The 144,179-nt window shown below is 45.8% G+C and overlaps 1 protein-coding gene across 1 annotated transcript; it reads left to right on the forward strand.

Moving 5' to 3' along the window:
* The first annotated feature begins 28,142 nt into the window (after positions 1-28,142).
* prok2 (prokineticin 2) lies at positions 28,143-96,080 on the forward strand. The gene is made up of 4 exons (XM_070896533.1): positions 28,143-28,216; positions 37,399-37,570; positions 82,754-82,879; positions 95,946-96,080. Exons 1-4 carry the CDS (start codon positions 28,143-28,145, stop codon positions 96,078-96,080), a joined length of 507 nt encoding a protein of 168 aa, XP_070752634.1.
* Positions 96,081-144,179: the final 48,099 nt, after the last annotated feature.

A 144,179-nucleotide genomic window follows, 5' to 3' on the forward strand; every position in this document is an offset into this window, starting at 1 on the left:
AGGCAAAGCAACTGTGGGGCGAATGTGACACTATCCAGTTTGCAGCATGGCCAATTTCTGAGGATTTCCCAGGATTAGCTATAATTCTTGGCTCACAGTGCAGTGCCAGACTCAGTAGAGGCTGGGACTGGAAGCGCGCCAAAAAGGCAGAGTGGGAAAGTATGTGTTTCTGGGAAAAAGGGAAGGGAGGGAAGGGGAGGGGAGGGAAAGGAAGGGGGAAGGGGAGGGGAAGGGAAGGGAAGGGAAGGGAAGGGAAGGGAAGAGAAGAGAAGGGAAGGAAAGAAATCCATTCATACCACCTCATGACACCCCAAATCACTCCACAGCCAATGTTGCACAGTCACTGTAATCTGGGAAGCATCGCAGTCAATTTGCACAGATCAAGGTCCCACAAATCAGCTATGAGATGAATGATCAGATAGTCTGTTTTAGTTATATTGGTTGAGGAATATGTATCTGCCAGACCAGGATCTTTTACATCCACCTAAGTGGCTAGACGAGGTTTCAGTTTAATGTCTCATCAAAGGACAGCTTCCCCTCAGTACTATGCTGAAGGGTCGGTCTAAATGACATATTCAACTCTCTGGAGTGGGGCTTGAATCCACAATTCTAACTCGGAGGCGGGAGTGGTACCACTGAGCCAACAAGAGGCAAATCGAATCTTTAAAATGCTATAAATGTTTGCATTGTCATTTTCAGCCTTTCCAAAAAGTTACTTGGAACACAAAACTAATCTTGGCTGGTAAAAATAAATGTGGAGGCAAGAAGCAGAGTATATGGGCAATTAGTGGAGCAGTGCTGCACCTGAACCCCTGTTTAATGGCTTGTGACATGGAGGAGCTATTGCATAAAGTGGGCGCAAGGACGGGTGCTCTGATTAGAACTCCAGTGCAGACTCCGCTGAGGGTTAGCAGTACATCATGCCTGGCAGGAAGTCGTAGCCTCCGGACCATCCCCCAACATCCCAGACCCAAATTGCCAGCTGGATCTGCATGGCAATTCCCAACTTTCCAATTTCCAACCCTTCTACAACCAATAAGCCATACTTGGGCTCATTTGGTGCCCATCGCCCGCCGACACCATTTAATTCAGACCCGAACTCTGATATGCTTCAAGTCTCCCAACGCCGGTTTTAGGTGGGTGGTGCTGCCGCTCCACTGACTTCATACCCTCTTTGGGCAGGAGTCAAAATTCCTCTGCGCCCCCCGAACTGCCTCCCGACACCCCCCCCCCTCCCCCCACCTGCCCTCCTGCCCCCAGGGACTGAGCAGGTCCTTCTTTTAAGATAAAGCTTATCAGATAGCAGTCTGCGCAGCCCCCGGCCTGCGAGCACCATCGGGGCAGGCCGAGGAGCGGAAGGAGCAGCACGTGCTGGAGCAGGAGAGCAACGGCAGTGAAGAGGGACGTCACCAAGACCCAGGTCGGTGATTGGAGCGTGGGCAGGTACCGCAGGAGCGGCGAGGTTGGGGCGAAGGAGCGGCGAGAGATTGCAGAGGGACGTGATCGGGGCCCAGGGGAGGCGAGGGCCCAGGGAGCAGCACGGGGCCAGCCCACACTGTGCGATATGTGTGCGCACTAGGTCCATGCAGCAGAGCTGGTCTCCAGTCGTCTTGGTTAATCCTTGCTGCTGGACCAAGACCTAGCTCTGTCAAGCCCGTGTGGTGGCTGGTGTACAACGGCCACCCCACGTTAAAACAATCCACGCACAGGCATCTTCCACCCTTCAGGATGTAGTTCGGGACCTGGAATCTTAAATCCTTCATTGAAACACCTGTGAACTTTTTGAAGTGGAAGCAAGTCATCCTCGATTCGAGGAATTGCCTATGATGATGCTATCAGGTAGCACAGACAGTGTGGTATGCATCATTATTTTCTATATAATGAGGATAATAACTGAATTAAGTCGAAGTGAGGTGAGTTATATTAGAAATATTACGCTGTGGCCACTTTAGAACTATAAAATAGCCAGATTGTTGATTTTTATTTGACCTCACTAAAGTCAGTGCACTTTTCTGCATTTTTCAGAAGATTGGAGAAGTGTATGAAGGGGTTTGTGCATGATTATGGTCTTCAGTTCATCTAGCCAGGCGATTCATGTCTCGAATTCTCAATTCTTGCTATTATATGGTCATATATTGGGCAATAAAGGTAAACCCCTCATCGTACAAGCCATGGAATCTGCTTACAGAAGATGCTGAACTGGAAATAATATCTAAAGCAGAACCGAAAACCTTTGCTCTCTGGGAGCTCTTTATGCTCCTCTGCCACTTAGAGACCAGAAGATCTGAAACAAAAAAACAAAATGCTGCAGAGGTTGGAAATCTGAACAAAATAGAAACTGCTGGAAAAACTCAGCAGGTCAGGCATCTGTGGAGAAAGGAAAAAAAAGCATTTCAGGTTTTATGATCCTTTGTTAGAATTGGAAGATGTTACAGATGAACAGCTTATAAGGAGGAACAGAGCAAGGGAAAAGGGGATGGAAAAAAAAACAACCACATACACATGAAAATAAATAAATGATCTGTAAAGTGATTGTATGAAGAACAGGAGCTGATTAAATGACAGAAGTGATAATAACGCAAAGCAAAAAAAGACATGCAGAGAGAAATTAGAGAAATTAAAGATATATACAAGACCTAGAGGATGTGTTAATAATTAAAGTTGAGGGGGAGAGAAGCATGAACCTTCAGGCTCCAGGTCAGAACCTGGGATGAAATGTCTTACATTCTTGTTATCCTGGGTTGTCGTTGAGGGAAGGGGAGGGTGGGACTGGTTTGGTGCATACTCTTTCCGTAGCCTGCGCTTGATTTCTGCATGCTCTCGACGATGAGACTTGAGGTGCTCAGCGCCCTCCCGGATGCACTTCCTCCACTTAAACATAGAAAATAGGTGCAGGAGCAGGCCTTTCGGCCCTTCAAGCCTGCACCACCATTCAATAAGATCATGGCTGATCATTCCTTCAGTACCCCTTTCTTGCTTTCTTCCTATACCCCTCGATCCCTTTAGCCGTAAGGGCCATTTCTAACTCCCTCTTGAATATATCCAATGAACTGGCATCAACAACTCTCTGCGGCAGGGAATTCCACAGGTTAACAACTCTCTGAGTGAAGAAGTTTCTCCTCATCTCAGTCCTAAATGGTCTACCCCTTATCCTAATACTGTGTTCCCTGGTTCTGGACTTCCCCAACATCGGGAACATTCTACCCGCATCTAATCTGTCCCATCCTGTCGGAATCTTATATGTTTCTATGAGATATCCTCTCATCCTTCTAAACTCCAATGTATAAAGATCCAGTTGATCCAGCCTCTCCTCATATGTCAGTCCAGCCATCCCAGGAATCAGTCTGGTGAACCTTCGCTGCACTCTCTCAATAGCAAGAACGTCCTTCCGCAGGTTAGGAGACCAAAACGGAACACAATATTCCAGGTGAGGCCTCACCAAGGCCCTGTACAACTGCAGTAAGACCTCCCTGCTCCTATACTCAAATCCCCTAGCTATGAAGGCCAACATACCATTTGCCTTCTTCACCGCCTGCTGTACCTGTATGCCAACTTTCAATGACTGATGAACCATGACACCCAGGTCTCGTTGCCCCTCCCCTTTTCCTTATCTGCCGCCATTCAGATAATATTCTGACTTCGTGTTTTTGCCCCCAAAGTGGATAACCTCACATTTATCCACATTATACTGCATCTGCCATGCATTTGCCCATTCACCTAACCTGTCCAAGTCACCCTACAGCCTCCTAGCTTCCCCATCACAGTTCACACCGCCACCCAGCTTAGTGTCATCTGCAAACTTGGAGATATTACACTCAATCCCTTCATCCAAATCATTGATGTATATTGTAAAGAGCAGGGATCCCAGCACTGAGCCCTGCGGCACTCCTCTCGTCACTGCCTGCCATTCTGAAAAGGATCCGTTTATTCCGACTCTCTGCTTCCTGTCTGCCAACCAGTTCTCTATCCACGTCAGTGTATTACTCCCAATACCATGTGCTTTGATTTTGCACACCAATCTCTTGTGTGGGACCTTGTCAAAAGCCTTTTGAAAGTCCAAATACACCACATCCACTGGTTCTCTCTTATCCACTCTACTAGTTACATCCTCAAAAAATTCCAGATTTGTCAAGCATGATTTCCCCTTCATAAATCCATGCTGACTTGGACCGATCCTGTCACAGCTTTCCAAATGCGCTGCTATTTCATCCTTAATAATTGATTCCAACATTTTCCCCACTACTGATGTCAGGCTAACTGGTCTATAATTACTCACTTTCTCTCTCCCTCCCTTTTTAAAAGTGGTGTTACATTAGCTACCCTCCAGTCCATAGGAACTGATCCAGAGTCGATAGACTGTTGGAAAATGATCACCAATGCATCCACTATTTCTAGGGCCACTTCCTTAAGTACTCTGGGATGCAGACTATCAGGCCCCTGGGATTTATCGGCCTTCAATCCCATCAATTTCCCTAACACAATTTCCCGCCTAATAAGGATATCCTTCAGTTCCTCCTCCTCACTAGACCTTCGGTCCCCTAGTACTTCCGGACGGTTATTTGTGTCTTCCTTTGAGAAGACAGAACCAAAGTATTTATTCAATTGGTCTGCCATTTCTTTGTTCCCCATTATAAATTCACCTGAATCCCACTGCAAAGGACCTACATTTGTCTTCACTAATCTTTTTCTCTTCACATATCTATAAAAGATTTTGCAATCAGTTTTTATGTTCCCGGCAAGCTTCTTCTCGTACTCTATTTTCCCCCTCTTAATTAAACCCTTTGTCCTCCTCTGCTGAATTCTAAATTTCTCCCAGTCCTCAGGTTTGTTGCTTTTTCTGGCCAATTTATATGCCTCTTCCTTGGATTTAACACTATCCCTAATTTCCCTTGTTTGCCACGGTTGAGCCACCTTCCCCGTTTTATTTTTACTCCAGACAGGGATATACAATTGCTGAAGTTTATCCATGTGATCTTTAAATGTTTGCCATTGCCTATCCACCGTCAACCCTTTAAGTATCATTTACCAGTCTATTCTAGCCAATTCATGCCTCAAACCATCGAAGTTACCTTTCCTTAAGTTCAGGACCCTAGTTTCTGAATTAACTGTGTCACTCTCCATCATAATAAAGAATTCTACCATGTTATGGTCACTCTTCCCCAAAGGGCCTCGCTCAACAAGATTGCTAATTATGCCTTTCTCATTACACATCACCCTGTCTAGGATGGCCAGCTCCCTGGTTGGTTCCTCGACATATTGGTTTCGAAAACCATCCCTAATACACTCCAGGAAATCCTCCTCCACCGCATTGCTACCAGTTTGGTTAGCCCAATTTATATGTAGATTAAAGTCACCCATGATAACTGCTGTACCTTTATTGCATGCATCCCTTATTTCTTGTTTGATGCTGTCCCCAACCTTACTACTACTGTTTGGTGGTCTGTACACAACTCCCACTAACGTTTTCTGCCCCTTGATATTCCGTAGCTCCACCCACACTGATTCCACATCATCCAAGCCAATGTCCCTCCTTACTATTGCATTAATTTCCTCTTTAACCAGCAATGCCACCCCACATCCTTTTCCTTTCTGTCTATCCTTCCTAAATGTTGAATACCCCTGGATGTTGAGTTCCCAGCCTTGGTCACCCTGGAGCCATGTCTCCGTGATGCCAATTACATCATACCCGTTAACTGCTATCTGCGCAGTTAATTCGTCCACCTTATTCCAAATACTCCTCGCATTGAGGCACAGAGCCTTCAGGCTTGTCTTTCTAACACACTTTGCCCCTTTAGAATTTTGGTGTAATGTGGCCCTTTTTGCTTTTTGCTTTAGGTTTCTCTGCCCTCCACTTTTACTTTTCTTCTTTCTATCTTTTGCTTCTGCCCCCATTCTACTTCCCTCTGTCTCCCTGCATAGGTTCCCATACCCCTGCCATCAAAGTTTAACCCCTCCCCAACAGCACTAGCAAACACTCCCCCTGGGACATTGGTTCCGGTCCTGCCCAGGTGCAGACCGTCCGGTTTGTACTGGTCCCTCCTCCCCCAGAACCGGTTCCAATGTCCCAGGAATTTGAATCTCTCCCTTGTGCAGCACTCCTCAAGCCACATATTCATCTGAGCTATCCTGCGATTCCTACTCTGACTAGCACATGGTACTGGTAGCAATCCTGAGATTACTACTTTTGAGGTCCTACTTTTTAATTTAGCTCCTAGCTCCCTAAATTCATCTTGTAGGACCTCATCCCGTTTCTTACCTATAGGGCATGATCCTCATTATCATCATAGGCAGTCCCTCGGAATCGAGGAACACTTAGCATGAGTTCTTAGGTGGCTGTACAGTCCAATACGAGAACCACAGTCTCTGTCATAAGCATCTACTGTCAGACAGAAAATGGGATCTCTTGTTAAGGCTGAAGTTGTTAAAGTCAGTTTTAAGGCCAGATGGCTGTAAAGTGACTCATAGAAAGATGAGATGCAGTTCCTCAAGCTTGCGTTGAACTTCAGTGGAACCGTGCAGAAGGCCAAGGGCAGAGTTGGAGTGAAATTGAGAATTAAAGTGGCAAGTGACCAGAAGCTCAGAGTCACACTCGCAGACAGAACTAAAGTGTTCAGTAAAGGTGATCACCCACTCTGTGATTGCTCTCTTCAAAACTGATAGTCATAAATATTCTATGTTCCCTGGATGTATTATCTGTAGAAGACCATCAACAGGTCGGGGCCATCAGAGGGAGCAGCGTGCAATGGCCTACCACTGCAGGAGGGCGACGGCTATGAAGCCAGGTCACTGATTGCAGTGCGGGCAGGCACAGCGGGAGGGGCAAAGGAGCGGCAAGAATTAAAAAAGGAAGTGACCGGGGCCCAGGAGAGGCGCGAGACTGGGGCCCAGAAGAGGCGAGGGCCCAGGGGCAGCATGGGTCAGCCCACACTGCTATATGTGTGCGTGCTCGGTCTGTGCAGCAGAGCTGGTCTCCAGTCACCTTGGGTAATCCTTGCCACTGGACCAAGACCTAGCTCTGTCGAGCCCGTGTGGTGGCTGGTGTGCAACGGCCACCACACGTTAAAAAAATCCACGCACAGGCATCTTCCACCCTTCAGGATGTAGTTCGGGATCTGGAATATTAGGTCCTTCATTGAAACACCTGTGAACTCATCCCTTTTTGACGTGGAATCAAGTCATCCTCGCTTCGAGAGACTGCCTATGATGAGCTGTAGAAACAATTGGCCAGAGTTCAATCATGTGGATTTAAGCTTGGGCTGATATTAGGGGGTTTTGATCAATAACCTTTGGGATTTGGGGAGAAATTTCACAATACCTTATCTTCTTGAAGGTTTCTTCTGAGGTTGACTGCCACCCTTTAGAGCCTAAGTAGTTTGGAACAGGGCAGATTGTACATGGCTTATGGAAGGAATGGATTTTGATGGGCCAAATAGTTATTTTGTCATTACCTGTTTGAGCAAGCCTTTGGCTTAGGGATAGCATTCGTGCCTCTGAGTCAGAAGGTGCAGTGTTCGAGCCCCAAACTCTGGCTCGGAATTCCAGATAGAGGTTTTATTCTACAGATAAGTAGAGATATATAAGCGGGCACCTTATCACAATGCAGAAGTGTTCTGTAACCGCAAAGGCTATCACTCTGTGAATGTTCAGTTGGTATGCGACCACAGGCAGCTCATCCTCACCATCAATGCCAGCTATCCTGAACCCACGATTCATTCATCCTGGACAGACCATTGTCCCACAACTCTTCCAACCACCACATGGAGCTCGCAGCTGGTTGCTCGGTGACAAGAGTTATGCACTCGCCACCTGGTTGATGACGCCCCTCTGCAACCCCAACACTCGTGCTGAGCATGCCTATAATGAGAGCCATGCCTCCACCAGGAACCTCGTCAAACAGATTATCAGGGTGCTCCAACAATGGTTCCGATGCCTTGACCACTCTGGTGGAACCCTCCAGTACCCCCCTGATTGAGTCTCCCTTTCCGTTGTTATGTGCTGCATCCTGCACAACCTGGCCATTGAGAGAGCCCAGCCATGGCGGCAGACAGAGATAGACAGTTTCTTAACTGATAAAGGATTAAGGGGTTGTGCATGAAACACAAAAGCTTAGTATGCAGGTACAGCAGAATCTTGGTCTTTATCGCAAAGGGGATGGAGTATAAAAGCAGGGAAGTCTTGCTACAGTTATACAGGGTATTGGTGAGACCACACCTGGAATACTGCGTGCAGTTTTGGTTTCTATATTTATGAAAGGATATACTTGCTTTGGAGGCAATTCAGAGAAGGTTCACTTTGTTGATTCTGGAGATGAGGGGGTTGACTTATGAGGAAAGGTTGAGTAGGTTGGGCCTCTACTCATTGGAATTCAGAAGAATGAGAGGTGAGCTTATCGAAACGTATAAGATTATGAGGGGGCTTGACAAGGTGGATGCAGAGAGGATGTTTCCACTGATGGGGGAGACTAGAACTAGAGGGCATGATCTTAAAATAAGGGGCCGCCCATTTAAAACTGAGATGAGGAGGAATTTCTTCTCTCAGAGGGTTGTAAATCTGTGGAATTCGCTGCCTCAGAGAGCTGTGGAAGCCGGGACATTGAATAAATTTAAGACAGAGATAGACAGTTTCTTAACCGATAAGGGATTAAGGGGTTATGGGGAGCGGGCGGGGAAGTGGACCTGAGTCCATGATCAGATCAGCCATGATCGTATTACATGGTGGAGCAGGCTTGAGGGGCCGTATGGTCTACTCCTGCTCCTATTTCTTATGTTCTTATGCTACCAGAGAATGCAGGTCCACCTCAGGAGGTGGACGAGGAGAAGCAGGGGAAGCAGCAGCAATGGAGAAGGGAGTGTGCCAATGTTGCTTCTGCAAGGACAGTGCGTCAACACCTCATTATGTAGCGTTTCCACTAAAGAAGATACTGGACAGAGGGAGAGGTGAGGAACATACCAGTACTGTCCCCATGGGATTCAACGTGGCCGCAAGCTGCAGCTCCTACAGCTTGTGGGCCAATGATCTGGTCTCTTTGTTCCAGGTAAGTGAAGGGCCTCAGGTATGCCTCACCGCCTCCTGTCCTTTCTTGCTCGCATCTATTATGCACCAGGTTGACTTGCAAGAGAGAAAAAAGCCATTACGTGACTATGCAAGTATGTGGTTGTCACATTGCATCATCATCATCATAGGCGGTCCCTCGAATGAGGATGACTTGCTTCCATACCAAAAGGGATGAGTTCACTGATGTGTCAATGGAGGACCCAATATTCCAGTCCTGAACTCCAGGGGTGGAAGATACCTGTGTGTGGATTTCTTTAATGTGTGGTGACCGTTGCACACCAGCCACCACACAGGCTTGACAGAGCTAGTCTTGGTCCAGTGGCAAGGGTTAACCAGGACGACTGGAGACCTGCTCTGCTGCACGAACCTAGTCCGCACACATATCGCAGTGTGGGCTGGGCCCGTGCTGTGCCTGGGCCCTCGGCTCTTCTGGGCCCCGCACCCTCGTTTGCCGCCCCTCCGCCACGATCTATTGCCACAATCATTCATCGCACCTCCACTACGTGCACACCTCCACAAATGTAGTTGAATAGCTGTTAATGTATGCAAGTGCTGAGATCTGAGATGTAGCACATTGTGCGTGCGTGCTGGGATGTGGCAGTTTTTAGAATGTCTACAAATAATTGTCTTGACATCGTGGCATGCAGAGGTTGTGGAAAAATGTACTCACACTGACCACCCGAGTGAGGTCATTGGACTTCTGGCAACATTGCGTCGCTGTCCTGATCACCACGCTCCTGCCAGCCACATATTGCATTACCACCTTCCATGGGCGCCTGTAGGCAGCTGGCATTGGCCTCCTGCCAGTCTCAGGAAACATGGATGCCCTTCGCCGCTCCACTGCCTCCACAAGACTCTAAAGTGCGTCATCGCTAAAGCGCAGTCTTTGTCCCTAAGCAGCCATGTTACTCCTTCAACACCAAGAGCAGAGATGGAATGTTAAGCTTAAAGCATTATAGTCACTCCCCTTAAAGATCCAGTTGGAGCCAGCATGTTGATGAGTCTGGACATGAGCACAGCTGAAATTGATTAGCACTAAGGGTAGTGTTATGTATGTAAACTTTACTAGTGTGTAAGACTTGCCATCAGGGGGCGCACCTGTGGGAGACCCAAGGGTCACCTGCACACCCTGGGCAAGCAGGTATAAAAGGCAGTCTACCATGCTGCCTCCTCACTCTGGAGTTACAATAAAGAGACCAAGGTCACAACAGTTTGAGCTTATAGCACACAGTCTTGTGGAGTTATTCTGAACATAACAGGTAGCCCTGTGCTTGGTGACACTATCGCCTTAAGAGAAATGTGCAGTGTTTGATTTCGCCTCTTAGAGCAGTAAAAATTAATTTCGCGATTGCCGACGCTAATTATCGCCCGGCACTGAAATTAGGGCCCAGGCGATGTTAACGCCACAAAATGATCGATAATCAACTTTTTCCCCAAGATTATCTTAACTTGGAAACATTTTCTGCGTACTGGGAATTAAAATTTGATATTGAGTACTATAATTATGATATGTCATTATTGCTCAAATTGTTCTAATTTAAACATTTTTTGCATTGTCATTTATTGAAAAGAATACTTCAAATTTTATAGTGATTTGAAAAAAGAATATAGCAGTTTTGTTTTAAACAAAATTTATTCAGCCCAGCCATCTTCAGCTGCTTCATCCATGACCTTCCCTCCATCATAAGGTCAGAGTGGGGATGTTTGTTGATGATTGCACAGTGTTCAGTTCTGTTCCCAACTCCTCAGAAAATGAAGCAGCCCATGCCCACATGCAGCAATACCTGGACAACATTCAGACTTGGGCTGACAAGTGGCATGTAACATTCACACCACACAAGTGCCAGGCAATGACCATCTCCAACAAACGAGAGTCTAACCACCGCCCCTTGACATTCAAAGGGATTAACATCGTCAAATCCCCCACCATCAACATTGACCAGAAACCTAACTGGACCAGCCACATAAATATTGTGGCAACAAGAGCAGGTCAGAGGCTGGGTATTCTGCAGAGTGACTCACCTCCTGACTCCCCAAAGCCTTTACCCCATCTACAAGGCATAAATCAGGAGTATGATGGAACACTCTCCACTTGCCTGGATGAGTGCAGCTCCAACAACACTCAAGAAGCTCAACACCATTCAGGACAAAGCAGCCCGCTTGATTGGCACATCATCCACCACCTTAAACATTCACTCCCTCCACCACCAGCGTACCGAGGCTGCAGTGTGTACCATCTACAAGATGCACTACAGCAACTCTCAAAGGCTTCTTCAATAGCATCTCCCAAACCCGCGACCTCTACAACTTAGAGGGACAAGGGCAGCAGGTGCATGGGATTCCTACCATCTGCAAGTGCCCCTCCAAGTCACACACCATCCTGAATTGGAAATATATTACTATTCCTTCATCATCACTGTATCAAAATCCAGGAACTCCCTACCTAACAGCACTGCGGGAGTACCTGCAGCGGTTCAAGAAGCGGCTTAACATCAAATTCAATTGGCAATTAGGGATGGGCAATAAATGCTGGCCTTGCCAGCGAAGCCCACATCCCATGAATTTATAGAGAATATATTAAAACCTGTATATTAAAACAATTCCTATGAAAGTGAACATCAAGATGCAACTTGATATGTCATAAGAACATAAGAGCATAAGAAATAGGAGCAGGAGTAGGCCATTTGGCCCCTCGTTTCTGTTCCACCATTCAATAAGGTAATGGCTGATCTGATCTTGGCTTCAACTCCACTTCCCTGCTCGCTCCCCATAACCCTTGACTCCCTTATCGTCCAAAAATCTATCTATCTCCACCTTAATTATATTCAATGATCCAGCCTTCACAGCTCTCTGAGGTAGTGAATTCTAAAGATTCACAACCCTCTGAGAGAAGAAATTCCTCCTCATCTCCGTTTTAAATGGGCGACCCCTTATTCTGAAACCATGCCCCCTGGTTTTAGATTCTTTCATGAGGGGAAACATCCTCTCTACATCTACACTGTCAAGCCCCCTCAGAATCTTATACATTTCAAAAAGATCACCTCTCATTCTTCTAAACTCCAATGAGTATAGGACCAGCCTGCTCAACCTTTCTTCATAAGACAACCCTTTTATCTCCAGAATCCACCTTGTGAACCTTCTCTGAACAGCCTCCAATGCAAGTATATCCCTCTTTAAATAAGGAGGCCAAAACTGTACGCAGTACTCCAGGTGTGGTCTCACCAGTACCCTGTAGAGTTGTAGCAGGACTTCTCTATTTTTATACTCCAACCCCCTTGCAATAAAGGCCAACACTCCATTTGCCTTCCTAATTACTTGCTGTACCTGCATGCTAGCTTTTTGTGGTTCATGCACACGGACCCCCAGATCCCACTGTACTGCAGCATTTTGTAATCACTCCCCAATTCAATAATAATTTGTTTTTTTATTTTTCCTACAAAGTGGATAACCTCACATTTTCCCACATTATATTCCATCTGCCAAATTTTTGCCCATTCACTTAGCCTATCTATATCCCTTTGCAGATTCTTTGCATCCTCCTCACAACTTGCTTTCCCATCTATCTTTGTATCATCAGCAAATTTGGTTACATTACACTCAGTTCCTTCATCCAAATCATTAATAAAGATTGGAAATAGTTGAAGCCCCAGCACTGATCCCTGTGGCACCCCACTAGTTACAGTTTGCCAACCGGAAAATAACCCATTTATCCCGACTCTTTGTTTTCTGTTATTTAGCCAATCCTCCATCCATGTTAATATATTACCCCCAACCCCGTGAGCTCTTATCTTGTGCAGTAACCTTTTATGTGGCGCCTTATCGAATGCCTTCTGGTAATCCAAATATATGACATCTACTGATTCCCCTTTATTCACCCTGCTCGTTACATCCTCAAAGAACTCCAGCAAATTTGTCAAACATGATTTCCCTTTCATAAAACCATGCTGACTCTGCTTGATTGTATTATGCTTTTCCAAATATCCTGCTACTACTTCCTTAATAATGGACTCCAACATTTTCCCAATGACAGATTTGAGGCTAACTGGCCTATAATTTCCTGTTTTCTGTCTCCCTCCTTTCTTAAATAGGAATGTTACATTTGCGATTTTTCAATCCGCTGGGACCTCTCCAGTATCCAGAGAATTTTGGTAGATTACAGGTAGATGAAGGATAGGCAGAAAAGAAAAGAAGGTGGGGTAGCTCTGTTGATAAAGGATGAGACCAGTGCAGCAGTGAGAAATGATCAGAAGATCAAGATGTAGAACCAGTTAGGGTGGAGATAAGAAATAATAAGGGAAATAAGTCACTGGTGGGAGTAAATGTTTTGTCCTGCAACCTGGTATATCACAACTTTTATTTTCTCCTTTGAATCTTTTTTTCCCGTCAAGTGACTTAAAATCACACAGCAGGACTCAGCAGACATAAACCTGTTCAAAATAGCAGTAAAGATGTAACGAAATTATTCAGAAAGAATTGCGAAAAAGACAGCAGATAGTTAGCCTCACTATGGCCCTGTACAATTTGTGCTTGATGTTGTATTATTCTGGTTAGATTTTTAAGAGATTAAAAAGAAAACAAAAGCACTGGTTTACTGCACAATTGTGACATAATAGTAGTTAAGATTGAAAAGGGAGAAGCTTCTAAGAACAAAGCCGGAATTTAAACACGTTAGTGCGTGCAGTATTGGAGGCATTTTGGGAGTAAAAGTGGAAATAAATCAGAGCGGGTTGGGAACCTCATCATAGGCAGTCCCTCGGAATTGAGGAAGACTTGCTTCCACTTAAAGTGAGTTCTCAAGTCGCTGAACAGTCTAATACGAGAACCACAGTCCCTGTCACAAGTGGTACAGATAGTCATTGAGGGAAGGGGTGGGTGGGACTGGTTTGCCGCACGCTCTTTCCGCTGCCTGCGCTTGATTTCTGCCATGCTCTCGGCGACGAGACTCGAGGTGCTCAGCGCCCTCCCAGATGCACTTCCTCCACTTAGGGCGGTCTTTGGCCAGGGACTCACACTGATATCCCGTCTCCTCGCATCTTTAACTCGGGGATGTTTGCCAATGCAACACGGACCCGAGCAGCACAAGTGGGCAATCTAATTTAGATCATTATTACCTTGTTGTCAGAACCTTAACCATGTTTTTAACCAGATCTTTTTAACTTCATTGCATGAGCAGGTGAGTCAAGCAGCTTGAGAACCAGGTCTGTCAAGGTGAGGCGGAAAATCAGTGGCCATTAATCGCGGCCAAAACTGCCGAGCATGGAAAGCACAATAAATACTGCCACATGACACCTGCTTACTTGCCGAAGGGAAATGCTGTTGCATTTTCAGCACAGATTTAGGTGTCTGGAGTTTCAAATCTTTTCTGCAAATTCAGAAACCACTCTCATCTCATTGCTACTATCTATCACACCATTGACAGATTGCTTCTCTGATCTCTAGTTGACCTGCCATCTATTACATCAGCATGCGTGCCGTTTATACTGTCTCACCTTGGTCCTCAGAATCTGACCAGGACGAGCCCCAACACCCGCAGCACCAACAACAACACCACCTTCTCATCAACCACCTGATGATCCACAGGACACAGGGCATCAGCGCAGGGCTGCACTGTGCCGGAGGCGATATCCCCAACACAGGGTATACAGGCAGAGGATGAGCTTCCTCAACATGACTGAGCAGCAGTGCCAAAGGACATTTGCACATTGCTGGAGCAAGACCTGCTGCCCAGAGGACCTGGTGGACATGTCTTACCAATGGCTGTCAACGTTACCAATGCCCCCAACTGCTTCGCATCATGCTCCTTCCAGGGAACTGCAGCAGACATTTGCAGCATCTCGCAGTCGGCCGCATCACACAGGTCACCTGTTTGACAAGTTAGCCAATTATAACAACTTTGCCACTGATGAAGCCAGTGTTACTGAGCGGGCGCTGGCCTTTGCTGATCTGGCTGGCTTCCCACGGGTGCAGGGCGTCAGCGATTGCACACATGTGGCCATCGGGGCACCCCTTCATCACCCAGGAGTCTTTGTCAACCACAAGTGCTTCACTCCCTCAATGTGCAACTGGTCTGCAACCATAAAAAGATCATCATGCTGGTGTGCACCAAATTCCCTGGCAGCTGCCGTGACTCTCACCCTCAGCTCTTCGCACCTCCAAACAGAGCTTCCGGCTGGCTGCTTGGAGACAAGGGCTTTCCACTGAAGACGTGGCTCATGACACTCTTGAGGAGACCAACTACTGAAGCCAAGCAGAGATAACATGAGAGCCACATACCCATCAGATATGTCATAGAGCAAAAAATAGGCATGCTGAAAATGCACCTTGACAGATCTGGAGGAGCCCTTCGGTATGCAAGTGGGGCCATGAGGACATCCCTCTTAGAGAGGAGGTCTATGAGCCTCTACTGTCTGTTCTCCAATAGGTGGCATGTACTCATGTGAGTGGCGCATTAGCTGCTCCATGTATGTGGCCATCCTTTCCATGAAGCAGCCAACAGTCGCCATCGCCTACGACAAGGTGGTGATCATGTTGGAGACGGACTCCTCCATTTGCAGACAAAACCTGTCAGAGCCTCCTGCAGTTCTTCCTGCACATCCAGGATCGCCCTCTTTCTCGATGACGCTCGAGGCTCAGCGTCTGCATGCAGCTGAGCAGAGCAGGGAGCGCTCTGCACCCTCCAGCGAGGAGTCTCCACTGCTGTCCCTGTCTCCACCATCACTTCTTGCTCATTTGTGATGTTAGAGGCACCATGTAACAACAGTACTCTATCTCGGGTACTACCCACCAAGGTTTGCGTATCTACGCTGGTGCTGAATTATTATTTAAATAATGAGTAATTACAAAGTGCTGCAGAACAAAGGGACCTGGGGGTCCTTGTGCATCAAACAGACAAAGTTGGTATGCAGGTACAGCAAGTAATCAGGAAGGCAAATGGAATGTTGGCCTTTATTGCAAGGGGGATTGAGTATAAAAGCAGAGAAGTCCTGCTACAACTGTACAGGGTATTGGTGAAGCCACACCTGGAGTACTGAGTACAGTTTTGGTCTCCTTATTTAAGGAGGGATATACTTGCATTGGAGGCAGTTCAGAGAAGGTACACTCGGTTGATTCCTGAGATAAAGGGATTGACTTATGAAGAAAGGTTGAGAAGGTTGGGCATATACTCATTGGAGTTTAGAAGAATGAGAGGTGATCTTATTGAAACATATCAGATAATGAGGGGGCTCGACAAGGTAGATGCAGAGAGGATATTTCCACTCGTGGGGGAATCTAGAACTAGGGGGCATAGTTTAAGAATAAGGGGTCGCCCTTTTAGAACTGAGATGAGGAGGAATTTCTTCTCTGAGGGTTGTAAATCTGTGGAATTCTCTGACCCAGAGAGATGTAGAGGCTGGGTCATTGAATATATTTAAGGTGGAGGTGGACAGATTTCTGAACGATAAGGGAATAAAGGGTTATGGGGAGTGGGCGGGGAAGTGGAGCTGAGCCCAAGATCAGATCAGCCAAGATCTTATTAAAAGGCGGAGCAGGCCCGAGGGACCAGATGGTCTACTCCTGCTTCTATTTTTTATGTTCTTATGTGCTTATGTCTGGTGACGGTGCACCCTCACAGGCTGGAGGCTCCTCTGAGGAGTCGTCTTACCCTTCCACCGGGACAGTGAGAGGAGGGGGACTCTTGGTTAACCTGAGGGAGAGTAGAGATTATTGAGAAATGTCACATCAAGAATGGTTACCGATACCATTATGCACATGATGAACATTCACTGGCTGCTGATATCAACATATGAGTGACTGCTGTATGCAATGGAGTTTAATGATCTGTAATTGTGTCACCAGGTTGCTGAGCTGCCCCCGCTCTCCGTCTCCCACCTCCAGTTGCTCTGCAACTCTGGAGACCCCCAGTCCGACCTCCTCTGCCGGACTCAACATGGCAAATGATGGAGTGCCACCTCCGGTTCTCTCCCTCTCTTCTCCTACAAAAAGGGAAAGAAGAGATGTTTGAGTGAGAGTGATGGCATGTGTGTAAGGAATGTGTGGGTTATATCTTTAGAGATTGACAATGAGGGAGTGTGCTGCCAAAGCCAAAGTGGCCTCCTTGTGTGTTGTCAGTCGTTATGATTGTATTAGGATGAGTGTGAGTGTGAGGGGTGGTTAGTCAGATGGGGATGTGATAATGTAGATAGAGAGGGTGGGCGAGCAAGGTATGTTGGTTTGAGTACTGATGTGCAGGAGTAGGCTTAGTGATACTTAAAGGGTTGACGGTGGATAAGCAATGGCAAACATTTAAAGATCACATGGATGAACTGCAACAATTGTACATCCCTGTCTGGAGTAAAAATAAAACGGGGAAGGTGGCTCAACCGTGGCTAACAAGGGAAATTAAGGAGAGTGTTAAATCCAAGGAAGAGGCATATAAATTGGCCAAAAAAAGCAGCAAACCTGAAGACTGGGAGAATTTTATAATACAGCAGAGGAGGACAAGAGGTTTAATTGGGAGAGGGAAAATAGAGTATGAGAGGAAGCTTGCTTGGAACATAAAAACTGACTGCAAAAGCTTCTATAGATATGTGAAGAGAAAAAGATTAGTGAAGACAAACTTAGGTTCCTTGCAGTCAGATTCAGGTGAATTTATAATGGGGAGCAAAGAAATGGCGGACCAGTTAAACAAATACTTTGGTTCTGTCTTCACGAAGGAAGACACAAATAACCTTCCGGAAATACTAGGGGACCGAGGATCTAGAGAGAAGGAAGAACTGAAGGAAATCCTTATTAGGCGGGAAATTGTGTTAGGGAAATTGATGGGATTGAAGACCGATAAATCCCCGGGGCCTGATAGTCTGCATCCCAGAATACTTAAGGAAGTAGCCCTAGAAATAGTGGATCATTTTCCAACAGTCTATCGACTCTGGATCAGTTCCTATGGACTGGAGGGTAGCAAATGTAACACCCCTTTTTAAGAAAGGAGGGAGAGAGAAAACGGATAATTATAAACTGGTTAGCCTGACATTGGTAGTGGGGAAAATATTGGAATCAATTATTAAAGATGAAATAGCAGCACATTTGGAAAGCAGTGACAGGATCAGTCCAAGTCAGCATGGATTTATGAAAGGGAAATCATGCTTGACAAATCTTCTAGAATTTTTTGAGGATGTAACTAGTAGAGTGGACAAGGGAGAACCAGTGGATGCGGTGTATTTGGACTTTCAAAAGGCTTTTGACAAGGTCCCACACAAGAGATTGGTGTGCAAAATTAAAGCACATGGTATTGGGGGTAATGTATTGACGTGGATAGAGAACTGGTTGGCAGACAGGAAGCAGAGAGTCGGGATAAACAGGTCTTTTTCAGAATGGCAGGCAATGACTAGTGGGGTGCTGCTGGGCTCAGTGCTGGGACCCCAGCTCTTTACAATATACATTAAGGATTTAGATGAAGAAATTGAGTGTAATATCTCCAAGTTTGCAGATGACACTAAACTGGGTGGCGGTGTGAGCTGTGAGGAGGACGCTAAGAGGCTGCAGAGTGACTTGGACAGATTAGGTGAGTGGGCAAACGCATGGCAGACGCAGTATAATGTGGATAAATGTGAGGTTATCCACTTTGGTGGCAAAAACACGAAGTCAGAATATTATCTGAATGGCGGTAAATTAGGAAAAGGGGAGGTGCAACGAGACCTGGGTGTCATGGTACATCAGCCATTGAAAGTTGGCATGCAGGTACAGCAGGCGGTGAAGAAGGCAAATGATATGTTGGCCTTCATAGCTAGGGGATTTGGGTATAGGAGCAGGGAGGTCTTACTGCAGTTGTACAGGGCCTTAGTGAGGCCTCACCTGGAATATTGTGTTCAGTTTTGGTCTCCTAATCTGAGGAAGGACGTTCTTGTTATTGAGGGAGTGCAGCGAAGGTTCACTAGACTGATTCCCGGGATGGCAGGACTGACATATGAGGAGAGACTGGATCGACTGGGCCTGTATTCACTGAAGTTTATATGTTTCTATGAGAGGGTATCTCATAGAAACATATAAAATTCTGACGGGACTGGACAGGTTAGGTGCAGGAAGAATGTTCCCGATGTTGGGGAAGTCCAGAACCAGGGGACATAGTCTAAGGATAAGGGGTAAGCCATTTAGGACTGAGATGAGGAGAAACTTCTTCATTCAGAGAGTTGTTAACCTGTGGAATTCTCTACTGCAGAAAGTTGTTGGTGCCAGTTCATTGGATATATTTAAGAGGGAGTTCGATATGGCCCTTATGGCTAAAGGGATCAAGGGGCATGGAGAGAAAGCAGGAAAGGGGTACTGAGGTGAATGATCAGCCATGATTTTATTGAATGGAGGTGCAGGCTCGAAGGGCCGAATGGCCTACTCCTGCACCTATTTTCTTTGTTTCTATGTTCTATGAAGGCAGAGTGATGGGGATGTGATGAGAGGCACAGCAGGGTGAGGCTGAATGTGGCTTTGCACTCACCTTTCCTGATCAAATGAGATCATTGAAACGTTTGCAGCACTGCACCCATGTCCTCCTCACTACATCCCCACTGTTGATCTCCTCTGCTATCTCCAGCCACGTGCTTTTGGTCTCCTGGGGAGGTCCCTTGCGTCCATCAGAAGGGAAGCGGATCTCCCTGCATTCTCTCACTCTCTCCACAAGCATATGTAGGGAGACATTTGAGAACCTGGGTCTTGACCTCTGTCGCTGTGAAGCCATGCGTGCAAGGCTGAGTAGTAGGCAGATGCTGAAATGTACTGCCTGCACACTCCTAGATGAGCCTTCAAATAAGAACATAAGAAATAGGACCAGGAGTAGGCCATACAGCCCCTTGAGCCTGCTCCACCATTTAATACAATCATGGCTGATCTGATCATGGACTCACGTCCACTTCCCTGCCCGCTCCCCATAACCCCTTATTCCCCAATCAGTTAAGAAACTGTCTATCTCAGTCTTAAATCCATTGAATGTCCCAGCTTCCACAGCTCCCTGAGGTAGCGAATCCATAGATTTACAACCCTCTGAGAGAAGAAATTTCTCCTCATCTCAGTTTTAAATGGGCGGCCCCTTATTCTAAGATCATGCCCCCTAGTTCTAGTCTCCCCCATCAGTGGAAACATCCTCTCTGCATCCACCTTGTCAAGCCCCCTCATAATCTTATACGTTTCTATAAGATCACCTCTCATTCTTCTGAATTACAATGAGTAGAGGTCCAACCTACTCAACCTTTCCTCATAAGTCAACCTCCTTATCTCCAGTTCACAAGGTGGGCAAAGCTCCTTTAAATATCCTGTCTAGAAATAAATCAACGATGAGGTCATCAGACCCACAACATTTAGTTGGGCGGGAAAGGCGCAGGCTTGCGTTAATAGGCGCCATTAAGGAAAAGTCTCTCTGAGGAGTGCAAAAAAAGAGAAACAGGGTCTCAACCACCATGCACACATCCTGAGGTCCTGAAAGTCGCTAGATAAATACAAGTCTTTCTTTATATATCTCATAGGATCCTGATTTGCATAATAAAAGGTCCTACTGCCTGAAACATGCCGTCACTCCAGCTGCCCAGAAGGAGATTCCTTTGACAATGGCGGCAGCCGGAACACCATTGTAAACGGGACGGTTAGCCATTTTCGTGCCACTTACTGCCTGCTACCAGGCGGCTCAGGTTAAGATCTACCATGTGGCACTTTACCTTCACCATTATCCTCTGATGTAGAACCTCGTCAAATGCTTTTTTGAAAATCTAACACTATTTCACTTATAGCTCCAGCAAGTCAGTAATGGATGCAATCTTGCCTATCTATATCCTTACTTGTTATTTGTTATCAAGCTGTACTTATCCAGAAATTAGACCTTTTTCTGGCCTTCACAAACTGCCCCTCCACTCTCACCCATCAAATGGGGCAGGCCTTCTTTTCTCAGTTTAAATCCAAGTTTCAGATCTCTATAATGGCACAGGAAAAAAGATAGCTTTTCGCAATCTACCAAGGGGCTCTCTTATGAAATAATTTTGCAACTCGTTGTGATGAAAGGGGTTATTTTTTTACTAGTTCTATTCTATTTAATTTTGCGGCTATTCCATTTTGACTAAGTGCTATAGGTCTATGAGATCAAGGACGGTGTGATGCAGCTTGAGGTTTTCAGCTGCAACAATAGCTTTTATAGTCTTGCAAGCTTTCATTGGACTATCCTGCTTTACACAATATGCTTTTGAAATAAATATCTGTTCTAATAGTAACCTGTAGGAGTATTCAAAAGCAATTCAAAATACTATTCACTAACATTCGGTACAAAACAAAACTATTAACCTTTTTATTAAGTAAAGGTTATAGGATAGAAATGCTACATTATCAGGGGAGCAATATATTAAATGATTTAATGCTGTGCAGATACATCATTGCTCTAGCGTACGTCTTTGTATAAACATTCCATAATATTCATGGATTTACAAACGGATCTGCGCAATCAGATCCATCCATTGTTTTCACTTCATCTTGTGCAGGAACTAAAGACCATATTGAAGAATGGAATGGATAGTATCAAATTACAGTTCCATTTTGGGGCTGTGGTGGGTGGAGCGAGACTCAAGCAAAGGGAAAAGATCTAGGTCTAGGCAATTCCCACCCGTCTGAATAAAGATCTATTTGTACCTGAGCCAGTTTTAAAAATCGTATCAGAAGGTGGAAGATTGTGCTCCAAACAAACAATGATGCAGGTTAATAATGAACTTAACAATGAACTTAAGTTCAGAATTGACATAAATCCAGAACAAATCCAAATTAACAACTGTTAATGAAGTATCAATAGAGGATGGGTCATGCCCGGCAATGATTGTGATAAACATTTCCATCAGTGAAGCTGAGAAGATGTTATGAAATCATGAGTGAATTCTCGGCAGCTTCACATGGATGCATAACTCTCACTACTAAATTCTTAACACTAATGGAATGTTTCCAACTGAAAAATTGCATAATAAACATTTGTTTCATGTTGGGAATCCAAAAAAAAAATCAAAGGAGAATACTATGTGATGATCACACTTTTGTCATTTTGATGCAATAATTTGGGTTTAGAGCAAGCCTATAATTTAGCAGACGTCGCCGACTAATTGTCTTCAAAATATGTTTTACATTCTTAAACAAAATTACAAGGACTTGACATATCTGTTTCCTTTGAATTAAATATACGTTTTATGCCCTTTACCAGAATATTAAACAATGTCCTAAGTGTTTTATATCCTCCTTAGATAGGAGTGTGCAACAATTGTCACAATTGTGCTGTGTTTTGATCCAGGCCATGAAAACACTGCCAGTTCCTTTTTTGCTTTGTACACTGGTACACAAAACCGATTTTGACTTCATGCCGATTTCCCAGTTGTGGGGGATTGAAAAAGGCTTTTCCCGATTCTTTGGGCTAGAATCTCCACTTTTGTGGTGCAATATAAAATGGGCGATAGCGTTTAATTTTTCTGACCTTCTGCTGTCAAGTGTGGCCGTCCTTAGCAACGGCATGGCAACGCTCGATTCCCGCGATTCTGGAGGTCAAAGGGTCACCATGACATGTGCAGAAGAGGAGACAGAGAGAGAGGGAGCTCAGAGGGACTGAAGGCGTGTCTGGGTGTGGTGTGGCTGCTTTGGGAGGAAGGAGGGAGACTTTAGAGCTTCACAGCAAGTAGGCAAACAAAAAATAGGTATTACCAGCCACATATTTACCCGAATTTGGCCTATAATGGAGAGAGAGAGAGGAGGAGGCATCATAGCACGCTGTGGAGACTGACGCTGGAGAGAGCAGTGAGGTGGGAGAGGTGCTCATTGGAGGCCGCAAAAGAGCCAGGAGGTTCTCGGACAAGGCAAATGCCTTCCTCCTGCAGGGGGTCGAGTTACGCTGGGGTGATTTGACACAGGGAGGGTGTGGGAAGCCCACCCCAAAGGCCTACCAGAGGCTATGGACCGAGATAGCAGAGGTGGTCTCGTCGGCGACCGACGAGATACGTCAGGGTAACCAATGCAGCAAACGATGGAACGACCTTGTGGGATCCGCAAGAATAAGTATTACATTGATTTACATGTACTTATGTATTTATATAATTTGATTTGTAACAGTCATAAGTGACTATCAGCAGATGTGAGGTCTTGCACTTTTACTCAAAGCCTGCTGTCACGGTGTACGTCTTTAGTTAAAGAATGATAATAATGATGATTACATCTGTCGGTTATGTGTTGTATCAGTCTCTGTGACGGTACCGAGCAATGATATCACGCAATGATCTCATGCCATGTCGTCCTGTCACCTTTTACAGAAGAAGCTATCGACGATGAGGTCCATGCAGAGGTGAACGGGTGGGGGGCCACCAGTCCCCAGCGACATCACAGAGATGGAGCAGCGAGTGCTCACACTCGTGGGGAAGCACCCCCGGACAACCACGGACACATCTGCAGACCCTGAAGTGAGGCCACGTGAGTAAAGCTAACACCATTGCGTCGTGTAAAGTCAGTAGATGTCACACCCACACGTATCCAAATAATCATATATGATAGATGATTTCGAAATGTGTCATAGAAATAATGCTGGCCTAATGAAAATCATTGCAATGCACAATGTGTTGATGGTCATGAAATGTGATGTCTGCGATGATTTTGAGAGCGGTGGTGCTTTTGTCGTGCATATGCTGTGTGTAGCGCTGGACTCACCTTGTCACCCGAGCACCCGCTTCTCCTCTAATAACCTCATTTGTGTTTTGCAGCTCAGCCAGCAGTGCGGCCCCAGGCAAGGCCACAGAGGCCAGAAGGTGGGAGCACGGGGCAGGAGTCGGCGGACGATCCCACTACATCTGGTGCTGAGGAGTTCCGATTCTCGCCCGTCAATCCGCTGGGTCTGTTCTCCACAGATGAGCGCGTGGACTTCGAAGAACCTGCACCACCACGCTCCAGAAGCCATTCCACCCCAAGGCCATCTAGTGATCCTCCAGTCATTCCTGCCTCTGGAGGTACCGGCCCCAAGCACCTCTCCACAGGGAACCCCATTTGTCCCCAGGACGGCGCCGACACCGCAGAGGCTTCGTGGACGCGTCAGGTCTGTTCCACGAGCGCGACATGACAGCGGAGAGATGGTACAATTGTCCAGGAGGACTGTAGACATTGGTGACCAGCTCATCGAAGAATTGGGGGGGCCTATCCTGACAGGTGGCCACCATGACCAAGTACATTCCGTGCATGGCGGAGTCCCTGGATGGGATAGCCAGAAACACTGCTGCCACAGTCCTCCCAGTGATCCCAGAGCGCGGCACTCCACACCTAGGTTCCGCACCACCACTGCGAATGACAAATGAGAGCAAGGACCAAGATCCTGCTTCTGCATCAGAGAATGTTGCCCCCTTTGCACCCCCCGCTCGCATACCCATGCAACCACTGTATCAGCCTTCATCCCCCTCAATGAGGCACCGCCTGACAAGCTCCTCAGCCAGGCATCATGGAGCGAGGAGGGGAAGGGGTAGAGGTGGGGAGAAGGAGAGGGGACAAGGAAAGTGAGGTGCGTGTGCGCAGGTGATGGCTGTGTTATATCTCCATCTGGGTGTATGCAATTTATGGAATGTATGGGGGCTGGGGACCACGCTCCTGCTTTGCCTTTGTATTCTGTGTTGCTGGACATGTTGAACATGTGATTGATGTCAATGGTGGAAAAAGTGGGGTGTGGGCGGGGGTTGGGTATTATTGGCTGTGATACTTATGATTTCAGACCAATGTTGGTATTAAATTTTTGTTAGGACATAACCTTGTTGCGCATTGTCTCAGATAACTGGACCGTTACACACTGGTGATTCCTTACCATGAAAGGGTTAAATACAACTTAACATCAATCAACGTAAACTTTAACTGGCACGAAGGTGATGGGTACCATTGATGTCTGAGCTGCACACATACAGCAGTGTGTCAGCGTTGTAACTCACATCAGTGCTCTTTCAGACAAATCTTTCTGATATCGGCTCTTCACATAAGAGTGGGATTTAACAAATGCCAGCCGCACCGCTAGCATTCTTCCCGGTTAGTTCCACTTTTTGTGGGCGGTTTTTTGAGCGAGCGATATTGTGCGCGATATGTGTGCGAGGTGGTGAAATTGCCAATGGCCAATCTCCATGGCCACTAGTTTGGGTAAATATGCTCTTTACAACAAAAAACAGTCGCCGGGCTTTAATATTGAATCTCAGCGTTAATTGCGTGTGGAAAGTAACCCTGGGTGATATTATGGCCGTTGATTTCGCCCATTCTGCTGATTCCGCCCAAAAAATGAGGGCGGGTGGTAATATTTTTTCCCAGCGTTAAGCACAGGGGGAAAGTAACGCTCAGCAATAAGTCTCCTAAAAAAGCCCGTCAGTTTCCTATTTGTGCCAAAATGGCCGATATATGGCCGTTATACGTCATTTCAGCAGTCAAATGGCGTTAAGTGGGCGTTAAGCATACAAAAAAAGTGGAGGCTCCAGCCCATGAACTTTAACCCATCGGGGAACAACCTTTACCCAATACCAAGGCCTAGGATTTTAATGTACTGAAGTTTCCAAGTTTCCAATCTTCGGGGGAGGGGAAGGAGCAGGGAAAATAGATGGTGGGAGGAAGGAATGAAAGAAAAGATAAGAGGAGAAACTGAATTTATTGTGTATGGGGGTGAGGGCAGGATGGGTGGGTGCAGATCTTGCAGTTTCTGTGTTTAGAAACATAGAAACATAGAAACATAGAAAATAGGTTCAGGAGTAGGCCATTCGGCCCTTCGAGCCTGCACCACCATTCAGTAAGATCATGGCTGATCATTCACCTCAGTACCCCTTTCCTGTTTTCTCTCCATACCCCTTGATCCCCTTAGTCGTAAGGGCCATATCTAACTCGCTCTTGAATATATCCAATGAACTGGCATCAACAACTCTCTGCGGTGGGGAATTCCACAGGTTAACAACTCTCTGAGTGAAGAAGTTTCTCCTCATCTCAGTCCTAAATGACCTACCCCTTATCCTAAGACTGTGTCCCCTGGTTCTGGACTTCCCCAACAACGGGAACATTCTTCCCGCATCTAACTTGTCCAGACCCATCAGAATCTTATACATTTCTATGAGATCCCCTCTCATCCTTCTAAACTCCAGTGTATAAAGGCCCAGTTGATCCAGTCTCTCCTCATATGTCAGTCCAGCCATTCCGGGAATCAGTCTGGTGAACCTTCGCTGCACTCCCTCAATAGCAAGAATGTCCTTCCTCAGATTAGGAGACCAAAACTGAACACAATATTCCAGGTGAGGCCTCACCAAGGCCCTGTACAGCTGCAGTAAGACCTCCCTGCTCCTATACTCAAATCCCCTAGCTATGAAGGCCAACATACCATTTGCCTTCTTTACCGCCTGCTGTACCTGCATGTCAACTTTCAATGACTGATGAACCATGACACCCAGGTCTCGTTGCACCTCCCCTTTTCCTAATCTGCTGCCATTCAGATAATATTCTGCCTTCGTGTTTTTGCCCCCAAAGTGGATGACCTCACATTTATCCACATTATACTACATCTGCCATGCATTTGCCCACTCACCTAACCTGTCCAAGTCAACCTGCAACCTCTTAGCGGCCTCCTCACAGCCCACACCACCACCCAGTTTAGTGTCATCTGCAAACTTGGAGATATTACACTCAATTCCTTCATCTAAATCATTAATGTATATTGTAAAGAGCTGGGGTCCCAGCAATGAGCCCTGCGGCACTCCACTAGTCACTGCCTGCCATTCTGAAAAGGACCTGTTTATCCCGACTCTCTGCTTCCTGCCTGCCAACCAGTTCTCTATCCACGTAAGTACATTACCCCCAAGACCATGTGCTTTGATTTTGCTCCATTCTATTGCTTGAAAGTCTTGCCTGCTGTGTGTATTGGCCTTCAGTTTTGTTGGCTTCCCCCATTGTGTATTTGGGGTGGATGGTGCATTTTGGTGTATTGGGGTCTTATGCTTGTGTATGAAAGTTCACATTTCTGCATAATCATATGGTGCTCATTCATTGCTTTTGATAAATGTATCTGACCCTCAGCTCCAAATGTTGGACATGCTGCCTTCAGATATACAAAAATCTGGTTATGAAACCTGATAGACATTGAATGACCATCATGTTGAACTTTTAAGGTTTAAGTTAAACTGTGTCGACATTCACGGTCGGGTGCAATCTCACAATATGACCCTATCAATATGACCCTATGGATGGATGGCTGATGGATTAGCATTAGTTACTGTTATTGGCATACCTGCCAATGGAAGATAAGACAAAATGCAGTTGGCTAGTTAAATAACAATAAATATTGTAGTTCAAAAAGACAAAAAAATTATGTAAGGTCAAAAGTGGAAGAGACGAAATATTGTCATTACATCATATATGTAAATGACATATAAATTATTCCCTGAAAAGTGCTCTTTCGCAGTTCCTTGATCTATTTAAATGTGCCTCAAATTGAATCACAAGAATGTCTACTCCAGCACATAAGGTGCACGTGATCCACTTACAGGAGAGAAGGGCCCAGGTTTTCATGAGCTGCAAGGCCGCCCAAAGGACCACTGATGGCCGCCGAGAGACCGGGCGGTACTTTGCCTGAAAGAGTTCTCTAAAAGAGGTGACAAAATATGGCTTACGCCGTCAATCTGGGCGTCAGCGGGCAGGAGCGCTCAACCTCAGCAGCAAATGAGCTTGCTGGCCAAGTGCCGCCGAGGATGGAATCGGGCCCAATGAGGGTGGAAGACCTGAAAAGTAAAAAAAATCACCAGAACACCTTCAGGGGACCCCGTCCAGGTAAGTCGCTGCAAAAAAAAATGTAAAAGGTGTTCACTAACCTTCTTTTGCAGGTCTTCGTACCTACCGTCGGGGCTTCCCCCTGCTGGCGCCGGCTCCTGCCCGCACCAATCTGGCATCTCGGCGGGCGGGAGGCCACTTACGCGACTTGGCCTCCAGAGGACGTCAGCGGGCAGTTCCCGGCGGTACTCCCCTCCCGCCCGCTCCAGCCCGAGAGGAAACTGGGAGCGAGAGGAAAACGGCAGGGAAAACTCGGCGGCAGTCGGCAGCAGCAGGCGGCAGTGGGCGGTAAGGCCACGAATATGGGGGCCAAGGTGTCTACGCCTGACCCAAAATCAGAACAGCTACAGTCTCAGCATTATTATGTCTCAATGGAGTAAAATTGTTTGCTTTTAGTACAATTGTTCAGGTACTTACACTAGATCGGAAAACTATTCTCTTCAACGTGTTCATTATCTACCTTCATTGAATGAACTGCTGGATTTTTGTTTCAAGCAGATTTGGTTGAAGTATTTTGTAAACTAATCACTCCCGATATGTGTCCTGTTTATTAAGTATGTCTATGTTTTTTACATTTTGAATTTTAATGTTTGCTGTTCAGTCATCCGTTTTGTTGCACTTCTTGTGATCACATGTTTTTGGCATTTTCACAATCTATAATGGTTAAGCTACCTGAAATTGGTGAAAAACTATTGGAAATAAATTTGAAGTTAAAAAAAGGCCATGAATCAAAGAATTGTACAAGTAGATTACCAAATATGGGGCTGATGGTTTATCCAAAATAAGCTACTCCTTTTACGACCATGGTAACTCATAACTCCCACATGGTGGGACTTGGAAGCCTTTTAAACCATTAATTTCTGTAGTGTATTTTCTATACGACCTTCAAATTAAAACTCGGCGCATTTCAGACAGTTAATCAAAATGTTGTAGCTAATAATGCCTGAGGTCCACTATTTAGTAAGATTTTGAGAGATTTTATTTGCATCTGAACAGCAATAACTAGCATTAGTGTCTAAGTTAAGGACAAGGAGACAATTCAATCTCATGATAATGTCAAGGGCAGCAAGGGCCAGCCCACACTGCAATATGTGTGTGCACTAGGTCCGTGCAGCAGGGCAGGCCTCCAGTCATCCTGGTTAATCCTTGCCACTGGATAAAGGCCTAGCTCTGTCAAGCCCGTGGCTGGTGTGCAACGGTCACCACACGTTAAAAAAAATCCACACACAGGCATCTTCCACCCCCTCAATTGGAGTTCAGGACTGGAACATCAGGTCCTTCATTGAAACATCTGTGAACTCGTGTGGAAGCAAGTCATCCTCGTTCGAGGGACCGCCTGTGATGAATGTCAGTGAATTAGTTTTTTAAAATGATCAGTAACAGGACTACCAACCAACTGTACATTGCAACTTAGAGGAAAGTCCTTTCCATTGTCATGAAATAGCAAATGACATGACATGGGGGGAGGCCATCTTAGACTGGGTGTTGTGTAATGAGAGAGGATTAATTAGCAATCTCATTGTGCGAGGCCCCTTGGGGAAGAGTGACCATAATATGGTGGAATTCTGCATTAGGATGGAGAATGAAACAGTTAATTCAGAGACCATGGTCCAGAACTTAAAGAAGGGTAACTTTGAAGGTATGAGGCGTGAATTGGCTAGGATAGATTGGCGAATGATACTTAAGGGGTTGACTGTGGATGGGCAATGGCAGACATTTAGAGACCGCATGGATGAACTACAACAATTGTACATTCCTGTCTGGCGTAAAAATAAAAAAGGGAAGGTGGCTCAACCGTGGCTCTCAAGAGAAATCAAGGATAGTATTAAAGCCAAGGAAGTGGCATACAAATTGGCCAGAAATAGCAGCGAACCCGGGGACTGGGAGAAATTTAGAACTCAGCAGAGGAGGACAAAGGGTTTGATTAGGGCAGGGAAAATGGAGTACGAGAATAAGCTTGCAGGGAACATTAAGGCGGATCGCAAAAGTTTCTATAGGTATGTAAAGAGAAAAAGGTTAGTAAAGACAAACGTAGGTCCTCTGCAGTCAGAATCAGGGGAAGTCATAACGGGGAACAAAGAAATGGCAGACCAATTGAACAAGTACTTTGGTTCAGTATTCACTAAGGAGGACACCAACAACCTTCCGGAAATAAAAGGGGTCAGAGGGTCTAGTAAGGAGGAGGAACTGAGGGAAATCTTTATTAGTCGGGAAATTGTGTTGGGGAAATTGATGGGATTGAAGGCCGATAAATCCCCAGGGCCTGATGGACTGCATCCCAGAGTACTTAAGGAGATGGCCTTGGAAATAGCGGATGCATTGACAGTCATTTTCCAACATTAACCATTGACTCTGGATCAGTTCCTATCGAGTGGAGGGTAGCCAATGTAACCCCACTTTTTAAAAAAGGAGGGAGAGAGAAAACAGGGAATTACAGACCGGTCAGCCTGACCTCAGTAGTGGGTAAAATGATGGAATCAATTATTAAGGATGTCATAGCAGTGCATTTGGAAAATGGTGACATGATAGGTCCAAGTCAGCATGGATTTGTGAAAGGGAAATCATGCTTGACAAACCTTCTGGAATTTTTTGAGGATGTTTCCAGTAAAGTGGACAAGGGAGAACCAGTTGATTTGGTATATTTGGACTTTCAGAAGGCTTTGGACAAGGTCCCACACAAGAGATTAATGTGCAAAGTTAAAGCACATGGGATTGGGGGTAGTGTGCTGACGTGGATTGAGAACTGGTTGTCAGACAGGAAGCAAAGAGTAGGAGTAAATGGGTACTTTTCAGAATGGCAGGCAGTGACTAGTGGGGTACCGCAAGGTTCTGTGCTGGGGCCCCAGCTGTTTACATTGTACATTAATGATTTAGATAAGGGGATTAAATGTAGTATCTCCAAATTTGCGGATGACACTAAGTTGGGTGGCAGTGTGAGCTGCGAGGAGGATGCTATGAGGCTGCAGAGTGACTTGAATAGGTTAGGTGAGTGGGCAAATGCATGGCAGATGAAGTATAAAGTGGATAAATGTGAGGTTATCCACTTTGGTGGTAAAAACAGAGAGACAGACTATTATCTGAATGGTGACAGATTAGGAAAAGAGGAGGTGCAACGAGACCTGGGTGTCATGGTACATCAGTCATTGAAGGTTGGCATGCAGGTACAGCAGGCGGTTAAGAAAGCAAATGGCATGTTGGCCTTCATAGCGAGGGGATTTTAGTACAGGGACAGGGAGGTGTTGCTACAATTGTACAGGGCCTTGGTGAGGCCACACCTGGAGTATTGTGTACAGTTTTGGTCTCCTAACTTGAGGAAGGACACTCTTGCTATTGAGGGAGTGCAGCGAAGATTCACCAGACTGATTCCCAGGATAGTGGAACTGACCTATCAAGAAAGATTGGATCAACTGGGCTTGTATTCACTGGAGTTCAGAAGAATGAGAGGGGACCTCATAGAAACGTTTAAAATTCTGATGGGTTTAGACAGGTTAGATGCAGGAAGAATGTTCCCAATGTTGGGGAAGTCCAGAACCAGGGGTCACAGTCTAAGGATAAGGGGTAAGCCATTTAGGACCGAGATGAGGAGAAACTTCTTCACCCAGAGAGTGGTGAACCTGTGGAATTCTCTACCACAGAAAGTAGTTGAGGCCAATTCACTAAATATATTCAAAAGGGAGTTTGATGAAGTCCTTACTACTCGGGGGATCAAGGGTTATGGCGAGAAAGCAGGAAGGGGATACTGAAGTTGCATGTTCAGCCATGAACTCATTGAATGGCGGTGCAGGCTAGAAGGGCTGAATGGCCTATTCCTGCACCTATTTTCTATGTTTCTATGTTTCATTACCAGGGCCATAATATATTAGCTTTGATTTTATCATCTTATTACTATATTTAACTATGCCATGCCTCATCATAGGTCTTTAATGTTCAGGGACAAAGGGCTCAAGTTTCGGCCTGAGTTGCTCCTACTTCTTTGGAGCAACTAATTTAGAATGGAGTATCTTCGAAATTGCAATTCTCGGCATTTAGTTTGCTCCAATTCTAGTGAGTTAGAATAGTTTTGTTTTAGAACAGTATTTTTTTTCAAAAGGGGGCGTTTCCATCCACTTACGCCTGTTTTGCAAGTTTAGGCAGCGAAAACTTACTCCAAACTAACTTAGAATGGAGTAAGTGTAGATTTTTGTACGCTCAGAAAAACCTTGACTACACTTATAAATCAGGCGTAGCGAACGAGAGATGGGGGAGAGGGAAGTTTACAAAGATTACACACTTCACTTTTACAAATAAAGAGCCATCATCAATAATAAATGATAAATAAATCAATAAATCAACCAATAAATCAATCACAAAAAATTAAAAAATTTTTAAATTAAAAAAATTTAAAATCAATCAATAAATAAAAAAATTAAGTTTCTACTCACCTATTGCAGCACCGGGAGCCCTCCAACAGCGTACTGAGATGGGGCCCCCCCCATTGTCTGTCAGTGTCTCTCTGTGTTTCTGACAGCGAAGGGTAGGAGGAGAGAGGGGTGGAGGGGGGAGGAGGAGGAGGGAGAGAGGAGGGGAAGGAGGGGGGAGAGGAGGGGGAGGGAGGGGGATGAGGAGGGAGGAGAGGAGGGGGAGGGAGGGGAAGAGAGGAGGGGGGAGGGAGGAGAGGAGGAGGGAGGGAGAGAGGGGGAGAGGGGGATGGAGGGGGGAGAGGAGAGGGAAGGAGGGGGAAGGGCTGAACGGGAGGGAGGGGGAAGGGCTGAATGGGAGGGAGGGGGAGTCTGAATGTGAGTGAGGGAGGGGAAGAGGAGGGGGAGGGAGGGAGGGGGGAAAGAGTAGGGGAGGGAGGGGCGGAGAGGAGGGGGGAGGAAGAAGGGGCAGAGGAGGGGGGAGGCTGAATGGGAGGGAGGGAGGGGGAGAGGAGGGGGAAGGGAGGGGTGAGAGGAGGGGGAAGGGAGGGGGAGAGTTGGGGGGAGGGAGGGGGAGAGGAGGGGGGAAGGGGAGAGGAGGGGGAAGGGAGGGGGGGAGAGTTGGGGGGTAGGGGGAGAGGAGTGGGGAGGGAGGGGTGGGGGAGTGAAGGAGAGAGGCTGAACGGAAGGGAGAGGGGGGAGAGGAGGGATGAGGGAGGGGGAGAGGAGGAGGAGGGAGGAGAGAGGAGGGGTGAGGAAGGGGGAGATGGGGGAGAGGAGGGGAAGGGAGGGGGAGAGGAGGAGGAGGAGGGGGAGGAAGGGGGTGAGGAGGGTGGGAGAGGAGGGGGAAGGGAGGGGGGAGAGTTGGGGGGGAGGGAGGGGGAGAGGAGTGGGGAGGGAGCGGTGGGAGGAGGGGGAGGGAGGGAGGGTGGCTGAATGGGAGGAGGAGAGGATGGATGAGGGAGGGGGAGAGGAGGGGGAGGGAGGGGGAGGAGGGGAGGGAGGAGGAGGTGAGGGAGGAGGAGAGGAGGGGGAGGGAGGGGTGAGAGGAGGGGGGAGAGAGGGAGGGAGGGAGGGGGAGAGGAGGAGGAGGGGTGGGAGGAGAGGAGGGGGAGGCATCGGGGAGAGGAGGGGGTGGGAGGCGGAGGGGAAAGGGCTGAATGGGAGGGAGGGAGGCTGAACGGGACTGAGGGGGGTGAGCTGAATGGGAGTGACGGGCTGGGGGGAGCTGCACGGGAGGAAGCCCAAGTCCCAATCTTCAATGCCCGGGGAGCCCATTCAGCCAGGGCTAGGGGCAGCGTGCTTCGCACCCCTCCCACACAGCCTTCAGAGATTCGGGCTGCGAGGAGCTACTGCACATATGCGCACACTCTAGCGCGCATGTGCAGAGGTCCCAGCACCGCTTTCAGTGCCGGGACTTGGCTCCGCCCCCCACGCATTCTGCTGCGCTGTGCCAAGGGCCTGAATCGACCGGACTGCGGGGAGAATACGAAGGTAAATAATAGGCACCGTTTCTGCTCTAAAAAGTTGACGCACCTCATGGAGGTGCGCCGTTCTAACCCTGGGGGCAAACTTGGGCCCAAAATATGCAAGTCTTGAATGAAACAGCTTGCCAGTTTCAATTTCAGCTCTTAAAATAAAACTATCGCCAACATGAAACATTGTGAGTCTGAGGGTGGAGGAGAAGAGAGAGGAGTTCTAAAAACTAACGTAAAGCCTAAATTTTCCTGCTTTTTATTTTTTATTTGAACACTTCCTGGAATTAATTGTGAAATTAATATTAACTGGAATAATCTTCTATCCCAGGAAATACTTTGAAATCTTTGAAATAAAAACCAATCCTTCAAATGTTTCACTCCAGTCCAATTTGACTTTTTTAAATATACAGGTTTGAATTCTAAGGAAATTGTGGCGACATTTATTTGCCATTTGGAATTTCAATCTTTGCAGAATCGCCAAATTTTCCTTGCTGAAAATCCCAATAATTATGAAAAATGTTAAGCTGTTTATCCAACTAACTGTCAGTAAGTGAACATTTTCACCATAACTAAACGCAAGCCAAGAATCTTGTGAACTTTTCTCGTGGTAAATTGCTATTTTTAAATGAGAGTAGCATTATACAATGTAAAACACAAAATGATCTTGCTGCTAAAATGAAGCTGTGTTAAACTGACCTGACCTTTAAAATTCTAACTGTGGTTTGCAAATTGGAAGGTGCTGGTAATTTTTTGGCTCTAGGTCTGTGAAGAACCCAGCATGAAATGGATAGCTTTCTTTCACATTTATTTATGATTGGCCTTCATTGCGAGAGGGATGGAGTACAAAACCAGGGAGGTCCTGCTGCAACTGTATAGGGTATTGGTGAGGCCGCACCTGGAGTACTGCGTGCAGTTTTGGTCACCTTACTTAAGGAAGGATATACTAGCTTTGGAGGGGGTACAGAGACGATTCACGAGGCTGATTCCGGAGATGAGGGGGTTACCTTATGATGATAGATTGAGTAGACTGGGTCTTTACTCGTTGGAGTTCAGAAGGATGAGGGGTGATCTTATAGAAACATTTAAAATCATGAAAGGGATAGACAAGATAGAGGCAGAGAGGTTGTTTCCACTGATCGGGGAGATTAGGACTAGGGGGCACAGCCTCAAAATACGGGGAGACAATTTAAAACCGAGTTGAGAAGGAATTTCTTCTCCCAGAGGGTTGTGAATCTGTGGAATTCTCTGCCCAAGGAAGCAGTTGAGGCTAGCTCATTGAATGTATTCAAGTCACAGATAGATAGATTTTTAACCAATAAAGGAATTAAGGGTTACGGGGAGAGGGCGGGTAAATGGAGCTGAGTCCACGGCCAGATCAGCCATGATCATATTGAATGGCGGAGCAGGCTCGAGGGGCTAGATGGCCTACTCCTGTTCCTAATTCTTATGTTCTTATGTTCTTATTGTTTTGCATCTGTAACAAATTGTGACATCTGGAATGTGGTGTTTGAAAAGTGACGACACACACTAAACACAAAACTTGGATATTACCGGATCACCGTTGCCAGATATGCTGTTTTATAAGGTCAGTTTCATTATCCCATGGGATGCTCAACACAGTACTCACCTGCTGTGTGCAACTTGGCGTGTCACTTCAAGGAAAAAAATACTGCGATGGCCTCTGTTAATTAAAGGGTAATTGTTCTTAGACAAATTGTCGATTAAAAGTCAATTTGACTTTTTTGTACCTTTTTAAAGTGTGACTCCTAAAGCAAATTAGTAGGTATTTTCTATTGGTGGGAAACTTTATCTCTACACTAGAAATGATTGGATTTCTTTCTCGCTTTTAAAAATTATTTTATTTGGTGTAACAGAAATTTGTGCGACATCTGAAATGAGAAGGATGTAGTCAAAGCTATATATTTCCCGGGGCATTTCTCATGATAAGTAGGAAGGTCCACTGCTTTATTAGGACAGCATTGTTTTACCACGTAATACACAATGTAACATTCTGCTAAAGAATGAAGTTGCATCAGCTTTGGCTCAGTGGGCAGCACTCTCACCTCTGAGTCAGATGGTTGTGTGTTCAAGTCCCGCTCCAGAGACTTGAGCACATAATCTAGGCTGACACTCCACTGAGGGAATGCTGAATTATTCAATGTGCCACCTTTTGGATGAAATGTTAAACCAAGGCCCCATCTGCCCTCTCAGGTGGACATAAAAGATCCCACAGTACCATTCAAAGAAGAGCAGGGAAGTTTTCCTGATGTCCTGGCTAACATTTATCCTTCAACCAACATTTAAAATAGATGATCTGGTTGTTTAGTTCATTGCTGTTTTGTGGGAGCTTGCTGTGCATTTCTTACATCACAACAGTGACTACACTTCAAAAATACTTCTGACGAAAGGTCAGCAACCTGGAACGTTAACTCTGTTTCTCTCTCCACAGATGCTGCCTGACCTGCTGAGTATTTCCAGCAGTTTCTGTTCAGATTTCAAATTTCCAGCATCCACAGTATTTTGCTTTTGTACTCATGTTCAAAAGTACTTAATTGGTTGTAAAGCACTTTCCTGAGGTCATGAAAGGCATTAGATAAATAAATGCAAGTCTTTATTTCACAAAATGTGTGCCCCATTATGGTAACTCAGTCAAATTGTTGTCAAGCAATCACCGATTAGGTCAATCAGAGCATAATTGCTCATTGCGCAGATTTGAAAATTGGAATGTGCTTTTCAGTTTCAGGCTACAACTCAAAAGCACAGTGTCCACCGTACGCTCGCACTCTTCCGCGAGAGGTGGGCACCGGAGGGACTGGAGTGCATCATCACCCCTGGCAACCAAATTTTAATTTGATCCACTGATGTTAAACGTTTAATTTGTCGGTTTTAGTGACCGTTTAAAAAGGGGACACTTGATTTATTGTTTTACAAAATAGTTGCAACTCAAAGGCACCCAATATCATAACTTTGTTATCCATTTGCTCCAAAGTATGCTAGATGTACTTAAATGTATTAATAGATAGAGATTATATTCAATGTCCTAATGCACAAAAAGCAATGGAGAAGCATTTGAAGGATCCTTTTACATGTGACGTGAAATAATATTGTTGGAAGATCTACTTATCAACGAATAAGTTTTTACAAAGCCAATAAATTAGCATAAACATCAATAAAGATGGATTGTGGAACAACCCATAAGTGCCTCAGTATATTCATTGACCGCAAATAAACTTTTAAAAATTCTTAATGCAGCTATTTGTCTGAAAGTATTAACTTCCTTGTAATTGGATGTTGGCAAGTATTAGCAGGGATTGGAAATTACAGCACATACTGTCCTAACGCCGCTAACCTGAGTCCAAGCAGTAAATTACTGTGCTCGCTCCTGAACTTGCCTTAGCGGAATGAACTTTCCAACTTGATTCGTCAGGTAGTCTCTAATTATGTTTCAAAATGCCCTGCAAGTCTGGAAAGGGTTAGCGTGTGAGAACTGCGAACAGAGCTGGGACTGAGACAGGGTGCTGATTGCATGTGCTTTGGGAATGTTGGAGCCGCAGTTCCTGTCGCTTTTTTCCAAGTTTGCAATGCCGTATTGACAACTGGCATCGTGGCCACAGTTTTTTGATGAGTCATGTCGAGCATTGTATGACAGATCGCCCCTCTGCTCCGGCTCCGTTATATTACAGCCGCTCAGGTTCAACGACGGACATCAGTCAACCCGACAGAACGAGCAACCGGTATCACTGCACCAGGCCAGGCAAAAAAAAACTTTATCGAAAGAGCATCATGAAGAATTTTTCCTTCGCCCTCATCAGCTTTGCTGCTATCAGCTCGGCTTACACTGCCGTAATTACCGGGGTGAGTTAAATTTCTATTAAATTATTTCACCATTGGTTGGATTATGTCAACGTTTGAGCTATTAGGAGTAATAAACTAAATCACAGTTGTCCTGGATGAGGTTATATTCTGTGCTTCGAGTTTAAGTGTGCAGTTTAAAAGTTCCCCGTCTGCTAAATAGACTGCAGTCTACCTGTTGCAGTGACTGTTCTCAAATGAAGCATTATCTGCGGAGACACGGCTCAGTTTGATTTTAAAACGGCTATTGAATATCACATTAGAACTAATATTTGCCATTTGAAACTTGGGTTTTGTTTCCCTGTAGTTTTGGGGATGTGTGAAAAAAGATCTCCCTCTTCAGAGGCTGCAAAATTAAACAAAGCCTGCCAGATTTAATAACATTGCATCTTAGCTGGTTGCAGGAGTTTCTGGTATAATCGCCCTTAAACCAACATCTAAGCTTCAAAAAATATGAAAATTGATTTCGCAACAGTTCCGAACAGCACAGATTTCTGTAAAATTATTGTTACTGTCCTGATAATTTAGAATAAAAACAGAAAATGCTGCAAATACTCAGCAGTTCAGGCAGCATCTGTGGGGTGGGTGGGGGAACAGAGTTCACTTTTCAGGTCGATGACCTGGTCAGAGCTGAAACGTTAACTCCGTTCCTCTCTCCACAGATGCTGCCTGACCCGCTGAGTACTTCCAGCATTTTCTGTTTTATTTCAGATTTCCAGCATCCGCAGCATTTTGCTTCTGATAATTTAAAAGATTGACTTGGATGTGTTCAATGGTTTATTGCTATTCTCATAAATCACCAGGCTACAGGCAGGGCAACATCAGTTAACTGAAAAATATAGCAAGTATGAGTCAAGTGACATCATATCATTGTGGTTTTGAAGTCACAGAATCCATTTTCATCTGTGAAGTCAGTCATTTCAATTAACTGTCTTCCCCACCAACTAATCAACTGAAGATTTTGCACAAAATTTGCACTCAGAAAATCGCCATGCGTATTGTTTCACGTAAGACATTTTATCTTATCCAAAGAGTCTTTGAAATGTTTTATCTGAAATACAGCTGTTTGTCACAAGGCTGTGTTGCACCTGTGAGTTCCTATGGTGTTAATAGGTAATTTGAACATCTGTCCTATGGTTTATCGTTCTCTCTGAATTACATATTTTGCAGCTTTCCAACATGCTTCTATCCAAAGTGAAAATACTTGGAAGAAAAAGTGCTTTGGAAGGAATTATAATTATCAGGTTGCAGAAACAACAGTGACTTGCGTTTATATCGTATGTAAAGAAAGGAAGACTTGCATTTATATAGTGCCTTTCATAACCTCCGGGTGTCCCAAAGCGCTTTATAGTGTAGTGCAATCACTGTTGTAATGTAGGATATGCAACAGCCAACAAGTTCCCACACACAACAATATGATAAATAGCCAAATAATCCTTTTTTTGGTGGCGTTGGTTGAGGGATAAATATTGACCAGGACACTGGGGAGAACTCCCCTGCTCTTCTTCAAAATAATGCCATGGGATCTTTTACATCCACCTGAGAGGGCAGACAGGCAACACTTCTGGCAGAGCAGCATTCCCTCAGTACTGGACTGGCGTGTCAGCCGAGATTTAGTACTCAAGTCTCTGGAGAGGGACACCAACCTCTGACTCTGAAGCAAGAGTACTACCACGGAGCCATGGCTAATGGACCAAGCCTCCCGCCCAATAGATCCGGAAGACCTTCTGCCAGCCGGTCGCCTAATAGTTAAAGTCTACTGTACTTTGAATTAAATCAGTCATCAACTATAAATTATTTCTCAATAAAGATGTAATGTATACAAGATCGTTTTCTAGATCAGTATGTGGAGGAAACAACTAGGGAACAGGCTATTTTAGATCTAATATTGTGCAATGAGGAAAGGTTAATTAATAAGCTAGTAGTAAAGGGGCCTTTAGGGAAAAGAGGCCATAATATGATTTTGAAAGTGATTTAGTTAAATCTGAAGCTAGGGTCTTAAATCTAAACAAAGCAAACTTAAAAGGTATGATGGTAGACAAGCAATGGATAGCATTTAAAGAATTAATACATAATTACAACAAATATACAGTCCTTTTAAGGCACAAAAGCCCCACAGGAAAAGTGATCCAACCGTGGCTAATAAGAGAAGTCAAAAATATTATTAGATCAGAGGAAGAGGCTTATAATGTTGACAAAAACAGAAGTAAGTCTGAGGATTGGGAGAATTTCAGAATTCAGCAAAGAAGGACCAATAAATTGATAAAGAAAGGGAAAATAGAATATGAGCGTTGGCTAGCAAGAGACTTAAAAACAGATTGTAAAAGCTTCTATAGGTATGTAAAAAAGGATAAGATTAATGAAATAAACATGGGTCCCTTACAGGCTGAGGCAGGGGAAATTATAATGGGAAATAACGAAATGGCAGAGAAATTAAACCAATACTTTGTGTCTATCTTCACGGAAGAAGACGCAAAAAATCTTGCCGGAAATAGTGGAGAACCAAGGGTCTAGCAAGAATGAGGAACTGAAAGAAATTATTATTAATAAAACAATAGTACTGGAGAAATTAATGGGACTGAAAACCGATAAATCCCCTGGTCCTAATGGACAACATCCGAGGGTTTGAAAGAGGTGGCTATAGAAATAGTGGATACATTGGTTGTCATCTTCCAAAATTACACAGATTCCAGATCGATTCCCATGGATAGGAAGGTATCAAATGTAACCCCACTATTTAAGAAAGGAGGTAGAGAGAAAACGGGGAATTATAGACCAGTTAGCCTGACATCAAGCGTAGGAAAAAAAGTGTTAGAATCTATTATTGAGGACGTGGTAACAGGGCACTTAGAAAGATTGGCCAGAGTCAACACAGACTTATGAAAGGGAAATCATGTTTGACAAATCTGTTTAGAGTTTTTGAAGTTGTAACTAGCAGAATAGATAAGGGGGAACCAGTAGATGTGGTGTATTGGGATTTTCAGAAGGCATTCGATAAGATGTCACACAAGAGGTTATTAAACAAAATTAGGGCTCATGGGATTGGGGGTAATATACTAGCATGGATTAAGGATTGGTTAATGGACAGAAAACAGAGAATAGGAATAAACGGGTCATTTTCGAGTTGGCAGATTGTAACTAGTGGGGTATCACAAGGAACAGTGCTTGGGCCCCAGCTATTCACAAACTATATCAATGATTTGGATGAGGGGATCAAATGTAATATATCCAAGTTTGCTGATAAAAAGCTAGGTGGGAATGTAAGTTGTGAGGAGGATGCAAAGAGGCTTCAAGGGGATATAGACAGGCTAGGTGAGTGGACAACAATGGCAAATGGGATATAATGTGGAGAAATGTGAAGTTATCCACTTTGGTAGGAAAAATAGAAAAGCAGATTATTTTTTAAATGGTGAGGGATTGAGAAATGTTGGTGTTCAGAGGGACCTGTGTGTCCTTGTACACGAATCACTGAAAGTTAACATGCAGGTACAGCAAGCAATTAAGAGAGCAAATGGTATGTTGGCTTTAGTGCGAGAGGATTTGAGCATAAGAGTAAAGACATCTTACTGCAATTATATAGGGGTCTAGTGAGAGCACATCTGGAGTATTGTGTACAGTTTTGGTCTCCTTACCGAAGGAAGGATATACTTGCCATAGAGGGAGTGCAACGAAGGTTCACCAGATTGATTCCTGGGATGGGGGGATCATCCTATGAATAGAGATTGAGCAGACTGGGCCTACATTCTCTAGTGATTAGAAGAATGAGAAGCGATCTCATTGAAACATGCAAAATTCTTACAAGGCTTGACAGGCTAGATTCAGGGAGGATATTTCAGAATAGTCACAGTCTCAGAATAAGGGATTGGCCATTTAGGACTGAGCTGGATTCTTTACTCAGAGGGTGGTAAATCTTTGGAATTCTCTACCCCTGAGGGCTGTGGAAGCTCAATTGTTGAGTATATTCAAGACAGAGATCGATAGATTTTTGGATATTAAGGAAATCAAGGGATATGGGGATAGTGCAGGCAAGTCCCTTGAAACGAGGATGACTTGCTTCCACACCACAGAAGGATGAGTTCACAGGTGTTTCAATGAAGGACCCGAACTACATCCTGAAGGGTGGAAGGTGCCTGTGCGTGGATTTTTTTAACGTGTGGTGGCCGTTGCACATCAGCCACCACACGGGCTTGACAGAGCGAGGTCTTGGGTCCAGTGACAAGGATTAACCAAGTCGACTGGAGACCAGCCCTGCTGCATGGACCTAGTACGCACAAATATCGCAGTGTGGGCTGGCCCGTGCTGCCCCTGGGTCCCTGGTCCCGAACTCACGCCTCCCCTGGGCCCCGATCACATCCCTCTACAGTCTCTCGGCGCTCCTTCGCCCCGACCTCGCCACTCCTGCTGTATCTGCCCACGTTCCAATCACCGACCTGGACCTTGATGACTATGTACCTGGCTACAGAGACGATGCAAAGCTGCATGAAGAGAAGGAGGAGGCTGTATAATAACGGACCAACCTCAAGGATAGAGGAAGCCTGGTGCCTCAGGACAGAATATGATATTTAGAGGGGGCTGAAGGCAAATTAACCAAAAAAGAAAACCTATTTTTCAATGCATGTGGATGATAAGTAGAGTTGAGGTCAAATATCAGCCATGATCTCATTGAATTGTGGCCTACTCCTGCTTCTATTTCTTATGTTCTTATGTAATTACACCACCATTGTTAGTCTTGCAATGTTATTGTATTCATCCACTAATTGTACGTTCCCATGTTTCTATCAGAAAAGGCTATAGTAGTCCATCTGGTGCTCCCCAAAACAAATACCACTCAATTGCCCATTTCTTCAAATATCCATTCAATTCTCCCATAAGGCCACATAGTACGCATGCCAGATACGAGACTCCCTAAGCAAATGCTTTATGCGGAGCTCCTTCATGGTAAACGAGCCAAAGGAGGACAGCGGAAACGTTATAGGGACACCCTCAAAGCCTCCCTGGTAAAGTGCGACATCACCACTGATACATGGGAGACCCTGGCCGCAGACCGCCTCAGGTGGAGAAAGTCCATCCGGGAGGACGTTGAGCTCAAGTCTCGGCACAAAGAGCACGGAGAGGCCAAGCGTAGGCTGCGGAAGGAGCGCGTGGCAAACCAGCCCCACCGATCCCTTCCCTCGACAAATGTCTGTCCCACCTGTAACAGGGTCTGTGGCTCTCGTATCGGACTGTTCAGCCATCAAAGAACTCACTTTGGGAGTGGAAGCAAGTCCTCCTCGATTCCGAGGGATTGCCTATGATGAAAATAATCAAACCTAAACTGTATACTGATCCTCTCTCTTCTAAGCTTGAGCTTGTATCCCCTGGTTCTAGAGTTTGTGCCATTCTCAAACATATTATCCAAGTTCAATTTATCTCTTCCCTTAAGAATAACATTTCTGTTGAGTCTTCGTTTCTCCACAGTAAATAATGCCAGGCTCCTCTTGGTACAAATGCCTAAAGCTACAACTTGGTTTGGTTGCTCTTGACTGAACTGTTACCAATGCCTGGATATAATTGCTGTAATATGGTGACCAGAATTGTGCACAGCAGTCCAGATGTGGCCACATCAGTGTCTTCCCTCTCCTCCTAAAAGACACTCCTTAAAACCGAACTTATTAACCAAGCTTTTGGTCACCTAGTCCCAATATCTCCTTCTTTGGCTCAGATTCAAATTTATTTTGTTCGATGAAGCGCTTTGGGATATTTTACGATATTAAATGTGCTATACAAATGTAAGTTGTTGTTGTTATACAGATTCATTACTGCCTCCTCGGATTTGTGCTCTATCCCTCTGGCGACAATCACAATATCCAGTTAGCTTTCCTTACTGCTACAGCACAATGTGCTGCTGTTTGCAGTAAGCTATTCACCAGTAACCCCAGATCCCTCTCCTCTCATTTGTGTTCTGCAGCTGAGAACCATTTACTTTATATTCTGACTTTTTATTTCCCTTCCTTATGTTGCATTTGTGTACATTAAATGCTAGTTCCCAATCATCAGCTCACCTTCCCAACCTAGCGTCCTTTGTATTGCGTTTGCCTGTTCCCTATTGTTTGAACCCCAAAATTTAGCTTTGCTTCTGTTCCCAGTTCCAGATATATCTTATACACAGCAACAGCTCCAGTATTGATCCCTGTGGCACCTGCCAGTGGTTCCTTGCCTGTCCAGTGCAGCTCTTTTCACAATCACACTTTGCTTTCTCTGATTTAGCCAATGTTCAATCCCCCTCAGGAGCTTGCCTCCTATTCCATTATTTTCTTACCTTATGGACGAATTGTGGCGTGATATTAAAAGCCTTGTTAAAGAATAAATATATCACACCACTGAACTTCCATTGTCGACAAAACCTGTCCTCTCCTCAAAGAACTCCAGTAAATTTGTCAGACAAGATCTCCCTCTCATAAATCCATGCCGACTGCCTCGAACCATACCTTACACCTATCATGGTTTTTCATTATCTCCTCTATCAGAGTGCCTTCCAATATTTTGCCCATAACAGATGGACAACACATAGCTTCCTGAGTTGTCCCTAGGTCTCTTTCAAAAAATTGGTGTAGTTTTAATATAATAAAACTTGCATTTATATAGTGCCTCATCCCACTGAAATGTTTCAAAGTATGTCAACATATAATTACTTTTGGAATGCTGCTATTAGGCAAATAGCACCAACATTGTCCCACAAATAGCAACAGGTTGAATGACTGATTTAATCTTTTAGTCTGTTTAGAATTGAAACATAGAAAATAGGTACAGGAGCAGGCTATTCGGCCTTTTGAGCCTGCACCACCATTCAATATGATCATGGTTAATCATGCAACTTCAGTACCCCACTCCTGCCTTCCCTTCATACCCCCTAAAACCTTTAGCCGTAAGGGCCACATCTAACTCCCTTTTGAATATATCCAACGAACTGGACTCAACAACTTTCTGTGGTAGAGAATTCCATATGTTTATAATTCTCTGGGTGAAAATGTTTCTCCTCATCTCGGTCCTAGATGGCTTACCCCTTATCCTTAGACTGTGACCCCCTGGATCTGGACTTCCCCAACATCAGGAACATTCTTCCTGCATCTAACCTGTCCAAACCCGTCAGATTTTATATGCTTCTATGAGATCCCCTCTCATTCTTCTAAATTCTAGTGAATATAAGTCTAGTCGATCCAGTCTTTCTTCATATGTTAGTCCTGCCATCCTGGGAATCAGTCTGGTGAACCTTTGCTGCACTCCCTCAATAGTAAGAATATCCTTCCTCAGATTAGGAGAACAAAACAGCACATAATACTCAAGGTGTGGTCTCACCAAGGCCCTGCACAACTGCCGTAAGACCTCCCTGCTCCTATACTCAACTCCTTTTGCTATGAAGGCCAACATGCCATTTGCTTTCTTTACTGCCTGCTGTACCTGCATGCCTACTTTCAACGACTGATGTATCATGACATCTTTGTACCTCCCCTTTTACTAATCTGTCACCATTCAGATAATAATCTGCCTTCCTGTTTTTGCCACCAAAGTGGATAACCTCACATTTATCCACATTATACTGCACCTGCCAGGCATTTGCCCACTCACTTAACCTGTCCAAGTCACCCTGCAGCCTCTTAGCATCCTCCTCACAGCTCACACTGCCACCAAGCTTAGTGTCATCTGCAAACATGGGAGATATTATATTCAATTCCTTTGTCTAAATCATTAATATATATTGTAAATAGCTGGGGTCCAGCGCTGAATGGTAGCCCACTAGTTACTGCCTGCCATTCGGAAAAGGACCCATTTATTCCCATTTTTGCTTCCTGTCTGCCAACTAGTTTTCTATCCGCGTCAATACATTACCCCCAATACCATGTGCCTTAATTTTGCACACTAATCTCTTGTGTAGGACATAGAAACATAGAAACATAGAAAATAGGTGCAAGAGTAGGCCATTTGGCCCTTCGAGCCTGCACCACCATTCAATAAGATCATGGCTGATCAATCCCTCAGTACCCCTTTCCTGCTTTCTCTCCATACCCCTTGGTCCCCTTAGCCGTAAGGGCCATAACTAACTCCCTCTTGAATATATCCAATGAACTGGCATCAACAACTCTCTGCGGAAGGGAATTCCACAGGTTAACAACTCTGAGTGAAGAAGTTTCTCCTCATCTCAGTCCTAACTGGCCGACCCCTTATCCTAAGACTATGTCCCCTGGTTCTGGACTTCCCCAACATCGGGAACATTCTTCCCGCATCTAACCTGTCCAGTTCCGTCAGAATCTTATACGTTTCTATGAGATCCCCTCTCATCCTTCTAAACTCCAGTGAATAAAGGCCCAGTTGATCCAGTCTCTCCTCATATGACAATCCAGCCATCCCTGGAATCAGTCTGGTGAACCTTTGCTGCACATCCTCAATAGTAAGAACGTCCTTCCTCAAATTAGGAGACCAAAACTGAACACAATATTCCAGGTGAGGCCTCACCCTGTACAACTGCAGTAAGACCTCCCTGCTCCCATACTCAAATCCCCTAGCTATGAAGGCCAACATGCCATTTGCCTTCTTCACCGCCTGCTGTACCTGCATGCCAACTTTCAATGACTGATGAACCATGACACCCAGGTCTCGTTGCACCTCCCCTTTTCCTAATCTGCCGCCATTCAGATAATATTCTGCCTTTGTGTTTTTGCCCCCAAAATGGATAACCTCACATTTATCCACATTATACTACATCTGCCATGCATTTGCCCACTCACCTAACCTGTCCAGATCACCCTGTAGCCTCATACCATCCTCCTCACAGCTCACACCGCCACCCAGTTTAGTGTCATCTGCAAACATGGCGATATTACACTCAATCCCTTCATCTAAATCGTTAATGTATATTGTAAAGAGCTGGGGTCCCAGCACTGAGCCCTGCGGCAGTCCACTAGTCACTGTCTGCCATTCTGAAAAGGACCCATTTATCCCGATGCTCTGCTTCCTGTCTGCCAACCAGTTCTCTATCCAACTCAGTTGATTACCCCCAATACCATGCGCTTTGATTTTGCACAACAATCTCTTGTGCGGGACCTTGTCAAAAGCCTTTTGAAAGTTCAAATACACCACATCCACTGGTTCTCCCTTGTCCACTCTGCTCGTTACATCCTCAAAAAATTCCAGCAGATTCATCAAGCATGATTTCCCTTTCATAAATCCATGCTGACTTGGACCGATCATGTCACTGCTTTCCAAATGTGCTGCTATTTCATCCTTAATGATTGATTCCAACATTTTCCCCACTACTGATGTCAGGCTGACTGGTCTATAATTCCCTGTTTTCTCTCTCCCTCCCTTTTTAAAAAGTGGTGTTACATTAGCTACCCTCCAGTCCATAGGAACTGATCCAGAGTCGATAGACTGCTGCAGAATGATCACCAATGCATCCACTATTTCTAGGGCCACTTCCTTAAGTACTCTGGGATGCAGATTATCAGGCCCTGGGGATTTATCGGCCTTCAATCCCATCAATTTCCCTAACACAATTTCCCGCCTAATAAGGATATCCTTCAGTTCCTCCTTCTCACTAGACCCTCGGTCCCCTAGTACATTCGGAAGGTTATTTGTGTCTTCCTTCGTGAAAACAGAACCAAAGTATTTGTTCAATTGGTCTGCCATTTCTTTGTTCCCCATTATAAATTCACCTGAATCCGACTGCAAGGGACCTACGTTTGTCTTCACTAATCTTTTTCTCTTCACATATTTATAGAACCTTTTGCAGTCAGTTTTTATGTTACCAGCAAGCTTCCTCTCGTACTCTATTTTCCCCCTCTTAATTAAACCCTTAGTCCTCCTCTGTTGAATTCTAAATTTCTCTCAGTCCTCAGGTTTGTTGCTTATTCTAGCCAATTTATATGCCTCTTCCTTCGTGTTAACACTATCCTTAATTTCCCTTGTTAGCCACAGTTGAGCCACCTTCCCCGTTTTATTTTTACTCCAGACAGGGATGTACAATTGCTGAAGTTCATCCACGTGATCTTTAAATGTTTGCCATTGCTTATCCACCATCAACCCTTTAAGTATCCTTTGCCAGTCTATTCTAGCCAATTCACCCCTCATACTGTCGAAGTTACCTTTCCTTAAGTTCAGGACCCTAGTTTCCGAATTAACTGTCACTCTCCATCTTAATAAAGAATTCTACCATATTATGGTCTTCCCCAAGGGGCCTCGCACAACAGATTGCTAATTAGTCCCTTCTCATTACACATCACCCAGTCTAGGATGGCCAGCTCTCTAGTTGGTTCCTCGACATATTGGTCTAGAAAACCATCGCTAATACACTCCAGGAAATCCTCCTCCACCACATTGCTACCAGTTTGGTTAGCCTAATCAATATGTAGATTAAAGTCGCCCATGATAACTGCTGTACCTTTATTGCACACATCCCTTATTTCTTGTTTGTTGCTGTCCCCAACCTCACTACTACTGTTTGGTGGTCTGTACACAACTCCCACTAGCGTTTTCTGCCCTTTGGTATTCCGCAGCTCCACCCATACCGATTCCACATCATCCAGGCTAATGTCCCTCCTTACTATTGCATTAATTTCCTCTTTAACCAGCAACGCCATCCCGCCTCCTTTTCCTCTCTGCCTATCCTTTCTACATGTTGAATACCCCTGGATGTTGAGTTCCCAGCCTTGGTCACCCTGGAGCCATGTCTCCGTGATGCCAATTACATCATATCTGTTAACTGCTGTCTGCGCAGTTAATTCGCCCACCTTATTCTGAATACTCCTCGCATTGAGGTACAGAGCCTTTTGGCTTGTCTTTTTAACATACTTTGCCCCTTTAGAATTTTGCTGTAATGTGGCCCTTTTTGTTTTTTGCCTTGGGATTCTCTGCTCTCCACTTTTACTATTCTCCTTTCTACTTTTTGCTTCTGCCTCCATTTTATTTCCCTCTGTCTCCCTGCATAGGTTCCCATCCCCCTGCCATGTTAGTTTAACTCCTCCCCAACAGCACTAGCAAACATTCCCCCGAGGACATTGGTTCCGGTCCTGCCCAGGTGCAGACCATCTGGTTTGTATTGGTCCCACCTTCCCCAGAACCGGTTCCAATGTCCCAGGAATTTGAATCCCTCCCTTTTGCACCACTCCTCAAAAGCCTTTTGAAAGTCCAAATACACCACATCCACTGGTTCTCCCTTATCCACTCTACAAGTTACATCCTCAAAAAATTCTTGAAGGTTTGTCAAGCATGATTTCCCTTTCATAAATTCATGCTGAGTGCATTTGGAAAGTAGTGACAGGATCGGTTCAAGTCAGCTCATTATCAAACAAAATATGAAACCGAGCCACATAAGGAGATATTAGGGCAGATGACCAAAAGCTTGCTCAAAGAGGTAGACTTTAAGGAGTGTCTTAAAGGGGAAAGAGGCAGAGAGGTTTAGGGAGGGAATTCCAGAGCTTAGGGCCTAAGCTATTTTTAAATCGAGGCGTTGCTTAACTGGGAGCCGATGTAGGTTAGCGAGCACAGGGGTGATGGGTGAACGGGACTTGGTGCGAGTTAGCATATGGGCAGCAGAGTTTTGGAGTACGTCAAGTTTATGGGAGGCTGGCCAGACGTGCATTGCAATAGCCAAATCTAGAGGTAAGAAAAGCATGGATGAGTGCTTCAGCAGCAGATGAGCTGAGGCAGGAACCACTTATGAAGTCTTACAAATATAGTTTAGAACACTAACGAGCAGGGTGGATAAGGGGGAAACAGTGGATGTGGTGTATTTGGATTTGCAGGAAGCATTCGATAAGGTGCCACATAAAAGGTTACTGCACAAGATAAAAGTTCACGGGGTTGGAGGTAATATATTAGCATGGAAAGAGGATTGGCTAATTAATGGATTCTGGGGAGGTCCCAGCAGATTGGAAAACTGCAAATGTAATGCCCCTATTGAAAAAAGGAGGCAGACATAAAGTAGGAAACTATAGACCAGTTAGCCTAACACCTGTGGTTGGGAAAATGTTGGAGTCCATTATTAAAGAAGCAGTAGCAGGACATTTGGAAAAGCATAATTCAGTCTGGCAGAGTTGGCATGGATTTATGAAGGGGAAGTCATGTTTGACAAATTTGCTGGAATTTTTTGAGGATGTAACGAACAGGGTGGACAAAGGGGAACCAGTGGATGTGATGTATTTGGACTTCCAGAAAGCATTTGACAAGGTGCCACATAAAAGGTCACGTGGAGCGATGTGATCGGGGCCCAGGAGAGGCGAGAGTTTGGGGCCCAGAAGAGGAGAGGGCCCAGGGACAGCACGGGCCAGCCCACACTGTGATATGTGTGCACACTTGGTCTATGCAGCAGAGTTGGTCTCCAGTCGTCTTGGTTAATCCTTTTCACTGGACCAAGACCTAGCTCTGTCAAGCCTGTGTGGTGGCTGGTGTGCAACGGCCACCACACGTTTAAAAAAAAAAAAAATCCACGCACAGGCATCTTCCACCCTTCAGCATGTAGTTCAGGACCTGAAATATTAGGTTCTTCATTGAAACACCTGTGAACTCATCTCTTTTTAGCATGGCAGCAAGTCATCCTCAATATAAGGGACAGCCTATGATGATGACATAAAAGGTTACTGCACAAGATGAAAGTTCACAATGTTGGAGGTAATATATTAGCATGGATAGAGGATTGGCTAACTAACAGAAAACCGAGTCGGGATAAATGGGTCATTTTCTGGTTGGCAAACAGTAACGAGTGGAGTGCCGCAGGGATCAGTGCTGGGACCTCAACTATTTACAATCTATATTAATGACTTGGATGAAGGGACCGAGTGTAATGTAGCCAAGTTTGCTGATGATACAAAGATGGGTGGGAGAGCAAATTGTGAGGAGGACACAAGAAATTTGCAAAGGGATATAGACAGGCTAAGTGAGTGGGCACAAAATTGACAGATGGAGTATAATGTGGGAAAATGTGAGGTTATCCACTTTGGCAGGAAAAATAGAAAAGCAAATTATAAGTTAAATGGAGAAAAATTGCAAAGTGCTGCAGTACAGCGAGACCTGGGTGTCCTTGTGCATGAAACACAAAAAGTTAGCATGCAGGTACAGCAAGTAATCAGGAAGGCAAATGGAATGTTGGCCTTTATTGCAAGAGGGATAGAGTATAAATGCAGAGATGACCTGCTACAACTGTACAGAGTATTGGTGAGGCCACACCTGGAGTACTGCAGGTACTGTTCAGAGAAGGTTCACTAGGTCGATTCCAGAGATGAGGGGGTTGACTTATGAAGATAGGTTGAGTAGGTTGGGCCTATACTCATTGGAGTTCAGAAGAATGAGAGGTGATCTTATCGAAACATATAAGATAATGAGGGGGCTCGATAAGGTGGATGCAGAGAGGATATTTCCACTCATAGGGGAATCTAAAACTAGGGGACATAGTCTCAGAATAAGGGGCCGCCCATTTAAAATTGGGATGAGGAGAAATTTCTTCTCAGAGGGTTGTAAGTCTGTGGAATTCTCTGCCCCAGAGAGCTGTGGAGACTGGGTCATTTGAATATATTTAAGGTGGAGATAGACAGATTTTTGAGAGATGAGGGTTATGGGAGTGGGCAGGAAAGTGAAGCTGAATCCTTGATCAGATCAGTCTTGATCTTATTAAATGGCGGAGCAGGCTCGAGGGGGAAAATGGCCGACTCCTGCTCCTATTTCTTATGTTCTTAAGCTCCTTTGATTCAACAATCTTTTGCTTTATAATCTCACTTATTCATAGTAAATTCGTTAAAGTGAAAACTACAGAATTCAAGAGCAAGAAAGTTAGGAAATGATTATTCTTCCACATAAATTGTTTATCCATATAATAATTTTTAATGAGTTGTGGGTTTTTTCCAATTTAAACCAAATGTATGTGTTCTTTCAATAATTTTATTAAATTTTTTGAATCAGATGGTTATGTGAGATGTTTTTTTCACCTGTGTCCAGACGTGTTTACTTATTACATTAGAAATCCTCGAGATGAAGATTTGGATTAAAAATCAACAAACAATGAGGAATTAGATTTAAAGAATAAAAAGTTAAAATCGCTGTGAAAACCACATGAAAGAAAACTAAAGACACATCATTAAAAGTGGAACACTTACTTGGCATATTCTAAATCATGCTCCCAGCAAAGTTATACATAGGACAAATCTACTCCATGAAAATTTACATTCCATTCAAGCACAGATTTCTTTTACCTGTTTAGAGAGCAATGCAACAGCTGGACGTATCGCATGGGCCTGCTTACCATAAGTATATCAAAATGGGTCTTTTAAAGGAGCTGTAATATAGTGAACTCCTTCACGGCAAACGAGCCAAAGGTGGGCAGAGGAAACGATACAAGGACACCCTCAAAGCCTCCCTGATAAAGTGCAACATCCCCACTGACACCTGGGAATCCCTGGCCAAAGACCGCCCTAAATGGAGGAAGCGCATCTGGGAGGGCGCTGAGCACCTCGAGACTCATCGCTGAGAGCATGCAGAAATCAAGCGCGGGCAGCGGAAAGAGTGTGGGGCAAACCTGTCCCACCCACCCTTTCCCTCAACGACTATCTGTCCCACCTGTGACAGGGACTGTGGTTCTCATATTGGACTGTTCAGCCACCTAAGGACTCATGTTAAGAGTGGAAGCAAGTCGTCCTCGGTTCTGATGGACTGCCGATGTTGTTGTTGATGATGAATAAAGGGGTCAGAGGGTCTAGTAAGAAGGAGGAACTGAGGGAAGTCCTTATTAGTCAGGAAATTGTGTTGGGGAAATTGATGGGATTGAAGGCCGATAAATCCCCAGGGCCTGATGGACTGCATCCCAGAGTACTTAAGGAGGTGGCCTTGGAAATAGTGGATGCATTGACAGTCATTTTCCAACATTCCATAGACTCTGGATCAGTTCCTATGGAGTGGAGGGTAGCCAATGTAACCCCACTTTTTAAAAAAGGAGGGAGAGAGAAAACAGGGAATTATAGACCGGTCAGCCTGACATCGGTAGTGGGTAAAATGATGGAATCAATTATTAAGGATGTCATAGCAGCGCATTTGGAAAGAGGTGACATGATAGGTCCAAGTCAGCATGGATTTATGAAAGGGAAATCATGCTTGACAAATCTTCTGGAATTTTTTGAGGATGTTTCCAGTGGAGTGGACAAGGGAGAACCAGTTGATGTGGTGTATTTGGACTTTCAGAAGGCTTTCGACAGGGTCCCACACAAGAGATTAATGTGCAAAGTTAAAGCATATGGGATTGGGGGTAGTGTGCTGATGTGGATTGAGAACTGGTTGGCAGACAGGAAGCAAAGAGTAGGAGTAAATGGGGACTTTTCAGAATGGCAGGCAGTGACTAGTGGGGTACCGCAAGGTTCTGTGCTGGGGCCCCAGCTGTTTACATTGTACATTAATGATTTAGACAAGGGGATTAAATGTAGTATCTCTAAATTAGCGGATGACACTAAGTTGGGTGGCAGTGTGAGCTGCGAGGAGGATACTGTGAGGCTGCAGAGCGACTTGGATAGGTTAGGTGAGTGGGCAAATGCATGGCAGATGAAGTATAATGTGGATAAATGTGCGGTTAGCCACTTTGGTGGTAAAAACAGAGACAGACTATTATCTGAATGGTGACAGATTAGGAAAAGGGGAGGTGCAACGAGACCTGGGTGTCATGGTACATCAGTCATTGAAGGTTGGCATGCAGGTACAGCAAGCGGTTAAGAAAGCAAGTGGCATGTTGGCCTGCATAGCGAGGGGATTTGAGTACAGGGACAGGGAGGTGTTGCTACAGTTGTACAGGGCCTTGGTGAGGCCACACCTGGAGTATTGTTTACAGTTTTGGTCTCCTAACTTGAGGAAGGACATTCTTGCTATTGAGGGAGTGCAGCGAAGGTTCACCAGACTGATTCCTGGGATGGCGGGACTGACATATCAAGAAAGACTGGATCAACTGGGCTTGTATTCACTGGAGTTCAGAAGAATGAGAGGGGACCTCATAGAAACGTTTAAAATTCTGACGGGTTTAGACAGGTTAGATGCAGGAAGAATGTTCCCAATGTTGGGGAAGTCCAGAACCAGGGGTCACAGTCTACGGATAAGGGGTAAGCCATTTAGGACCGAGATGAGGAGAAACTTCTTCACCCAGAGAGTGGTGAACCTGTGGAATTCTCTACCACAGAAAGTTGTTGAGGCCAATTCACTAAATATATTCAAAAAGGAGTTAGATGTAGTCCTTACTACTAGGGGGATCAAGGGGTATGGCGAGAAAGCAGGAATGGGGTACTGAAGTTGCATGTTCAGCCATGAACTCATTGAATGGCGGTGCAGGCTCGAAGGGCCGAATGGCCTACTCCTGCACCTATTTTCTATGGTTCTATGTTTCTATGTAAGACCTCAAGGGATTCGGTAAATGCATCACCACTACAAGGATGCATTCTCCTTCCACCAGACTATCGGGGACCTTACATGCAGACATATACCACAAGGCCACTTATCACCACCCTCACTAATCTACCATGGATCAGATATATTCTCTATCCTTCGAGTCAGGAATTGGACATTCCCCACATTTTATTTCATGTTTAACTCCTTTTAAAGGGGAAGAACAGCATACCTATATTGTCGGAACCATCTTTGGTTTTGTTATTGATTTACCACCCCATGGAGACTTCCTGCTGTGGTCGCTTTCAAATCAACCTGTACATAAACCCAATGGCCTGGATTCTGCGGTCAACAGTGAGTGAGCGGCTTAGACTTGCCCACAGACTTTCTATGGGCTTTTGCACTGGAACTTGCAGTAATAAGAAATCTGAAACAGCACAGTATCCTTTGCAGGAGATCTGGAACCTGTGTGAACAGGGAAAGCAACTGCGTGTGTCTCCTTAACCAATCAACTTGAAAAATCCTTACTGAGACATGTAAGTTAGAATATTTAAATTAATGCCAAATCTTGTACAGAAAGTAAAATAAGGAGAGGGAATGAAAGATGGGATTAGGAGAGAGAGAAAGAGATAAAAGAAACAAAGATAAAGTTAAAATAAAATTATTTTAATTTTCTAATATTTTTAAATATCCAACAATAATTAAAATCTGAAGGAATGAGACTCCACACTTATGAAAGTTAATTTTCAGTGCCAGAGAGGTTGTTTGGCAGTAATTTAAGACTTATCACACCGTTAAAATTTACTTAGACTGGAATGGACAAGCCCTGATTTTGTTTCTGTCCTGTTTACTGGGTATCCATCATTGAACAGTGTACAATTGCTGTACTTACATGTGTTTCAATGCTGAATCTCTCAGCGAGATACCATTATCACACAGCTTTTGGAGCAGCACGGCAACTCGGATAGCAACTTGCTGATTTCCGCGTTTAACTGCGCATGTGCGGTCGGCAGAAGTTGCTGTCTGATTTTCACTTTAATACCGGTGAGCACCGTTCGGCGCACTGTTATTTTTATCACAAAATCTGGGCCCTTGTATTCAACTTTCTCAACAAGACTTGCTCGAAGCCTTGAGGCTTAAATCACTGTGGTTCTGAACTGCCAATTAGAAAATACTGTAGCATGGTTTTTAAGTCTAGCAAGGTGGATCTGGCTCTTTTTCTTTCTGCACCTCTGGAATCAAACCTGACTGTTCTACATTAACAATACAATGGTGATTGAGATAGTGATAACTCATTCATCAGGGAAATAGGTGGTGAGCAGTTTTAGCTGTCGGTAATGGAGAGGGAGGAGAAATGTCCAGGAGACCCCAGAGTGGAGAAAAACACTTAACGCTCACCGTACCATAGGAAACAGTCATATGATTGCTGCTAGATGTTGAGGATACTTTAAAAGACAAGACAGCTCAGTAGCAAATGAACAAAAGTCTTGGCTGAGATTTATCAGGCCCAGATGGATTCTCAGCAGTGAATTTGGCAAGCCTAAGTCAAGATTCGACAAAATATTTGAGAACCGTTGCAGGAATGCAGTACGTGATGAATACCTAAATAGATGAATGTTCGGAAATATTAAAGGTGTTTGGACCTGTGCCGATAATCTTCAGATGAATTCAGATAGAAATTATGAAAATAAATAGTCTGTAGCTAAAACAGGAAGTGGCAGAGGGACTGAAGACAGGAAATGCTCGGCATTTAAGAAAGAGTGATCTAGCAATAAGTGGGGAACTTCAGCTACACAGGGAAAATGTCACCTCTCCATTCAACCAGATGAAAGATTATTGAAAAAAAGAGAGGATAGGATGCTGGTTCAGATATATAATTATTCACAGTGCAATACTGATCCAAAAGCAACAGTGAACAGGCAGACATTAACAAGTTTGTAGCCCCATTCATTGAACTCTGAGCCCTTGTCATCAGAGTTGAGTCATGCCTTAAGCTACCTACATAATGGTCAGAGAATTAGAACTTTCAATTCAAAACAGTGCCTCGGTTCAAAGGAAAATCCAGTCAACAGCAATATATGAAACTCCTAATTAACTTTCTGATTGATACCCGAGTAATTATTATATGGCTGGATCCAGTGATACAACAGTCTTTTTTTTTAAACTAGAGGATGCATCTAGAAAATAATTCGGCATCTTCTATTTGAAGTAAAATAATAAACAACTGAGCTTTAGGTACTTGATTACAAATAAAAAATGAAAACACTACCTTTGAAGTTAAAGGGCAGGTGAACGTTTGAGTGGACCCTTCACCAGAGTACTTAAACATACTTAATCTTAAGCTCAGCTGCTTCAGGGCAAACGATAGTTTACTCTTTATTTGTTACCTGCAAAGCAGATATTTGTAGAAATATTGAAAATCTCTGATTTCAATTTTTAATCACTTGTCCAAATCAACGGCGGTGATCAATTAAACTATTCACTGAGTATACACGAGCATCACCAGCATAGGCGGTCCCTCGATCAAGGATGACGCTTCCATATGAGTTCACAGATGTTTCAATGAAGGACCCGATGTTCCAATCCTGAACTCCAATCGAGGGGGTGGAAGATGCCTGTGTGTGGATTTTTTTAACATGGGGTGGCCGTTGCACACCAGTCACCACACGGGCTTGACAGAGCTAGGTCTTGGTCCAGTGGCAAGGGTTAAACCAGGACGACTGGAGACCAGCTCTGCTGCACGGACCTAGTGCGCACACATATCGCAGTGTGGGCTGGGCCCGTGCTGCCCCTGAGGCCCTCGGCTTTTCTGGGGGCCCCATGCACTAGCACTATAACACAGAACAGCATAAAAACACCGGAGTGGCATAGTTCGATATTCCCTTCAAAGTTATGGAAGTTATCTGCAGACTCAGTCTTAACAAGAAAAGAGAAAGAAAAATAAAAGTGGAAAAAATAACCCACCGTTCTTTGAAAACTGACGGGACTCAATTATGCATAATTGATAGCTGAGGTATGCACAAAGTTAAAACAATTTGGAGACCTCACTATACTCACAATATCCACTGCTAACTAATTCTGAATCATAAGTGGAAAGAAACTAAACAATATTGCAGCGACGCAGCTAAAATCTTACCTGAATATCCTGCAGCAAAGTTTTACTAACTACAATGAGATAAAATTCACAGCAAGAAAAAAATGGGTTTGTTTTTGCAGACAGTAGGGCATCTATTAGGTTGCCTAATTTCCACTAACAACTGGTGATACCTCGAAACATGAGAGCTGAAGTGCTTGATCAGCCATAAACACTGCTGACATGTCGGTACGTAGCTATCTGGAAGACTGCTAAAATTATGTAACAACCATTACTGAAGTAGCTGTAACTGATACAACAACATGCATTTTAACATAGAAAAACATCCCAAACTGCTACACCGAGATGCAATCACGAAATGGACACTGAGCCAAATTAGAAGATATTATAAAGGGTAACCAATGGCAAAGTCAGAGCTGAGTTTCAAGGACAGTTTTAAAGGAGGAGAGGGAGGGGGAGAGATAGAGAGCTTTACAGAAGGAACTCCAGTGCATGCGACTTAGGCAGCTGAATGCACAGCCATCAATGATGAGGCAAAGGGAGAGGATGATGCACAACAGCCAAGAGTTGGAGGAGCGTAGAGTTCTTGGGGAAAGGGGGGAGGGATGGTTGTAGGGCTGGAGGATGTTCGAGACAAGATGGGCTGAGGCCATGAAGATGAGGAGGGGTGAGGCCACTGCTGGAGCTGGTCTATCTAGGATCAGAGTGGAACCAAGCAAAGACAGTCCTACCAACTATACGATAGAGGCGAGATGTTGAAGGAGGATGATGTGACCACATCAAAGGCTACAGAGAGGTTGAGGAGGGATAATGCCACAATCACGGAGGATATCATTTGTGACTTTGGTTATGCCGTTTGGTACAGTGGCAGGGGAAGGATTCAAGCAGGGATCTTTGAAAATGATAGACACAGATAGTAAGGGGACATGTTCAAGGATTTGAGAGGAAAAGGTAGTTGCAGATCAGGTTGAAGATGGGTTTTCTGAGGAGAGCATGGCAGTTTTGAAAGGGAGAGGGACAGTACCTGAAGAGAGGGTACCATTTATAATTGGGGTTCAGGAAAGAAAGTTGATGGGAATGGGGCCAAGGGAGATGGATGTGGACCTCATGAATGAGATTAGCTCAGAAAGAGCATGAGGAAAGTTAAAAGAAAAACTAAAGAGAGACATGGGTTTAGGTAACCGAGGAAAACATTTGGCTTGGTGGGCAAGTGGAAGAGGTGAAACAGCAGAGGCAGCTGAACAGATGATCTCAATCTTGGTGACAAAGACTTCCTGAGCTCCGTGCCTTTGCTGGAGAAGCAGGAGTGATGGATTTCAGGAGTTGGGTGTTGTGGAAAATAGAGGTCTGGGAATAGCTTTGCTTTTTGGGATGATCCTGGAGTAGTGAGTGGATGGTTTCGGCAGAGTGGATTGGCCCAGAAGTGCATGATGTGATCCAACTAGAATGGCGAAGATAGTTCTGTGCCATATCCACTCGCGCTGACATCCCCACCGACACCTGGGAGTCCCTGGCCAAAGACTGCCCTAAGTGGAGGAAGTGCATCCGGGAGGACGCTGAGCACCTCGAGTCTCGTCGCCGAGAGCATGCAGAAATCAAGCACAGGCAGCGGAAAGAGCGTGCGGCAAACCTGTCCCACCCTCCCTTACCCTCAACGACTCTCTGTCCCACCTGTGACAGGGACTATGGCTCTCGTATTGGACTGTTCAGCCACCTAAGGACTCATTTTAAGAGTGGAAGCAAGTCTTCCTCGATTCCGAGCGACTGCCGATGATGATGATGATGATGACATTCACGCCTATGTTCCCTGGATTTGAAGGAGCAGAGATGGTGTTCATACAAGGGGAGCAGACTGGGATGGAAGGCAGCAGAAGTTTTGTTGGGGACAAGGATATCAAAGGTGGAGGTGAGGGAGTGGTTGAGCAACTTGACAAGCTGCAGAAGTATTGTGACAAGCGGGAGGCCATAGGCTAGGCTGCTAGGAGTTACACTCTCAAAAAGGTGGTGCAAGGCTTATGACTGAGGACCAAAGAAGAAGTCATAAAAGATCATTTCAACAAATCGACATAAGCATATCCTGTGCACTATACCTTTTGTAGACTTGTACCTAAATTTTGTAAGGTAATATGTTTTGGAATAGGCATTTTTTGAGTTAATATTGATGTTTTTAAGGCACATTACTGTCCTAAGAAAACTTTGGTCAATGAACAGGCAACTTATTCAAATGTAACTGTTCTGTTACAGCCCCAAGACCCGTACTTAAGCCCAAGTTTGCCCATCACTGGGCCGTTTATTTAGCGCCCAGTGAGTTTTTTTGGCGCCGAAGGCCGGTTGAAAGATTTCCCAGTGATGGGGCACCGGCGTGTACCACCAGCGCCAGAATGTTTGGTGCCATACATGCTGGCGCTGGTGTACCTGTGAAGAAGGTTCTGGGCTTAAGGCCAAGTTTCCAACCTACGAAAATGTTTAACGTGGCGCACAGAGCCCATAATCACCGGAGAAAAAAACCCAATCTTCAGTTGGAGAAACCTGGCCCACTCCTATCCCCGGCCGAATGGACTCCCTCGCTAAAACGTTAACTATCTGCACAATATAAAGTACTGCATCACCAGAATCTAAGTATAAAAATAAAAATGTTAAATGAAAACTTATCAAGAATGCTGCTCCTGCGATGTCAAACTGCATTCAGGCCATTATAAAAAAAGTAACCTTTTACCATCGATGTTTCTGGGTCCCAAAATCAACCAAAATCTTCAAAGATCCTTCAAAGTTAATCCACCAGGCTCCATCTTCCGAGACATCCACCAGGTTTTGCAAAGAAGCTGGAAAAATGAAGATTTCCTCTGTGAGCAGCAAGGGAAGCCTTCTGCCATTTCTCCTCCTCGACTGCAGCCGCTGCTATCCCAGGCCAAGGTCCTCCTCCCATGTGGGCCCCACTGCTATCCCAGGCCAAGGTCCTCCTCCCATGTGGGCCCCACTGCTATCCCAGGCTAAAGGTCCTCCTCCCATGTGGTCCCACTGCTATCCCAGGCTAAAGGTCCTCCTCCCATGTGGGCCCCACTGCTATCCCAGGCTAAAGGTCCTCCTCCCATGTGGTCCCACTGCTATCCCAGGCTAAAGGTCCTCCTCCCATGTGGGCCCCACTGCTATCCCAGGCCCAAGGTCCTCCTCCCATGTGGGCCCCACTGCTATCCCAGGCTAAAGGTCCTCCTCCCATGTGGGCCCGCTGCTATCCCAGGCCCAAGGTCCTCCTCCCATGTGGGCCCCACTGCTATCCCAAGCTAAAGGTCCTCCTCCCATGTGGTCCCGCTGCTATCCCAGGCCCAAGGTCCTCCTCCCATGTGGGCCCCACTGCTATCCCAGGCCAAAGGTCCTCCTCCCATGTGGGCCCCACTGCTATCCCAGGCCCAAGGTCCTCCTCCCACGTGGTCCCACTGCTATCCCAGGCCCAAGGTCCTCCTCCCATGTGGGCCCCACTGCTATCCCAGGCTAAAGGTCCTCCTCCCATGTGGGCCCGCTGCTATCCCAGGCCCAAGGTCCTCCTCCCATGTGGGCCCCACTGCTATCCCAGGCTAAAGGTCCTCCTCCCATGTGGTCCCGCTGCTATCCCAGGCCCAAGGTCCTCCTCCCATGTGGGTCCCACTGCTATCCCAGGCCCAAGGTCCTCCACCCATGTGGTCCCGCTGCTATCCCAGGCCCAAGGTCCTCCTCCCATGTGGTCCCGCTGCTATCCCAGGCCCAAGTTCCTCCTCCCATGTGGGCCCGCTGCTATCCCAGGCCCAAGGTCCTCCTCCCATGTGGTCCCACTGCTATCCCAGGCCCAAGGTCCTCCTCCCATGTGGGCCCCACTGCTATCCCAGGCCCAAGGTCCTCCTCCCATTTGGTCCCGCTGCTATCCCAGGCCCAAGGTCCTCCTCCCATGTGGGCCCGCTGCTATCCCAGGCCAAGGTCCTCCTCCCATGTGGTCCCGCTGCTATCCCAGGCCAAGGTCCTCCTCCCATGTGGTCCCGCTGCTATCCCAGGCCAAAGGTCCTCCTCGACTGCAGCCCACTGCTATCCCAGGCCAAGGTCCTCCTCCCATGTGGTCCCACTGCTATCCCAGGCCAAGGTCCTCCTGCCATGTGGTCCCACTGCTATCCCAGGCCCAAGGTCCTCCTCCCATGTGGTCCCACTGCTATCCCAGGCCAAAGGTCCTCCTCCCATGTGGTCCCACTGCTATCCCAGGCCCAAGGTCCTCCTCCCATGTGGGCCCCACTGCTATCCCAGGCCCAAGGTCCTCCTCCCATGTGGGCCCGCTGCTATCCCAGGCCAAGGTCCTCCTCCCATGTGGTCCCGCTGCTATCCCAGGCCAAAGACAGTGCAAGACACTCCAGACTCAGGGAAAAGCAGCAATGATTTCGAATAAATTACATTCTCATTAAATAATCCCACCACAAATCTTTAATGTTTAAATGAAGTGTTGGAATGCTAGGTGGACAATAATGTACAATATATTTGTGGGGATATTAAATTTGCATGATCCTGCACAAAGTTGCTCATGGATCTTATAACACTGGGTGAGGGTCACTGATACATTCAATGCAGGACCATGGTGCATGTACCAGTGACCCAGAAAAAGTTAGGATCCATGAACATCTTATTCGTGGAACCTGCCCCTGTATCATTTAATCTAATTATAGTCCAAGGGGTTGAGACCATTTTACATGTTGTGTCCGTCTCTTTATCCTATAATTAACGTTAAAAAGAAATCCCAAATGGAGGTCTCAGCTTTTATTTAAATTGCCTTCTGCACCTCAAAAATGGGAAAAATGCTTCAGCACTAACACAAATGGCTCAGTAACCCAGGGAAGGGCACGCACGATGTCTCATGCAGTACTCCAGCTTTGTGCAAGGGCTCACCACTGCAAAGAGAAGTCCTCTACCCAACAGGGGCCAAGAGGCCCTCCAGAAAGAAGAATGAGGGATCAGTGAGGCCTCCACTGCCAGCAGTATTATCCCCACTACCTGGCTCCAGTGCCCAAAGAAGCTTCTTAACCTCAGACTAGTGCTTAAGGTCAGTGAATGCATCTTCAAAAGCCATCTTCTACCAACTGTACCACTAGCCTCACACACTTTTCAATGCCCATCTCCTCACCCCCCCCCCCCCCCAATCACTCACCTACCAACAATCTGCACCAATCACGAGGCACATCTCCCATTCCTAGCCTCACCTCACCCCCTTGGAGGAGACAGTAAAGGCCATTCTTGGAAGAGGCATGGCTGAGCCCTTGGCCAGCAGCAGGGCTGAAAGGATAAAAGATGCTGGTATTCTCATAAGTTATCCTCCTTCTGGCAAGCCCCTCTTGCTTTCCTGCCCTCCCATCACCACAACTCCACCCTTGTGCCTTCCTCATTTCACACCCCCAAGAAATACAGCCTACCCTGCCAGTGGTTGACCAAGAAGAGGGAAAGGAGGAGAAGAAGAAGGAGAATGATTAGAAGAAGACTTCGACCAGCCATGCAGCAACTGGGGTAGCACTGTGTGACATCAGTAGGATAGGCAAGAGCAGTGGTATCTGTTATGACTTTAGATGCTCTGATAATGACTCCACGAGGCAAAGTATTGCACTTGAACTGAAGAGACCTTAGTCCGTTTAATATCACTCCAGAATGAGGATACCACATGGTGGACTCCCTTTTATACCTGGGTACCTGTGGTCTACAGGTGACCCCTGGGCCTCCAGCAGTTGCGCCCTCTTGTGGTGCCAGCATAGTGTATACAGTGTGAACCTTGTTGATGGTACCTCCGGTAAACAAGTCTCCATCTTGTGCAACTATACAATGAGTACACCAAGTATATCAATAGTATGCCTATATAACAGTATCCAGAGCCATGATGGCAGTGTCTGAGCTTGCAAGGTAGCACTCAGACCTTTGATGGAAGCTGTTTGTGCTGCAATGGAAACTGACATCGACCATGAGACATTGCATCATGGATCCCATAATCCCTTGGGAGCACAGGTATTTAAGGAGGCTTCACAGGTTGGAGAGGCACTCTGGAGACCTGCAATACAAGACTAAGGTCACACTTTACTTTGAGCTCACAGTGTTCAGTCTGACTCGTTCTCCATACATAACCCTATCCTTTTGTGTTTCACGCACAAGTACCTCACATATGACGACGCATCACAAGCTAGTACCAAACGCTTACATGGATCATATGCTCAAACAAATTGCTTGTGTTGTAACAATTTTCTCGCTTTTACAAAGGCATTTTCTTGGCTTTTGCCCCAAATCCATTCATTCCCTTTTCATAGTAAGACATGCAGTGGTTCTAACTGTGCTGAGACCCGGTAAGAAGTTACCAAAGTAGTTCAGGCGTCCCAGAAACGACCGCAGCTCCGTCACTTTCTGTGGCCCCAGTGCTTTCTCCATTGTCTCTGTCTTCACATTGGTGGCCTGATGCCGTCCGCCGCAATCCTCCTTCCCAGGAACTCCACTTCAGGCGCCAGGAAAACGCACTTCGAGCATTTTAACCTGAGCCCCACACAGTTGAGTCGACTAAGAACCTCCTGCAGGTTCTGCAGATGCTCTACTATGTTCCGACCTGTGACCAAGATGTCATCCTGGAAGACCACGGTGCGCGGGACAGACTTCAGTAAGCTTTCCATGTTTCTCTGGAATATCGCTGCCGCTGATCGGATTCCAAACTGGCATCTGTTATAAACAAAAAGACCGTTGTGCATGTTGATGCAGGTGAGAGCCTTTGATGATTCCTCCAGTTCCTGAGTCATGTAGGCTGAAGTCAGATCCAGCTTCATAAACGTCTTTCGTCCTGCCAGAGTTGCAAAGAGGTCATCGGCCTTTGGTAGTGGGTATTGGTCCTGCAGGGAGAAACAATTGATTGTTACTTTGTAATCGCCACAGATTCTGATGGTGCCATCTCCCTTCAGGACTGGGATGATAGGACTGGCCCACTCGTTGAACTCGATCGGTGAAGTGATGCCCTCTCTTTGCAGCCGGTCTAGCTCGATCTCTACCTTTTCTCTCATCATGTACGGTACTGCTCTCGCCTTGTGATGGATGGGTCGCACCCCGGAATTAGGTGGATCTGCACTTTTTCTCCTTGGAATTTCCCGATGCCTGGTTCAAACAGCGAAGGAAATTTGTTTTAAGACCTGGGCACACGAAGTGTCGTCAGCGGGCGATAACGCTCAGACAATTCCAGCGTATCTTTCCCAACCAGCTCCTGCTAAGCAGCTTAGGACCATCATCCGGTACCAGCCAGAGTGATAGCTAGTGCACCGCTCCATCGTACGAGATCTTTACGGTAGCACTGCCGATTACAGGAATCAGTTCTTTCGTGTAAATTCTTAGTTTCGTGCGAACTGGAGTTAAGACTGGCCTTGAGACCTTGTTGCACCACAACCTATCATGGTGAATGTGTGCACCCCATGTACCTCTGCCTCCTCGATCTGAGGCTCTGGATCGTTGTGATCCTCCCTGGATCTGTCCTCCTCTGCAACATGGTGGTTTACAGGTTTAACAGGCTTTACAGCTCGCCTGCACACTTGTTGGAGGTGACCCATTGTTCCACAGCCCTTGCAAATGGACTCTTTGTATCGGCATGAATGGAAATGATGATCACCCCTGTAGCACCAACAAGGTGTTAATGGCCTTGATGGTGAATTCTGAGACATCTGCGGACGTGTAGCTGCAGGTATGTGTGACGTGCTCTGTACGTTACGGTTCGAAAACAACATCACTTTGTTCACAGTACTTGTAGCAGCACTTGTGTGCTGAGTGATTTGCTTTGTATTGTCACTGGTGGCAATGAACGCCTGGGCTATCGCTATGGCCTTACTCAAGGTTGGGGTCTCGACAGTCAAAAGTTTGCGAAGTATGGTTTCGTGGCCAATGCCAAGTATGTGCTCCAAATGTCCTTCAAATTCGCAATGTCATGCAAGGCGTCTTAGCTTGGCGACATAACTCGCCATTTCCTGGCCTTCAGACCTTTTGTAGATGTAGAACCGGTACCTCGCCATCAGAACGCTTTCCTTCGGGTTCAAAATGCTCCCAGACCAGTGTGCACAAATTGTCGTACGATTTTTCAGTGGGTTTCGCTGGAATGAGCAGATTCTTCATGAGGCCATACGTTGGTGCCCCTCAGACGGTGAGGAGGATCGCCCTTCATTTAGCAGCGTTCTCTTCCCCATCTAGCTCGTTGGCCATGAAGTATTGGTCGAGTCGCTCCATAAAAGTTTCCCAATCATTTCCCTCCGCGAATTCTCCAGGATGCCCACTGTTCTCTGCATCTTTGGGTTCTCTTTCTGTATCTCGTCACCAGTTGTTGTGTATGGAGAAAGAGTCAGACTGAACACTGTGAGCTCAAAGTCAAGTATGACCGTAGTCTTTTATTTCAGGTCTCGAGAGTGCCCCTCCAATCTGTGAAGCCTCCTTAAATACCTGTGCTCCCAAGGGATTATGGGATCCCTTGGGACTCCAGGGGATGAGCCCTCTTGTGGCTGTACAGAGTAAATACAAGTGTACATATATAACAGATAGTATGCAGGTACAGCAAGTGATCAGGAAGGCCAATGGAATGGCCTTTATTACAAAGGGGATGGAGTATAAAAGCAGGGAAGTCTTGCTACAGCTATACAAGGTATTGGTGAGGCCACACCTGGAATACTGCGTGCAGTTTTGGTTTCCATATTTACGAAAGGATATACTTGCTTTGGAGGCAGTTGAGAGAAGCTTCACTAGGTTGATTCTGGGGATGAAGAGATTGACTTATGAGGAAAGGTTGAGAAGGTTGGGCCTCTACTCATTGGAATTCAGAAGAATGAGAGGTGATTTTATCGAAACTTATAAGATTATGAGGGGGCTTGACAAGGTGGATGCAGCGAGGATGTTTCCACTGATGGGGGACACTAGAACTAGAGGGCATGATCTTAGAATAAGGGGCCGCCCATTTAAAACAGAGATGAGGAGAAATTTCTTCTGAGGGCTGTAAATCTGTGGAATTCACTGCCTCAGAGAGCTGTGGAAGCTGGGACACTGAATAAATTTAAGACCGAAATAGACAGTTTCTTAAACGATAAGGGGTTATGGGGAACGGGTAGGGAAGTGGAGCTAAGTCCATGATCAGATCAGCCATGATCTTATTGAATGGCAGAGCAGGCTCGAGGGGCCGTATAGAAACATAGAAACATAGAAACTAGGTGCAGGAGCAGGCCATTCAGCCCTTCTAGCCTGCACCGCCATTCAATGAGTTCATGGCTGAATATGAAACTTCAGTACCCCCTTCCTGCTTTCCTGCCATACCCCTTGATCCCCCGAGTAGTAAGGACTTCATCTAACTCCCTTTTGAATATATTTAGTGAATTGGCCTCAACTACTTTCTGTGGTAGAGAATTCCACAGGTTCACCACTCTCTGGGTTAAGAAGTTTCTCCTCATCTCGGTCCTAAATGGCTTAGCCCTTATCCTTAGACTGTGACCCCTGGTTCTGGACTTCCCCAACATTGGGAACATTCTTCCTGCATCTAACCTGTCTAAACCCGTCAGAATTTTAAACGTTTCTATGAGGTCCCCTCTCATTCTTCTGAACTCCAGTGAATACAAGCCCAGTTGATCCAGTCTTTCTTGATAGGTCAGTCCCGCCATCCCGGGAATCAGTTTGGTGAATCTTCGCTGCACTCCCTCAATAGCAAGAATGTCCTTCCTCAAGTTAGGAGACCAAAACTGTACACAATACTCCAGGTGTGGCCTCACCAAGGCCCTGTACAACTGTAGCAACACCTCCCTGCCCCTGTTCTCAAATCCCCTCACTCTGAAGGCCAACATGCCATTTGCTTTCTTAACCGCCTGCCGTACCTGCATGCCAACCTTCAATGACTGATGTACCATGACACCCAGGTCTCGTTGCACCTTCCCTTTTCCTAATCTGTCACCATTCAGATAATAGTCTGTCTCTCTGTTTTTACCACCAAAGTGGATAACCTCACATTTATCCACATTATACTTCATCTGCCATGCATTTGCCCACTCACCTAACCTATCCAAGTCACTCTGCAGCCTCATAGCATCCTCCTCGCAGCTCACACTGCCACCCAACTTAGTGTCATCCGCTAATTTGGAGATACTACATTTAATCCCCTCGTCTAAATCATTAATGTACAATGTAAACAGCTGGGGCCCCAGCACAGAACCTTGCGGTACCCCACTAGTCACTGCCTGCCATTCTGAAAAGTACCCATTTACTCCTACTCTTTGCTTCCTGTCTGACAACCAGTTCTCAATCCACGTCAGCACACTACCCCCAATCCCATGTGCTTTAACTTTGCACATTAATCTCTTGTGTGGGACCTTGTCGAAAGCCTTCTGAAAGTCCAAATATACCACATCAACTGGTTCTCCTTTGTCCACTTTACTGGAAACATCCTCAAAAAATTCCAGAAGATTTGTCAAGCATGATTTCCCTTTCACAAATCCATGCTGACTTGGACGTATCATGTCACCATTTTCCAAATGCGCTGCTATGACATCCTTAATAATTGATTCCATCATTTTACCCACTACTGAGGTCAGGCTGACCGGTCTATAATTCCCTGTTTTCTCTCTCCCTCCTTTTTTAAAAAGTGGGGTTACATTGGCTACCCTCCACTCGATAGGAACTGATCCAGAGTCAATGGAATGTTGGAAAATGACTGTCAATGCATCCGCTATTTCCAAGGCCACCTCCTTAAGTACTCTGGGATGCAGTCCATCAGGCCCTGGAGATTTATCGGCCTTCAATCCCATCAATTTCCCCAACACAATTTCCCGACTAATAAAGATTTCCCTCAGTTCCTCCTCCTTACTAGACCCTCTGACCCCTTTTATATCCGGAAGGTTGTTTGTGTCCTCCTTAGTGAATACTGAACCAAAGTACTTGTTCAATTGGTCTGCCATTTCTTTGTTCCCCATTATGACTTCCCCTGATTCTGACTGCAGGGGACCTACGTTTGTCTTTACTAACCTTTTTCTCTTTACATACCTATAGAAACTTTTGCAATCCGCCTTAATGTTCCCTGCAAGCTTCTTCTCGTACTCCATTTTCCCTGCCCTAATCAAACCCTTTGTCCTCCTCTGCTGAGTTCTAAATTTCTCCCAGTCCCCAGGTTCGCTGCTATTTCTGGCCAATTATGGCCTACTCCTGCTCCTATTTTTTATGTTAATGAGGCCATTCGTCCCATCATGCCTGAGCTGGCTCTCTGAAAGAGCTGTTATATAGTTCCATTCCCCTGCTGTTTCCCCATAGCCCTGCAAATGTTTCCTTTGCAAGTGCAGATCCAATTCCCTTTTGAAAGTTACATATTGAATCTACTTCCCCCACCGTATCAGGTAATCTATTTAAGATCATAACTCGGATTAAAACAAATTCTCCTCATCTCTCTTCTGGCTTTTTTGTCAATTATTTTAAATCTACGTCTTCTGGTTACCAACCCTCCTGCCATTGGAAACACTTTCTCTCTATCTACTCCATCAAAACCTCGCATAATTTTGAACACCTCTATTAAATCTTTCCTTAACCTTTTTTGCTCGAAGGAGAGTAGTCGCTGCTTCTCTGGTCTTTGCTGATGACTGAAATCCCTTATTCCTGTTGTAAATCAGCAGTGTGGGTGCAATCCAAGGCTGAGCAAAGTTACACGATTATTTCATTTTTAACCAGGCTTTCATTTTTTTAATTTAGCTTCATTGTTTGTCTTATTATTTGGATCTATGTTTATCATTTGTTCACAAATAGGTATTCCTGGGCGTGAGGTTTCTGACATGGTCTGGCAGCATCCTCACACTATGAGCATGTTGTGGTTTGTGCCTTTACATTTTAGCTTTTACATTTTTCCTCCTCTGGGCTGGGTTCAAGTCTGATGACTGAAAGCCATGTAATTGCATTAAGTATCCTCTGTAGGATTGGCCAGTCGACAAGTAAAAAGAATATACAAAATCATCTACTTGTTTGAAATTAATCCATGCCCTATAAGCTGCTATCTGGAAAGCAAGGCTTTTATTCTAAAAGGTGGCTTACTGCCGATTATCTTTCTCCTTCAGGCCTCATCTTCTAGTGGCACAAACATATTTCTGAATATATTTTTGGAGCGTGGGCAGGAACATCGGCGGGGCCCGGGTATAGAGGAGTGGGAAGGTCGGGGCGGATGAGCGGCGAGTGTTTGTGGCGAGATGCGGTGAATGTTTATGGCGGAGGAGCGATAGATGAGGGTACGGGGCCAGAAGAGCCCAGGGCCCAGGGGCAGCACGGGTCAGCCCACACTGCGATATGTGTGCGCACTAGGTCCGTGCAGCACAGCAGGCCTCCAGTTGTCTTGGTTAATCCTTGCCACTGGACCAAGCCCGTGTGGTGGCTGGTGTGCAACGGTCACCCCACGTTAAAAAAAAAATCCAGACACAGGCATCTTCCACCCCCTCAATTGGAGTTCAGGACTGGAACATCGGGTCCTTCATCAAAACACCTGTGAACTCGTGGAAGCAAGTCATCCTCGTTCGAGGGACCACCTATGATGATGAGGCAACGGGCCACACGAGAATGCATAAGGGTGATGAGATGATTTCTTGATGTCATATTGGATGCATACATGTATAAAGTTGGATTAGAAAGTTTGCTTTGTGCTGGCTTTTAATTTCAGCATTGTGGCCAAGAAACAGAGGGAAGGTGTGGTGTGGGACAAAAATTGAAATGGGAATTGGGGTTGTGCTCACTAGTACCATAGACAGATGATTCAATCCCGGATATCCCGGCCTGACAGGGGCTGTCTGGGTTACATCCTTCCTTCGGCTTCCTCCTCTTCTGCGTCTTCCTCTTCCCTTTGAAAGCAAATGCTGGAAATCTGAAATAAAAGCAGAAAATGCTAGAAATACTCAACAGGTCAGGCAACATCTCAACCTGAGACGTGGGGCTGGATATTGCAGAGGGGTTAGCAGGCACTATCGGTGCTGGGTCAGGTGGGAACGTTTTTTTTTCCCCCCAACGGATCGGGATCCTGCTTCAACCCTCCGCCTCATACCTTTACCCAATGTCGGGTCTCTCAGTACTGAGCAGCTCCAACACGCAGCAGCAGGGGATGCAATGAAAATCATTAGTGGCTTGCTTATAGCTACTTACCAATAGTTTTTCCCAGATTTGGAGATTTGGCAGGTCACCCACCGGTTTCCCACTGTGCTTAGATCTCACCTGTGAAGCTGAGGCGGGAGTTCAGTGGCCATTGAATCAGCTGATGGGTTGACAGCTTCAAATGTCAAGTCAAAGCTCCCAGCTGATTGAGAAATGTTCCCTTAGTTTCTCTAAACTGCATTTCCACTGCAGATTCAAGATGCTGCAAGTCTTTACACAAGTCTTCATCCAGTCTGATCTCATTACCTCTCCTACCATTGACCGATCACTTCTGCCATCTCTACTTCATCTGCCATCTATTCCATCAGCATGGGTGCCGTTGAATCTCTCTTACCTTGATGCTTTAAATCCCACCACGATTAGTCCCAACACCAACATCACCAGGCACAACAGCATCACCAACAACAGCACCAACCTTCTCCGCAATCAACTGATACTGCACAGGACACATGGCATCAGCACCTGACCACATTGCTGTCCGGGAGGCCAAGGATGTCCTCCCCATGGCCAGATTTACTTCACTTGACACTGTACACCCTGGCTGCCATATGATATGCCAGGTTGGCACCACCCCACACCAACATCATAAAGCATCCCTACAATGCTCAAGCCATTCCTTTCACACTCATCACCATTGCGGTGGGTACCCTTATGACTCACCATTCATGGCAACTCACTAAGCCACTTCCAAAGATGCACATAAATCTGTCCAAGAACACAAAACGTTGAAAATAAAGGTTTCAATGTTTGACACCACGTAACAGAAACTTTACATGAACATGGCATAAAAGACCCAAGTGCCTACCTTTGTGTGTTGTTAGTTGGTATGATTGGACAGGATGAGGGTGAGTGTGAGGGGTAGCTAGTGAGATGGGGAAGTGATAATGTAGATAGGGAGGGATGGGTGGAGGTGCAAGGTCAGTTGGTGTGAGTAAGGATGTGCAGGAATAGGGTAGGGAAGGCAGAATGATGGGGATGTGATGAGGGGCACAGGAGGATGAGGTTAAGTGTGGCTTTGTACTAACATTTTGTGCTCTACTGAGATCATTGAAACGTTTGCACCACTGCATCCATGTCCTCCTGACCACATCCCTGCTTGTGCCCTCCTGTACAATGTGCAACCAGGTTTGTTTGAGCTATTAGGGAGTTCTTTTCTGCCCGTGGTACGGGAAGAGTACCTCACTGTGTGCTGTGACTCCCTCCATAAGCATCTGGAGGGAGTCATGGGAGAGTCTGGGTGCTGCCCTGCATCTCTGCAGTGCTTGCAGCACCTCAATGCTGTAGAACACTGACAGCACAAATGTTCAAATAAAGTTGGTCATGGTCAGGTTAAGGAAACCAGCTGATGATGTGTCATCAAATGACATCACCAGACCCACTTCCTTTAATTGGCTGGGAAACGCGCTTGGCGGGCTTAACAAGCTCCACCTGTAGAATTCCCTGCTGCAGAGAGTTGTTGATGCTAGTCCATTGGATATATTCAAGAGGGAGTTAGATGTGGCCCTTACGGCTAAAGGGATTAAGGGGTATGGAGAGAAAGCAGGAAAGGGGTACTGAGGTGAATGATCAGCCATGATCTTATTGAATGGTGGTGCAGGCTCAAAGGACCGAAAGGCCTACTCCTGCACCTATTTTCTACGTTTCTATGTTTCTAAATTAATTTCAGACGCCACGATGGAGACAGCAGCAGGGTTGGTACCCACCACCGATGTCACCCGCCACGGACCCACCGAGGTTAATAAAATCCAGCCCAAGAACTCTGTTAATCTCTCCATGGATGTTGCCTGACCTGCTGAGTATTTACAGCATTTTCTGTCTTTTCAGAGGCCTTCCTTTACCATCCAAAGCCTTGCCAGCATCTAGTAGCATTCCCTACACACTTTTTAAAAACGTTTACCATGTATTGCACCAAGCCACTACTTCAGTAAATTATTAAAAATCCAGTCCAAAAGCTTAAATGCAAACTTACTTGAAAGATGTGTGTGTCCCTTTAAGAAATGTTGACCGCGTCTCTGCCGGCCTGCTGCACTCTCGCTTTTCACACTAGACTGGTGGCTGTACAGACTTTTAGGCATGTGTTGCCATGGCTTTGTTTGCAGGTTGGCCTTTTCCTGCAGGGTTAGGCATCTTTGTATTGCGAAGTTCTGCTGCATGCACAGACACTAAAGAGCTTGAAAACCGTGGTGTACTGTTAAATGCCCCTGATTTATGGAGGCTTCGGAAGCAATGTTTCAAGATGCCAATTGCGTGCTCTACAATGATCCTCATCATTGCATGAGCCTCATTATACCTGTGCCCTACTTCCATCTTTGGATGCAAAAGAATGTCATTAGACAGGGCAGAAGAGGTTATACTGTGTCTCAGAGGATCCATCCTTGAAAATCTCTCTCGTCTGTGTGACTATATTAAAATAAATGATGTTGTGACTGCTACAATAATAGGTATCTAGACATGGTTACAAAGTAGTAATCTCATTGGTGGATTTTGATGATATAAGCATCACACCAGCCTTTAAATGATTTATAATCATCATCTGAAATTTAAAATCAGGTTGAGGTCACCCCAGAGTATCTGCTATCTAGACGATATCAATTTTCGAAATTAGTTATGTTCTGGTTTGCTATCGGTACTTCTGAAGTGACATGTGGTGATATCCACCCTGAAGAATTAATGATTATAATGTGGCCATTGGACAATGAGCAGTTAATTATGAGAAAATAATGCCATTGGTATATACAAGAACTGTTTAATATTGTAAGGCAAACACTGAGGTTGGGACACCCATGGATCTTACCAGGTATATTACCTCCAAGGGACCCAGACAAATACTTAACCCCTTCACCTTAGTTTCTCATCAGACAGTCATCTAGAGGTTTGCTGTCCACATCTAGGAATTATTAAATGCCTAAAATTTAGCTCACTTGCTCTGTCTTACAATAACCTGTCCAAATTACATTAACAGTTACACAAACCAGCCCACAAGGTACATCGCTGAATGACTGAGTTAACCTCTTCTTGCCAAATCACCAATGAATAAGTCAGACAAAATAATTTATTTATTATGATAACACAATTAGCAACAATCTAATACTGAAGATGTTATTAACTGATGAATTTAATAAACTTAAAGTAATAAAGGCAGTTCAAATTTATCAACATCACTCAGCATTGCCTGGGCTCTAATTAGTTCAACATGACATTGTGCTCCATGTTCAAGCCTAACAGAAAGTCCGCAAGATTCATTTACAGTTAGATTCCTTATATTGCTGATAAGTTAGCAGCCTTCAATAACAAGTCCACAGGATATGTTCGAGGTTAGTTCAGTTTTTTCTGGTAAACTCGTAACAATGTGATTCCTTGACCTCGTACAAGCCACTGTAGTAGAGCTCGCTGTTTTCTCGTTAATGGTATATTCCTTGGTAAATCTATATCTGGAGATGTGATATCCGTTCCCTCCTAGATTGTCTGTGTCTTGTGGATAGATCCGCCTTGCATGAAGGTAGCAATGTTTGCACTTCAGCCAGTTCACATTTTGGTTCCCTTATGATCAGGGAAAATTAACTCTTACATACAAATGATACACTCCAAAGATTTGTCTGTCTAAATTTAAAGGCCTTAATTTAAACACCCCTCACCCAGTGTGGATTGTGTGTGGATGGGGTGAAAATTAGGCTGAGTCGACTTACTGGCCTGAGGTTGCTCAGTTCCTGCCTGGTGCCATTTCATCTTCACCGACTTTCAAATCGGCCGAGGATCCCGCTGTAGGCAGGCAGGGGCCGACATTACAGTAAAAAGTCGCCATCCGATGATGTCACCAGTGCCACAATGTGATCTGAACGGAAAAAGTCAGGGTGAGTCCCGTACTGTCTGCAGCCTGACAGCTGAGCCACGGCGGGAGACAACGACTGGCCAGTAAGACAAGGTAAGTTGTAAAAAAATTCCTTTTTAGTTAGAACTTTTTGTGGGCCAGGAGGAACAGAGGTGCTCCCTTCAGGCCGCACAAAGAGTACTTGGGCATGCCCTGCCCCTGCCCCCATTGCAGTGTGAACCCTGCCCCCGCACCCCCCCCCTTCCCAATTACGAACGCCCCCCCCCCCCACCCCAGACCCCTCTTCCTACTGACTGCCACAGACTGTTCACACAGGTCTCTGGTCGCAATCTCCTGCCACCAAATTATCGACCCACCTGCCACTCGGAGTGGATCTGGGATCTGGCCAGGTTCAAGTGGAACTTTAGGAGCATTTCTGACTCCTTCCACAGAGATTGATTTTGATCATTTGACTTGAAATGGTTGTAATGTCTGTAACCAGCGATGTCTCCGCAAGATCCTGCAAATCCCCTGAGAGGACAGGTGCACCAACATCAACGACCTCATTCAGACTAACATCCCCAGCATCGAAGCACTGACCACACTCGATCAGCTCCGCTGGGCAGGCCACATTGTCCGCATGCCAGACACGAGACTCCCAAAGCAAGCGCTCTATTCAGAACTCCTTCACGGCAAACAAGCCAAAGGTGGGCAGCGGAAACGCTACAAGGACACCCTCAAAGCCTCCCTGATAAAGTGCAACATCCCCACTGACAACTGGGAGTCCCTGGCCAAAGACCGCCCTAAGTGGAGGAAGTGCACCCGGGAGGGCACTGAGCACCTCGAGTCTCATCGCCGAGAGCATGCCGAAACCTAGCGCAGGCAGCGGAAGGAGCGTGCGGCAAACCAGTCCCACCCTCCCTTACAGTCAACGACTATCTGTCCCACCTGTGACAGGGCCTGTGGCTCTCATATTGGACTGTTCGGCCACCAAAGAACTCACTTCAGGAATGGAAACAAGTCTTCCTCGATTCCGAGGGACTGCCTATGATGATGATGATGAAGCTTGTAATGTTGTAACTCCACACTCTGGATGTGGACATATCAGGCCCAAGTTTCCACAGGATAAAAAACGGGCGCCCCTCCGTGCTGGGCGCCCGTTTCTCGCGCCTAAAACGCCGGAAAAAAACCGCTCGATTCTGGAGCATTCTCCAGCTCCTTGTCTGTTTGCCGTGGCGCCCAGGGGGGGCGGAGCCTACACTCGCGCCGATTTTGTAAGTGGGAGGGGCGGGTACCATTTAAATTAGTTTTTTTCCTGCCGGCAACGCTGCGCGTTCGCGTTGGAGCGTTCGTGCACGCGCAGTGTGAAGGAAACATTGGCACTCGGCCATTTTTGTAGTTCTTTGTAGCTGTTTAATTTTTGAACATTTTTTAATAAAAGCACATTGCCATCAGCACTGAGGCTTCTTGCAGCCTTGTCACTGTCTCCTTCCCCCCTCACCCCGCCAGGAACGAATGGATGTTTCCTTCCCCACCCTCCGCGGGAACGAACGCCTGCAGAATTCTCCCTGGCTGAAGCACTTTCACACAGGTAGGAAGATGGTTTATTTAATCTTTTCTTTGCTTATAAATGTTTATTCAGGTTGGATTTATTTGTATAATATTTGTAGAAGTATAAATAAGGATTTATTATAGAATGTAATGACTTCCCCCCCCTCCCCCCCCCCCACCTCGTTCTGGACGCCTAATTTGTAACCTGCGCCTGATTTTTTTAATGTGTAGACAATGTTTTTTCAGTTCTACAAAAATCTTCACTTGCTCCATTCTAAGTTAGTTTGGAGTATGTTTTCACTGTGGAAACTTTGAAATCAGGTGTCACTGGCTGGACACGCCCCCTTTTGAAGAAAAAATTCTGTTCCAAAGTGAAACTGTTCTAACTGACTAGAACTGCAGAAAAAAAAATGTGGAGAATTGCGATTTCTAAGATAGTCCGTTCTCCACCAGTTGCTCCTAAAAATCAGGTGCAAGTCAGGTGGAAACTTGGGCCCATAGTGTTACTGCAACTAAAGGTGAATCAATGAGTCAGCTGACCAGAAGCTGCCGGAACTTCTGAGATGCTGTCTGCCATTATAGAAAGTTGCGTGTGCTGTGCGCTGTGAATATATCACATTTGGCGACGAGGAAGGTATCTAAATATTGATTAGTCCAATGCCGACTTAGGGAGATCCTCACATTTAGCATCAGCCGTGGCTCAGTCAGTAGCTCTCTCGCCTTGAGCACAAAAGTCTAGGCTGACACTCCAGTGCAGTGCTAAAGGAGTGCTGCACTGTCTGAGATGCCATCTTTCAGATGAGACATTAATCGAGGCCCAGTCTGCTCTCTCAGGTGGACGTAAAGGATCCCATGGCACTATTTTGAAGAAGAGCAGCGGAGTTATCCCTGGTGTCGTGGCCAATATTTAATCCCTCAATCAACATCACTGGAACAGATGATTCAGTTATTGTCACATTGCTGTTTGTGGGAACTTACTGTGCATAAATTGGCTGCCACATGTCCTGCATTACAATTGGTTGCAAAGAACTTTGGAACGTCCTGAGGTCGTGACAGTTGCTATAAAAATTCACTAAATATATTCAAAAGGGAGTTAGATGAAGTCCTTACTACTCGGGGGATCAAGGGTTATGGCGAGAAAGCAGGAAGGGGGTACTGAAGTTTCATGTTCAGCCATGAACTCATTGAATGGCGGTGCAGGCTAGAAGGGCTGAATGGCCTGCTCCTGCACCTATTTTCTATGTTTCTATGTTTCTATGTTTCTAAGTCTTTCTTTTTCCTATAAAGTAGAGGCGAACACATGATTCATTGAAGGACCCCATACTCCATCAGTTTTTATTTTGATATATAACACTCTGATACAACTAGGTGAGAACATAGGTGACACCCCCTCCATATTCTTTCATTTTATTGCAACAATTGAGTCAGAGGTTTGAAATACCAGAAAGATTCCTGACTAGTGTATTAAATGGGTTCCGATACTTATAAATCAAATCCTTAAAAGTATTGTACAGAAACCTTTTGCTATGCACATGGGTCGCAATCTTCCCCGAGACAGTTTTCGAGCGTACTTGCCTGAGTTGCACCGTTTCATTACATCAGCAGATGCTCCAGAAAAAATCTTCGTACTTTCGCCGCTGTTTGGTCTCTGGTCTGCAGCCGGGCAGAATGGCCAGTCGCCTCGGGGGATGGAGCCTGCGTTCTGCGCTGGAAAAATGTGCCGGGACGTCTGTGCATGCGCGGTGAAAAAAAGTGATGTTCCTGACGTCTCTGAAATGGCCGCGAATGCGCAGTAGCGCTCCGAGTTGGCAATCGGCCATTTTTAAAGTGCTACTTGTGTCTGCGTGCCAGAAGGAGTGCTGTGTTTGGAAAAAAATCGCAGCCTCTACGTTGATTTGCCGCTGCTCTGTGACCCCTGATGCCGGCCAATTCACTCCCTCCCCTAGCCCAGACTGAGTGGCCTCCTCCCTCCCGGTCCCAGCACCTAACTATACCCCTCTCTCTCCCCCTCCCCCCACATTCTCTTTCTCCCCCCTTCTCTCTCTCTTTCCCCCATTTACCTTTCCTGCTGCTGCTGTCCGGGCATCTGCTACACTTACCTGCACCAATTCCCTTACCTGCGCCGATTCCCTTACCTGCACCAATTCCCTTACCTGCGCCGATTCCCTTACCTGCGCCAATTCCCTTTATTGTGCCGATTTCTTTAACTCTCCGCAAAGGTTTTCTCAAGTGGCCACATACACTGGCCTGAGTAGAAATGGAATAACTATTAGCTGGCCAAAGTTGCCTAAATGGCCAGAACTGGCGTAGGTGGCTGGCAACGCCCCCTTTTGAGCAAAAATTCTTTACCTAAAAAAAAAACCTAACTAAGTCAGTTATGCTGGTGCAAATTGATTGGGGAAACTGGGGGGGTTTTAAGTTAGGTCAGATAAAGCAGCTTACTCCAAAAAAAAACAGAGCAAATACTGGGGAAAATTGAGCCCATGCTTACTTTAGTTACACTGATATCTTGGTGGAAATCATTGCAGAAAGTTCAGGCCAATTTATTTGTTCCATTACTTTCACCTAAACCACCATGTTGGTCAAGACTAGATTTTCAAATTCTTCCATCAGATTATTTTTAAAAAGTACATAAATGCCAATAGACTTAGCACAAATTGTCAAGCATGATATTGTTATGTATCGAATAACTTTACGAGGCTAAGTACGGTGAGTTAGTTCAGGCATGACCTTACTCCAGTTTATTTGCTCTCAAAGTGAGGATTCAACATGGCTGCCAGCATTATATACACGGCTTGCACATGTCTGCCAGTGACCATTAGGACTCTGACAGTCGCGCCCTCCGGTGGCAGGTAAAACCCAGTTAACGTACATAACATCATTCCCCCCCCAAAGTTCTTGGTACAGGTTGTATTTACAAGTTGAGACGGTCCGGGCCTTCCGTTCCCTGGTTGATCTTCTCAGTTCGAACCCAAGTTTGGGTGAGTTAGTAGGACCATTGCTGCATTGCGGAGCAGTCGGTCTGACAGAACTGTCGGGGATGGTAGGTTCGTCTTCGTGAATGACACAAGGGTCAACTGATGGTTGGGTGTGTGTTGGTTGGTCGATGATGTTCTGGGTTGTCTGTGAATCGCAGTTTGGTTGGGTCGATGTGCCTCTTGCACGTTTGGCCATTTAACAGTTTGACTACAAACACCCTGTTCCCCTCCTTGACCAAAACCGTGCCAGCAACCCACTTTGGACCATGACCATAATTCAGGACCAACACAGGGTCATGAACTGCAATGTCACGTGATACGGCCGCGCGATCGTGGTACCATTGCTGCCGTTGCCTTCTGGTTTTGACGTGATCATTGAGATCTGGGTGTACAAGGGAGAGCCTGGTTTTGAGGCCTCTCCATTAGCAGCTCAGCAGGAGGGACCCCGTTGAGCGAGTGGGGTCTCTTCCGGTAACTGAGCAGAATGCGGGACAAGCGGGTCTGCTTAATGGTTTGGACAGCCCGCTCCGCTTGACCGTTAGACATGAGTTTGAAAGGGGCAGACCTGACATGCTTGATGCCATTACGGGTCATAAACTCGTGGAACTCCGAACTGGTGAAACACTGTCCGTTGTCGCTGACAAAGACGTCGGGCAGGCCATGGGTGGCTTTCAATCGTGGCTGTGGATGTGCTGGATGACATTCAATCCATTTGGAGTAAGCGTCCACTACCATTAAAAACATTTGCCGAGAAAGGGGTTGACAAAGTCTATGTGGATCCTTGACCACGGTTTGGATGGCCATGACCACAGACTCAGCGGAGCCTCCACATGTGCGTTACTCAGTTGCATGCGAGTGTTGCACTGATGCACGCATGACTCCAAGTCCGAGTCAATGCCGGGCCACCAAACGTGAGACCTGGCAATGGCCTTCATCATCATGACAATACCTGGGTGGGTATTGTGTAAATCTTGTACAAAAGTTTCCCTGCCTTTTTTTGGCATAACAACATGATTACCTCATAACAGACAATCCGACTGAATAGACAGTTCATCTTTGCGGCGGCTATAAGGCTTAATTTCATCCTGCATTACCCTGGGAATGGCAGACCAATTTCCATTTAGGACACACCTTTTTACGCTTGACAGTACAGGATCCTGGCTGGTCCAGGTCCTAATTTGGTGAGCCGTGACGGGTGACCCCTCGCTCTCGAATTCATCCATGACCAGCAGCAAGTCTGCGGGCTGCGGCATTTCCACCCCGGTTGTGGACAATGGTAGCCGGCTAAGCGCATCAGCACAGCTTTCAGTGCCTGGTCTGTGGTGGATGACGTAATCAGAAGCAGATAATGTCAGTGCCCATCTTTGGATGTGGGACGAGGCATTGGTGTTTATACCTTTGCTCTCAGAAAACAATGAAATAAGCGGTTTGTGGTCTGTTTCAAGCTCAAACCAAAGCCCAAACAGGTATTGGTGCATTTTCCTAACCCCATATACGCATGCTAAAACTTCTTTCTCTACCATACTGTAGGCTCTTTCAGCCTTAGACAGACTTCTGGACGCATATGCAACTGGTTGGAGTTTGCCTGATACATTGGCTTGCTGGAGCACACAACTGACCCCATATGATGAGGCGTCGCAGGCCAGCACTAACCGCTTACATGGGTTATAGTGTACCAGTAATTTATTGGAACATAGCAGGTTCCTGGCCTTCTCAAAGGCTCTGTCTTGAGATTTGCCCCAACCCCAGTCGTTGCCCTTTCTCAGCAACATGTGCAAGGGCTCTAGCAATGTGCTCAAACTAGGTAGAAAGTTACCGAAATAGTTGAGAAGACCCAGGAACGAATGCAGCTCCGTCACACTCTGGGGTCTGGGTGCATTCTTGATGGCCTCTGTCTTCGAGTCCGTAGGCATGATGCCATCTGCTACAATCTTTCTCCCCAGGAATTCGACTTCTAATGCCATGAAAACGCACTTGGAGCGTTTTAGCCTGAGTCCCACTCTGTCCAGACAATGCAGAATCTCTGCCAGGTTGTGCAGGTGTTCTATGGCATTGCAACTGGTGATCAGGATGTCATCTTGGAACATGACGGTTCTCGGGATGGACTTCAGCAAATTCTCCATGTTTCTTTGAAATATGGCTGCCACCGAGCAAATTCCGAAAGGGCATCTGTGGTATATAAACAGTCCTTTGTGCGTGTTAATGCACATCAGTTTTTTTGAAGATTCAACCAGCTCCTGTATCATGTAAGCGGAGGTCAGGTCCAATTTAGTGAATGACTTCCCCCCCGCTAGCGTTGCAAACGGGTCATCAGCCTTGGGTAACGGGTACTGATCCTGTATCGAGACTCGGTTGATCGTTACCTTGTAGTCGTCACAGATCCTGACCGTGGCATCACTTTTCAACACCGGGACAATTGGACTGGCCCATTTCTTAACTCGACTGGTGATATGATTCCTTCCCGTTGAAGTCTGTCCAGTTTGATCTCGACCTTCTCCCTCATCTTGTACGGAACTGCCCGAGCCTTGTGATGGACGGGTCTTGCATCCGGGCCTAGGTGGCTCTGCACCTTGGCTCCCGTGAGTTTGCCGATGCCTGGTTCGAACAATGAGGGAAACTTGCTCAGCACTTGAGCACACGAAGCGTCATCCACTGATGATAAGGCTTTAATATTGTTCCAGTTCCATTTAATTTTCTCAAGCCAACTCCTGCCGAACAGCGTTGGGCCATTGCCTGGAATGATCCACAAAGATAAATCATGCACAGCTCCATCGTACGATACCTTTACTGCCGCGCTGCCAATGACTGGTATGAGCTCTTTGTATAGATACACAGCTTCACATTGATTGGGCTCAGTTTGAGTCTTTTTGCCTTAGTGTCCCACAGCTTTTCAAAAGCCCTCTGGCTCATTATTGACTGACTCGCACCCGTGTCCAATTCCATGGATACTGAAACCCCATTTAATTTAACTTCCAGCATTATCGGAGGACTTTTAGTAAAATAATGTACCCCATACACTTCTTCGTCCTGTGTCACTTGATCCATGCTGAATCGATCATCCTCAGCCACGTGTCGTAGCATGCCTGCTCGGTTGCGGACACATTTGCTGAAGATGCCCCATTGTAGCACAGCCTTTGCACACGTATTGCTTGAATCAGCATTGATGGGCCCGATGATAGTCCCCGTAATGCCAACAAGGCGAGATTTGATTCAACCCCGATGGCGGACTTTGAGCAGTTACAGGTCGTACGAAAGTGGACGAGTAGGCCCTGCCATGTGCAGCTCTGCCTACCGATGATATTTTATGCACAGTACTTGCCGGTGAGTTTCGATGCTGGGAAGATATCTGTTTCGAGTTTTCGTCCATTGACCTGCATGCCTGGGCGATCGTGATGGCCCTGCTCAGGTCTAGAGATTCAGCAGCCAGCAGCTTTCAAAGGGTGACCTAGTGGCCAATGCCAAGCATGAAAAAGTCCCGCATCATTTCCTCCAACGCAGCTCCGAAGTTGCACGGCCCAGCGAGACGTCTCAGGCCGGCGACAAATTCCGCCACATCCTGGCCCTCGGAGCGATTGTGCGTATAGAAACGATACTTCGCCATGATGATGCTTTCCTTCGGTTTAAAGTGGTTCCGAACCAGCGTACACAATTCATCGCAAGTCTTATCCATTGGTCAAGTCGGTGAGAGTAGATTCTTGATCCACAAACGGGGAGGAGAATCGCCCTGCGCTTAATTGTGTTATCGGTTCCTTCCGATCCATTGGCTACGAAGTTCTGGTCGAGGCGATCAGTGAAATGCTCCCAGTCTTCCCCTTCCACAAACCTCTCAAATTCCAACAGACATGGTTGCGTGAAAGTTCGTATTTTTAACTAGTCGCCAATTGTTAAGTATCGAATAATTCCACGAGGCTAAGTAAAGTGAGCTAGTTCAGGCATGACCTTATTCCAGTTTATTTATTCTCAAAGTGAGGATTCAACCTGGCTGCCAACATTATATACACGGCTTGCACGTGTCTGCCAGTGACCATTAGAACTCCGACAGTCGCGCCCTCTGGCGGCAGGTAAAACCCAGTTAACATACATAACAGATATGTTAGAACATGTCATCGTGTATGGCATGGTTAGTACTAATTTGTAATTGTTTACTCAAAACAGATGACACATTTGAATGCAGATAATATCTTCCGTGTCCTGATTCTGCCGATTTATGTATTTGGTTACAGGCTTGTGACCGGGACCAACAATGCGGAGGAGGCATGTGCTGTGCTGTCACTCTGTGGCTGAGGAGTCTACGAATGTGCACACCAATGGGCAATGAAGGTGACGAATGCCATCCACTGAGTCACAAAGTTAGCATTTTTATTCTTATTATACAGAATGAGAGTTAGCAAGTTAGAGAAATAATGCATGAAGGTCCTTAATTATGTGAAGTTTATCATTGTGTCATATTCTTAGCAATTGTCATTTTCTTATTTACATTTTGCCACTATTTTTAACTGTAAATATATCACATTATAAGAAATATTGATTTTAAATATCTGTAAAAATCCATGTTAAAACTCTCAAACAGTTAAGAAGATATACCTGTACTTACAATATGCAAACTTTTGCATCACTTTTAACCCTTAGACTGCATTTTGTGCTGGTCTGTTTGTAAGATTTCAGCTTAATCAAAATTGGGGGAAATTTAACCCCCAAAAACGGGTGGGTTCGGATCAGATGGAAGGTTAAAGAGTTAAAACCCCAACCGGCCCTTTACGGTTTTAATGGAGGCGGGATGGGAGCACACAGCCAACCCGCTCACAGGAGGTGGTTCGCTTATTTAAATATTTAGAATGTGGCTCCATGCATCATGGTGGGCCACCATTTTAAATTTATCTCTGGCTGGTCGGGTATCCCGGGCCTCTGGGAAACTGCCAGCTAAAGGAGAGCGAGGACAGTTGGATCCAGGAGATAAGTGCCTTTCCACCTACCTTCTAGATCCAGCATTTCTGCCCCGCCCACCCCCCATGATTGGACACCCCCCCCCCCCGACCCTTCGATCTCCCTTCCAAGGCCTCCAGGATTCCGATCTGGCCTTATCCGAGGCCGCCGGCCCCCTGCACCCACAAGACCTCCATTCTCCGAATCCTCCTCCAGCTCCCGATCCCCCTCTGGCTCCCGGTTCCCCCCTTTGGCCTCCGATCCACTCCTCCAGCCTTATGACCTCACCCCCCCCCGCCCCCTCTTCTGGCCCCAATCACCTTCCGACCTGCATCCGCCCCCCCCCCTCCCCCCCTCTCGGGCCCCCAATCACCTTCTGACCATTGCCTCTCTGGCCTCACATCCCCCTGCCCCCACACCCCCGATCCCTCCCTCCTTCCTCTCTGCAGCTTGGTGCCATGGGCCTGCCCAACCGACATCCGGCCAGCCTCTCCTTCTGGCTGGCTGCGGGCAGGAATCAGTGATTTGACATGCAGGGCCAGAGGGAAGCCTGTTCTCCTGAGTTTCCCGACCATTTTCCAGCGCGCCCCCTCCCCCCCCCCACTCAGTACCAGCCTCCAAATTAAAATTCCAGCCAATGTTTCTGAACAAAATGCTAATATTACAACAGTAAGGAGATGACCTTTGGGATGGGCAGCAGTGTTTCTCTGCTCTTCAGTGACGCCGGTTAATATCGATCTGCATGAATGCATGAAATCGGCGCGGTCCCAGCCTGCAAGACCATCAGCAGGCCGGGGCCATTGGAGGGAGCAGCATGCGGCAGTATACCACTGCAGGGAGCAGCGCGTGCTGTAGTAGGAGGACGACGGCTACGAAGCCAGGTCGCTGATTGCAGTGCGGGCAGGCACAGCAGGAGGGGCGCACGAACAGCAAGGGTCCGTAGAGGGAAGTGACCGGGGCCCAGGTGAGGCGAGAGTTCGGGGCCCAGAAGAGGCGAGGGCCCAGGGGCAGCACGAGCCCAGCCCACACTGCGATATGTGTGCGCACTAGGTCCGTGCAGCATAGCTGGTCTCCAGTCATCATGGTTCAACCCTTGCCACTGGACCAAGACCTAGCTCTGTCAAGCCCGTGTGGTGGCTGGTGTGCAACGGCCACCACACATTAAAATCCACGCACAGGCATCTTCCACCCTCCAAGATGCAGTTTGGGACCTGGAATATCATGGAAACATCTGTGAACTCCTAGCTTTTTGGCATGGAAGCAAGTCATCCTCGTTTCGAGGGACTGCCTACAATGATGAAAGTTACTCAAATACCAGGATAGCTTTACTGCTGTAATATTAACACTAAAATAAAGACAGAAAACACAATTTGATAATATATAGAAGAACTTGCATGCAGTACATATTTCATGTAAGTGTAACATTATCTGTCGCTCCTCACACTTTCCCCGTCATACTCTTCTAACTCACTGTGAGCAATGCCTCAGGAGATCTGCTAAATTATCATAAAAAATGTAAACACTTTCGTTTTGGTTGTTCTGATCTGTTTGCTACCAACTCGCTCCATCTTTTTACGTTTCAAGTTTAGCTTTACTCTTCTGGTTAATTTGTACTTTTCCATCACCCAAACAATAAGGGGACCCAATGGATGTAAACTCATTGTTGGCACGCAGAGTAAAAGTAAACATAGAAACTTAGAAACATAGAAACTAGGTGCTGGAGTAGGCCATTGGGCCCTTCAAGCCTGCACCACCATTCAATATGATCATGGCTGATCATCACCTCAGTATCCCATTCCTGCTTTCTCGCCATACCCTTGATCCCTTTAGCCGTAAGGGCTACATCTAACTCCCTTTTGAATATATTTAGTGAACTGGCCTCAACAACTTCTGTGGTAGAGAATTCCACAGGTTCAGAATTCTCTGGGTGAAAAAGTTTATCCTCACCCCGGTCCTAGATGGCTTACCCCTTATCCTTAGACTGTGTCCCCTGGTTCTGGACTTCCCCAACAGCGGGAACATTCTTCCTGCATCTAACCTGTCCAATCCCGTCAGAATTTTATATGTTTCTTTGAGATCCCCTCTCATTCTTCTAAATTCCAGTGAATATAAGCCTAGTCGATCCAGTCTTTCTTCATATGTCAGTCCTGCCATCCCGGGATCAATCTGGTGAACCTTCGCTGTACTCCCTCAATAGCAAGAACGTCCTTCCTCAGATTAGGAGACCAAAACTGTACACAATACTCAAGGTGTGGTCTCACCAAGGCCCTGTACAACTGTAGCAACACCTCCCTGCTTCTATACTCAAATCCTCTCGCTATGAAGGCCAATATGCCATTTGCTTTCTTTACCGCCTGCTGTACCTGCATGCCAACTTTCAATGACTGATGTACCATGACACCCAGGTCTCGTTGCACCTCCCCTTTTACTAATCTGTCACCATTCAGATAATAATCTGCCTTCCTGTTTTTGCCCCTAAAGTGGATAACCTCACATTTATCCACATTATATTGCATCTGCCAGGCATTTGCCCACTCACCTAATCTGTCCAAGTCACCCTGCAGCCTCTTAGCATCCTCGTCACAGCTCACACTGCCACCCAGCTTAGTGTCATCTGCAAACTTGGAGATATTACATTCAATTCCTTCGTCTAAATCATTAATATATATTGTAAATAGCTGGGGTCCCAGCACTAAACCTTGTGGTACCCCACTAGTTACTGTCTGCCATTCTGAAAAGGACCCGTTTATTCCTACTCTTTGCTTCCTGTCTAGCAACCAGTTCTCTATCCATGTCAATACATTACCCCCAATACCATGTGCTTTAATTTTGCGCACTAATCTCTTGCGTGGAACCTTGTCAAAAGCCTTTTGAAAGTCCAAATACACCACATCCACTGGTTCTCCCTTGTCCACTCTACTAGTTACATCCTCAAAAAAATTCTAGAAGATTTGTCAAGCATGATTTCCCTTTCATAAATCCATGTTGGCTTGGACCGATCCTCTCACTGCTTTCCAAATGCGCTGCTATTACATCTTTAATAATTGATTCCAGCATTTTCCCCACTACTGATGTCAGGCTAACCGGTCTATAAGCAGGAAAGGGGTACTGAGGGAATGACCAGCCATGATCTTATTAATTGGTGGTGTAGGCTCGAAGGGCTGAATGACCTACTCCTGCACCTATTTTCTATGTTTCTATGTTTCCCTGTTTTCTCTCCCCCTCCTTTTTTTAAAAAGTGGGGTTACATTAGCTGTCCTCCAATCCATAGGAACTGATCCAGATTCCATGGAATGTTGGAAAATGATCACCAATGCATCTACTATTTCTAGGGCCACTTCCTTAGGTACTCTGGGATGAAGACTATCAGGCCCTGGGGATTCATCGGTGTTCAATCCCATCAATTTCCCCAACACCATTTCCCTCAGTTCCTCCTTCTCGCTAGACCCTCAGTCCCCTAGTAGACTCTGAGTAGGGAACATCTCTGTGATGTAGTAAATGTTAAAATATCAGAGCAGACCATTTAACTGGGGTGCTTATAAGATGCTTCAAACATACACACCGTTGTGTACAATTTTAAATAACAAAAAATAATTTGGGGAGTATTTTGAATTTGGTACCATTTAACAGTATGCCTAAAATTCCGCCTGCGTTGGTAGTAAACGATCTGAAGTCGTCTGACTTTGGCCAGGTTTAAAGACAAACTTGTCTAATTTTAAGATCATGTATTTAGTTCCACCAAAAAAAAGGGAGTCAAAGTTGGAAGGAAGGCAGGAAGGAGAGAACATTGCTGAAGAAAAACCTATGAAATTGTAATAATTCTGGAGTGCAATCATTAATTTAAATACAGAAGTTACAGTGACACATGGAGAAACTGCTTGGAGCTGTTTTGCAAGTGGCAGTGAATCATGCAGCCATTGTGTGGGAGGCAAGCTCCAATTTATTTTAACAGCTCCAGAATAAATGTGGGATATATTTCACCATTCCAAACAAATGCATACAAAATTCCAGTACATCTGTAATTCAAATTTGTGGATAGTTTAACGATTTGATTGTAACTTTACTAACCTAAATAAATACTAATATCTGTTCCATAAAGTTTAAATGAGATTTTTTTTTAACCCAGATTTAGTTGCTTGATTGCTATTTTGATTGTTTCAGGCATTTGTCTCTCCTAATGACTCACAGGAAAGCAGCATAGCAAAATAAGGGGCGAACCCAAGTCCTAAGATTTGGTGGCTTAGCAAATTTGTGCACCATTCGGGACAGTCATCAAGTGGCACATATCCTCCCAGGCTATGCATGGCAATATTTGATTGGCTGGCATTAGCAGGCTGACTTTCCTCGGCAGCTCCTGCAAAGTCTTGGTGCAGCACTATTGACAGTTGACAGCGCTGTGTGACAGAATGGTGATAATTACAATCCAAGTGACGGCTCCCTGCACCATTCTTCTCTCATTTTACTGGCCTGTTTTCCATGCGGCTGTTACTGCTGACAGCGGTCCTTTATTTTTCTTTTAACTTTCTGTAGCAGTGGAGCACTTCTGTGGGAGTTAGCAGTTTGCGTAGGCTTGAAGATGGCACATCAAAAGAACATTAGGTAACTTTGGGATTACGGTTTTAATTCATCGGGTGGATCAGCTACTAATGGCCATAGTTTGACAAAAGGAGAGAGATGTGGTTGATCCTGCCAGTAGCCTGGCCAGCACCTCAAACGGTCCAGGGCTTCATCATTAGAAGGCTGCAAGTCTAAATCCCTGGGATACCTGTCACACAGTTGTGTCAGTCATCAGCTGGGCCATTAGTCGAAATTGAAGGCAAAATATTGATCTCTTTCACCCTCATAATAATCTCGACTGAAAAAGTAATATTCAGTATAAATATGTAAGAATGGATGTAGAATTTGTTATGCATTTTGACTTGTGGTAAGTGCTACCTAATAGGGTAAACTTTCCCGTCTCGCACTCCCAGCAGGGAGCCACACTCAAAGGGAGTGCGATCAAAAATAGGACAACTCTGTAGTGCTGATTCTTTTGACCATCCTCCCTTTGAACATAGCTCTCCACTGGGGACACAAGATTAGGAAATTTGTCCCTTACAGCTCATCTCGGGCTCTGTTTCTTATGAAACGCCAAACCAAATCAAGCTGAATTTATTAATCAATCCTCAATACAGTCTTCATCATCATAGGCAGTCCCTCGAAATGAGGATGACTTGTTTCCACGCCAAAAAAAGGATGAGTTCACAGGTGTTTTGATGAATTACTTAATATTCCAGGTCCCGAACTACATCCTGAAGGGTGGAAGATGCCTGTGCGTGGATTTTTTTAACGTGGGGTGACCGTTGCACACCAGCCACCACACGGGCTTGACAGAGCGAGGTCTTGGTCCAGTGGCAAGGATTACCCAGGACGACTGGAGACCAGCTCTGCTGCACGGACCTAGTGCGCACACATAGCGCAGTGTGGGCTGGGCCCGTGCTGCCCCTGGGCCCCTGGCCCCGAACGCACGCCTCTCCTGGGCCCCGATCACATCCCTCCACAGTCTCTCGCCGCTCCTGCTGTACCTGCCCACGCTCCAATCACCGACCTGGACCTTGATGACGTCACACTTCGCTGCCATCGCCCTCGTGTGCCCTCGTGCGCTGCTCCCTGAACTGGCATGCCTCCACGGTGCTCCCGAGCCGCCGCTCACCCCTCCTTTTATGGCCCCGACCTGCCGCTGGCGTTCTCACGCAGATCGGGGCCTCCCCAATATAAGAGTCGGGGTATCCACCATTGCAATAATGAACTTGGCTTCTCCAAATTCTTCTGTTTTTCAAATGGCAAGAATATCTTTAATGATGAATTAGAGTGAATCATACAAATCATGCAGCGAAAGTGCTCAGCAGCAGAATATTAAACATCTCAACCAAAACAAGCTGTTATCAATTAGTTTCAACTTCAGGTGATGCCCTCCGCATCCTCTTCTCAGTAACTTGAAAGATTTTTCTTAGAAATTAAGATGAAAGCTCTTGGTCAATAATTAAGCGTATTTCTGTTGCAGCAGAAATAACTATCAAGTGAGGTTTTTCAACCGTTACATTTGCACTGCTGAAATATCTGCTTCCTATAACTGAGTCCAAGCTTGAAATCATTTATTTATTTATTCAACTGCAGTAGGCAAAGAAATACTGAATTAATTTAAGTAAATTAATACCTCTACATAACAGTCTGTGATGTGTCACAAACTTTTTGAAATGGCGCATGCATTGTGCTTCCTCCTTTACGAGAAAAACAATATAAATCAACTTCACCTTTTTTTTATATCGCTCCCAAAGATTAGCCTTATGGAACCATGCAAAAACAAAAACAGCTCATTTAATTATTCCTGAAATAGCATCAGTAGTTCTTTCATTTCAGATAATATTTGAAAGCCTTTTGAGTAATACATTCAAGAAGACAACAAAATCACCCAACATTCACAGAGCGATGAGGGCTACTAGCTAATACCTTTAAGGGCTATAGATGACTTAATGGTAAAGATGTTATTTTTCCTTGGTCAAATATGACTACATCAAAAAGCAGATTTGTGGATAATTTATTGATTTGATGTAGGTAATTACTTTATTAATACTAAAACAACGTTATGTCAATCAATGCATGCATGGTATTTTGAAACTTTTTTTTCAATATAAGAACGTACATATGGTACCATAGTGGTTTGCACTAGCACCCAAAAGCTGTGATTGTAAGAACTGAAATTTAATGCAATGAATCTGGGTTGTTTGCGCCAGGCCAGCGGTAAAAGTGGGCCAGGATGGTGCAGCCCCTCACTCTCAGGTACTTTACAGTATGGAACTGCTACTCCGACGTCCATCTCGGTGGCCAGGGGGAGCTCCTCGGCCCTCAACCTCCCCCCTCCCACTGCCTAAACTTCCCCAAGCCCCAGCCCTAGCCCTAATAGACCCCTATAGGGGGTCTTAAAGACTTAAATCCCCACCCTAACCCCAACCCCGCGATTCCAAAAGTTCGGGCCTACCTTAGGCCTCCCGCCACACCGCGTATCGGCGTTTCCCGGCTAGACCTCCTGCGGCGACTCTACGCGGCCTGGACCTCCCGGCTGGACCTCCTGCGACGACTCGGCACGACTTGGACCTCCCGGCTGGACCTCCTGCGACGACTCGGCACGACTTGGACCTCCCAGCTGGACCCCCTGCGGCGATTGGGCAGCTGGACCTGACTATCGGGCCCCCACCTCCTCCCCCTGGACCTCTCCTTCCCCACTGATGGCCTGGTCCTCTCTCCTTCTCCAGCACCTGGTGAGTACAATGGCTGTGACCGCCCTGCCCCCCCCCCCCCCCCATTTTGAACCCCAGTGCACCGCTGGCCCCCCCAATGCCTGCCGCCAAACAAACCTCGGACCACCTACTACCAAGGGCACTACCCAGCACCGAGCCTGCAGCCAACATCTCTCCGTAGGCAACTAGGCCCATATAGCAGAGCCTGGCCTCCAGTCGTCCTGGACCCCCTTGCCACTGGACCAAGACCTCGCTCAGCTAAGCCCGTGTGGTAGCCGGCGTGCAGCGATCATCCCCACGTTAACAGAACTCACGCACAGGCATCTTCCACTCCTCTAACATGAAGTTCTGGACCTAGAACGTCAGGACCCTCATGGACAACCCCAACAGCAACAACCGGAACACCGCACCGCCATAGTTTCCCGGGAACTTAGACGCTTTGATATCGACATCGCAACCCTAAGCGAGACCCGGCGGGCAGGGGAAGGCCAGCTCAAGGAACAAGGTGGAGGTTACACCTTCTGGAAAGGGAAACCAGAGGCAGAACGCCGCCTCCATGGAGTCGGCTTCGCCATCAAAAACGAGCTGGTTGACCGCCTCAAAGACTCCCCCTGCGGGACTAACGAACGCCTCATGATGCTTCGACTCACCCTATCCCGGAACCAGTGCGCCACAGTCATCGGTGCTTCCGCCCCAACACTCAGTGCAACAGATGAGGCCAAAGAGGGTTTTTACTCCAACCTCTCAAAATCTCTGTCCTGCGTCCCCGTGGGCGACAAACTGATCCTCCTGAGCGATTTCAACGCCAGGGCTGGCAAGGACACAGGCCTCTGGGGAGGTGTGATTGGCAGAGAGGGGGTAGAGAAAGCCAACTCCAGCGATGCCCTACTCCTGACAAAATGTCTAGAGCATGAAGTTGTCATCACCAACGCCTTGTTCCGCCAGAGGGATAAATACAAAGCATCGTGGCAACACCCTCGCTCCAAACACTGGCACCTGCTCGACTATGTCATCGTCCGAGCCAGGGATCGCAAGGATGTGCGCATCACCCGTGCCATGACAGGAGCTGATGACTGCTGGACGGACCACTGCCTAATCCGATCCATCATTGACATCAACATAGCCCCAAAGCGAAGGGGCAACAGAAGCGGGGCTACAAAAAGGTCAATGCAGGGGCACTTAAGGACCCAGCTAAGAGAGCCCTATGCAGTCAGCGCCTCACAGCTAACCTGGCGTGCCTTGATGATCCCGAGACGCAGAATGCCCACAGCACTTGGTCTGCCCTCCAGGCCTCCATAACCAGAGTCTGCAAAGAGGCGCTCGATCACTCAACCAGGAAACACCAGGACCGGTTTGATGAGAATGATCAGGAGATTTAAGAACAAATAGACTGCAAATGCAGGACATTTCTGAGCCTTAAACAGCAACCCAACTCTGGAGCAGCAAAGCAGCATTGCAGACGGCTAAAGGCTGAGGTCCAACAAAAAACCCGGGACCAAAAGAACAGGTGGTGGATGGAGAAAGCACAGGAGATACAGCAGCTGGCCGACAGCTACGATGTGCGAGGATTCTTCACCGCAGTCAAGGCCACATACGGACCAAACTCCCAAGGCCCCACCCCATTCCTGGCCAAGAACGGGGAAACACTCATCAAGGACACTGAGGCAGTCAGGACCCGCTGGAAGGAACATTTCGAAGATCTCCTCAATCGAGACTCTGCCTTTGACTCGAGTGTTCTCGACTCCATTCCGCAGCATGCGACCCGCCACCACCAACACTGCATGAGGTAGAAAAGGCCATAAGACAGCTCAAGAACAACAAGGCTACGGGAGTAGATGGAATCCTGGCTGAGGCACTGAAGTATGGCGGAGAGGCACGACTGGCGCGAATATATGACCTCATCTGGAGGGAGGAGAGCATGCCGGGAGATCTCAGAGATGCAGTGATCGTGACCATCTTTAAAAAAGGGGACAAGTCCGACTGCGGCAACTACAGGGGAATCTCCCTGCTATCAGCCACTGGGAAAGTCATCGCTAGAGTCCTCCTCAATCGTCTTCTCCCTGTGGCCAAGGAGCTCCTCCCAGAGTCACAGTGTGAATTTCGTCCCCCTACTGGGCACAACGGACATGAATTTTGCAGCGCGACAGCTGCAGGAAAAATGCAGGGAGCAGCACCAGCCCTTATACATGGCTGCCTTCAACCTTACAAAGGCCTTCGACACTGTCAACCACGAGGGTCTATGGAGCGTCCTCCTCCGTTTCGGATGCCCCCAAAAGTACGTCACCATCCTCCGCCTGCTCCACGACGACATGAACGGTCGTGATCCTTACCAATGGATCCATCACAGACCCAATTCATGTCCGGACCGGGGTCAAGCAGGGCTGCGTCATTGCCCTAACCCTCTTCTCAATCTTCCTCGCTGCCATGCTCCACCTCACAGTTGATAAGCTCCCCGCTGGAGTGTAGCTAAACTACAGAACCAGTGGGAAGCTTTTCAACCTGCACCGTCTCCAGGCCAGGTCCCAGACCACCCCAACCTCTGTCGTCGAGCTACAGTACGCGGACGACGCCTGCGTCTATGCATACACAGAGGCTGAACTCCAGGACATAGTCGACGTATTTACCGAGGCGTATGAAAGCATGAGCCTTACGCTAAACATTAGTAAGACAAAGGTCCTCCACCAGCCTGTCCTCGCCGCACAGCACTGCCCCCCAGATATCAAGATCCACGGCATGGCCCTGGACAACGTGGACCATTTCCCTTATCTCGGGAGCCTCCTATCAACAAGAGCAGGCATTGATGATGAGATCCAACACCGCCTCCAGTGCAGCCTTCGGCCGCCTGAGGAAAAGAGTATTTGAAGATCAGTCCCTCAAAACTGTCACCAAGCTCATGGTCTACAGGGCCATAGTAATACCCGCCCTCCTGTGTGGCTCAGAGACGTGGACCATGTATAGTAGACACCTCAAGTCGCTGGAGAAATACCACCAGCGATGTCTCTGCAAGATCCTGCAAATCCCCTGGGAGGACAGATGCACCAACATTAGCGTCCTCGACCAGGCCAACATCCCCAGCATTGAAGCACTGACCACACTTGATCAGCTCCGCTGGGCAGGCCACATAGTTTGCATGTCAGACACGAGACTCCCAAAGCAAGCGCTCTACTCTGAGCTCATCCACGGCAAATGAGCCAAAGGCGGACAGAGGAAACGCTACAAGGACACCCTCGAAGCCTCCCTGATAAAATGCAACATCCCCACCGACACCTGGGAGTCCCTGGCCATAGACAGCCCTAAGTGGAGGAAGTGCATCCGGGAGGGTGCTGAGCTCCTCGCCGAGAGCATGCAGAAATCAAGGGCAGGCAGCAGAAGGAGCGTGCGGCAAACCAGGCTCCCTGCCCACCCTTTCCCTCCAACGACTATCTGTCCCACGTGTGACAGAAACTGTGGCTCTCGTATTGGACTGTTCAGCCACCTAAGGACTCATGCTAAGAGTGGAAGCAAGTCTTCCCCGATCCCGAGGGATTGCCTATGATGATGACAGTATCGCCTCTCAATATTCTTATTATATTTGAACATTGTTTTGTTTTCCATTGGCCATTCACAATCTCACGTAATAAGCAAAATATTGCAATATGCTTTCTGAGCATGTTTCAGTCTTTTGCTCATCAGATTCAATCCTGATCCTTTCATTTATGGATGACTGGCATGTACTCCCAGACTTTTCTATTTATCTTTCTCGGTAAGTTTACCTTTTTGAAAAATCTTTTATTTTTGTGTTCTTGCTCTTTCTGACCACCAGCCTCAACGCACCTCCTTGCAATAAGCTTGACTTAGTAAGGAGATCAATTTTCTCTGTTTTGTGTATTGGGCTTGCTCAAAACAACATTGGTAGTTTCAGAAAAATATTCTCCTTTTTAAAAAGCGTGGTTATTTTCAGGATCAGTTAAGTTCGCTACTTTCTGTCAATATGTTTATCCACAAATCTTGGTACAGTAAACAAGCCTGTAATAATCCACAACAACTGGCTATTGTCAGTCACAATACTTAAGAGAAACCAATGTCAAAGTGCAAGATTAAACACAAAAACATCATCTTTGATGTTCTGAGTGCCAACCCTGGGGTTTCAACTCATGTCCCTGATCAAGAGAATTCATTAATCCATCAATGTATCCACAAATCTAGTGAAGGAGAGATAAAAGTGAGTAGAGATCATAGGAATCTAACTATAGTGCAGAAAGAAAGGGACAAAGGGATTGTGTGAAAAAATTGATGGTGGGAAAGAGAGATGTGTGTACATTAATGAAGTCGTTTTAGATTTAAACAAGAATAGCTTTGAAGAATGTGCCTTAAAACACACACACAAATGGGTTATCATTTTTTTAAATTGATTAACTGTTCTTTCTCCTTTATTATATGAGGGTGACTAAGTACTGTGGAATCTTAATGGTTGCAGGGACAAAGTCAAAGGTTTCTCAAGTTAGGGAAAACTGAGACCCCTTTCTTAACAAATTCCACTTTAACCACTATACTGAACATGTGTTCTTTTTGAAATGAGTTTAGATAATCTCTGTTCAATTCCTGGTGCATGCAGGCATATAACAGGAACGTTCCCTAATTCAGCATAAATCGTCAATCTCCCTCAGAGAGGCAACAAAAGGGTTGGTGTGGGAAATGGAAAATATCACAGTGCAGCAAGAGATACTTTTTTGGGTTGGGTTGATTATAAGAGAGTTTTACTTTATTGTATATCCACCATGCTATATCTGACCTTGTAGTGCTAAATGCTGACACTGGATTCCAGAAAATTGCAAAAAAATAAGTAATAGCCTGAACCCAAAGCGGAAGCCCTCATTCAGCATAATTTCACTTACGATGTTGTCAAACAGACCAGACCGTGTTTGTGTATGTGCAAAATGTTCTATTTTCCATCACTGGCATTCCACACCTTGATGGACACAAAATTCACCAGATAGTAAAAGTAAATAAAAATCTCTGCACTTAACAAAATAAATAACATTTCTATAATTAACTCATTCTTAAGTTACAGCAAGGGTTGGTTTGACTGAAATAGAGCTGCAGATATGGTATATATGATTCCATAAAAGTTATCTTTTAAAGGCGAGTTATAAATTACATTGAAGAATTACATATCACACATGGTAATTGTGTTTCAATTATCTGTAATTATTTTATTCTTTATTGTGTTTCCTAGGTACCATACATTGGGACCCGAATGCACCATACCTGCCCTTGTTTGCCAAATCTTATTTGTGTGAGGTTTACAGATAACCAATACAAATGTTTACCACTGTTCAAAATTGAAGATGTGTTCTTTGAGCAGAAATAATCCTGGTTAGCTAAATTTGCATTAATTATCCTACGATTATAAAACAAAATTGAACATCTTTGTCACATTCATTTGTGAGATAATATTCAAGCTGATTGTTTGTATTTAAATAAAGATATGTTGTACGTGTGTATTTTATACATTTGCCCAGCACCATTTGGGAGTGTCGGTAAATGGACTTGCTGTTATAAATTTCTGTATCAGAATGGAAGGAGTTTTTCCTTTGTTTGACAAATAAAGATTAAGGTGCAACTGAAAATAAAACCTTCTTTGGGATTCTCATGAGAAAAGAGGGCATCGATACTACACCATCATGGAACCAACCACAGGGGCACTCGGGAGATCTCCTGATTTTCATGACGACCGACGACAACCAAGTTCTGTAGTTGCTAAGTTAATTGTAGCATTAAAAAGGAATGTATCAATTCATATTTGAACAGAGAGTAAAGGGAAAAAATTCTTTGGGAGTTTCCGCTTATTTACGGCAGTAATATCAGCTCAATCCATGCGGAATCGGCCAAACCAATGCAAAAGATCATGGAATTTTAAACTCCCAAAACCACTAACGTTTGTGTTTTCTGTGATTTATTTTTATGCTGGTTCACTGGCTCAGACCCAGCCCACAAAGCAGGCCACACTCCCAGGGCAACATTGCGAGATTCTGCCGATTGCGTTGGTTTGGGAAGGCTGCTCAACTTGTGCTAATTTTCTTTGGCACACAGACATTAGTAGTAGGCACATTTTCAAAGTTCTTTCATATCAAAAAATAATTAATTTATGAAGAAACTGTACATCAATGAAAGTAGTAAATGGTTCAGTATAGTTCCTTTAAGTTATTTTCAGTGATTTTTAAATCAAGTTACTCACGTGGAGGACTGGACACTCTTATTAAAAATAATTATTTTCGGTAGTTTTTTTTTAGCTGTAGTAATTAAATTGGACCAAGTTACTACTCTGAAATACATCAATGAATACTTTTAATGGAAAGAAAAATAATAAACGATTACATCCTACAACTCTGCTCAGTAAGTACATGGGGCCCAAATTTCCCCAAAAGTTGCCGTTTTTTTTTGGAGTAAGTAGCTTGTTTTGGAGTCACTTAAAAATTGCAAATTTCCCCATTTAACTTGCTTCAATGTAAGTCAGGTTAGGTTTTTTTTCTAGTTTAGTTTGTTCTCTCCAAAATGGGGCGTGACAAGCCACTTACACCTCTTCTGGCCATAGAAGCACATTTGGCCAACTGAAAGTTACTCCAAACTAACTTAGGCCAGTGTATGTGGCCACTTTTGCAGGCACAGGAAAACCTTACCTACTTTTATGAGATCAGCGCAGGAAGCCAGAGATAGGGTGGGGGGGGGAGGTGAGGTAGAGGATTCCAAAGCACTAAAGACCTTCACAACATCAGCACAACATTACAACATCTTCAGCACAACAGCTGCACGACATCATCACAAATAAATGAAAGATAAATCAGCTACAGAAAATAGAGCAGTCCTACCTTGCTGACTGCAGAACGCACCAGCTAGCCCTCCCGCCAGGGCTAGGGGCGGCAGGCACACATGACTGCAGGGGTGAGGGATTTTTACTTTTTACAGGTGGCCCTAAATGTTGCGTGGTGCTAATGGAGGATGATTCAGTTTTGATGCAAAATATCTTTTATTGTGAATTTTACAGTGCACTTCAATGATACCAACAACAACAGCAACAACAGGAAAGAAAGTCTGCACCCATCCCTCACCCACATCTCGGGGAAAGTGCACTTCCTTATAGGATCGGTGATAGTGGTCGGGGGCCCGGCTTGGGTCTGACCGGTGGCTGGTGCGTGGAGTGAAGTGGGAGTGGCATTTGAGTCTCCGGCCTTTGTGCCCTTATTGCAGAAGCCAGCTCCCTCATGGCATCTGCTGTCACCTGCACACCCTCTGAAATGCCCGCCCTGACTTCCCGTCTCAGTGCAGAGATTTCACCCGACAATGTCGCGACCTTATCATGCACCCCACTGACGGCCGCCACAAGTGATCTTGTGAGAACATTAGTCTCCTCACCCAATGAAACAACCTGATTAACCTCTGCTGAGGGCTGCCTCTCAGGAGAGACTGGTCGGCTTCTCCTTCCCCTCGCCGTGGGTCGGGCTAGTGGCACCCCTCCAGTGCGAGGTGCAGGCTGGGACAGTGGGGGACTGGGTGTCCCAAGATGCATTTCCCGACCGCCACTCGGACCCGCGACCTTGGAAGGTGTGAACCCATGGAAGTTTGCCGAGGAGCTCATGGAGGGTTCTGGCAGTGTGATGTCCTGTGGTATGTCCTGATCCATATCGCAGTCAGCATTCTCCTGAGCACACATTTCCATGAACCCCTCCTCCCCCCTCCCGCCTTGGTCTGGAGTGCACGCATCTGGATCCTCAGGATCTTGAGGAGTGTCGACTTCTTCTGCAAAAGACAACACAACAGTCAAATGGTTAGCAGCACAGGTGGGGGCAGGATGGGTGGCATGAGTAGTCTCACGCGTAGCAGGCCAGTCAGCAGGTTGATTTGAAGGGCCACTATGTATTTTAATGACTCACCCTCACCCTCGCGTGTGGGTCCAGCTTGTGCAGAGCTGATTCTTTTTCTGCCGGTGCGAGTCAGCAAGGCAGCAACCCTCTGTTCCAGGGGTGTCAGTTGGTGCAGATTTGGCGGACCTCCTCCTGTTCTAGTTCTCTCCCTTTTGGTGTGGGCCAATTTCTTCTGCAAAGATGAAAATATCAATTGTCAGACATGGTGCGCTTCTGATGGGTGGGACACCTACAGATGCTCACATTTTCCACTGCAATTCAATTTAACGATGAAGATATTACTTACACTCACTACTTGACCAATGTCCTGCCATTTCTTCTTGCACTGGCTTCCAGATCTTGCGGTGTTGACCCCAGCGGAGAATTCTTCTGCAACGAGGTTCCATCTTTTTCCTCATTTCCTTGGGTGAGACCTTTGACGGACCACTCTTGCTGATATCCAGCTCCAGCCATTTCTCCTCAATAACCGTTACTAATTTCTCCTCTTCCTCATGGAGGAAATTCTTGGTTCATCTTGCACGCTCTTGCGCCATTCGTCTATTGGACTCAAACGCAGGTAATGTTCAAAGATCACACTTACACCTCTCTTACACCTATCCAGCACTCCTTTCCACTCCCTCAGCCACACAAAAAATCAATATTCAGACCTCACCTTTTTATATGCTCCATTATTCTGAGGATGCTCTCCCTTTAATTGGCCAATTGCCAAGCTTCCTGTTACACTGCGCATGCGCACAAACTGAACCACCCATTGCGCATGCGCACATGCTCAAACGGTCATGCGTGCCCCTGCCGGCACTACACAACACGCCGGGCCCAAGCTCCGCCACACCCTGGCCACGCTGAGCAAGCACAGCCAAAGCTCCGCCCCCCCCCAAGCCCCGCCCCCCCCCCCACCTCCCCTGCTGCCCGACGCCGATGGATCCGGACGACAAGGGAGCGGCCAAATTCAAAGGTAGATTTTTAGCGCTTTTTATCCCCCAGGAAGTCGGCACACCACATCAAAGTACGTCGCTCTAAGCGGCTGGGGAAATTTGGGACCATAGACAGCAGAGGAGAGCATGACAAGAGATTATACGAAGAGATTAGGAGAGAACTATGAAATTAAATTATCAAGGAACATAAAACAAAACAGTAAAATATTTTACAGGCATATCAATAAATAAAGTAAACCCGGGATGGGAGTATGGCCTAAGGGATAGACAAGATAATACCACAGGCGGCGATGGAGAGATGGCAGAAATATTAAATGATTACTTTGCTTCAGTAATTACCAGGGAGACAGAACAGGTGGACATGACATCAGATGATGAGATTAGAAATGAAATAACTGCATTTAAAATAACAAGACAAGAAATATTAAATAAACTGATCAAACTCAAAGAGGATAAAACCCCTGGTCCGATGGATTACATCCACGCATTTTAAAATAATCTCGGGAAGAGATAACACAGGCATTACTACACATATTTAATAATTCATTTGAACAAGATGTGATGCCAGAGGACTGGTGGATAGCTAACGTAATATCTATATTTAAAAAGGATGATATAACAAATTCAAGGAACTATTGACCAATCAGCTTAACACCGGTGGTAGGAATAATAATGGAAACCCTACCAAAGGAGAAAATAGAAGAACATCTAGAAACCAAAAATATAATAATGAATAGTCAGCATGGATTTCAACAGGGAAAGTCTTGCTTGACCAACCTCATTGAATTTTTTGAAGAGATAACTGATACGTCCTTACTATACAGTGTAAATGCACACGAGGCCCATGCTTGAGAGAAGGTCAGTCTATGACCTGTCCTTTATTCCTTAGCACTCAAGTGATGAAGGTGGGTGGAGCTTCCCCTTTTATACCTGAAGGTCCAGGTTAGGAGTGTCTCCCACCTAGTGGTCAGTGTTCTCACGGTGTACAACTTAGGTCAGTTTATACATGGGTTACAATGCTGGTTGAATACATGACATCACCTCCCCCGCAAAGTCTTATTGAGATCACAGGTTGAGTCTCTCTGGTGATTTACGCTCTCTTGTAGAGCGCCTGAGTTGGGGCTCCGGTTGTTGGGCGCTGGCCTGAGTGTCTGCTGTTTGCGGTGCCTCAGGCCTGTCCGGACTGCCCCCAGTGACTGGGCTCTCCGCCCTTTGGTTCCGGTGTTCGGTCACTTGTGGTGGAGTGAACTCTACATCGTGTTCTTCCTCTGCTTCTTCTATGGGGTTGCTGAACCTCCTTTTTGTTTGATCCACGTGTTTGCGGCAGATTTGTCCATTGGTAAGTTTAACTACCAGAATCCTATTTCCCTCTTTGGCAATCACAGTGCCTGCGAGCCATTTGGGCCCTGCAGTGTAGTTGAGGACAAAAACAGCATCATTTACACCAATACATCGCGCCCTCGCATTCCTGTTATGGTAGTCATATTGTGGCTGGCGCCTGCTTTCGACAATTTCTTTCATGGTGGGGTGTATAAGGGATAGCCGGGTTTTGAGCATCCTTTTCATTAGCAGCTCTGCGGGTGGAACCCCTGTGAGTGAGTGTGGTCGGGATCTATAGGCCAACAGGAGGCGTGATAAGCGGGTTTGTAGGGAACCCCCTTGGATTCTGAGCATCCCCTGTTTGATTATCTGCACTGCTTGTTCTGCCTGGCCGTTTGAGGCCGGCTTAAACAGTGCCGTTCTAACATGGTTAATTCCATTGCCTGCCATGAAGTCCTGGAATTCAGTGTTTGTGAAGCACGGGCCATTGTCGCTGACCAAGACGTCCGGTAGACCGTGGGCGGCGAACATTGCCCGTAGACTTTCTACTGTGGCAGAGGATGTGCTTGAATTTAAAATGTCACACTCGATCCATTTGGAGTAGGCAACTACTGCAACCAAAAACATTTTTCCCATGAAAGGACCTGCGTAGTCCACAGTGGTGGCTAGTGGGAGCCTGCTGAGTGCATCGGCGCAGTTTTCGGTGCCCGGTCTGTGCCGAATTGTGTAGTCATGGGCGGCTAACGTGAGTGCCCACCTCTGTATGCGGGCCGATGTGTTTGCATTTATGGCCTTGTTGTCGGCCAAAAGGGACGTTAGGGGTTTGTGATCTGTCTCCAGCTCAAATTTCCTGCCAAACAGGTACTGGTGCATTTTCTTTACCGCATATATACATGCGAGCGCCTCCTTTTCTACCATCCCGTAGCCCCTTTCTGCCTGGGACAGACTTCTGGAGGCATAAGCTACCGGCTGTAACTGACCCTTGGCACTGACATGCTGCAACACACACCCGACACCATAGGACGACGCATCGCACGTTAACACAAGTTTCTTACATGGGTCATATAGCGTTAACAGATTGTTGGAACATAACAAATTGCATGCTCTATTAAAAGCCCTTTCCTGGCTGTCCCCCCAGACCCATTTGCGACCTTTGCATAGGAGCATGTGTAGCAGCTCTAGCAGCGTGCTCAATTTGGGAAGAAAGTTACCAAAATAGTTCAGGAGTCCCAGGAACAAACACAGCTCCATCGTGTTACAGGGTCTGGGTGCTCTCTGGATCGCTTCCGTCTTGGACGCAGTAGGGCTGATCCCGTCTGCTGCTACCCTCATCCCCAGGAATTCTACCTCTGGAGCTAGGAAGACGCACTTCGCCTTTTTCAGTCGCAGCCCTACCCGGTCCAGTCTGCGTAGCACCTCCTCCAGGTTGTGGAGGTGTTCTTCAGTATCGTAACCCGTGATGAGGATGTCGTCCTGAAAAACCACCGTCCCTGGAATCGACTTGAGGAGGCTTTCCATATTTCGCTGAAAGATCGCGGCGGCCGAGCGAATCCCGAACGGACATCTGTTGTACTCAAACAACCCCTTGTGTGTCGTGATGGTGGTCAGCTTCTTCGACTCACTCGCCAGCTCCTGGGTCATGTAAGCTGAGGTCAGGTCCAATTTTGAAAAAAGTTTGCCACCGGATAGCGTCGCAAAGAGGTCCTCCACTCTCGGTAGTGGGTACTGTCTTGGAGTGACACCCGATTGATGGTGACCTTGTAATCACCACATATCCTGACCGACCCATCCGCCTTGAGCACCGGCACGATCGGGCTCGCCCAGTCACTGAATTCGACTGGCGAGATGATGCCTTCCCTCAGCAGGCGGTCCAATTCGCCTTCTATCTTTTCCCGCATCACGTACAGCACCGCTCTGGCCTTGTGGTGTACTGGCCTGGCGTCCAGGTTTATGTGAATCACTACCTTGGCCCCCATGAAAGTGCCAATGCCGGGTTGAAATAATGAGTCAAATTTGTCCAGGATCTGTGAGCATGATACTCGCTCCACAGAGGAAATTGCATTGACATCGCCCCATTTCCAATTCATGACAGCAAGCCAACTTCTCCCCAGTAGTACGGGACCGTTCCCTGGGACAATCCAGAGTGGCAACCTGTTCTCGGTGAATACATCGACAATATCCTGGATTTCAGCCTCAGAATGTGCGCAGATGCAGGCGTCGTCCGCGTACTGAAGTTCAACGACAGAGGTTTGGGTGACTAATGAATAAGGTCAGAGAATGGGGAGTCAGTGGACAGGTAGCAGAATGGATTGCTAGCTGGCTTCAAGACAGAAAGCAGAGAGTAGGGATAAAGGGTAGCAGTGGCAGAAGGTGGGTAGTGGTATTCCACAAGGATCAGTGCTGGGACCACTGTTGTTCACAATTTATATAACCGATTTAGAATTTGGAATCAAAAACACAATTTCTAAATTTGCAGATGACACCAAATTGGGGGAATAGTCAATACTGAGGAGGACTGCAACAAATTACAGGAGGACATTAATAAACTTGCAGAATGGGCATATAATTGGCAAATGAATTTCAACATATAAATGCGAGATAATACATTTTGGTAAGAAAATTAAGGAGGTCACATATTGGAAAATATGGATCTAAATGGGGTAGAGGACCAAAGGGATCTAGAAGTACAAATACACCAATCACTAAATGTATCGACACAGGTTAACAAGGCCATAAAAAAGCAAACCAAGCACTAGGGTTTATTTCTAAAGGGATTGAATTGAAAAGTAGGGAAGTTATGCTGAACCTGTATCGAACCTTGGTTAGACCACACTTGGAGCACTGTGTACAATTCTGGTCACCATATTATAAAAGGGATATAGAGGCACTGGAGAGGGTGCAGAGAGGATTTACAAGGATGATACCAGAAATGCGAGGGTATACATATCAGGAAAGGATGAACAGGCTGGGACTCTTTTCTCTTGAAAAGAGAAGGCTGAGGGGTGACCTAAAAGAGGTCTTTAGAATTATGAAATGTTTTGATAGAGTGGATACAGAGAGAATGTTTCCACTTGTGGGGAAGAGCATAACTAGAGGCTATCAATATAAGATAGTCACCAAGAAATCCAATAGGGAATTCAGAAGAAACTTCTTTACCCAGAGAGTGGTGAGAATGTGGAACCACAGGGAGTGGTTGAAGCGAATAGTATCGATGCATTTAAGAGGTGGTTAGATAAGCATATGAGGGAGAAGGGAATAGAGGGTTATGCTGATAGATTTAGATGAGGAAAAAATGGGAGGAGAGCTAAGTGGAGCATAAGCGCGCATGAACTGCTTGGGCTGAATGGCCTGTTTCTGTGCCATATACCCTATGTAATCCTATGTAATTGCGTTGGTTTATTGACGATTTTATGTTGTGATTATGCAAATGACTTTTATCAGAAACTTGGGGGCTAAAATTGGAGAAGGGTGCCGAGATACCTGACGGTACTCTGGGCGGGGGTTTCGACAAAAAGGTCTTGAAAAGGCAGCCGGCGGCAAAAAATGGACTTATGCCATGAATCTGGGCGGAAGCTCTCATTCTCAGCGGAGGCGTTTGCCTCCCAAGTGCTGCCGAGGCTAGAGTCGGGCCCACGGAGGGTCGAAGACCTGCAAATAAAAAAACATCAAAAAAGAAACATTGGAAGACCTTCAAGGGACCCCCAGTAAGTCGCTGTAAAGAAAATATTTTTAAATTGTTTACTAACCTTCTTTTTTCAGCTCTTCATACTCACCATCAGGGACAGACCAGCCTCCTCGCAGCGGTCTTTCTCCCTGCTGGCGCTGACTCCAGCCGACTCCCGCCCGCGCCAATCTGGCATCTCGGTGGGCGGGAGGTCAGTTGCGCCACTCGGCCGTCCGCTGACGTCAGCGGACAGCTCTCGCCGGTTCTCCGCTCCCGCCCGCTCCAGGCCAAATCGAAACTGGCACAGGGCACAACTCAAGGAGCAATGTCGGCGGCAGTGGGTGGCACTGGGCGGTAAGGCCATCAATTTCAGCCCCTTTAACTGTAACCCTACCAGCACAATTCCAAGCACAGTTCGGGTGCAATTTCCCCATTACACTCAAAGCGGGAACTCTACCAAACCCCTCCTCCCCGCCTCTCCCCCCCCCCTCCCCCAAGCATTAATCACTTCCCTCGAGAGAGGAAGGGGCAGAACTCTATCTCTCCAAGTAGCAGGTTTCAGAACGCCATTGGAAGGGATCTCGCGAACAGATCAGCGTACTTGGTTATGTAAAGAGCAAACCCAAGAACACAGTAGAAAGTCACACTCAATAGCGGGAGGAGGAATCTAACCCTGCTTGTACTTTTGAGTCACTTTTTAAAGATAATACTCAGAATGCCAGTGAGTGATCTGTGTGCAGAAACACAGTGTTTCTGTTGTAATTGCCAATGTGCCTTTCTTACAAAAAGCAGCAGTAGTCACTTCCTTCGTGAATATAGGTTATGCGAAAGGCACATGTTTCCTTCTTGCATAATCTACATCCAAATGCAAATTGAATAGAATCATAGAGATTAGGTGCAGGAGTAGGCCATTCGGCCCTTCAAGCCTGCACCACCATTCAATATGATCATGGCTGATCATGCAACTTCAGGACACCATTCCTGCTTTCTCTCCATACCCCATGATCCCTTTAGCCGTAAGGGCCACATCTAAATCCCTTTTGAATATATCCAGTGAACTGGCTTCAACAACTTTCTGTGATAGAGAATTCCACAGGTTCACAACTCTCTGAATGAAGAAGTTTCTCCTCATCTCGGTCCTAAATGGCTTACTCCTTGTCCTTAGACTGTGACCCCTGGTTCTGGACTTCCCCAACATCAGGAACATTCTTCCTGCATCTAACCTGTCTAATCCCATCAGAATTTTATATGCTTCCATGAGATCCCCGCTCTTTCTTTTAAATTCCAGTGAATATAAGCCTAGTCAATCCAGTCTTTCTTCATATGTCAGTCCTGTCATCCTGGGAATCAGTCTGGTGAACCTTCGCTGCACGCCCTCAATAGCAAGAATGTCCTTCCCCAGATTAGAAGACCAAAACTGTACACAATATTCAAGGTGTGGCCTCACCAAGGCCCTGTACAACTGTAGTAAGACCCCCCTGCTCCTATACTCAAATCCTCTCGCTATGAAAGCCAACATGCCATTTGCCTTCTTCACCACCTGCTGTACCTGCATGCCAACTTTCAATGACTGATGTACCATGACACACAGGTCTCATTGCACCTCCCCTTTTACTAATCTGTCGCCATTCAGATAAAAATCTGCCTGCCTGTTTTTACCACCAAAGTGGATAACCTCACATTTATCCACATTATACCGTATCTGCCATGTACTTGCCCACTCACCTAACCTGTCCAAGTCACCCTGCAGCCTCTTAGCATCCTCCTCACAGCTCACACTGCCACCCTGTCATCTGGAGATATTACGTTCAATTCTTTCGTCTAAATCATTAATGTATATTGTAAATAGCTGGGGTCCCAGCACTGAACCTTGTGATACCCCACTAGTCACTGCCTGCCATTCTGAAAAGGACCCGTTTATTCCTACACTTTGCTTCCTGTCTGCCAACCAGTTCTCTATCCACGTCAATACATTACCCCCAATACCATATGCTTTAATTTTGCATACTAATCTCTTGTGTGGGACCTTGTCAAAAGCCTTTTGAAAGTCCAAATACACCACATCCACTGGTTTGCCCTTGTCCACTCTACTAGTTACATCCTCAAAAAATTCTAGAAGATTTGTCAAGCATGATTTCCCTTTCATAAATTAGTGCTGACTTGGACCGGTCCTGTCACTGCTTTCCAAATGCGCTGCTATTACATCTTTAATAATTGATTCCAATATTTTCCCTGCCACCAATGTCAGGCTGACCAGTCTATAATTCCCTGTTTTCTCTCTCCCACCTTTTTTTAAAAGTGGTGTTACATTCGATACCCTCCAGTCCATAGGAACTGATCCAGAGTCGATAGCATGTTGGAAAATGAACACCAATGCATCCACTATTTCTAGGGCCATTTCCTTAAGTACTCTGGGATGCAGACTATCAGGCCCTGGGGATTTATCGGCCTTCAATCCCATCAATTTTCCTAACACAAGTTGCTGACTAATAAGGATTTTCTTTAGTTCCTCCTTCTCGCTAGACCTTCGGTCCCCTAGTATTTCCGGAAGGTTATTTGTGTCTTCCTTCGTGAAGACAGAACCAAAGTATTTGTTCAATTGGCCTGCCATTTCTTTGTTCCCCATTATAAATTCACCCGATTCAGACTGTAAGGGACCCACATTTGTCTTCACTAATCTTTTTCTCTTCACATATCTGTAGAAGCTTTTGCAGTCAGTTTTTATGTTCCCTGCAGGCTTACTCTCATTTTCTATTTTCCCCCTCCTAATTAAACCCTTTGTCCTCCTCTGCTGAATTCTAAATTTCTCCCAGTCCTCAGGTTTGCTGCTTTTTTTGGCCACTTTATATGCCTCTTCCTTGGATTTAACACTATCCCTAATTTCCCTTGTTAGCCACGGTTGAGCCACCTTCCCAGTTTTATTTTTATGCCAGACAGAGATGTACAATTGTTGAAGTTCATCCATGTGATCTTTAAATGTTTACCATTGCCTTTCCACCGTCAATCTTAAGTATCATTTGCTAGTCTGTCCTAGCCAATTCACGTCTCATACCATCGAAGTTACCTTTCTTTAAGTTCAGGACCCTAGTCTCGGAATTAACTGTGTCACTCTCCATCTTAATGAAGAATTCTACCATATTATGGTCACTCTTCCCCAAGGGGCCTTGCACAAGAAGATTGCTAATTAGTCCTTTCTCATTACACATCACCCAGTCTAGGATGGCCAGCTCTCTAGTTGGTTCCTCGAGATATTGGTCTAGAAAACCATCCCTTATAAACTCCAGGAAATCCTCCTCCACCGTATTGCTACCAGTTTGTTTAGCCCAATCTATATGTAGATTAAAGTCACCCATGATAACTGCTGTACCTTGATTGCATGCATCCCTAATTTCCTGTTTGATGCCATCCCCAACCTCACTATGACTGTTTGAAGGTCTGTACACAACTCCCACTAGCGTTCTCTGCCCTTTGGTATTCCGCAGCTCTACCCATACAGATTTCACCTCATCCAAGCTAATGTCCTTCCTCACTATTGCTTTAATCTCCTCTTTAACCAGCAACGCTACCCCACCTCCTTTTCCTTTCAGTCGATCTTTCCTGAAAATTGAATATCCCTGGGTGTTGAGTTCCCAGCCTTGGTCAGCCTGGAGCCATGTCTCCGTAATCCCAATTACATCATATCCGTTATCAGCTAACTTGGCAGTTAATTCATCCACCTTATTACAAATGCTCCTCGCATTGAGGCACAGAGCTTCAGGCTTGTTTTTTTAACACTCTTTGTCCTTTTAGAATTATGTTGTAATGTGGCCCTTTTTGATTTTTGTTTTTCATTTTTCTGCCTTCCACTTCTGCTTTTCTCCCATACACCTTTTGCTTCTGACCCCATTTTGCTTCCCACTCTCTCCCTGGAAGCATTTCAAGGACACCCTCAAAGTCTCCTTGATAAAGTGCAACATCCCCACCGACACCTGGGAATCCCTGGCCAAAGACTGCCCTAAGTGGAGGAAGAGCATCCGGGAGGGTGCTGAGCACCTAGAGTCTCGTCGCCGAGAGCATGCAGAAATCAAGCACAGGCAGTGTGTGGCAAACCAGACTCCCCACCCACCCTTTCCTTCAACACTTGTCAGTCACACCTGTGACAGAGACCGTAATTCCAGTATTGGACTGAGAACTCATTTTTAGCGTGGAAGCAAGTCTTCCTCGATTTCGATGGACTGCCTATGATGATGATATTTGCGAGGAACGTTTGATCCTTCAGGTTCTATTGTGAGGTCCTCTAAGGAATCCATTCCGTATGTCACAGTTCTTCCAAGCATTTTGTCATCAGTCATCAAGGCTGAGGGGAGAGCGCTGAAGGGCTTCGGCGATGGTCCAAAATAGCCTTCTAGATTTGAGATGGGTTGGTGGTAGGTTGTTCAAGTCAGCCTGGATTGGCATGTCTTTGCCTGTGTAGAGGTTGTATTCTCTGGAGACTGCATATTCGTGGCATAGGTGTGGTGGTGCGATGTTTGCAAGCACGGGCTGCCAAGGTGTTAGTATAGATAAAAGTGCACCGGGGATAATTCTAACAGTAGAATTCAGCTGGACATTAACGGATTTGACCTGCGGACTTGATACCCATGCCGGAGAGCAGTCCGCCGTAGAGTACTGTCGTACGGAGGGTTTGAGCGTCTGCTCCCCATGTGGATCTGGCGAATATCTGGATCAAGTTGACCCTATTCTTTAGTTTCTTCCCAAGGTTCTGGAGATGCCATCAATACAACAGGGTGCGATCGAGTATGACTCCTAAATAGGAGGGGTTTTTGACATGGTTTACCTCTGTGCCACAAAAGAGACTTTCAAAGCTTGGCTTGCTTGAGGTGGAATGCGGGTTTTGCAAAGTCTCCATTGGCAGAAGTAGGCCTCCATCCTCTGTAAATCACTGGTCAGGGTCTCCTTGGTGATGGACAGATTCATGTTTTGCATGGGCAAGGCAATGTCATCAGCGTATACGAACATCCAGGACTCTGTTTCGGGCAGGCCACTGGTGTAAACGTTGAATAACATGGGTGACAGGACAGAACCCTGTGGAAGTCCGTTGTTCAACAGCACTATAATTTACTGTCAGAACTGCTGTAAAGCAGTTTCATCCACTACTTTTGGACCAGGCAGCAACATAGTAAAGATTGCTTGCACCAGTGCATAATTCACATCCCAACTCTCACAGCTCATGAAAATCCAGATTAACGTGCGGCACAAAGTAAGGTTTGCAATTGATGGATCTTTATATCTTGAGTCTCATATTATGCTGTGGGTCCTGTTTTATTTATTTTATTCCTGGGCCAAGGGGACATTTTCAGTCCTCTTAACAAACCATTTGTCCTTTGCCACTTGTAAGTGCAATCAACAAGTGTAGAAAATTGGACAGAAGGTGAATAGTGATGTCAACCTTCTTGTTGACTGTAGTGCCCTGCTCTCATCCCACGTGGGATCAGCCTACTCTAAGCATATGTAGATGAGGGACTATTAGTAATGTAGTATGGCAATATTGCCATAATATTTTCAAACTAAATCTTACTGTGTAATTATGAAACATTAGTCAAGGCAATTTCCCACAAAATTATTTTAGGTTTAAGCAAAAACAAATCAGAAAAACACCAATACTTTTAACTGTTTAATTTATGTTGGTATTCATTTGAAAAAAATCATTTTTTACAAAATTAATGAAAATCTTATGTAATTTACAACAATACCTATTAGTAATGTTGTGCTGGAAATTAAATTGACTGCAAGCAAATGGGCAGTCGTGATAGTGCCCTGATGAGAAAATTGCAGGTCATTCAAAAAAAACACGAATTTTTATATTTTCCAACTATATAACTGGATATTATTGTAAATAACATAAGATTTTCATTAATTTTGTAAAAAAATGATCTTTTTCAAATGAATAGCAACACAACAAATTAAACAGCTAAAAGTATTGGTGATTTTCTGATTTGTTTTTGCTTAAACCTAAAATAATTTTGTGGGAAATTGCCTTGACTAATATTTCATAATTACACAGTAAGATTTAGTTTGAAAATATTATGGCAATATTGCCAATTCTATCTCTTTTGATTTGAAGGAAATCAAACTGATGTGAATTACTATGGCTATAATGAATGTTCCACCATGTCTGATGATACAACAGGGGACATGGTATTGACTAAAGAATGAGGCACACCTGAGTGCCATATTCGTCTTGAGATCGCCAAACCGAAATAAGACACGCTCTAATATTCATTATGTTAGATAATGGAGTGATTATTGAACTATGCTTTGATCTGTTTCTTGATATATACTGCTCATTAATTCATGCTCTTTCCGCAAGTAGAATTCTAATAATTGAATAATATACCTACTAATCTTCATTGGTGCATGATTGAATAAAATTGAAGACCATGATTGGCTGACCATCAGTAATTAATTCCTGATGCAGGCATTTGAATTGAACGCAGTGGGAAGAACCAACATGGAAGAGAGAAAAGCACTACATTTTTCACAGGAAAAACTTGAAATTGAGGTTGTTTAAAGTCTGCTTTCTGAAAATGAGGAGTATTTATTCTTCTTTGTGATGTGTACGGTTATTGTCAAGTTGGGACTGGAAATTTAGTCAGGGAAATGCTGTTGAATTAGCTCATTTTTTACATTACTAGCCCACACACGGACCTGTACATCGGCTGCTTACTGGAGATAAGCATTTTTATTCTGTCCTTGGGTTGTCCACCATAATTTGCATTGAGTAGCAATGTTATGCAAGACATCAAATGCCACAAAAAAGCTGTCAAACCTTTTGAGGGTTGTATTGTAATATGCATCTAGAGTAATCCAAACATGCAAAATGCCTTTTAAGCATTCCAAGTCATTTCTATTGCATGTCAAGATGATCAATGAATTTGATTTCAGTGTTTTTCAACAGAACAGCTAGTTATAAGCAAAGCAGTCATCATCAGTCATCGCTTTAGACCATAACCACTATTAGTCAGACTTGTTTGTCTGAAGTCCTCTAGAGATGGAATGAATGTCATGACAGAAACTTGCTTAATTGTCAAAGACACATGTAATTGCTCTGTGAGAATTGTAGGATCCATGCACATTCCTAATGGTGTGATACATCGCTGTTCCAGAAAGTGAATGGTAAATTATGGCCAGTGGTGAAAACATCATCTGTGCTGCCCAGAAAAAAAGATTGCAAGCAGTAACCCTACTACTTCACATTCCTGCCTTCATTTCCATTAAAGCAATTTTTAGGGAACTTGCCTCTGCTGTTCAACAACTGCATATCAGTGAAAGACAGCCCTCAAAATCAAAATTGTTATTTTTATCAATAATTCATTTGCAACAAATGCATACTGGTTGGCATGTACACACAGTCTGTTAATTTTTCTTCACAACGTATAGAGGAGCTGTGTTACCAGTAATATGGTGCTACTGAACTACTCTTGGTGATGAACGTTGAAGCCCCTCACCCAGAGTACAGACTACATTCCCACCCCTACTGTAATGGGGGTAGGACACATCATCATCATAGGCAGCCCCTCGGAATCGAGGAAGACTTGCTTCCATTACTGAAGTGACTTCTTTGGTGGCTGAACAGTCCAATACTTTGTCATAGGTGGGACAGATAGTCGTTGAGGGAAGGGGTGGGTGGGACTGGTTTGCCGCACGCTCTTTCTGCTGCCTGCGCTTGATTTCTGCATGCTCTCAGTGTTGAGACTCGAGGTGCTCAGTGCCCTCCCGGATGCACTTCCTCCACTTAGAGCAGTCTTTGGCCAGGGACTCCCAGGTGTCAGTGGGGATGTTGCACTTTATCAGGGGAGCTTTGAGGGTGTCCTTGTAACGTTTCCTCTGCCCACCTTTGGCTCGTTTGCCGCAGGACACATACCCTCATTACAGTAGGGGTGGGAATGTAGTCTGTACTCTGGGTGAGGGGCTTCAACGTTCATCATCAAGAGTAGCTCAGTAGCACCACTACTGACCGAGCTGGCCGAGTCCTGGAGGATATAGCTGCCAGACTGGGGCTGGGGCAGGTGGTGAGAGAACCAACACAAGGGAAAAACCTACTTGACTTCATCCTCACCAATCTACCTCTCGCAGATGCATCTGTCCATGACAGCATTGGTAGCAGTGACCACCGCACAGTCCTTGTGGAGACCAAGACCCGTCTTTACACTGACGACACCCTCCATCGTGTTGTGTGGCACTACCACCATGCTAAATGGGATAGAATAAGAACAGCTCTGGCAGCTCAAAATCTGTAGTCTCATGGCCCGGCATGTCCCTCACTGTACCATTACAATCAAGCCAGGGAATCAATCCTGATTCAATAACGAGTGCAGAAGAGCATGCCAGGAGCAGCATCAGGCATACCTAAAAATGAGATGCCAACCTGGGAAAGCTTCAACACAGGATTACATGATGCTAAGCAGTGGAAGCAGCATGCTATAGACAGGGCTAAGCGATCCCACAATCAACGGATCAGATCAAAACTCTGCAGTCCTTCCACATCCAGTCGTGAATGGTGGTGGACCATTCAACATCTAAGGGGAAGGGGAGGTTCCATGAATATCCACTTCCTCAATGATGGCAGAGCTTAGCACATGAGTGCAAAAGATAAAGCTGAAGCGTTTGCAACCATCTTCAGCCAAAAGTGCCGAGTGGATGATTCATATCGACCTCCTCCTGACACCCCCACCATTGCAGAAGCCAGTCTTCAGCCAATTCAATTCACTCCACGTGATATCAATAAACAGTTGAGCGCACTGGATACAGCAAAGTCTATGGGTCCTGACAACATCCAGGCTGTCGTGCTGAAAACTTGTGCTCCAGAACTTGCCATGCCTCTAGCCAAGCTGTTCCAGTACAACTACAACACTGGCATCTACCCAGCAATGTGGAAACTGCCCAAGTATGTCCTGTCCACAAAGCAACATAAATCCAATCCGGCCAATTACCGCCCCATCAGTTTATTCTCAATCATCAGCAAAGTGATGTAAGGTGTCATCAACAGTGTGACAGTGATATCAAGGAAAACTTACTCACCGATAGCCTGCTATCTGATGCACAGATTGGATTCTGCCAGGATCAATCGGCTCTACTGCTTATCGAATGTCTTAGCCTTTAATCTATTTTCCCAATCCACTTTAGCCAACTCTCTCCTCATACTTTGCTAATTGCTTTTATTTAAGTTCAGGACACTAGTTTGAGACCCAAGTTTCTCACCCTCAAACTGAGTTTGAAATTCTACCATGCTATGATGACTCTTCCCTAGAGGATCCTTTACTATGAGATCATTAATTAATCCTATCTCATTACACATTATCAGATCTAAAATAGCCTGCTCCCTGATTGGTTCCATAACGTGTTGTTCGAAGAAACCATCCCGAATACACTCTATGAACTTGTTCTCAAGACTACCTTTGCCAATTTGATTTGTCCAATCAATATGAAGATTAAAATCACCCATGATTATTGCAGTACCTTTCTTACAAGCCTTTGTTATTTCTTGTTTTATACTCTGTCCAACAGTGTAGCTACTGTTAGGGGACCTCTAGACTACTCCCACCAGTGACTTCTTTCCCTTATTATTTCTTATCTCCACCCTAACTGATTCCACATCTTGATCTTCTAAGCCAACATCAATTCTCACTACTGCACTGATCTCATCCTTTATTAACAGAGCTACCCCACCTCCTTTTCCTGATCTTACTGAATGATCATATTGAATGGTGGTGCAGGCTCGAAGGGCCGAATGGCCTACTCCTGAACCTATTTTCTATGTTTTTTTTCTCTGTTTTCTGCCGAAATGCCAAATACCTCTGAATATTCCGTTCCCAGTCCTTTTAACTGGGAGGACTTTTCAACCACATCTCTGTAATGGCTGTCAGATCAAACCCATTTTTTTCTATTTGTGCCGTCAACTCATGTATCTTATTACGACCGCTGCGTGCATTCAGATAAAGAACTTTTAATTTTGTACTTTTACCATTTTTCCCTACTCTGACCCCACTTTCTGGTGCTCTGTCCCTTTCTGTCACACTCAGGTTATCATTATCCCTATCCTGCACTATTGCCTTCTCTTTGACTTTTTTAATTTCCCCTCACCTGAACCCTCCCCTCAGTATTTAGTTTAAACCCACTCTACAGCCCTAGTTATTCAATTTGCCAGGACACTGGTCCCAGCCCAGTTCAAGTGAAGCCCGTCCCAACGGAACAGCTCTCTTTCCCCAGTACTGGTGCCAGTGCCCCATGAATCGAAACCCATTTCTCCCATACCAATCTTGAAGCCACACATTCATCTCTCTGATCTTATTGGCCCTGTGCAAATTTGCTTGTGGCTCGGGTAGTAATCCAGAGATTATTACCTTTGCGGTTCTGTTTTTTAATTTAGCCCCTAGCTGCTCATACTCTCTCAGCAGAATCTCTTTCTTTGTCCTAGCTATGTCGTTGGTACCCACATGGACCACGACAACTGGATCTTTCCCCTCCCACTCCAAGTTCCTCTCCAGCCTAGAGGAGATGTACTTAACCCTGGCACCGGGCAGGCAACACAGCCTTCGGGACTCACGCTCTCGGCTGCAGAGAACCATATCTATCCCCCTAATGATACTGTACCCTACCACAATACATTTTTTTACTCCCCCAACTTGAATGGCCCCCTGTACCACGGTGCTGTGGTCAGTTTGCTCATCCTCCCTGCAGATCCTGCTCTCGTCCACACGGGGAGTAAGATCCTCGAACCTGTTGGACAAGAACAAGGGCTAAGGCTCCTCCATCACTCCATCCTGTGTCCACATTCCTGCCTCGCTTGGAGTCATATCCTCCTGTCCCTGACCATGGGCCAAATTTGAAGTACTTAACCTAAGGGGTGTGAATGCCTCCTGGAACACAGTGTCCAGGTAACTCTCCTCCTCGCTGATGTATCACAGTGTCCGAAGATCAGACTCCAGCTCATCAACTCTGAGCTTAAGTTCCTCAAACTGCCAACACTTACTGCAGGTGTGGTCGCCGTGGATCACACTGGTGTCCACCAACTCCCACATGCTACAGATGCAACACATTGCCTGCCCTGCCATCTCTTTCGTATTTTATTTAACTAATTAAGTTTTCAAGTTTTGAAATATCAATTATCTAGGTATAGTTTGTAATCTGTAAACACGGCTCTTAATTTAAACTACAGCTCAAGTTTAGATAAAAATAGAGAAACATTCACCACCAATACTCACCTGCTTTCCAGCGACGTCACAGTTTGATTTTTTTTTATTCCCCCTTGCAGGCTCGTTTGCTCTGCTCCCTGCCGCTGCTCACGCTCTCGGCGCTGGTCGCGGGCACTGCTTTTTATCTTCCCTGCTGCTCCCACTTCTAGTAAAATTGAAGTCAACGGGAATTAGGGGAAGAACTCTCCCTGGCTGGAGTCATACTCAGCATAAAGGAAGATGGTTGTGGTTGTTGGAGGTCAATCATCCCAGCCCCAGGACATCACTGCAGGAGTTCGTCAAGGCAGTGACCTAGGCCCAACCAGCCTCAGCTGCTTCATCAATGACCTTCCCTCCATCATAAGGTCAGAAGTGGGGATGTTCGCTGATGACTGCACAGTGTTCAGTTCCATTCGCAACTCCCCAGATAATGGAGCAGACCGTGCCTGCCTGCAGCAAGATCTGGACAAAAGGATCAAAGGGTATGGAGAGAAAGCAGGAAAGGGGTACTGAGGTTGAATGATCAGCCATGATCTTATTGAATGGCGGTGCAGGCTCCTGTACCTAATTTCTATGTTTCTATGTTTCTATTCAGGCTTGGTCCGATGAGTGGATAGTGCCAGGCAATGACTATCTCCAACAAGCGAGAGTCTAACCACCGCCCCTTGACATTCAATGGCATTACCGTCATCGAATTCCCCATCATCAACATCCGGGCGTCACCATTGACCAGAAACTTAACTGGACCAGCCACATCAATACTGCGGCCACAAGAGCAAGTCAGAGTCTGGGTAGTCTGCAGCGAGTGTCTCACCTCTTGGCTCCCCAAAGCCTTTCCACCATCTACAAGGCACAAGTCAGGAGTGTGATGGAATACTCTCCACTTGCCTGGATGAGTGCAGCTCGAACAACACTCAAGGAGCTCAACACCATCCAGGACAGAGCAGCCTGCTTGATTGGCACCCAATCTACAAGATGCACTGCAGCAACTCGCCAAGATTTCTTCAACAGCACCTCCCAAACCCGTGACCTCTACCACCTAGAAGGATGAGGGCAGCAGGCGCATGGGAACACCATCACCTGCAATTTTTTCTCCAAGTTACACACCATCCTGAATTGGAATTATATCACCATTCCTTCATCGTCGCTGGGTCAAAATCCTGGAACTCCCTCCCTAACAGCACTGTGGGAGCACCTTCACCACACGGACTGCAGCGGTTCAAGATGGCAGCTCGCCACCACCTTCTCAAGAGCAATTAGGGATGGGCAATAAATGCCGGCCTTGTCAACGACGCCCACATCCCAGGAACAAATAAAAGAAATAGGTTTGAAGCAAGTAGGACACAGTCAGCCTAGCGGCAGCTGTGTATTAACTCCATTGACTCTTTCAAATGTTGGCAATCACTAATTAAAAGTCAAGCATGTATCCCATTTTTAAAGGGACTGAACAAATAAAACCTGTAAATTAACAAAAAAAGTTTGAAGTATCCTTAACAAATTAAATGAAAATTCTATTCCCAAGGGTGATGATGCAATCCAGTCCCTCTGGTGCCCACCGGTTGCGGTAAAGCCTCAAGCATGCCGGTGGACACCGCGTGTTCCATCTGCAGGGAAGCCAGGTGCAAATGTAGCCACGGGCGGGAGAGACAGGCAGTCGGGCTGAATGACCAACCCGCTGCCTGGACCTGTTGATGGCCACTTTGGCCAGACCCAGGAGCAGCCCCATGAGGTGGTCCCCTGACCTGTCCGCTCCCCACTGCACCGGGCGACCAAAGATCAGGAGAGTGGGCAGCCAAAAATTGAGGAATAGCCCCTTCAAGTAGTGGAAAAGGGGCTGCAACCTCGCACACTTATACAAACGTGGAACACACACTCCTCGGGGCCGCTGAAATTGCAGGCGGTCTGGGAGTCCATGAACCGACTTAAAACCTTATTGCACCATGCAACATCCCCCAGGCCAAGTCCCCAATAGATATAGGGAGGACTCCCACATAGAGGGCCCTCCATTGGGGACCCCTGCCTCTTCCGGATAGCAAGATGGTGCGCCAAGACGTGTCCGGATGGCTGATTTGGATGACAAACTGGAGCGTGTGCAAGACCAGACCATGCAGAATCAAAAGACACGGAGGGGATTTCTCGGAGGAGGCTCAAGTTGTGAGGCGCCGGCTCCCGAGGGAGGTTTTGGGACTTGGCGCTGATGAGTCAGTTCAGACGGGATCATCCCACATGCTTAAGCCTCCTTGACACACCTAGTGGAGTCAGGGCCCAATGCCACTTTTAATGACCTGGATGGCTTTGGCTGCGAGCCAGGCATCAGCCCAGGACAGGCGTGTGGCAGCTCCTCTGGCGCCATTCAACCCGCTCCTCCGCCATCCAGTAGGTCCCTGACTCTGGTCGCCTTGCCAGACACGGCCCTGCCCTCCGTCAGCCACATGAACCCGCGGTCATGGAGGTGCGGGTTCCTTGGTGGCGGCTCCTGAAGGATAGCCGCCTCTCCTGACAGGGGATAACTTCGTCTTGTTCCAGACCCTGATCAGTCCCTGGTAGAAGATGGGCAACTCCCACAAGGAGGCACAGGTGCATCCCAGGTTTACAAACAGGAGCTGCGTGTAGTAATTGAGGCCATGCAGCTGGCGGAAGAAATACTTTGCCAGGGCACGCCTTCTGGGAGGATCTTCGACATACAGCTATCTCTGCAGGGTCTGAAAATGGTAAGTCGCAGCCTGGGTGCTCATGTACACCGAAGTCTGACCGCCCTCCGTAAGCGGGAGATTCAGAACCGTAGCAGAGACCCAATGCTTCCTTTTGCCCCAGAAGAAGTCAATGAGCTTCTTCAGCATCTTGATGACAAACGCAAGGGGAGGGATCAAAGTGACCAACCAGTTCCACAGCATAACGGCCACCAGTTGGTTTATGTCCAGCACTTGACCCCTGTAGGACAGCACTCGGAGCAGTTCCGTCCAGCACCCTAGGCAAGCGGCGACTTTGGCCTCCAGCTCTTGCCAGTTCGCCGGCCAGGCTTCCTCGGCAGAGCTACAGTAGACTCCCAGATAGAGGAGATGGGTCGTGCTCCAGGCAAAAAGCCTGATCTCCTCTGGCAGGGCGTCCACTTGCCACTGACCCACCAGGAGTACGGAACATTTCCCCCAGTTGATCCTGGCGGAGGATGCAGCCGAGTGGACCTCACGCATCATCCGCAAATCAACAGGATCCGTGACCATGAGAAGCACATCATCGGCATAAGCCAAGAGTACGACCTCCACGCCTGACCCTTACAGAGCCAGTCCCGTCAACTGACTCTGCTGCTGACACCTGATTCAAGTTGCTGAAATTAAGCTGTTCATTAAAAATATAAACTGCTGTTGTTAAGGTTCATGAAAGTGCCCCGTTGTCTCATTCTTTGCCCATGTCCTGTTTTAATTATATTCGGAGCATGCTGCTTTTGTGCACATTCAATTTTCTAATTTCCTTTGCTACAAAACTGTGGGACACAGACTCTCAAATGTGTTTCTGACCCTGAAATTTTAAGATAAAATGGGTTCAAATTTCTTAACTGTTAAGAAAAGCATTTCAAAATTGACCTTAAAATAAATATAAGAATGGATCAATATGAACCAGGCTCCAATGGTTGAATGTTGTCAGGTTCACAGATAAAATTGAGGACCTTTAGATAATTGAAACACTTAACTCTCATCTGAAGTATTAATTAGCTTTCTGTCCCCAATGGCAATATAAGGCATGCTGCATTATTTGGCATATCCTTACTAATTCGTGTAGCTTTTTGCTGTTTACACTGCATTAGTAGTGGCTCTAAAACTATGTCTGATTCTGTAAGTATTTTGAAACATGCATATCTTTAGCAGACTCCAGGTATAGGAGCTCAGAATATTATCTCAATTGTTCTTCTCTTTTCTGAAGGCAGCAACTGTTCCTGATAAGGTTTTATTCATGTTAGTCACTCCCCAGCACCAATGTTCAAGAAGCTATTCTTCACATGTGAGCCTAGGCAGTGTGTGCTGACAGGCTATTTGTGGCTTAGAGTTATGGGTTGATTTTTGGTTAATGTTAGATAAGGTTAGGATTATGTGTTGGGTTAGGTTTGGATAGGGTTATGGGTTAGAGTTTAGGTTATGAGTTTGGTTAGATGGGGTTATGGGTTGGAGTTTGGGTTAGATGGGGTTATGAGTTTGGGTTAGATGGGGTTAGCTGGTCTTCAGTCGTCTTAGTTAATCCTTGCCACTGGACCAAGACCTAGCTCTGTCAAGCCCGTGTGGTGGCTGGTGTACAACGGCCACCACACCTTTAAAAAAAAAAAAAAAAAATCCACGCACAGGCATCTTCCATCCTTCAGGATGTAGTTCGGGACCTGAAATATTAGGTTCTTCATTGAAACACCTGTGATCTCATTGAACTCATCCCTTTTTGGTGTGGAAGCAAGTCATCCTCGATTCGAGGGACCGCCTAGAAGAAGAAGAATTGTTCAGAGGCATTACAGCTGAATCTAATATGCCCTTGCCCAATGTTCACACATGCATATTACGATATGTTTTCTCTTCTGTAAAACACAGAAAATATGGAAAATAGGAGCAGTAGTAGGCCATTTGGCCCTTCGAGCCTACACCGCCATTCAATATGATCATGGCTGATCCTCTATCTCAACACCATAGTCCTGCTTTTTCCCCATACCCCTTGATGCCTTTTGTTTCTAGAAATCTATCTATCTCCCTCTTAAATATATTCAGTGACTTGGCCTCCACAGCCTTCTGTGGTAGAGAATTCCACAGGTTCACCACCCTCTGAGTGAAAACATTTCTCCTCATCTCCTCATCTCAGTCCCAGTATCCTGAGACTGTGTGCACCCTTGTTCTAGACTTCCCAGCCAGGGGAAACATCCTCCCTGCATCCAGTCTATCCAACCCCGTCAGAATTTTATACGTTTCAATGAGATCCCCTCTCATTCTTCTAAACTCTAGTGAACACAGGCCTAGTCGACCCAATCTCTCCTCATACGTTTCATTCTTCTGTAGCCCAATCGTACAGTCTGATTGCACATATTGCACCTTTTTATTGTAATATGGCCTTCTTCGACCTTACAAAGGCCATTGTCACTGTCAACTGCGAGGCTCTATGGAGCGTCCTCCTCCGTTTTGGATGTCCCCAAAATTACGTCACCATACTCCGCCTGCACGATGATATGCAAGCCTTGATCCTTACCAACGGATCCATCACAGACCCAATTCATGTCTGGACCGGGGTCAAGCAGGGCTGTGTCATCGCCCCAACCCTCGTCTCAATCTTCCTCACTGCCATGCTCCACCTCACAGTTGATAAGCTCCCCGCTGGAGTGGAGCTAAACTACAGAATCAGTGGGAAGCTGTTCAACCTTCGCCATCTCCAGGCCAGGTCCCAGACCACCCCAACCTCTGTCGTCGAGCTATGGTACACGGACGACACCTGCATCTCTGCACACACAGAGGCTTAACTCCAGGACATAGTCGACATATTTACCGAGGCGTATGAAAGCATAGGCCTTACGCTAAACATTAGTAAGACAAAGGACACCAGCCTGTCCTCGCCGCACAGCACTGCCCCCCAAACATCAAGATCCACGGCGTGGCCCTGGACAACGTGGACCACTTCCCCTATCTCGGGAGCCTCCTATCAACAAGAGCAGGCATTGACGACGAGGTCCAACACCGCTTCCAGTGCGCCAGCGCAGCCTTCAGCCGCCTGAGGAAAAGAGTTTTTGAAGATCAGTCCCTCAAAACTGTCACCAAGCTCATGGTCTACAGGGCCATAGTAATACCCGCCCTCCTGTATGGCTCAGAGACATGGACCATGTACAGTAGACACCTCAAGTCGCTGGAGAAATACCACCAGCGATATCGCCGCAAGATCCTACAAATCCCCTGGGAGGACAGACGCACCAACATTAGCGTCCTCGACCAGGCCAACATCCCCAGCATTGAAGCACTGACCACACTTGATCAGCTCCGCTGGGCAGGCCACATTGTCCACATGCCAGACACGAGACTCCCAAAGCAAGCGCTCTACTCGGAACTCATCCACGGCAAACAAGCCAAAGGCGAGCAGAGGAAACGTTACAAGGACACCCTCAAAGCCTCCCGGATAAAGTGCGACATCCCCACTGACACCTGGGAGTCCCTGGCCAAAGACCGCCCTAAGTGGAGAAAGTGCATCCGGGAGGGCGCTGAGCACCTCAAGTCTCATCGCCGAGAGCATGCAGAAATCAAGCGCAGGCAGCGAAAGGAGCGTGCGACAAACCAGGCTCCCTGCCCACCCCTTCCCTCAACGACTGTCTGTCCCACCTGTGACAGAAACTGTGGTTCTCGTATTGGACTGTACAGCCACCTAAGAACTCATGCTAAGAGTGGAAGCAAGTCTTCCTCAATACCGAGGGACTACCTATGATGATGATGATGATTGTAATAAAAGATCCCAAAGTGCTTCATAGAAGTAATTGGACATCAAGCAGTGGTGGGAGAATGATTAGAGGTAGTGACTTAAGACATTGTCAAAGAGGCTGATTTAATGATGGTGGGAGAGGTAGAAGTGTTGGGGCGAGAATTCCACAGTGTGGGACAAAGAGGCCTGAAGGGTCTTCCACTGACAGAGAAGTGGAAGAAGACAGGGATACAAAAGCGGCCAGAACTGGCCACCAAAAATAACGCATTGGGAGAGGATGGAAAGCATCCATAGTTGGAAGAACAGAATGGCATATGCAGGACTGTAAGGCTGTTAGAAGCTGCAGAGGTACATAAGAACATAAGAATTAGGAGGAGGAATAAGCTATTCGGTTCCTCGAGCCTGCTCCGTCATTCATTGAAATCATGGCTGATCTTCTACCTCAACTCCAATTTCCTGCATTATCCCTATATCCGTAAATCCCTTAATATCCAAAAATCTATCAATCTCTGTTTTGAATGTACTCAGCAACTGAGCCTCCGCAGCCCTGTGGGGTAGAGAATTCCAAAGATTCACCAACCTCTGAGTGAAGAAGTTTCTCCTCATCTCAGTCCTAAATGGCCTACCCCTTATTCTGAGACTGTGACCCCTGGTTCTAGACTCCCCAGCCCGGGGGAAACATCCTCCCTGCATCTACCCTGTCAAGCCCTGTAAGAATTTTGTGTGTTCAATGAGATCACTTCTCATTCTTCTAAACTCTAGAGAATATAGGCCTAGTCTACTCAGTCTCTCCTCATAGGACAATCCCCCCATCCCAGGAATCAGTCTGGTGAACCCTCGTTGCACTCCCTCTATGGCAAGTATATCCTTCATTGGGTAAGGAGACCCGATCTGTACACAATACTCCAGGTATGGTCTCACCAGAGCCCTATATAATTGCAATAAGATGTATTTACACATACTCAAATCCTCTTGTAATAAAGGCAAACATACCATTTGCTTTCTTAATTGCTTGCTGTACCTGCATGTTAACTTTCAGTGATTAGTGTACAAGGACGCACAGGTCCCCCTGAACACCAACATTTCCCAATCTCTCACCATTTAAAAAAAATACTCCGCTTTTCTATTTTTCCTACCAAGTGGATAACTTCACATTTCTCCACATTATATTCCATTTGCCATGTTCTTGCCCACTCACCTAGCCTGACTATATCCCCTTGAAGTCTCTTTGCATCCTCCTCACAACTTACATTCCCACCTGATATAGATTGTGAATAGCTAGGACCCAAGCACCGATCCTTGCGGCACCCCACTAGTTTCAGCCCGCCAACTCGAAAACGACCATAGAAACATAGAAAATAGGTGCAGGAGTAGGCCATTCGGCCCTTCGAGCCTGCACCATCATTCAATAAGATCATGGCTGATCATTCACCTCAGTACCCCTTTTCTACTTTATCTCCATACCCCTTGACCCCTTTAGCCATGAGGGTCATATCTAACTCCCTCTTGAATATATCTAACGAACTGGCATCAACAACTCTATGCGGTACAGAATTCCACACGTTCACAAGTGAAGAAGTTTCTCCTCATCTCGGACCAGTTTATTCCTACTCTCTGTTTTCTGTCCGCTAACCAATCCTCAATCCATGTTAGCATATCCCCCCCAATCCCATGAGCCCTAATTTTATTTAATAATCGCTTGTGTAGCACCTTATCGAATGACATCTGAAAATCCAAATACATCACATCCACTGGCTCCCCCTTATCTATTCTATTTGTTACAACCTCAAAAAACAGATTTGTCAAACACGATTTCCCTTTCATAAATCCGTATTGACTCTGCCCAATCCTATTATTATTTTCTAAGTGCCCTATTACTACATCCTTAATAATAGATTCTAGCATTTTCTCTACTACTGATGTCAGGCTAACTGCTCTGTAGTTTCCCGTTTTCTCTCCAACTCCTTTCTTAAATGGCAGGATTACATTAGCTACCTTCCAATCTGCAGGAACCGTTCTAGAATCAATATAATTTTGGAAGATGACAACCAATGCAATCATTATCTCTATAGCCACCTCTTTCAAAACCCTTGGATGTAAGCCATCAGGTCCAGGGTATTTATCAGTTTTCAGTCCCATTAATTTCTCCAGTACTATTTTTTTACTAATACTAATTTCTTTCAGTTTCTCATTCTCACTAGACCCTTGGTTCTCCATTATTTCGGAGAGGTTTTTTGTGTCTTCTGTGAATACAGACACAAAGTATTTGTTTAATTTCTCTGCCATTTCCTTATTCCCCATTATAATTTCTCCTGTCTAGGCCTGTAAGGGACCCACATTTACTTTCGATAATCTTAGCATTTTCACATACCTATAGAAGCTTTTACCGTCTGTTTTCATGTCTCTTCCTAGTTTACTCTCATTCTATTTTCCCTTTCTTTATCAATTTCTTGGGGCTAGAATCTCCACTTTTGTACTTATCACCCAAAAATGGGCGTTATTTCTGGCCTGTGCATTAAAAACGGGTTTTCAGATCGCTGGCTTCTCGCCCTTTCTCAAAACACCTAGTTTACATTTTTGAAAATGGGCGTAACCGCGAGCGATATCAAATGGGCGATAGCATTACATTTTTTTGATCTCCTGCCGTAAAGTGTGGCCGTCCTTAGCAATGGCATGGCAACGCTCGATTCCTGTGATTCTGGAGGTCAAGGGTCACCATGACATGCGCAGAAGAGGAGACAGAGAGAGAGGGAGCTCAGAGGGACTTAAGGCGTGTCTGAGTGTGGTGTGGCTGCTTTGGGAGGAAGGAGGGAGACTTTAGAGCTTCACAGCAAGTAGGCAATCAAAAATTAGCTGTTACCAGCCACATATTTGACCGAATTTGGCCTATAATGGAGAGAGAGGAGGAAGCATCATAGCACGCTGTGGAGACTGATGCTGGAGAGAGCAGTGAGGTGGGAGAGGAGCACATTGGAGGCTGCAAAAGAGCCAGGAGGTTCTCGGACGAGGCAAATGCCTCCCTCCTGCAGGAGATTGAGTTACGCTGGGGTGATTTGACACAGGGAGGGTGTAGGAAGCCCACCCCATAGACCTACCAGAGGATATGGACCGAAATAGCAGAGGTGGTCTCGCCATCGACCAATGAGGTGCGTGAGGGCAACCAATGTCACAAACGATGGAACGACCTTGTGGGATCCGCAAGAGTAAGTATTACATTGATTTACATGTACTTATGTATTTATAGAATTTGATTTGTAACAATCATGAGTGATCATCAGCAGATATGAAGTCTTGCACTTTTACTGGGAATGTTTTATTCAAAGCCTGCTGTCACGATGTACATCTTTAGGTAAAGAATGATAATAATCATAATAATCATGATTACATCTGTCGGTTATGTGTTGTACCAGTCTCTGTGACAGTACCTATCAATGATATCACGCAATGATCTCATGCTATGTCCTGTCACCTTTTACAGAAGAAGCTATCAACGATGAGGTCCGTGCAGAGGCGAACGGGTGGGGGGCCACCAGTCCCCAGCGACATCACTGAGATGGAGGAGCGAGTGCTCGCACTCGTGGGGAAGCAACCCTGGACAGCCACGGATGCATCTGCAGACCCTGAAGTGATTCCACGTGAGTAAAGCTTACACCAGTGCATCATGTAACGTCTGTAGATGTCACACCTACTCATATCCGACCAATCATATATGATAGATGATTTCTAAAAGTGTCATAGAAATAATGTTGGCCTCATGAAAATAATTGCAATGAACAATGTGTTGATGGTCATGAAATGTGATGTCTGCGATCATTTTGATAGCGGTGGTGCTTTTGTCGTGCATATGCTGTGTGTAGCGCTGGACTCACTTTGTCACCCTAGCATCTCCTTCTCCTCCAATAACCTCATTTGTGTCTTGCAGCTCAGCCAGCAGCGCGGCCCCAGGCAAGACCACAGAGGCCAGAGGGTGGGGGCGCGAGGCAGGAGTCGGCGGACGATCCCACTACATCTGGTGCTGAGGAGCTCCGATTCTTGCCCGTCAATCCGCTGGGTCTGTTCTCAATGGATGAGAGTGCGGACTTCGAGGAACCTGCATCGCCACGCTCCAGAAGCCATTCCACCCCAAGGCCATCTAGTGGTCCTCCAGTCATTCCCACCTCCACTGTGGAGGTACCGGCCCGAAACATCTCTCCACAGGTAACCCCATTTGTCCCCAGGACGGCGCCGACCCCGCAGAGGCCTCGTGGATGTGGCAGGTCTGTTCCACGAGCGCGATGAGACAGCGGAGAGATGGTACAGTTGTCCAGGAGGACTGTAGGCATTAGTGACCAGCTCATCGAAGCATTGGGCGGCATATCCCAACAGCTGGCCACCATGACCGAGTACATTCCGCGCATGGCGGAGTACCTGGATGCTGGCTGCCCCAGGAACCCTGCTGCCACAGGCCTCCCTGTGGTCCCAGAGCGCGGCACTCCACCCCTAGGTTCCGCACCACCACTGCGAATGACAGATGAGAGCAAGGACCAAGATCCTGCTTCTGCATCAGAGAATGTTGCCCCTTCAGCACCCCCCGCTCCTGTACCCGTGCAACCACCGCATCTGCCTTCATCCTCCCCCAATGAGTCGGTGCCTCATTGGGGGGGATAGAGGTGAGGAGAAGAAGGAGAGGGGAGAAGGAAAGTGAGATACATGTGCGCAGGTGAAGGCTGTGTTATATCTCCATCTGGGTGTATGCAATTTGTTGCAACGTATGGGGGCTGGGGACCACGCTCCTGCTTTGCCTTTGTATTCTGTGTTGCTGGACATGTTGAACATGTGATTGATGTCAATGGTGGAAAAAGTGGGGTGTGGGCGGGGGTTGGGTATTATTGGCTGAGATACTTATGATTTCAGACCAATGTTGGTATTAAATTTTTGTTAGAACATAACCTTGTTGCGCATTGTCTCAGATAGCTGGAACGTTACACACTGGTGATTCCTTACCATGAAAGGGTTAAATACAACTTAACATCAATCAACGTAAACTTTAACTGGCACCAAGGTGATGGGCACCATTGATGTCTGAGTTGCACACACACAGCAGTGTGCCAGCGTTGTCACTCACATCAGCGCTCTTTCTGGCAAATCTTTCCGATATCAGTTCCTCATGTAAGAGTGGGATTTAATATATGCCAGCCACACCACTGGTGTTCGTTCCGGTTAGTTCCACTTTGAGTGGGTGGTTTTTTGAACGAGCGATATTGTGACCGATATGTGAGCGAGGTGGTGAAATTGATGATGGCCGATCTCCATGGTCGCTAATTTGGGTAAATATGCTCTTTACGACAAAAAAACAGTGGGCAGGCGTTCATATTGAATCTCGGTGTTAATTCCGTGTGGAAAGTAACACTGGGCGACTTCACGGGCGTTGATTTCGCCCATTCTGCTGATTCCACCCAAAAAAAGTGGGCAGGCGGTAATATTTTTTCCCGGCTTTAATCACATGGGGAAAGTAACGCTCGGTGATAAGTCTGCTAAATAAAAGCCCGTCCGTTTCCATTTTGTGTCAAAATGGGCGATATATGGGCGTTATACGTCATTTCAGCGGTAAAATAGGTGTTAAGTGGGCGTTAAGCATGCAAAAAAAGTGAAGGTTCTCGCTCTTGGTCCTCCTTTGTTGAATTCTAAAATCCTCCCAATCCTCATCCTTGCTGCTCTTTTTGGCAACATTATAAACCTCTTCCTTTGATCTAATACTATCTTTAACTTATTTTGTTAGCCACAGTTAGACCACTTTTCCTGTGGGGTTTTTGTGCCTTAAAGGAATGTATATTTGTTGTAAATTATGTATTAATTCTTTAAATGTTCACCATTGCTTGTCTACAGCCATACCTTTTAATGTAGTTTCCCAATCTACCCGAGCCAACTCGCCCCTCAAACCTACGTAGTTTGTTTTGTTGAGATTTAAGACCCCAGTTTCGAATTTAACCAAATCACTTTCAAACTTAATAAAAAGTTCGATCATATTATGGTCACTTTTCCCTAAAGGCCGCTTTACCACAAGGTTATTAATTAACCCTTTCTCATTGCACAGTACTTGATCTAAAATAACCTGTTCTCTAGTAGATTCCTCAACATACTGATCTAGAAAACCATCTTATATATGTTACATGAATTCATCCTCCACACTATTACTGCAAATTTGGTTTGCCCAATCTACATAAGAACATAAGAACATAAGAATTAGGAACAGGAGTAGGCCATCTAGCCCCTCGAGCCTGCTCCGCCATTCAACAAGATTATGGCTGATCTGGCCGTGGACTCAGCTCCACTTACCCGCCCGCTCCCCATAACCTTTAATTCCCTTATTGGTTAAAAATCTATCTATCTGTGATTTGAATACATTCAATGAGTTAGCCTCAACTGCTTCCTTGGGCAGAGAATTCCACAGATTCACAACCCTCTGGGAGAAGAAATTCCTTCTCAACTCGGTTTTAAATTGTCTCCCCCGTATTTTGAGGCTGTGCCCCCTAGTTCTAGTCTCCCTGACCAGTGGAAACAACCTCTCTGCCTCTATCTTGTCTATCCCTTTCATTATTTTAAATGTTTCTATAAGATCATCCCTCATCCTTCTGAACTCCAACGAGTAAAGACCCAGTCTACTCAATCTATCATCATAAGGTAACCCCCTCATCGCTGGAATCAGCCTAGTGAATCGTCTCTGTACCCGCTCCAAGGCTAGTATATCCTTCCTTAAGTAAGGTGACCAAAACGGCACTCAGTACTCCAGGCGCGGCCTCACCAATACCCTGTACAGTTGCAGCAGGACCTCCCTGCTTTTGTACTCCATCCCTCTCGCAATGAAGGCCAACATTCCATTCGCCTTCCTGATTACCTGCAGCATCTGCAAACTAACTTTTTGGGATTCATGCGCAAGGTCCCCCAGGTCCCTCTGCACCGCAGCATGTTGTAATTTCTCCCCATTCAAATAATATTTCCTTTTACTGTTTTTTTTTTCCAAGGTGGATGACCTCACATTTTCCGACATTGTATTCCATCTGCCAAACCTTAGCCCATTCGCTTAACCTATCTAAATCTCTTTGCAGCCTCTGTGTCCTCTACACAACCTGCTTTCTCATTAATCTTTGTGTCATCTGCAAATTTTGTTACAATACACTCTGTCCCCTCTTCCAGGTCATCTATGTATATTGTAAACAGTTGTGGTCCCAGCACCGATCCCTGTGACACACCACTAACCACCGATTTCCAACCCGAAAAGGACCCATTTATCCCGACTCTCTGCTTTCTTTTAGTCAGCCAATCCTCGATCCATGCTAATACATTTCCTCTGACTCCGCGTACCTTTATCTTAGAAACATAGAAACATAGAAAATAGGTGCAGGAGTAGGCCATTCGGCCCTTCTAGCCTGCACCGCCATTCAATGAGTTCATGGCTGAACGTGCAACTTCAGTACCCCATTTCTGCTTTCTCACCATACCCCTTGATCCCCCTAGTAGTAAGGACTTCATCTAACTCCTTTTTGAATATATTTAGTGAATTGGCCTCAACAACTTTCTGTGGTAGAGAATTCCATAGGTTCACCACTCTCTGGATGAAGAAGTTTCTCCTCATCTCGCTCCTAAATGGCTTACCCCTTATCCTTAGACTGTGACCCCTGGTTCTGGACTTGTCCAACATTGGGAACATTCTTCCTGCATCTAACCTGTCTGAACCCATCAGAATTTTAAACGTTTCTATGAGATCCTCAAAGAATTCCAGTAAATTAGTTAAACATGATTTCCCCTTCGTGAATCCATGTTGCGTCTGCTTGATTACACTATTCCTATCTAAATGTCCTGCTATTTCTTCCTTAATGATAGCTTCAAGCATTTTCCCCACTACAGATGTTAAACTAACCGGCCTATAGTTACCTGACTTTTGTCTGCCCTCTTTTTTAAACAGAGGCGTTACATTAGCTGCTTTCCATTAGCTGGTACCTCACCAGAATCCAGAGAATTTTGGTAGATTATAACGAATGCATCTGCTATAACTTCCGCCATCTCTTTTAATACCCTGGGCTGCATTTCATCAGGACCAGGGGACTTGTCTACCTTGAGTCCCATTAGCCTGTCCAGCACTACCTCCCTAGTGATAGTAATTGTCTCAAGGTCCTCCCTTCCCACATTCCCATGACCAGCAATTTTTGGCATGGATTTTGTGTCTTCCACTGTGAAGACCGAAGCAAAATAATTGTTTAAGGTCTCAGCCATTTCCACATTTCCCATTATTAAATCCCCCTTCTCATCTTCTAAGGGACCAACATTTACTTTAGTCACTCTTTTCCGTTTTATATATCGGTAAAAGCTTTTACTATCTGTTTTTATGTTTTGCGCAAGTTTACTTTCGTAATCTATCTTTCCTTTCTTTATTGCTTTCTTAGTCATTCTTTGCTGTCGTTTAAAATTTTCCCAATCTTCTAGTTTCCCACTAACCTTGGCCACCTTATACGCATTGGTTTTTAATGTGATACTCTCCTTTATTTCCTTGGTTATCCATGGCTGGTTATCCCTTCTCTTACCGCCCTTCTTTTTCACTGGAATATATTTTTGTTGAGCACTATGCAAGAGCTCCTTAAAAGTTCTCCACTGTTCCTCAATTGTGCCACCGTTTAGTCTGTGTTCCCAGTCTACTTTAGCTAACTCTGCCCTCATCCCACTGTAGTCCCCTTTCTTTAAGCATAGTATGCTCGTTTGAGACACTACTTCCTCACCCTCAATCTGTATTACAAATTCAACCATACTGTGAACACTCATTCCGAGAGGATCTTTTACTCGGAGATCATTTATTATTCTTGTCTCATTACACAGGACCAGATCTAAGATAGCTTGCTCCCTTGTAGGTTCTGTAACATACTGTTCTCAGAAACAATCCCGTATGCATTCTATGAATTCCTCCTCAAGGCTACCCCGTGCGATTTGATTTGACCAATCGATATGTAGGTTAAAATCCCCCATGATTACTGCCGTTCCTTTTTCACATGCCTCCATTATTCCCTTGATTATTGTCCGCCCCACCGCGAAGTTATTTTTTGGGGACCTATAAACTATGCCCACCAGTGTCTTTTTCCCCTTACTATCTCTAATCTCCACCCACAATGATTCAACATTTTGTTCATTAGAACCAATATCGTCTCTCACAACTGCCCTGATATCATCCTTTATTAACAGAGCTACCCCACCTCCTTTCCCTTCTTGTCTATCCTTCTGAATTGTCAGATACCCCTGTATGTTTAATTCCCAGTCTTAGCCACCCTGCAACCATGTTTCTGTAATGGCCACCAAATCATACCCATTTGTAATGATTTGTGCCGTCAACTCATTTACTTTATTTTGAATGCTGCGTGCGTTTAGGTAGAGTGTTTTAATACTAGTTTTTAAACCATGATTGTTAGTTTTGACCCCTCCTGCAGCCCCTTTATATTCATACATATTGTCCCTTCCTATCACCTTGTGGTTTACACTTACCCCAGTGCTATTCTGCATGTCGATTAATGTAAGATTACTGTATTACCGTTGTTATATGCACCTCTTATTTTCTGATTTATACTATGCCCTACATTACCACTACTGTTTCAGGGCCTATAAACATCTTCCACCAATGTTTATTGCCCTGTTGTTGTTTCTTAGCTCCACCCAAACTGATTCTACTTCTTGTTTTTTCCGAGCTAAGGTCCTTTCTCTCTGCTGTCTTCATCCTATCCTTTATTATCAGGGCTACAGTACGCGTCGAGCTACAGTACGAGGACGACGTCTGCGTCTGCGCTCATTCCGAGGCTGAACTCCAGGACATAGTTGACGTATTTACTGAGGCGTACGAAAGCATGGGCCTTATGCTAAATATCCGTAAGACAAAGGTCCTCCACCAGCCTGTCCGCTCCACACAGCACTGCCCCCCAGTCATCAAGTTCCACGGCACGGCCCTGGACAACGTGGACCATTTCCCATACCTCGGGAGCCTCATATCAACAAAAGCAGACATTGATGGAGATTCAACACCGCCTGCACTGCGCCAGCAAAGCCTTCGGCTGCCTGAGGAAAAGAGTGTTTGAAGACCAGGCCCTCAAATCTACCACCAAGCTCATGGTCTACAGGGCTGTACTAATACCTGCCCTCCTGTAGGGCTCAGAGACATGGACCATGTACAGTAAACACCTCAAGTCGCTAGATAAATACCACCAACGATGCCTCCACAAGATCCTACAAATCCTCTGGGAGGACGGATGCACCAACATTAGTGTCCTCAACCAGGCCAACATCCCCAGCATTGAAGCACTGACCACACTTGATCAGCTCCGGTGGGCAGGTCACATTGCCCGCATGCCAGACATGAGACTCCCAAAGCAAGCGTTCTACTCGGAACTCCTTCATAGCAAACGAGCCAAAGGTGGACAGAGGAAACGAAACAAGGATACCCTCAAAGCCTCCCTGATAAAGTGCGACATCCCCACTGACACCTGGGAGTCCCTGGCCAAAGACCACCCTAAGTGGAGGAAGTGCATCCGGGAGGGCGCTGAGCTCCTCGAGTCTCATCGCCGAGAGCATGCAGAAAACAAGTGCAGGCAGCGGAAAGAGCGTGCGGCAAACCTGTCCCACCCTCCCTTACCCTCAACGACTATCTGTCCCACCTAAGACAGGGACTGTGGTTCTCGTATTGGACTGTTCAGCCACCTAAGGACTCAATCTAAGAGTGGAAGCAAGTCTTCCTCGATTCCGAGGGACTGCCTATGATGATGATGATGATGATTATCAAGGCTACCCCTCCTCCTTTTCCATTTTGCCTATCTCTTCTAAAGGTTAAGTATCCTGGAATATTTAGTTCCCAAACTTGGTCACTTTGCAGCCACGTGTCCGTATAGCTATTTGATCAAAGGTAGGTAGGTCAACACAGTGGCGACATCTATAGATGACAACAAGGATCTTTAAATCAATGCATTAGAGGATGGGGAGCCAGTGAAGGGCAGCAAGGACAGTAGTGATCGGGACCAGAACATAGTGCAGGATAGAACGTGAGCTGGTAAATTTTGAGCAAGTTGCAGTTTGTGAAAGGTAGAATGTGGAAGCCTGGCGAAGAGAATTTTGGAGTAAGCAGATCTGAAGATAATCTGAAGGATGAGATTTCAGTGGCAGTTAGGGTGAGATCGGGTAGAGGTAGGTTATGTTGTGGAGGTGGAAATAGGTGGTCTCGGTGATGGCTATGATGTGGGGTTTCGCGCTTGACTCAAGCAGGACCTTGCAGTTGTTCCAGCTGAAATTAGCTGACTCAGCAGAAACCACATGTTGAACCTCGGAGTTTTCTGGTGTGAATAGCTTAGTTCCACTTTCGAAAATGCACCTAGACACTGAGCCATCAGGGCAGCTTCAGAAATAATGGGCTGGATTTTTGGTCTTCTGTGGTACCTGTTAGTGCCCCAGAGGGGCAGCAATGGCAGCGCTAAGCACTTCCAGGCAGGCAGCCAGCTTCCAGCGTCCTGCTGGGACATCCGGTGCCGGTTTCGAGGGAGTGCTAAGTATTACCGCCCAGAAGAGGCGAGCCGGTGTACAACGCCCCTGGTTGCAACACCGGCTCGATATTTGGTTGCCGTCCGATCTACAGCGCCCCGTAGCGCACCCTAGTGGGAACACCTGTGAAAGCGGGCGTTCCAAGCTGTAGTGGCTGCAGTGAAGGAAGTAATGTCGACCTCGGGTAAGTGTAATTGTTTTTCATTTTTTTATTTTTGCGATTTATGTTGTGGTGCTGTGAGTCATGTATTGCGAGTGTTTTCGGTGGGTTTTCTTCAACAAAAATTTTTTTTCAAGGAAGCCTCTCTTAGGGCGCTTCGAGGCCAGTTGCTTACCTCAGGATTTTCAGTTGCTCAGCCGGCCTAGCGCCCGAAGAGGTGTGGAACGCCTCCATTAGCACTCCACTCCTCACTCAGGGCCCAGCTGGTAAATTTTGCAGCTGGAAACTCGAACCATTTCCCGGCACAAAATTTACCGCTCCGCCCGGGTTAACGCTGCAACAGAGGCGCGACTGAATTTCCACCCCGAAGAATTTTTAAATGGCTGATATCTAGCAAGCATTCATCATGCGTGAAAGTGTCATTCTTTATCTCACTTGTAACATATATATTACAGTTGTATCTGATTGGCTCAAATGTCATATTCATCAAATTTAACAAATCACAACTGAAAAGTTAACAAACCTACTAATAAAGAAAAAGAAAGACTTGCATTTATATAGCACCTTTCACAACCTCAATGTCCCAAAGCGTTTACAGCCAATGAAGTACTTTTGAAGTATTGTCACCGGTGTAAAAGTAGGAAACGCAACAGCCAATTTGCACACACCTTTAACGTAGTAAAATGTCCCAAGGCGCTTCACAGAGTGTTATAAGACAAAAAAATAAATTTGACACCAAGCCAGATAAGAAGAAATTATGGCAGATGACCAAAAGCTTGATCAAAGAGGTAGGTTTTAAGGAGTGTCTTGAAGGAGAAAAGGGAGTAGAGAGGTAGAGAGGTTTAGGGAGGGAGTTCTAGAGCTTGAGGCCTAGTCAGCTGAAGGCACGGCCACCAATGTTTGAGCGATTATAATCAAGGATGCTCAAGAGGGCAGAATTTGAGAAGCGCAGATATCTTGAGGGGGTTGTGAGGCTGAAGGAGATTACAGAGATAGGGAGGGGCGAGGCCATGGAGGGATTTGTAAACAAGGATGAGAATTTTGAAATTGTTTAACTGGGAGCGTCGGTCAGCGAACACAAGAGTGATGGGTGAGCGGGACTTGGTGTGAGTTAGGACATGAGCTGTTGAGTTTTGGATGACCTCGAGTTTACGTAGGATAGAATGTGGGAGACCAGCCAGGAGTGCATTGGAGTCATCAAGGCTAGAGGTAGCAAAAGCATGGATGAGGGTTTCGGCAGCAGATGAGCTGAGGCAGGGGCGAAGACGGGCGATGTTACGGAGGTGGAAATAGGCGGTCTTAGTTATGCCTTGGATACGTGGCTGGAAGCTCATTCCAGTGTCAAATATGACACCAAGGTTGCGAACAGCCTGGTTTAGCCTCAGACAGATGTTGGGGAGAGGGATGGAGTGGATGGCTTGGGAACGCAGTTTGTGGCGGGTACCAAAGACAATGGCTTTGGACTACCCAATATTTAATTGGAGAAAATTTTTGCTCATCCAGTACTGGATATCAGATAAGCAGTTTGACAATTTACAGACCGTACAGGGGTCAAGATATCTGGTGGTGAGGTAGAGCTGGGTGTCGTCAGCATACAGGTGGAAACTGACGCCATGTTTTCGGATGATGTCGCCAAGGGGCAGCATATAGACAAGAAATAGGATGCGGCCCAGGATAGATCCTTGGGGGACACTGTGATATCTTTATACATCACCAACGCAAGCACACACTACACAATGGCTCCTTAACAAAAACTTTCATCATATGACTTTGCCACATGACCTTTAATTATTATTAATACATCAGTAGTTGCATTACATTAGTAGTCCACTCAGTGGAGCTCTATAACACTGCTCCCTCCTTATTGAAGAAGTAATCATAACAAAAAATATGAACTTATTTTTCCATGTTTACAAATCAATCTTAATCACTGGTTTTCTGTTTCGATGAGGATACCTTCTTTCTTGAACAGAACTTTAAAATCTTGTTTTAGGATTTAGACTCATTCTAGGCTGAGCCTGAGAAGAGTTTTTCTCCAAGGGTAACCCTTGATCTAAATTTTTGACTCTCTACAACTTCAGACACTTTGTCTGCCTGACTTGGACTCAAACTTAAATTCTGACATTCTCTTGGACTTGTTTCTAGTACATCTGATGTAAGATTTGCTACTAGCACTCTACTTGTAACAAGGCTATCTGACTGATCAGAAATAATTGAATCATTCCAACTTTCAACTCCTTCCACATCTGTATGTAAAATATGATCAATGTGAATAAACCTAACCTTTCCATGATCAAACATCTTGACCAAATATGTGAGGACCACATATCTTCACCACTATTCTTGGTAACTACTTTAACCATTTATGGTGATGGTTCTTCATTCTAATCTTCTGATTCAATTTCACACTTCTCTCTCTTACTCTACCTCTATCATAACTCACTTTCTGCCTTAATAGTTTCTCTTCTACTGACTGTGCCAAGTTTGGCTTTAACAACGAGAACCTGGTTCATGGCTGTCATTTGAGAAACAACTCTGCTGGTGTTCTACCAGGAGTTGCATGAGGAGTATTACGATAAGTTATCAGAAAGTTTGCCAGTTTCTGGTCCAATGACAGCTGCTATTTCCTTAGATTTGGATCCAACATTTGCTTGATGAGAGGGTGATTTACAATTTGTACTGTGCACTTGGCTGCACCATTTGAAACAGGGTGGTACGGTGGAACTTTGGTATGTTTCACACCATTTCTGCTCATGAACTGTGCAAATTATTCTGAACAAAATTGCGTCCATTATCAGACACAATTTCTTCTGGGAGGCAATGTGAAGAAAACAATCTTCTCAAATTGTCTAACGTTTTACTTGTTGTTATTTCCCGCATCGGAAACGCCTCTACCCATTTCAAATGATTATCTAGCATAATGAACAATTGCTGTCCTTGTAACTCAGCAAAATCTACATGTAACCTTTGCCACACCTTGGGAGGCCATTTCCACTGCTGTAATGGTACTGATGGTGGTTTCTTGCTTACCAATTGATATGTTGTACACTGACTGATGGTGTACTCGATATCTTTGTATACACCTGGACACCATAAGTAAATATGTGAAAAACTCTTGGTCAAGCACATTCCCAACTGCTGGACATGAAGATCTCCTAACAATTTGGACCTGAACTTATTTGAGATAACTACTCTTGCACCCCACATGATACAATCTTTATTCACTGATAATTCATTCCTACGAATGAAGTATGGACGAATATCATTCTCTGATACCTGGCTTGGCCAGCCATTTTCTATGTAATATTTGGTTGCTCTATCAATCTCTTCAGCTGTGACTGGCAGCTCATCAATGTATGAGAAATAAAACACTTCTTTTACAATCTTTATAATCTTTATAATCACCACACAACCTTATGTTACCATCTGACTTAAGTACAACAACAATGGGTGGAGCCCAATTACTTAGATCTAAGATCTAACTTAGAGATAATGTTTGCAGTTTCTAGTCTTTTGAGGTCTTGCTCAACTTTCTTCTTGAGTACGTATCGTACACGACGTGGTTTGCAGTAAACTGGTATTGCGTCCTTCTGCATTCTGGTACTTGCCTTCAATCGGACTGTCTGTTTTACAGAACACGTTCGAATAATGCTTGATGATGCCATCTTTTGAATCAAATTTCATTTCCATGTGAAAAATCTCATTCCAATCCAGCTTCAGTGCTCCCAACCAATTTCTACCTATCAAGGCAGGCTTGTCTCCTGCCATTACTTTGAGAGGCAAGCTCTGAAACTGATCCTTGTAATTCATCGGTATGGTGATACTTCCTGCAACAGGGATTTACTCTCCTGAGTAGCCTCTCAGCTCTATCTTCGATTTCTCAAGTTGAAAATCACACAACTTTCCGAGATATAGCAATTCCGGTACTATGCTCACAGATGCACCAGTCTCGATTTCCATGGGTATCCAGTTCCTGTAATGTCTACTTGGATGACGATACTTTGTAATTCGCTGTTGGGTACCCTCGTGCTCCTGATGACGCATATCTCCAGAACTCCTCGTCCTATCACTTCTCTTCAATACTAGGTAGTTTATGGCAAGTTCTACTTCGAGCATTGAAAGCTGGTTTACCCTTCAGTCGGCATGCCTTCACAAGGTGCCCCATGTTCTTGCAACAGAAACACTCTGCCTTCACATATGGACAGCTTTGAGCAGTATGTTGCCACAGGCACCGATAGCGTGACTTCAATTCACTGTTACCTTTGGTCTGTTGCTGAGGCCTTGAGGTCCAACTGCCTTTTATTTTTAGCTTGCAGGCGATTCACCTCGGTTGTCTGATGTCTAGAAATTATGCAAAATTCTCAGGAGTATTAGTTGGCCATATCCATCGACATAGCTGTCTGACACACTAAATCAAAAGTCAAGTTAGGTGTTGTCAACAACTTTCTTCTGATTTGTTCATTTTTCAACCCACAAACAAAGCGGTCACGCAATGCTCAGTACTGAAAGTTTCTGAAAGGACAGAGAATGGATAACTTTTTTAAAGCTACAATATACCTTCATCATTTAATTGATCTTGTGTTCCAAAATGATAACTTACAGCAATTTCCAGGGGCTCAGGACTGTAGTCTCCGTCAGTGGCACGTCCTTTGACTTGACAGGAACAAGCACATTTTTCAGGGTTTCATACACCTCGAGGCCTGTTTCAGTCAAGAAAATATCCCCTTTCCTTTCTAAAACCATCTGATTATGCTTTTCATAATCGGCGACTTCGATGATACTATTTACAGTGAAAAACATTTCTAGCCGCTCCACATATGCATCGAAAGTCTCTCGGTCACGATGGAACTCACCCAAGTGCCCTATTATTCCCATAGGCGCAGCCATCTGGACTCTGGCAACATCGACATTTCAGCCAAGTGTGCTTGAAATTTACCTTGGATTTTTAGCTGTTCTGTAAAACAAAGAACCTCTCAAAGTCTCACCATCGGTTGGCAGGATTATCCACCAACAAAAATATCAGCTAGGGAATCGAAATATCCTATCCTTGCCCCCATTTGTAATATATTTATACATCACTAACACAAGCACACACAACACAATAGCTCCTTAACAGAAGCTGTTATCATGTGACTTTGCCACATGACCTTTTATTATGAATACATCAGTAGTTGCATTACATCAGTAGTCCACTAGGTGGAGCTCTATAACAGACACCAGAGGTAGTGATGCAGGAGTGGTAAGATAAACCATTGCTGCAGATTTTCTGGCTACTTTTAGATAGATAAGACTGGAAGCAGACGATTGCAGTCCCGCCCAGCTGGATGATGGTGGAGATGCTTTGGAGGAGGATGGAGTGGTCAACCATGCCAAAGGCTGCAGACAGGTCGAGAAGGATGAGGAGAGATAGTTTACCTTTGTCACAGTCACAAAGAATGTCATTTGTGACTTTGATGAGAGCCGTTTCGGTACTGTGGCAGGGACGGAAACCAGATTGAAGGGTTTCAAAACATGGAGTTCCGGGAATGATGGGCATGGATTTGGGAGATGAAAACACGTTCAAGGATTTTGGAGAGGAAAGGGAGGTTGGAGATGGGTTGGTAACTTGCAAGCAGAGTGGGAAAAACAGTTGTTTTTTTGAGGAGAGGGGTGATGAGGGCAGATTTGAAGTGAGGGGTACCGTACCTGAGGACAGAGAACCGTTATCAGCTAACATGGGAGTCAGAAAAGGAAGCTGGGTGATCAACAGTTTGGTGAGAGTAGGGTCAAGGGAGCAGGAAGTGGGTCTCATGGGCAAGATGAGCATGGAGAGGTCAAGAGGGGAGATCAGAGAGAAACTTGAGAAAGATACGAGTTTAGGGCTAGGGGGAAACCTCAGAGGAAGTTTAACCCGATGGGCTCGGGGAAGGAAGGGAAGTGGCAGAGGCAGCTGATCGGACGGTCGCAATCTTTGAGACAAAGAAGTCCATGAGCTCCTCACACTTGTTGTTGGAGGTGAGTGTGGTGGAGACAGGGGAGAGGGGTTGAAGAAGACCGTTAGCAGTAGAGAATAGTAGCTGGGGGTTCTCTTTGCATTCCAGAATGATCCTGGAATAGTGAGCAATTTTGGCAGGCAAGTGCAGGACCCGTTGATGCTTTATGTGGTCCAACCAGACCTGGCGGTGAATGGCTAAACCAGTTAAAATTAAAGCTAGGCCGATCAATGGTGATGTCAGAAAGCACTTCTTCACACAAAGGGTAGTGGAAATCTGGAACACTATCTCCCAGAAAGCTATTGACGCTAGGTCTATTGATGGTGATAGATTTTTGTTAGGCAAGGGTATTAAGGGTTATGGAACCAAGGCAAGTATATGGAGTTGGATCACAGATCAGCCATGATCTAATTAAATGGTGGAAGAGGCTCGAGGGGCTGAATGGCCAAGTCCTGATCCTATGAAAACTACCAATCAAGAATTGGCATTCAGCAAACAGTTACGAATAAAACTATTAGCAAGGCGAGCCAATAAAATCACTTGAATATTTTTGGCTAATCTTTTTAGCTATCACCTTATGTTGTCATTAATTTGAGTCTTATAAAAATAACACTTGCATCATAATGTCTATTTTTAAAATTACATAGTTCACAACAAAGTCATTCAACCTATCCATGTTACATCGAATTACATAGAATATACAGTACAAAAACAGCCCATTCGGCCCAACAATCTGTGCTGGTCTTTATGCTCCACACGAATCTCCTCCCATTCCATCTACCTCATCTCAGCCCTTCAGCATATCTTTCTATTCCCTTTTCTCTCCTGTACTCATCTAGGGCTCAATTTCCCCAGTGATTTGCGCCCTTTTTTTGAAGCAGGCTGCTCTTTTTGACCTAAGTTGAAAAACCACAGTTTCCCCAATCAATTTGCACCGGTGTAACTCAGTTAGTTACGATTTTTTTTAGGTCAGTGTTTTTTTTCAGCCAAAGGGGGCGTAACCTGCCACCTACGTCAATTCTGGTCATTTAGGGAAGTTTGGCCAGCTGAGAGTTACTCCAGTTGTGCTTAGACCAGTGTATGTGGCCTCTACAGAAAAACCTTCCAGAGAGTTAAGGAAATCGGCGCAGGTAAGGAAATCGGTGCAGCAGATGTCCGGACACACTAAAAGAATTGAAAAACACATAGCAGCAACTTACCTCCAACCCCTTAAAGCTGTCCAGTCCCATTCTCGGTCCTCGGTTCTCTCACACAGAGAGAGAGAGCGATGAGAGAGAGAGAGAAAGAAAATCCAGGGACCGAGAATGGGACCAGACCAGCAAGCCCTTTGGGCGGGGTTGGAGGTAAGTTGCTGCTATGTGTTTTTCAATCTTTTAGTGTGTTGGGAACTGGCTGTATGCTTCACTTTGCAGCCTCAGCTCGCATTGTGTCCCTGGTTACCATGGCAGCCTGATCTTTTTGGCGCAAATCAAGGCTCCACCCCCAAAACTAAAGATCAAGTTACATCATGCCAAAATGAAGAAATCCAATGGGGAAACTTAGAATATTTTTTTTGCCATACTTAGGTCCCAAAAAATCAGGCGTAACTCTTCAAGTATGCCAAAAAAGTGCTCTGGGGAAAAATGAGCCCATTGTTTCCTTTTGAAAGCATCTAATATTTGCCTCGACCACTTCCTGTGGTTGTGAGTTCCACATTCTAACCATTCTCTGAATAAAGAAATGTCTCCTTATTTCCCTATTGAATTTATTAGTAACTATCTTGTACTTACGGGCTCTAGTTTTGGAGTCTCCCACAAGTGAAAACATTGGGGGTGAAATTGTCCCTTTCCAAAAGCTTTGTTAGCACTCCCGGGGGCAGGTGGCGGAAGCTACCGGCAAGGAATTGCCCCTGGGATACCGCGGGCGAAAATGGGTTTGCGTTGTGTCCCGTAATATTCGCCCCGGGCGAGGATGCACACGCGATGATGTCATCACCGTGCATGCTGACCCCTCAGCGCCCCACGCAGCCCCCTTTGCGGCCCATGGGGGAAATTGCCCCGCGGCACACGAGCCGAGATTGGTGTGGGGCCAGGCCAACGACAGCTTCGTGGGTCGCAAGGGGAAGGCCTTGAGCCGCGACCCCCATCTTTTTTTGATCGGCCAACTTTGCAGCCGGCCCGACAATGGTGGCCACTGTTTCGGCCAGGCCGCCAACCTGCAGACCGGCACCCCTCCCCCCCACCCCCCACTCTTGGGTGCCAGGCCATCGGCCCGGGCCAAAACCCTCCCTGGTGGCCCAGTGGGCACCAGGAAAGCGGCTGCAGAGTTCACAGCGGCCCTCCCCTTTAAACGAAGGGGAGGGATGTTGTGACGTCAGCGTGACATGGCACATCTGCGTCGCGCTGACATCATCAGCGCGCGCCGTGCTTCCACCCCTCTATCACCATTCTACCACCCCGCAGAGTCGCATTATGTCTCCAATACCACCCCACAGATTTTTTGGATTCAAGACTCCAATTCCGGGACATTTAGCCGCCCATTTTGTGGGGCGGGGGGACGGGGGGGGGGTTCCTTTTCATTTAATTCAAATTGTACACCACAAATGGGGCGCGGAGCAATTTTGCCTCCATTCTCTCCACATTGACCCTGTCCAACCCATTCATAATTTTAAAAGACCTCTATCGAATAACCTCTAAGTCTTCTCTTTTCGAAAGAAAAATTTCACAACCTGTTCAATCTTTACCGATAGCTGTAATCTCCCAGTTCTAGTCATCATCAGAGGCAATCCCTCGGAATCGAGGAAGACTTGCTTCCACTCTTAAAATGAGTCATTAGGTGGCTGAACAGTCCAATATGAGAACCACAGTCCCTGTCACAGGTGGGACAGATAGTCGTTGAGGGTAAGGGAGGGTGGGACTGGTTTGCCGCATGCTCTTTCCGCTGCCTGCGATTGATGTCTGCATGCTCTCGGCGATGAGACTCGAGGTGCTCAGTGCCCTCCCGGATGCTCTTCCTCCACTTAGGGCGGTCTTTGGCCAGGGACCCACAGGTGTCGGTGGGGATGTTGCACTTTATCAGAGAGGTTTTGAGGGTGTCCTTGTACCGTTTCCTCTGTCCACCTTTGGCTCGTTTGCCGTGAAGGAATTCCAAGTAGAGCGCTTGCTTTGGGAGTCTTGTGTCTGGCATGCGGACAATGTGGCCTGCCCAGCGGAGCTGGTCGAGTGTGGTCAGTGCTTCAATGCTGGAGTGTTAGCCTGGTTGAGGACGCTAATGTTGGTGCGTCTGTCCTCCCAGGGGATTTGTAGGTTCTTGCGGAGACATTGTTCTAGTATTATCCTTGTAAATCTTTTTTGCACTTTCTCCAGAGCTTCTATGTCCTTTTTATAGTATGAGCACCAGAACTGGGCACAGTACTCGAAGTGTGGCCTGACCAGAATCCTATACAAGTTTAACATAACTTCTCTACTTTTGATTTGACACATTGATGGATAAATCCTATATCAAGACAGGAATATCTGTTATTAATAGCAACTTGAGACAGATACAAATCAATAGGAAAATTGATTTAAATTTTATATGTGGCAGCACAGCACTGTGAAATCAACAAAGACAAAAAGCACGGGCATTCCTGCTTTCAGGATTTACTATTTTTATAAAAGTATCTACGTAGTTGGGTTATACAAATGACATTTTAGGATTAGAAAACTGATTTTACCTGTAATATTGATGAGTTTGTACTTTACACAAAAGTGACACTGGTGAAATTGTGCCAACTTATCTGAGACACAGCCATACATCACATTCCTTTTATTTTCTATTTCCATCAAAATGGATTCTCTTGAGTGTTAGTCATATGTAGCATGAGATTCTAGCAAAAGGGAAGTTTTGTCATAAATAATGAGGCTAAAGTTTTTTTCTGGTATTTTACTTTTAAAATTCTCATTTTTCGCTATGCTTTGTGCATTCTGTGGTCTGTACTTTAAAGCACTATTCTGTTCTCTCTCTCTATGGCTCGCAAAGAAAGAAAACTTGTTTATATAGTCCCTAATTGCATCTCTCAGAAAAGCTTCAAATACAATGATTTAATCTGAGATGCAGTGACATTATGCTGACAAATATTTCACGTGCTAAAATGTGTTTCTAAACCGTTTTGACCATGTTTAATGTACATTGGGACAAAGGTACAAAAAGATAAATAAAACTATTTCTCATATTTTAAAATGTATGCAAGAATAAATTATTTAATTATTTTAAAGTTTCCTGAATGGCATAGTGATGGAGTGCATTGGTTCATCATCATCATCATAGGCAGTCCCTTGAATGAGGATGATTTGCTTCCAC

Source organism: Pristiophorus japonicus, chromosome 12 (genome assembly GCF_044704955.1).
Source record: "Pristiophorus japonicus isolate sPriJap1 chromosome 12, sPriJap1.hap1, whole genome shotgun sequence".
NCBI lineage: Eukaryota > Metazoa > Chordata > Chondrichthyes > Pristiophoridae > Pristiophorus > Pristiophorus japonicus.

Excerpts from the sequence above, each read along its gene's own strand:
- prok2 (XM_070896533.1), top strand. The coding sequence starts at position 28,143 with ATGGGGGCCAAGGTGTCTACGCCTGACCCAAAATCAGAACAGCTACAG. Across the intron at positions 28,217-37,398 it reads CATTATTATGTCTCAATGGA|CCGCTCAGGTTCAACGACGG; the intron begins GTAAAATTGTTT and ends GTTATATTACAG. Across the intron at positions 37,571-82,753 it reads ACACTGCCGTAATTACCGGG|GCTTGTGACCGGGACCAACA; the intron begins GTGAGTTAAATT and ends ATTTGGTTACAG.